The 144179-nt window shown below is 40.2% G+C and overlaps 4 protein-coding genes and 1 pseudogene across 4 annotated transcripts in view; all 5 read left to right on the forward strand.

Annotated features, from left to right (window-relative positions):
• The first annotated feature begins 15149 nt into the window (after positions 1-15149).
• LOC123763815 (transcription elongation factor SPT6-like) lies at positions 15150-29601 on the forward strand (annotated as a pseudogene).
• A 2036-nt stretch (positions 29602-31637) lies between these two features.
• LOC123753104 (transcription elongation factor SPT6-like) lies at positions 31638-58101 on the forward strand. The gene is made up of 6 exons (XM_069304367.1): positions 31638-31718; positions 48035-48223; positions 48694-48836; positions 49258-49700; positions 50964-51093; positions 58029-58101. Exons 1-6 carry the CDS (start codon positions 31638-31640, stop codon positions 58099-58101), a joined length of 1059 nt encoding a protein of 352 aa, XP_069160468.1.
• Positions 58102-62253: 4152 nt separating this feature from the next.
• LOC123763739 (transcription elongation factor SPT6) lies at positions 62254-77428 on the forward strand. The gene is given in 12 exon segments (XM_069304368.1): positions 62254-62386; positions 65540-65739; positions 66806-66907; positions 67597-67816; positions 68520-68641; positions 69464-69676; positions 70341-70527; positions 70997-71141; positions 71555-71997; positions 73280-73409; positions 73953-77093; positions 77134-77428. Coding segments are annotated over 12 exon segments (5331 nt in total).
• Positions 77429-96338: 18910 nt separating this feature from the next.
• On the forward strand, positions 96339-139261 carry LOC138352107 (transcription elongation factor SPT6-like). The gene is made up of 8 exons (XM_069304369.1): positions 96339-96471; positions 99633-99832; positions 100655-100756; positions 135130-135391; positions 136589-136710; positions 137611-137745; positions 138456-138644; positions 139115-139261. Exons 1-8 carry the CDS (start codon positions 96339-96341, stop codon positions 139259-139261), a joined length of 1290 nt encoding a protein of 429 aa, XP_069160470.1.
• Positions 139262-141031: 1770 nt separating this feature from the next.
• Positions 141032-144179, forward strand: part of LOC138352108 (transcription elongation factor SPT6-like) — a 3980-nt gene continuing 832 nt past the window's right edge. The window contains exons 1-4 of the mRNA XM_069304370.1: positions 141032-141112; positions 141264-141391; positions 141941-142392; positions 142553-143539. Of these exons, the coding sequence (XP_069160471.1) occupies positions 141032-141112; positions 141264-141391; positions 141941-142392; positions 142553-143539 (1648 nt within the window). The remainder of the gene's footprint in view (positions 141113-141263; positions 141392-141940; positions 142393-142552; positions 143540-144179) is intronic.

The following is a 144179-nucleotide window of genomic DNA, read 5'->3' on the forward strand; positions in this document are numbered from 1 at the left end:
GAGGGTCCGTAGTTCTACCTTCTGGGGAAAAAGGGGGGCCTCGATATAAGTCTAATAAGTATATATTCCCTGGCTGGCTGTCCTCCATCAATGACTTATTATTATTATTATTATTATTGTTATTGTTATTATTATTATTAATATATTTCCGACCTTTTGCTGGCCATATATGTCCATTCATGGCTTATGTTGTACCTTGTCCAACTTGTATGCCTTTAATAAAACAAGACTTGACAGGGGCCGCACAATCAGTAAGAAATCTCACTTGATTACTATTGGAATGTAAAATATGATTAATAATTGTGCACTGTATGGTTTGAAGATTTCTAATTTGGGGAATTAACTTAGTCATCCTACGCTGGACACGTTCAAGTGAATTTATATCCATTCTATAATATGGCGACCAAAACTGAACTGCATAATCTAAATGGGGCCTAACTAGAGCAAGATATAGCTTGAGAACCACACCAGGTGTCTTGTTACTAACGCTGCGATTAATAAATCCAAGTGTCCGATTTGCCTTATTACTAACATTTATGCATTGATCCTTTTGTTTTAAATTCTTACTAATCATAACTCCCAGATCCCTTTCGCAATTCGACTTCGCAATCTCAACACCATCTAGCTCGTATCTTGTAACCCTATCATCATTACCTAACCTCAGAACTTTACATTTATCAGCATTAAACTGCATCTGCCAATCCTTCGACCATTTCAAAACCCTATCTAGATCAACTTGAAGTGATAGTGAGTCCTCCTCCGAATTAATTTCCCTACCGATTTTCGTATGATCGGCAAATTTGCAAATGTTGCTACTCAAACCTGAATCTAAATCATTTATATATATTATAAACAACAGAGGTCCCAGGAAAGAGCCTTGAGGCACCCCACTTACAACATTTTCCCACTCTGACTTGACTCCATTTATACTAACTCTCTGTTTCCTTTGGTATAGCCATGCCCTAATCCAGCTTAATATAGCACCCCCAATACCACGAGACTCTAACTTTTTAATCAGTCTTTCATGTGGCACTGTATCAAAAGCTTTGCTAAAGTCAAGGTACACAACATCGCAATCCTTACCACTATCAACTGCCTCAACAATGCTAGAATAAAAAGATAACAAATTTATTAAACATGAACGGCCATTTATAAAACCATGTTGCGACTCAATTATTAATTTATGTTTTTCAAGATGAAGACGAATTTTATATGCTATTATAGATTCGAGTAACTTTCCCACAATAGACGTTAGGCTAATTGGTCGATAGTTAGACGCAAGTGATCTATCTCCTCTCTTAAAAACTGGTATCACATTAGCAACTTTCCAAAACTCTGGCACTCTACCTGACTCTTTTGATTTATTAAATATGGTTGACAGTGGGTCACAAAGCTCCTCTTTGCATTCTTTAAGCACCCTGGCAAACACTTCATCCGGCCCTGGGGATTTGTTTGGTTTAAGTTTTACTATTTGTTTAAGAACATCCTCCCTGGTAACTGTTAAACTCGTCAACCTGTCCTCGTCCCCACCCACATAGACTTGTTCGGCTGAAGGCATATTGTTAAGTTCCTCTTTAGTAAATACAGATACAAAATATTTATTAAAAATACTACTCATCTCTTCATCACTATCTGTTATTTGACCTGTCTCAGTTTTTAATGGACCTATCCTTTCCCTAGTCTTAGTACGATATAACTGAAAAAACCCTTTAGGATTTGTCTTTGCTTGCCCTGCTATGCGAACTTCATAGTTTCTTTTTGCTTTCCTTATCTCTTTATAACATTTCTAACCAGTTGTACGAATTCCTGTTCTAAAGTGACCTCCCCATTTTTAATCCTTTTGTACCAAGCTCTCTTTTTACCTATAAGGTTCTTCAAATTCTTTGTTATCCACTTTGGGTCATTGGTATTCGATCTATTCAATTTGTATGGTATACTACGTTCCTGTGCTTTGTTTAGAATATTCTTAAATAAGTTATATATTGAATCCACATCGAAATCCCCATTTACGTCACCTATCGCTGGGTTCATGTCTCGATCCAAGACCGGCCCCCACCCCATACCCAAGACTTTCCAATCAATTTGACCCAAAAAATTTCTAAGGCTATTAAAATCAGCTTTTCGAAAATCTGGCACTTTAACAGAATTTTCTCCTACAGGTCTATTCCATTCTATGCTAAATCTGATTTCTTTGTGATCACTGTTCCCTAGCTCACTCCCTATTTCGATGTCATTAATTTGTGTTTCCCTGTTAGTTAACACTAAATCTAAAATATTATTTTCCCGTGTTGGTTCCTTAATGTGTTGTGTAAGAAAGCAATCGTCAATTAATTCTAGAAAATCTTCTGCTTCACTATTCCCTGTTTTGTTCAACCAGTTTATTCCATTAAAATTAAAGTCACCCATGACGTAAATACTGTTAGATCTAGATGCCCTAGATATTTCATCCCATAGATGCTTTGCTTCCATTCTGTCTAAATTTGGTGGCCTATATATAACTCCTATTATAATATTATTTGCTTTTTCGTATAATTCTATCCAAATAGTTTCTGTGTATGGCTCAGTTTTGATTCCCTCTTTGAGACTACATTTCAAATTGTCCCTAACATATATGGCTACTCCCCCTCCTCGTCTAATATATCTATCTGTGTGAAATAGTTTAAATCCATTTATTTGATATTCAGCTAATAGTTCTCTATTTTCTACATTCATCCACGTTTCGGTAAGTGCAATAATATCTATTTTTTTCTGTGCAGACAAGAGCATTTAATTCGTTAATTTTATTTCTTAGACTTCTACTGTTAGTGTAATATACCCTAAGTGAATTGTTATTTTGAGGCCCTTCTCTTTCCCTGATCATTTTGCCAATTCCTTTCTCCCACAAACACATACTTTCATTACCTCCTTCTTCCAAATCAATTCCCATACCTCTATCTACTAACAGTTTAAACCCAACCAAACCCCTCTAACCACGTCTTCCAACGAGTTCGCAACAGCAACAACCTCAGCTCTCGATAGATGCACCCCATCACGAGCATACATTTCATTTCTTCCATAGAAGTGTTCCCAGTTGTCTATGAAAGATATTGCATTTGATTTGCAATATCTTTCCAGGCGGCAATTGACACCAAGTGCCCTCGATATCCATTCATTTCCTACTCCCTCTCTTGGAAGAATGCCACATATGATCGGGATTCCTCCCTTGCTCCTAACTAATTCAATGGCTGTCCTGAATCTCTGTATTAGTTCCTCACTCCTAACTCGTCCAACATCATTACCCCCTGCACTAATACAAATAATGGGTTTGTTTCCATTTCCTGTCATAATATCATTCATGTTTCCAACAATATCACCAATTCCAGCTCCCGGATAGCAAACCCTTAATCTGTTCCCCCTATCTCTGGCACAAAACGTTCTGTCTAAATACCTCACCTGGGAATCTCCCACAACCAAAATTCGCTTCGATTCTCCCTTTTCCTTTCGAGCAGTTTGAGGGACCTGCGCTTCAATGCTCCTCGTTACTTTGTCTTTACCACCTCGTTGAACAACAGATTCAACACAGCACTCGTCCTCTAATACGTCAAATGCGTTAAAAGTCCTTAGGTGTAGGCTATTAGTTGTCGGTTTTGCCAAGGTCTTCTTAAGACCCCTGTCTTTCACAACTTGCCAAGACGAGGTCTTCTTATTATTGGTCCCGTCAGTCCTCCTTAATGAGGTCCCGTCAATACTGGCCTCCTCCTTCGTTTCCTCCCGAAGTCGTAGCCGTCGTACCTCCTCCCGCAGGGAATCCATCTCTGCTCTCAGAGCTCCAATCAGACTCACCAAATCTTTTACTAATCCTTCCATTATTACAATAATAATGTTATTAGAATCGGAGCTCCAGCTAACACAACCTCTCACTGTGACTGCACCTCTAATATTATTTGCTTTTTCGTATAATTCTATCCAAATAGTTTCTGTGTGTGGCTCAGTTGTATTCCCTCTTTGAGACTACATTTCAAATTGTCTCTAACATATATGGCTACTCCACCTCCTCGTCTAATATATCTATCTGTGTGAAATAGTTTAAATCCATTTATTTGATATTCAGCTAATAGTTCTCTATTTTCTACATTCATCCACGTTTCGGATGTAGTTTCGGTAAGTATTTACCTTTTCGGTAAGGTAAGTTCGGTAAGTGCAATAATATCTATTTTTTCTGTGCAGACAAGAGCATTTAATTCAATTATTTTATTTCTTAGACTTCTACTGTTAGTGTAATATATCCTAAGTGAATTGTTATTTTGAGGCCCTTTTCTTTCCCTGATCATTTTGCCAATTCTTTTCCCCCACGAACACATACTTTTATTACCTCCTTCCTCCAAATCAATTCCCATACCACTATCTACTAACAGTTAAAACCCAAACAAACACCTCTAACCACTGGTTCCAATGAGTTCGCAACAGCAACAACCCCAGCCCTCGATAGATGCACCCCATCACGAGCATACATTTCATTTCTTCCATAGAAGTGTTCCCAGTTGTCTATGAAAGATATTGCATTTGATTTGCAATATCTTTCCAGCCGGCAATTGACACCAAGTGCCCTCGATGTCCATTCATTTCCCACTTCCTTTCTAGGAAGAATGCCACATATGATCGGGATTCCTCCCTTGCTCCTAACTAATTCAATGACTGTCTTGAATCTCTTTATTAGTTCCTCACTCCTAACTCGTCCAACATCATTACCCCCTGCACTAATACAAATAATGGGTTTGTTCCCATTTCCCGTCATAATATCATTCATGTTTCTAACAATATCACCAATTCCAGCTCCCGGATAGCAAACCCTTAATCTGTTCCCCCTATCTCTGGCACAAAACGTTCTGTCTAAATACCTCACCTGGGAATCTCCCTCAACCAAAATTCGCTTCGGTACCTCCTTAACTTTCTGAGCAGCCTGAGAGGCCTGCGCTCCGCTGCTCTTTGCTGATTTTCCTTCCGAGTGAACTGCAGGCGCACCACAGCACTCGTCCTCCAACACGGCAAATGAATTTGCTGTCCTTAGGGCTTCTGTAGGCGGCCTTGTCAAGGTCTTCTTAAGAAGGCCCCATTTAGATTATGCAGTTCAGTTTTGGTCACCGTATTATAGAATGGACATAAATTCACTTGAACGTGTTCAACGTAGGATGACTAAGTTAATTCCCCAAATTAGAAATCTTTCATATGAAGAAAGATTAACCAAGCTTAAGTTGCATTCACTGGAAAGGCGAAGAGTTAGGGGTGACATGATAGAGGTTTACAAGTGGATGAATGGACATAACAGGGGGGATATTAATAGGGTATTAAAAATATCAACACAAGACAGAAAACGAAACAATGGGTATAAATTGGATTTATTAATGGGATTATTATTAATCGATTAATAAATCTACAAGAAAGAATATCACAAAGGACAGCTACAATTATCAGTAAGATTATTATTTCTTCTGATCCAACCCCAGTACGGCAAGCCTTGGTGGTTGGACTAGGCCAAAACAATGGAAACTCTTGGGTTGCAAGAGCAGGAAAAGTCCTAAACAGACTACATTTAAAAAACATGATTCTTGATAGAGAGGGTGATCATCCACACCCAAATTACACTCCTTCTGCGCCGTGGGAAGAGCCTACTTTCAAAATAGTAATAGAAAGCCTCCCAATGAAAAAGGGTGCCTATGATCCGACAATCCTAAGGCGTATAATAGAAGAGCAAATGTATAGCATAGCAGTAGCAGGAGCCACCCACATCTTCACAGACGGATCGGTGGACACAGAAAATGAGAGTGCTTGCGCTGCTCTTTGCACGACCAGCGTTCAGAGAAGCATTCAGACATATTGGAGACTGGGAGGACTAGTATCATCAACCCAAACTGAGCTGTTTGCCATACAACAGGCATTCGCATATGTGATTGCACAAAACACTCAAAATGCAATCATACACACAGACTCAAAAGCTGCACTTCAAATACTAGGACAAAAACAGTGGAAAGATAATGTGGAAATAATTACCACCATTTTGTATCTTGGAACAGTAGCTAAAGGCAAAGGACTCAACATAACTTTAAACTGGATCCCATCCCATATTGGAATCCCATTAAATGAAAAAGCTGATGAAATTGCTAAATTGGCAACTCGTCATCCAGTGATACATAAAACAATTCAACCCAGCCTAGAGAACATAAAAAACATCATCACCAAAAAACTCTCACATCTCAACAAAGCCTATGTTACGAACCCGGATCCAGCGTCCGAGCCTGGAGCAGTGACAAACACGCCATCTGTGGGTCAGCTCCCGAAACCCCCGCCAAACGAACGACGACACCTAGTGAGGACAGCGTGTACTGGCCTCGAGGACCAGTTTCCAGTCTGGTTCAGCGCTCAACACCGCCGCTCCTGACCTCTGGTGAGGTGGTGCTCCGACGACAGCGCCATCTATGGACTGGATACGTCAGGTGTTAGTATCTGAGCCTGTGAGTGTGGTGTATTAGTGTCCCAGTTATTGATGACGTGTCTGTTTACAGAGCCGACCTGGGACCACTGTGTTGAAGGTGGAGTCAGTCTACCCGAGGCAGCCAGTCTCCATACTGTGAAGTTTGCTGTAGCTGTTGTGACGTCGCCCCCCCCCCCCCCCGGAAGAACACTGTGGTGTGTTAAGCCTGCCAGTGGAGTGGCAGTGAAAGGATTTACCCGGGACCGACGGTTGGAGACGATAATCCACTGGGGTATTGAGGACAGGAGGGTGATTGGTGATATCACACGAGACTCCTGTCTAGGGCGTACCCCTTTTATCGTTCGTGGAGTGGCCGTACCAGCCTTGGTGGCTCAGTACCTGCCAGCAGACCTGCTGGACGAGTGGTTGACGGCCTCCACGACGGTGCCCCCAGTGGACCTGTGTTGTGGCTGACCTGTGGCCAGGGTAGGCTCGGCGTTCTCAGAGGACACGTCTTGAGGCCACGAAGAAAGCACCGCGGACTCAGCACCTAGCTTCTTGATCAAGAGTCTTCAGCAGAAGACTAGTTTGTGCATGATCCCCTTAGTAAAGTGTTAATACCCCTCCCCCTTGTGTACTCTTTTATTTTATATATTTAAATGGTGATGGTTAACATTATAATATTAAGTTCTTAACTTTCTTTCCCTACTCCCTTTTAAGTTACTTGCGTCACGGATCTCATCTCTTGATAGCCACTACTGGCTTGGGAACGGATACATATATCTTCCTCTAACAACATCAGAGCAAGAACCCCGTTGCGTCCCGAGAGGGCCGTAACAGCCTACCTGCACCAGAGAATAGCTGAAGGTTCGCCATCTGCAACATGGTATCTTCAGGCAACCAAATTAGAAAGGTTAAATATCCCAAAAGGAATCCACAGGGAAATAGCAGTTAGGCTATATAGACTACGTCTAGGTTACAGATGCAACTGGGAGATTGGTGAACCCCGACAGAGAGAGTGCATCTTCTGCCAAACTGTCACAGAAAAGCCATTACTTCACTATCTTCTGGAATGTGAAGCAACCAATGACCTTAGAAGAGCTTTAAGAGTTCCTGAATCATGCAGTGGCCACCCTGAAGCCATCAACACAGCCACTCTCCTGGTCAACAAAGGTGTCCAGCAGCTGGACACCCTCATAAAGACTGTGAAGCAGTATCCTCCCCCGCGATAACAGCTTGATGGTTAAATGCAACCTCAGAATACTGAGAAAAAAAATTGTACCACTTACGGGCTATTCATGCCCGTGCCATCTCTTAGGTGGCTTAATTAAAAAAAAAAAGAATATGTAGTCAGTGTAGTCTTGGCTGAAATATTCCAATTCAAATCGAAGATTGGACGAACTTTTTGATAACACCAAGACAGCGTTTTGTGTCTTGGTGTTATCATTTCAGCCAGTTTAGTCTTGGCTGAAATATTTCAGTTCAAATCGACAATTGAACCAGTGGGGTATGTTCGATTCGATTGAGTGAGGTAGTTGTTAGAAATACTTTTTTTGCCATTAGATAGACAATTCAACAACAACTTGCTGCTAAGTAGTTCAATATGAAAGATTATTGCTTCCTTAATCAACATATTAGGAGCCAACACTAGAGTTAGTAAGAAAATCAGGTGGAGCTTTCAAGTAACTGGAATCCGTGACCAAAGATTTTCAGTGCTGACGTTTCAACAAAAACAACTTATAGCTTACTGATCGACAGAAAGTTTGGCTTCGACATTCTGAAGCCAGTCCATGTTTTACTTATAGGCACTCTGAAATTGGCAACGTAAGGCCATACGGGCTCATCATAGCTCGTGCTAAATGTACATTCGTTCCGAGTAGCAAAATTTAAAACAACAGGCAACGTAGCTCAATCACCATACATAAACACAAAGAAATCAGTTTCTTGATGTTTGTTCATTGATGCCTCACGCTATTGTGATTTCTGTGTGTTGTGTCACACATAAATCACATTAACGCGATATATATCAATGAGTAAATTAACTGGAGTTCTAAGTGTAGGTGCACCCAAGTGCTTCGGGCTTATACATAAAACTTGGACTGGCTTCAGTAGAGGCCTCAAGACTTCCTGTCGATTTAGTAGAATTCCACGTTGTACTACTGTATAACAGTCCAGCGATGGGTTATGTAAAAAGTTATTTCGGTGTGTAAATAAAACTTATATTAATATATTCCACGCAATACCATACTATATAAATTGAATAATTCGAATAATAATGACCCGAAATGGATAACAAAGGATCTGAAGAACCCTATATAGCTGTAAAGAGAGTTTGGTACAATAGTCGATAAAGTTATATCTTTTGCCTTTATTGATAAAGGCAAAAGAGAGTTTGGTACAAGTCGATCAAGTTTTATCTTTTGCCTTTATTGATAAAGTCAAAAGAAGTTTTATTTTTTTTCGGTTTCATGTCGTACAAAGATTATGGAAAGGATAGGTCCATTAAATGCAGAGAGACAAGTCAGATAACTAATAATGACAAATTATCAGATAACTGATTATAGGACGAGTAGTATTTATAAATACTCAATATTAATATCTGTACTTTATTTTTACTATTATCTAATATCTGTATTTATTAAAGTGGAACTTAACATTATCCCTTTAGCTGAACTAGTATGTTTTTTCCATGACACAACATTGCATTCGATGTTTTAGATTTAGCCACGTTTCCATATAGATTTAACGTATCCATATAGCACGGGCTATTTTGAGCCCGTAAATTGCATTCGAATAGGCGAGTGATTTTATATACCTAATATGTACATCCCTCACCTGTGGCATACACATGAAAAAAAAATATTTTTCATACGAGGGAAATCTTTGAAACCTCTTTGCCGATTGCTTTGAAATTTTGACAACGCTGTATTGATATAGGCGCGTTTTTATATACCTATTATATACATCCCTTAACTGTGACAGGAAAAAACATTTTTTTTTTTTATTTTAATCGGTTCAATCTGTTGGACGATTCCATTTCAATGTTTCAGATATATTGATAAATTGATCCTTCACATGCTATGGGCAGATTCCCTTCACATACTATGGGTAGATTCGGTTGTGTTTTGTACCCTGTATTATGTTTCAGATCCTCATTTTTGCCGTAGCTGGAATTTATCATTGTTAAACATCATGTTATTTTATTTATTTCGAAAACTTTGTTGATATCTACTTGTAGTTTTTCCAATGTCTTCTATAGATGTAATTTTCATACTGATTTTCGTGTCATCTGCAACGTATGACACGAAGCTGTGACATGTATTTTTGTCTATATCTGATATGAGAATAAGGAAAAGCAGTGGTGCAAGGACTGTACTTGAAGTGCTGAGCTTTTAACTGCGCTTGGGCTCGATTTTATTTGGTTGACTGTTACTCGCTGTGTTCTGTTCAACAGGAAATTGAGTATCCAGCGTTCTACTTTACCAATTATTCCCATTGACCTCATTTTGTTTGCTATCACCCCATGATTTGCCGACATTTGTCGAATGCCTTTGCAAAATCTGTGTATACTACATCTGCATTTTGCTTTTCTTCCAGAGCTTCTGGGATTTTGCCATAGTGGTTAAGTAACTGTGACAGACAGTATCTTCCCGCTCTAAATCCATGGTGTCCTGGGTTGTGTAGTTCATTATTTTCCATAAAACTAGAAAGTCGATTCCTAATCACTCTTTCAAAAACTTTTATTATGCGAGATGTTAGTGCAACTGGTCTATAATTTTTTGCCAAGGCCTTACTACCCCCCCCCCCTTGTGCTATATCGTTATATATAAATCAGCTATATCTGCTGATTGATGCAGCAGATGGTATCTCCCCTGTATATAGGCTCTTTGTCCATATTATGCTGACCGCCTGCGCTTAAAATTTTTTAATGAATATTGAATTCCACGAGTTCGTCCCAGGAGCTGAGTGCATGGGCATATTGTCAATTTCTCTTTCAGTCTTCCGAGTTCGTGTTAATATCCGTTATATTATCTGCAGCTTGAATGTCATTCATAAAGAAGCTGTCTGGATCATCAACATTCATGTTGTTTATTAGTGTGCTAAACAGCCTCATACTGACTACTTAGAATTTCACTAACTTCTTTGTTGTCCTGTGTACGTCACAGGACTGTGTACGTTGACTAAGGCATGTCTGGGATCACCCTGGCCCTTGAATCCTCATCACATCCCTTGTGGATTTGTTCATTTAATATTGTTACGTCGCAACCGGGTTCTTTGCTGGTGGAACTAAAGTTCTCGTATCCCGCCCCAAGTTAAGAGTGGCTTTCAAGGAGTGAGCTCGGTAATGCAAGTAAAACACAATGGGGGAGGTGCATTGAATACGACAGTTCATCAATTATCTCTTATATAATCACTTTCCCATCACCTCATATATAATCCTAAAGGAAGTATTACTACACTTAATATGTACACCAGTGTCTCTCTCATATGACACTAAACGCTCCTCGAAGCTCAATCGATGTTTCGGTTGAGCTTCGAGGCACGGTTGCTTGTCAGCAACCGTGTTTCCTCGACCGTCCTGAGTTTCCAGTACCGTCCTCAACCAGTACTAGGAAACACCAACCTGGCTACCCTGGCCACAGGGTAGACTCGTTGGTCTACAGTCAAAACACAGTCTCACATGGTGCTCTTCGTGCACGCCCACAATCACTCTTCAGCCTGGAGCTGGCAGAGAACATCAGCCAGCTCTTCACGTACAATAACAAGGGTACCAAACCCCTGGCAGGAGCTTCTTGCAACTCGCTGGCACCTTACTGTCAGTCGTCTCTTCCGCTAGCCAGTCCCGGGTACGCCGAATTCTGTCACTGCCACTTCACAGGCCGACAGTAGAACACTACACAGTTTTTCTCCGGCGGCGGCTCACTGCTTCCGTAAAGCAGAATGGATTAGAGAGCTATTGGCTGTGCTGGGAAGACTGACTGTCCTCGTACCACAGCAGCCCTACGTCGACTCTGTGGATACAGACACGTCATCAGTACATGGGACACTATGAAACGTCACTTACGTACTCTGACATAGACATACAACTCCTCCTCCTATAATAGATGGCACTGATTTTCTAGGCGCCACCTCACCAGAGGTCAGCACCAGCTACCTCTCGAGCTGACTAGGACAGGAATCTAGCGCCTCTTGCTGGTATAATCCTGTCACCACTAGATGGCGTCCTCCAATTTGTAGGGGTTTCAGGAGCGGACTTTGTGGCATTGACGTCGCTGCTCCATGCTCCGACGATGGAATCGGGTTCGTAACAGATATATCACGCTATTGTGGTTACTGTGTGTAACATTCGTCTTCATCTTGAGAAACATGGATTAGTGAATGATTCACAACATGGCTTTATAAATGTTTACAATTTTTTTCATTCAGTTGTTCATTCATTCAGATGTAATGAATCGATAGATATTTTTCCTAATATTCATTTGATATAATTCATTATATTGATATTGAAACGAAAGAGTACGGTAATTTCGGTTACGATGGCTAGCTATGGGTTTACTTAAAACTAGCTGTACTCGGCTAGTATTAGCAGTCGGCTAGTTTATTTAAAACTAGCTTACTGAGGTTACCTACCTTGAGGTGCTTCCGGGGCTTAGCGTCCCCGCGGCCCGGTCGTCGACCAGGTGGACTGATCAAACAGGCTGTTGGACGCAGCTGCTCGCAGCCTGACATATGAGTCACAGCCTGGTTGATCAGGTACTTATCCAGTTCTCTCTAGAACACTGTGAGGGGATTGCCAGTTATGCCCCTTATGTGTAGCGGAAGCGTGTTGAACAGTCTCGGGCCTCTGATGTTGATAGAGTTTTCAGAGTACCGTTGTAGAGTTCTGTTGCACCTCCGCTTTTCAACGGGGGTATTCTGCACATCCTGCCATGTCTTCTGGTTTCATGTGATGTTATTTCTGTGTGCAGGTTTGGGACCAGCCCCTCTAATATTTTCCACGTGTAAATTATTATGTATCTCTCCCGCCTGCGCTCAAGGGAGTACAGATTTAGACTCTTTAGTCGCCCACGCATTCCTGTGGCTCAGTCAGGTTAAATAGAAAAGAAAGAAAAGAGAAAGCGCACGTTTCTAATGTTTAATTTCACAATGCATGTGGGTATATAATATTTGTTTTTGTTCCATTGTCTGCTGTGATATGGAGATTGTCTGGCCGCAAGAACAGCTCATTCATTCAGTCAATCGTGATTCCAACAATTGATTTGAATATTGTGAAATACTTTTTCTGCCAATTCTTCTTTTGACCTCACTAAATTTTAAAAGTTATGAGGCAATGAAATTCGTACTGAGGTCAGATCAACCAACACGATTCCATTCCCAATTTCCAGAAATTTATGGGAGAATATCTCAGCTGACGGACCCTTTTGCAGCTGGACACGCATATTTGTAGGTAATTTTCACGTCTTTACGTGGCACCTTAACGTAGAGTATTTCAGGCAAGCATTTTTTTCTTCCCCTGGTGTCGATCGAGGGATTACAGGTAATGTTTGCCTGAAATCTCCTGCAAGCAATGTTAATGCGTTCCCAAATAGTCTGATGTTTCCACGCAATTCTTGCAATGATCGAAAAAGAGCCTTAAGCGATTTTTTGTGGGCCATTGTGCATTCATCCCAACAATAGGTTTACATTTCTGCAATACTTTTCCCATGCTGGATGCTTTGGAAATGTTGCACGTGGGAGTTTCAATGAATTGCATGTTCAATATCAGTTTCAAAGCCGAAGTAGCAGTTCTTCCACCTGGTAGCAATGTCGTAGCTATTCTATTGCCATTTTGGAATCGCAATGCTGTCAGAATCAGTCTAATTAGGAAGGTTTTACCAGTTCGTCTTGGCGCATCTGAGATGATTTATCAAACCCCGTTATTGACAGTTGGAATTATTTGATTGTAAATGCCTTTTCGCTCAATCATTAGCTTAGGAATATTTGATTGCACATACGACAAGAGATCACCCGTGTTGTAATTTTGCTCACGACGCAATTCAACGTGGAACAAAGCAGCATCAGGTGATAGCATTTCCAATTGATAGGGAACTTTGTTCGCGATTTCTAAGTTCAAATCTTTAATCAATATCAACGCTCCGTTGTAGATTTTTGCTGTGTAATTCATATTCGTATTTGAATTTTTCTTGCGTATTTGACGGATAATATCTTCAGCCATGTGCGATTTATATTTCTCTCATAGCTCTGTTGGGGATGATGGAGAGCAGGTGGTCATTATGATTGCAAACAATACACGAATTTGATTTGTATGTTAATGCATACATCCCAGTGTCGGTCGTTATCCAATAAATTCAGAGCTTGACATGCACTACGGGAAGTGGCATGTGTTACGCCGTTTACAAATCTCAATGGCTGGAACTACGTTGGACCTGGCACATTTACCAACACCTGCGAAGAAAGAAGTATTAATCTTGATTGGGATGCACAGTGTACAGTCTGCCTATCGTAGTTTATTTGAATATGCCAAGTTGTCCGTCGACTTGCTCTCCTCGTTTGTGTCGTTCAAATGATTTTCTACTGGCATTCCATTTGTAATACGTAGCCACTTCCGAATTCAGCAGTTTCGCAAACGCATCATTTGTACATAACGTGAAGAAAGCAGTTAACGTTGTAGCCAGTGGATTCATAGCTGTGTGTGTTGCACATTTGCAACTGAAATAAACTTGCAATTTTCTTGTTTTCAAAACAAAAAAACAAAATACTAACAAATATTTCAATTAAAACGCAGATCATCACAGCTCAATTTCATCACCAATTGCACTGAAAAATGAGAAGAACTTAAAAAAACGAAATGAAAAACAATGAAAAAAGAAACAGATAAACTATACCCATGAAATGAACGGTATGGTAAACAACACAGCTCAATTCCAACACAATGTCACACAAAATAATTAAATCAAAATGAAAATATATAAAAATCTATGAAAATTCAATTTATTAATGCAATCGGAAACTTTGAAATGGAATCGTAACATATTTTGTATAGCGCGTGTTGCTCTTACGTGCAACAGATGGCGCTGTTTTTCAAAAAGAGCATGTTTTTACTGGTCACAGGTGTGGCATCTAAACAGTAGGTATATAAAAACATGCATGTATTCGAATGGAATGTTGTGTCAAAATTTCAAAGCAATCGGTGAAGAACATTTGGAGATTATAGCATGTGTTGCTCCTACATATTACAGATAGCGTTGTTTAAAAAAAACATGTTTTTTCCTGTCACAGATAAGGCATGTATATAGTAGGTATATAAAAACACTAGCTTGTTTTTAAAACAAGTGTTTAAAAACACTAGTTGTTTAAATGCAACGTTGTGTCAAAATTTCAAAGCAATCGGTAAAAAGGTTACGAAGATTTCTCTTACATGAAAAACACAGTTTTTAAGAAAAAAAACATTTTTTTTCCCCGCCACAGACGTGACATCTATATAATATGTATATAAAAATCCGCTCGGAGGCGAATGGAACTTTCGGAGATTAGCGATTTTGAACAAACGAACATTTCCATTTTTATTTATATAGATGAGGATCAGTTATCTAAAAAAAATAATTCCATATCAGTATGTTAGATTTGATAAGAACAAAATTAAAGCTATTAATTTAATATTCTTGTATCTTCAGGACTTTAGAGAGAGAGACCACCAATCATGTCCCAGTTCATTTACTCAGAAGCAGAGGAAAGTGAAGAAGAGCAAGAAGAATATGAAGAAAATAAAAGAAAAAAATTGAAAAAATTAAAAACAGTTATAGATGACTCTTCTGAAGAGGATGATGACGATGGTAAGTGATGCAAAAGTTCTCAATGCTGTTGTTGTTGTTGTTGTTATAGATTCAGCTACTCGAAACAAGTTCTAAGTAGCACGGGCTATGGTGAGCCCGTAGTGGACTTTCCTGGCACAGGAGCGGTGCTGAATGTGAATGTGAACGTTCTCATTGATTCCAAGACTTTGTATATATACAATGAATTTGTTTCATCCATACCTGATGAGGTTTCAGAATTTCTACTCCTCAAACCCGGCCCGAGGCCATGATTGAATTTTGAGAGCTTGGTCCAACGGTCTGTTGCTTGGAGCGTACCACATATCCACCATAGTCCAACACTTCTTGAAGAAAACTATCTAGTTTTATCTTTAAAAAATATCCGTCAATATTATGGCTGTGAGGTTGTTGAACAACCGCGGACCTCTCATGTTTATTCAGTGGTTTCGGGTTATGCTTATGGCCCCCCTGTTCCTCATTGGTTGTATTCTGCATTTTCTTCCATGTCGATTACTCCAGTATGTTGTCATTTACTGTGTAGATTTGGGGCCTGGGCCCTCAGTATTTTCCCCGTGTATATCATTTGATATCTCTCCTTTCTCTTTCTATCGAGTACATTTGGAGAGCATTAAGATCACTTTGTCAATGAATTATTAGGACGTATCCCAATAATTTAGGTGCTTTATCGCGTTGATTTATGCCGTATATGTTCTCTGAACTCCCTCTATTTCAGCAATCTTAAATAATTTGATATAAATGTATGGATACACTTCATTGCTATTGTTAATGTTCTGATATATTTGTCATTTTTAACGAGACGTAGTTAAGAACAAAGGCAACTGCAGAAGGCCTATTGCCCCATACGAGGCAGCTCCTATCTATAACCACCCAATCCCACTCATATATATGTCCAACCCGCGCTTGAAACAATCGAGGGACCCCACCTAGTTAAGAACAAAGGCAACTGCAGAAGGCCTATTGGCCCATACGAGGCAGCTCCTATCTATAACCACGCAAGCCCACTCATATACACTCATGAAACAATCGAGAGACCCCACCTCCACCACATTACGCGGTAATTGGTTGCACAAATCAACAACCCTGTTACCGAACCAGTATTTACCCAAGTCTTTTCTAAATCTAAATTTATCCAATATATACCCAATGTTTTGTGTTCTGTCTTGTGTTGCTACTTTTAATACCCTATTAATATCTAATTTGTTGTGTCCATTCATCCACTTGTAAACCTCTATCATGTCACCCCCCTAACTCTTCGCCTTTCCAGTGAATGCAATTTAAGCTTTGTTAATCTTTCTTCATATGAAAGATTTCTAATTTGGGGAATTAACTTATTCATCCTACGCTGGGCACGTTCAAGTGAATTTATATCCATTCTATAATACGGCAACCAAAACTAAATTGCATAATCTAAGTGGGGCCTAACCAGAGCAAGATATTGCTGAAGAACCATACCAGGTGTCTTGTTACTAAAGATTCGATTAATAAATCCCAATGTCCTATTTGCCTTATTACGAACATTCATGCATTTATACTTTTGTTTTAAATTCTTACTAATCATAACTCCCAGATCCCTTTCGCAATCTCAACACCATCAAGCTCGTATCTTGTAACTCTACCATCATTACCTAGACTCAGAACTTTATATTTATCAGCATTAAACTGCATCTGACAATCCTTTGACCATTTCAAAACCCTATTTAGATCAACTTGAAGTGATAGTGAGTCTTCTTCCGTATTAATTTCCCTACCTACCCTACCGATTTTTGTATCATCGGCAAATTTGCAAATGTTGCTACTCAAACCTTAATCTAAATCATTTATATATATTATAAACATCAGAGGTCCCAGGACAGAGCCTTGAGGCACTCCACTAACAACATTATCCCACTCTGACTTAACCCACATTTATACTAACTCTGTTTCCTTTGGTATAGCCATGCCCTAATCCAACTTGATATAGCACCCCCAATACCATGCGCCTCTATCTTTTTAATCAGTCTTTCATGTGGCACTGTATCAAAAGCTTTGCTAAAGTCAAGGTACACAACATCACAGTCCTTACCACTATCAACTGCCTCAACTATGCTAGAATAAAAAGATAACAAATTTGTTAAACATGAACGGCCATTTATAAAAACATTTGCGACTCAATTATTAATTTATGTTTTTCAAGATGAAGACGAATTTTATTTGCAATTATCGATTCGAGTAACTTTCCCACAATAGACGTTAGGCAAATTGGTCAATAGTTTGACGCAAGTGATCTATCTCCTTTCTTAAAAACTGGTATCACATTACCAACTTTCCATAACTCTGGCACTCTGCCTGACTCTATTGATTTATTAAATATGGTAGACAGTGGGTCGCAAAGCTCCTCTTTGCATTCTTTAAGCACCCTGGCAAACACTTCATCCGGCCCTGGGGATTTGTTTGGTTTGAGTTTTACTATTTGTTTAATTACAACCTCCCTGGTAACTGCTAAACTAGTCAACCTGTCAGTAAAGTAAATACAGATATAAAATATTTATTAAAAATACTACGTTTTATACCTTAGTTGTTATTAAGTGTTGAAAATGAAACTAGGTGACTTGACATCAATCACAGTACTGTTAGTGGGCTCAGAAACTTCCCAGTGCTTAGTTTTTATACCATATGGCCTTGCTTCTGTGCTTCCAAGTTAATATATCATAAAGCCATGCTTCTGTGCTTCCAAGTTATTATATCCTAAAGCCTTGCTTCTGTGCTTCCAAGTTAATATATCATAAAGCCTTGCTTCTGTGCTTCCAAGTTATTATATCCTAAAGCCTTGCTTCTGTGCTTCCAAGTTATTATACCATAAAGCCTTTTGAAATATGCCAGACCTTCAAAACTTTAAGAAATGAAGGGAGTTGTCAGTTGTCAGAAATGTCAGTTGCTTAATTTAAAAACTGCAAAGGTGGTCGTACTGGAGCCTGTTGAATTTTTGAACTATCTCATCAATATTTTAACTTGCTTAGCTAAATGAACTGTGGGGTTAATTCCTTAAGCCCATTATGTGTCTCTGTAAAATACATTATGGCGTTCATAATAAATGAACTAAACTAACTAAAACTAATAAGAACAATACAATAAGAATAAAGAACTTTCATCGCATTCATCTCTGGTTATTTATTGATAGATGAAGAGAAAATTCGTGAAGAAAATAAAGACTTCATTAACGACGACAATGAAGAGGATGATGAAGGAGGTTCGGGGTCAGACAGTGAAAAGTATGGCAAACGAAAACGGCGGAAGGACGATGAAGATAAAACAAACTACCTCGATGATGATGATATTGATCTTATTGAGGAGAACACTGGTATGAAACTTGACAGAAAGGTTAGTTTTCTCCAATAATTATTGTAATATATATTTTGTTTATATTTATACAAGTTTCTGTACAGGATAGAAAAAGATAATTTGCATTTTTGTGTTTTAAAGAATGAAAAGAACTTGAATTTCACACCGTTTAGATGAATTAGAAACAAAATTGGGAAACCATTATTGCTTCTGCTGGCATATATATAAGTAGAGAAATATAATTTAAGATTAATTTCTGATATATATCTAATATATTTAATATATTTATATTTCAATTATATAAAAGTGTATTTATATAATACACAGTATACAGTATTTTTTAGAGTGAATGTTTTAAAAATAAGTTTTGGACAATTATATAATTTTTATGGTAAAATTTTAGTCAAAATTTTGATTAAATTTTCCTAGAAATATATGCTGATTCCAATTATAGCAAAAACCAATTCTGCTGTCTTGTAAATTCAAGATTTTACTAGATTTAAATAAATTTAAAAAAATGTATATTTTAAAAAGGGGTTGACCAATATATAAAAAAAAAAGTTGTACTTTTAAACATTTGGCTGCTCCATAATATTGGCTGCCTCACTGACTTGGAGGTTGTGCTACAATGATAACCTAAGTAAGTCTCATAAGGTTATCTAAGGAATAACCAAACCCTTGAATCATTTGAATGGTTTCGTGAGTGTGTAACATACTAAATCTCTAAATAAGATACTAAATATACTAAGATACTAACATACTAAATAAGAACTATAATACTAGCATAGTACTATAGATTGTCTTCATGACAATTTTTTGTTTATGAATTAATGTATATATGTCTTGAATTTTTGTTTCACAGAGAAAGTATAAGAGTTTGAAGAGGATTGTGGATAAGGAATCGGACGTAGAAGAGGAAGATTTGCAGGGTCAGATTCGAAGAGAGATCTTCGAGGGTTCAGACGTAAGTAAATCTCTGGAGTTTATGTTGTATTCAATGCCACTTTATATGCATAAGCAGTGTTTATAAATTGTTTGTTTTCTGACGATGTTTATTATGAGGTACCCTGTGTACTCACCTTACCCTAGTTGTGTTGGAGGGGATTAAGCTTCGGCTCTTTGGTCCCACCCCTCAACTATTAATCCCAGTGCTTCTCGAGCACTGCTTCCTTAGATCCTCGAGCTCTATCATAACTGCATTTAAAACTGTGGAGTTAGCCTCCACCACATTATTTTCATTTACCAACTACTCTGACACTGTAAGAGTTTTTTCTAATGTTTTTGTGGCTTATTTGGATACGCAGCGTCCCCCTGTATCCTCTTATGCGTATTCATCACATGTTAAATAATCCACCTGGTCTACCCTGTCGGTTCTCCTGAGAATTTTGTATGTAATGATCATGTCTCCCTTAGCTCTTCCATGTCGTTTGTAGTGTGTGATGTTTATTATGAGACACTGTGTGTGATGCTATCTCTCGGTCATTCTTCTTTGTTCTGCTCTAGTGGGTTAGAAATTTTGAATACAGTAAAATAGTTCGAGTGTGCCTTTTAGTCTATCCCTCTTACCTGCATAATTGACACTTTAATGAGAGATACTATTGACACTATTTATTGCTTAAATATTATTAGTTGTTTGATTCTGTTTCCTTCGACTGTCATTCATAACTTTAATATCTGGTACCACAGGATGAGGAGGAGGATGGGGCCTCCGCTCTCCACCCTCCACACCACCCTGAAATGTACGCGTCAGAGGAGGAAGAGTCTGATGAAGAGAATTTCATTGTTGATGACAAGACACCCAATGTCAAACAGGAGAGGATGGCTATGCTTGAACCTGGTGGAATGGAGGTTGCCCGTGAAATATTTGGCGGTGATTATCATTTTGAGGACTTTGAACAACATGAAGGTATGTGTTTTGTCAAATTTAAATGTAAATTAAATTATAATGTGGCAGACTAGGTATGTCACACTATTCTCACTTCTCAGATGTACAATCTGAGTACTTTTATTTTGACATTATATTTTGTGTATTTTATTATTGCAGTTTTCTCTCTCTCTCTCTCTCTCTCTCTCTCTCTCTCTCTCTCTCTCTCTCTCTCTCTCTCTCTCTCTCTCTCTCTCTCTCTCTCTCTCTCTCACTCTCTCTCTCTCTCTCTCACTCACTCTCTCTAAGTTGGAAAAACATTTTGAAAAACTTTGATGTGGACAATCAAACCTACATTTCAACCATCAGCGTCGTTGTGCCTTGCATATTCACTCAATGGGAGATTTTGCTCCCCAACAAAAATATTCATAATATTGACTAGAAGTTTAAAAAGTTTTCTTTAATTTAATAACAAATTCGATACTTGCATGCAGGATCTTAAATATTTACCCTCTATTTTCTTATGTTGTAATATTCATGTTTTTTTGTATTCAAAAAAGAATGGGAGGAGGGTGAAAATGATGATGATGACCATAAGAACGATGAAAAAGGCGATGAGGGACGAGAGCATCCCCGAGGTCGCAAGGATCGCGGGAATCAAGTCAAGAAGACTATCTTTGAGGTATGTTATGAGGAGCAACTGCAAGCCACAAGATTTTACACTCATTGTGTAATTATCATTAAGGAAGGCATTTATATTTTCACAACGGCCAGAGAGAGGCTGTTGTTTGTGTAGAATATGTTAATAAAGACAATGTGGAAAGTTATGAATAAAAGATATGAATTAAGAGTGAAGGAAGAGTGCGTCGATGTGGGTCAGTTCATTGTACATAAAATTAGAGCGAAGATTATTTTGGCTAATTTGAGGGCAAGAAGGTCAAGATATTACATACTACATGTGATTGTGATGGAGCAAGAATTTCGTGGTCGGGAAAAAAGATGCAGTTTATTGAAGGCCAAAATGTTTTAATCTTGTTTACGTTAAGCTACAAGATGCAGTACACTCACTGTAAAAGGTGAGTGTACTTGCTCACCTTTTGAAAGGGTTGAGGCGAAAGACTTGCTTGATGTGAAAGATATGGTGACCTGTAAATCATTCTCATCTTCAAAACTTTTTATACAGTCCTATATTCTACTTGTTTGGTATAATGAGAATACTTACCTTCTGCAAGAAGATTTTCGGGCAGGGAGGCAGCAACTAATATTTAACCTGTCTCAGTAGTAATTTGGGGACCTGGATATAAATTGGTTTTAGATCATGCACTAGGGAAAAGTACTGCTGAATAACATAGGCGGTTGTCGTACCTGGCTTGAGGCATTTAATCTCAACCCGACCTACATCATGAAAGTAGGAGACAAAATGTTGGAGGTGGTGATAAAGATCAAGTTAATGAGTGTGTGGCAACATTAATTACGCATACAAATATAAATGCTATTCTTTCAGGTATTTGAACCTAGTGAATTAGAGCGAGGCCATTTGACTGACCAAGATCATCAAATCCGGAAGCTGGATATTCCCGAGAGATTCCAGCTGAGGCGGATACCTGTGACTCGCACCCGTGGAGATGGTGACGATCGCTCAGCAGATAAAGAGCTGACTCAAGAAGCCAAGTGGATCTATCACCATGCATTCTTCAGGCCATTTATATCCAATCAGGTAGTTAATTTGCTTTTGTTGAAAAGTATAAATAATAAGAATATACATGTATTTCAATGTCTCTGCAATGTCTCTGGATATCTTTTTGGTACCCAGTGGCAGTCCGTACCGCATTGCAGTGGGTCTTCCTTTCGGTACTTTGGCTCTGTGTAAAAGTCGCTCTGTGGCGACTTTTGATAGTTGGGAGTATTTCTTCTTGATTTGATCCTTAATCTGTGAAAAACTTGGAGGTATTTGAACCTGTACAGCACGTAGAGCAGTGGCAGTTTCTGCTAGTTAGTCTGCCTTTCATTACCATCTATTCCAATGTGACTGATTGACAGTCCTAGATTGTGTGCTTCTTTTCCTTTATGTAGGATTTCAGTGATAAGTTGTATATTATCTCTGATGGATAACAATGCCTGGAACGAAGAGGCATTGGAATCTCTAGGCATTTTTGTGTATGGTTCATGGCGTCTTTGCCATTGATGATTACCACAAAGTCGTCGGCAATAAATTATACAACAATACCATTATTTTGTACAGGAGGGGCGTGAAAAGGCAAGGCATGGCTCGCACAAGGATACTAATACGATCCAGAAAATATACAACGCCCTGGACGTGATGAGGAACCAAACCTTCGAAATTCCATTTATAGCCTTTTATAGGAAGGAAGAGGTCTGCCCTGAATTAAACATTCGTGATTTATGGAAAATCTATCGTTGGGATGAAAAGGTATTGATACTAAATATCAACTTAATTATATCAGATAAACCATTTATGAAAAATATCAACTTAGTTATATCAGATAAAGCGTTCGAAATTTGACGTTTAATAATCTTTTATTCTCTAAGAAAATTTAAATTTGTGGAATGAACTATTTTTAATATATGCTAAAAGATTCTGTATATGATATATTGAAAAAGTGCCTAATCATGATGCAGCACAGGTTTGAACTACAACCATATAGTCTGATATCAGTGATAAAGCACGTCGCAGCTTTAAAATGCAAAGAGCCAGCATCAAGGGTTCGACAGACAACCTAGATGCTGAACTTGTATCCATTATAAATTACAGATTGACACGAATTATCTAAAATTTTATATCGTGAATTATAAATGAAGAATAAGTATTGTAATTATTAAAGATGCACAAATCAATAATACACTAACCCTTAAATACTTAACTTGTAAATTTTTTCACAGTGGTGTCAACTGAAGTATCGCAAGGAGAACTTGCGGTCACTCTTCCAGTCAATGAGAGAATACCAAGGTGATCACATCACGAAGGACCCAGATGGTTCACATCTAGAAAATATGCGCATTCTTCAGGAGGAGGACATTGTAAGGTGAGATGATATATTACATTATGTAAAACACTTGCCATTATGTAAAGCATTTATTCAACTCTGGGGATGACATGAGTCTGGGGATTCATGTACTGGTGGAGTATGACCCCAGTTTCTATTCAGAGTTACACAATATTCGGACTCGTCACTTGCGCCAACTAACTGTAGCCTAACATGATCCTAGCAGTTACTATATAGCACTATCGCGTGGATGTTTGTGCGAACATATATAAGTACGAACAAGCCTGAATGGTCCCCAGGCATGTAGTTTTCACGAGCATATATAAATAATATAGGCGCTGGAACTAAATAACTTCTATTATTCTGGTGTTAAATGGCATTTAAATTTTTAAAAATATTATTGCTCAATCAAGCAATGATGATAAACATTTTGTTTTATTTTCCAGAATTGAGGAGATTGAAACTTCAGAACAGTTCAATGATTATTACAAATTTTTCCTGCTTCACTATGGCAAAGATCAGCTATCAATGCGTGACCACATGAAAACCAAGCACAGGAAGCAGAGAACCGCACCAAGAGTCACTAGGGGTTTTAAGAAGCATGATCATGGTGAACGGGACCAAAATGGTGCTGGTATTGAGGATGGGAAGATTCAGAGGAAAGTAGACGAATATGAGGATACAGAGGATGCAGATGAATATGAGAAGAGTGGTAATAATAAAAACAAGAAAGGTTCATTGAGAGCTAATGAGGATGCAGAAAAAGAGGTGGAGACAGAAATAGAAGAACAAATGAAGGAAGAAAATCACGAATCTGAGGAAGACTCTGAGTCTTTGAGAAGAGTTGTTCGAAAACACGAGTATGAACTTCTGCGGAAGGCTGGTATTGGTGAGTATCTTTTTGCATGATTGCTTCAATGCCCCCATTTAGGTTACTTAGTTCAAGTTTGGGCTCCATATTATAGAATTGAAATATTTTCTCTTGAATCCATACAGAGAAGGATGATTGATGCCAGGTATTAGGAAACCTCTCTTATGAAGAGAGATATAAGAGAGATCTTATATCTAGAAAAGATATAGAGATATAGAAATGATATAGAAAAATTATGAGTAAGAGGTAATATAAAAGAGATGATTGAGATTGGGGCATTGATATTGCTTTGAGGCATTGTTAGAAGTATTATTTTTTTCTTTCTAATGTTAAAATATGAATAAAAAACTTTTATTACAATCTTGTTGTAATTCTTGTTTATTACAAGTGTGTAAATAACGAAAATTAACACGTGATTAACACGAAAATTTGATAAATGTATATTATAAAATGTGCAGAATATCACTATACTTAAAAATAATTTGCATGCTAGACATGAATATTATGAAGATTAAACCACACACCAGAAGATGAGGAGACGACGACGTTTCGACCACCATTATCGACTATATTAATTATCGATTATTATTATTATAGACACATTAATGATTGCGACAATCGAATTGATAATGGTCATCAGACTTGCCACGCATATTTTGAACGTAATTCTTATAGCACGCATACAATATAATTTTTGTCGTAGTTCTTACCATTTTTTTTCCACGTGCGGTGTTGCATTGGGCTCGATATTATTATTTGTCATAGAACGCGTATAGATAGATTAGTGTCACTAATTAGTTAAATATCATATTCTTATGAAAAATTATATTCTTAACTGTATGATCAAATAATCATTCTGCTTTTACTGATACGACACTATATGCACACTCATATATCTTCATTTTTGTGCACTTTAACGAACCACGAAGAGCATAAATTCCGTGATTTGAATTTAGATTTGGTTTGTATTATTGTTTATCTAATTGTTAGCATAAACAATATTACATAACAAAGTAACTAGTGAAATGCAATATTCATAACACATTTTTAACCATTAACTTGTTTAAAATTTTAATTATTTTTTGTTATTGATTCCAAACTCAAACTTTCAGAGTCACTTACAAATAAATTTGGCCTGACTGCTGAGCAGTTTGGTGAGAACCTACGTGATAACTATCAGAGGTTTGATGTTCAACAGTGGCCAGAGGACCCCACGAGGGAAGCTAAGCAGCTCATTTCCAAGTAAGTAATGAGATAGTTGAATGATTTATCTGTAAATATACAGCTAATGGTTCTAATCACAAAATCACGTACAGCTAATCACGAAAAATAAACACGTGATATAAAAATCTGAACCCTCTCAATTCTGGCACTAATAACGTTGCAAAACACGACTAAAAACTCACTCCTGCTTTAATCCATCATTAAAAAAGGACTCTCAATTCACAAATTTAACCCCATCATCCTACTGAAAGTGTAAAATAAATCAAGGATATAGTTAAGACAAATGGATAGAATTTTAGCATTCCTTTGCGCTACGAATGTACAAATGGCTAGAGATGAAGGGGTTTTGCCTAAATTTTGCACCTTTTGTTCAACGTTTTCCATATATTTGAATTAAAGAATGTGGGTAATAAAAAGAGGACAGAACTCCTGAAAATGTCCTTAAATCTCAGCAATATGGTAAAATAAATATTTTGTAGATATTATAATAGTTATCACTTCATTACACTAAAAGTATTTTTTATTAAATATTCCTCATGAAATATGATGAAAACTTTGTATTTTCAGAATATGCAGCACCCCAGAGCGAGTTCTTGAAGTAGCTGTTAGGATGGTTGGTTGGCAGCTGTCTTGTGAACCCTTAATAAGACGCACAGTTAGAGAAGTATACTTTAAACGTGCCAGAATCAGTAGCAGGCCCACTCCTCAGGCTGTGAACATCATTGATGAACATCATTCACTTTATGAACTTAAATATTTAAAGGACAAACCAGTCATAGATCTATAGGGTGACCAGTTCCTTCGTCTCAAATGTGGTGTTGAAGACAAACTGTTGACCGTTAGCTTTTCCGATACCATTGAAGGAAGTACAACTAAGACTTACCTGGATGAAATGAAGCAGTTGTACTGCCGAGATGAGTTTTCCCAGGTTGTCCAAGACTGGAATGATCTGAGAGGCCGGGCAATTGAATTTGCCTACAAACGGATTATTGAAGATCTTAAAAGGGAATTGTCTCAACGTTTGCTCCAGGAATCGAATGATCACGTGATGGAAAAGTGTTGCAGTAAACTCAATAACTGGATAAAAATTGCACCCTATAACCCCGGAGACTTTTCTGGTGAAGACGAAGACTGGGATACTGAAAAAGGCTTCAGAGTATTTTCTATTGCATTTGTTCCAGACCTTTCCCAGGCAGCATTTGGTTGTTGCATTGACATTGACGGTGATTGTTGTGAATATATTCGTCTCCCACATTTACTCAAACGGCGCAATGCTTACAATGAAAGAGACGCTTTGGCTAAAAAAAGTGATATTAGGCGCATGAAGGATTTTATTACTCGCTGTAAACCACATGTTATTTCCATATGTGGACAGTCTCGAGAAGCTCTCATGGTTAAGGAAGACCTGATTCAAATTCTCAAAGATCTAGAAAAACAAGAAAGGTTTCCTAAAATAAATACAGAAATCATTGACAATGACCTAGCTCACATATATGCAATGTCCAAGAAAGGAGAAGCAGATTTCCTTGATTACCCTCCACTATTACGGCAGGCTATATCAGTTGGTCGACGTGTTCAGGATCCATTGATTGAATTCTCGCAGCTATGTAATGCTGATGAAGAATTACTTAACATTAAGTTCCACAGTCTACAGGACCAATTAAACTCTAAGGAACTACTCGATGCTCTGTACACTGAATTCGTCAACTGCACTAATAAAGTTGGGGTCGCCCTAAATCGTGCCGTAGCACATCCATATACACAGAACTTGGTCCAGTTTGTTTGTGGTTTAGGACCACGAAAGGCCAACCTTCTTATTAGGAATATGAAGCAGAAGAATCATCGTCTAGAAAACAGGAACCAGTTAGTTGTGAACTTCCACATGGGTCCAAAGATATTCATTAACTGTGCAGGATTTATTTAAATAGACACCAATGCTTTGGGTGACAGTGATAATTATATAGACGTTCTAGATTCTACCAGAATTCATCCAGAAGCTTATGACTGGGCTCGAAAAATGGTTTTTGATGCACTAGATTATGAAGATGAAAATGGAGAACCTGCAGAAGCCTTGAAGGAAATCTTAGAAACTCCAGAGAAACTTAGTGAGCTTGATCTTAAAGCTTTTGCTAATGAACTACAGAACCAGGGCTTTGGCAAGAAGAACACAACATTGTATGACATTAAACGTGAGCTGAAACATAGATACAGAGATTTTAGGTCAACCTACAGGTCTCCGACGCCAGAAGAAGTTTTCAGTATCTTGACTAAGGAGTCGCCGGAGACTTTTTATGTGGGTAAGCTTGTTCAGGCTACCGTCACAAATTTTATTCATCGCAAACTCCGTCGAGATCAAGTGGATAATGCCTATCCTGTCAGAACTGAAGGTACAGGTCTTTGGCAGTGTCCCTTCTGTCTAAAAAAATATTTTCCTGAACTAAGTGAAGTGTGGAATCACTTTGATGCCGGTGATTGCCCAGGTCCAGTCATAGGAATTAAAGTTCGATTAGATAACGGAATATCAGGTTTCATCAGTATAAAAAACTTGTCGGATAAAACGGTGATAAATCCAACAGAAAGAGTGAGACGAGATTGTTTAGTTCTTTGTCGTATCATGAAAATTTATCCTGATAAATTTTCAGTTGATCTCACGTCGCGATCATCAGACCTTCAGGACCGAAATAACAAGTGGAAGGCTCCAAAAGACACTTATTATGACCATGAGGCTGAAGAAAAAGATTCAATTATGGATAGGAAAAAGATGGACCAAAAAGCAAGTCGGTATCAAAAGCGAGTGATTGTTCATCCCTCCTTCAGAAACATTGACTATAATGAAGCTGAAAAGGTTATGCAGCAATTGGAGCAAGGAGAGGTGATCATACGACCATCAAGTAAAGGCATTAATCATCTCACTGCTACCTGGAAAGTTACAACAGGAATCTGTCAGCATATCGATGTGCTGGAACAAGCTAAGCAATATGACTTCTCTCTTGGTCAGAAACTATGGATTGGAAATGAAGAATTTGATGATTTGGATGAAATTATTACCAGACACATTTTACCTATGGCCAGTAACGTAAGACAAATACATTAACACAAATATTACAAGGAGTCTATCATGGGCAATAAGGTGAAAGCAGCAGAGTTACTGAAAGAGGAGAAAAGGAAAAATCCGAAGTCGATCCCGTATATCTTTTCGCCTAGGAAGGATTTGCCAGGAAAGTTTCTCATGTCATATTTACCAAGAGCGAAAGTGATCCATGAATTTGTAACTGTCAATCCTGAAGGTTTCAAGTTTAGGCAGAAAATGCAATTCCTAAATCTTGCCGGACTACTTAATTGGTTTAAGCAGAATTTCCATAGAACATTATCAGGTGCAACACCAAGAATGATGTCCACAGGCACGTCATACATGGGCAACTCAACACCATATCTTATGGGTGTTGATGCCTTCACAATTCAGAAAGTGGCTCAGAACCTAAATCCACAAATGCTGCATAACCTCTCCCAGGCAGCCACTAATACACCTTGTAGTGTCAACACTTCTGGAGGATTCTCTCATGGTTTCTCAAAATACGCTAATACTCCTTACACACCTTCAGATCAGACACCATTCATGACACCGTATGCCACCCCGGGGCCATCCACCATACCTCGCTATAATGGATCACAGACACTTGTGCCATCAAACCCAACTCCCTCACATCAATATGAGGCAGCATATTCTCAGCATATGATGACCAAAGTAACTGGACACTTACCTCAGCCATCTCGCTGTGGATCCCCAGTTAGCAGCCAAGCAAAAAAAAAAGGATTGCAAAATGGCAGCAGATGCTTTGGTGGAAGTTAACGGTGCGACTAATAGACATAATAGACGAAGGATGACGCCACAATGCAATGCTGGAAACCAGTCAACACCTCGCAATACTAATCAATATAATGTCCGCACACCTCGCCATACTCCTCAATATGATGACCACACATCTCGCAATACTCCACGATATAATAACCAAACACCTCGCCTTTTCCATGGTTAAGTTCATCATCATCCATTCACACGCTAACATGAGCACTGGTGGAGACCAAACACTACCCTATGATGATGAATGCCATATATGTCTTTGGTATTGATGACAAAGTTATCTCACTACCTTCAAATTATATGTTTGTATATATAATTTGTACAGTTAAAGAATAAGGAACTGTATTTAATCATTACAATAAGTACTGTAATTAAAAAAATTGTTCACGTAACTATGGTATTTTTACCAGGGCAGTCTTCAGTAAAAAGATGTAGTTTTCTGTACCTACATTCATCATGTTTATAGCATGTGAACGCTGTAATTTTGGATAAAAAAATATTTTTTTATAAAGAAATGCAAAGTGTCTCATACGAGATGTTGCATAACTCTTCCAAATTTGATTTGTTCCTTTAACTTCATGTTTCCAACTATGACTGACTACCATTGTGATCTGTGAAATGTTTGCTGTGATCTGAGAAACAATTTAGTCAGAAATAATACACTTTATTTCTTTAGAGAAATACACATCAATTTGTTTATTTTTATCCTGTATTTGTTTGAATGAAATGACGCTGAGCGCACCCGACACCAATTCTTTTAGAAGGTGAGGTGTGATGGAACGATGTCAACGACATCTTTTGAGCCCACTGTTAAGAACCTTACTTCCTGTGGAGGTTCTTTCCTATTATAAATTGTTGGTGGACACATTGGAGAATGTTTTCTTGAAATAAATCTGCAGCTGATAACAGGTAGGCCGTGAGTGACTAGTATCACTGCTAAATAATCCCTACTGAGCTGGAGATTGTTTAGGAATAATGTGTATTGGAATAGGAAAAGTATGTGAATGATAAATGGACTCAATCAAAAAATGATTGGGGAATATGGTAAATGAAGTCAATACAGGATTTGATTGGAAATGTAGTAGTAGTAGGCATCCGTCAATCCGGTTATGGAGTAGTGCCCTGTGTGTCTAGTTGTTGTAGTCTAGTTGGATGCAGCGTCTGCTGCATCCAACTAGATTTGGCTGAGAAGGCCAACCCGAGAATGTCAGTCTCGACTGCAGCGAGCGCAGATAAAGCGCTGAAGCGGGTGCGTCTGACAGTGGTCGAGACCTCCTCTGAAGTCTATTATCCTCCGCCTGCTTCTTCAAGTCATCCTCGAATTCCTTCTGACCTTTGCATTAGTGGCAGATCTGTCCACAGCTGCTGCCTCCCAAGTGTTGATGTCGATGTTCATCTGCTTGAAGTCGCGTTTGCAGGCATCTTTGAAACGCAGCTGAGGTCTTCCGGTGGGTCTCCTTCCTTCTGATGCCAGTTCTCCATACAAGAGGTCCTTTGGTATACGGCCATTTTCCATGTGTGTGTGTGTGACATGTCCCAGCCATCGCATGGGTATCTGTTTCAGGAGATTGAACATTGAAGGGACTCTGTTCTCTCGAGTACTGTGTTGCTGGTGACGTGGTCTTTCCACGTGATGTCAAGGCTGCGTCTCAGGTTCGTCATGTGCAAGGTATTGAACCGTCTCTCCTGGCGAGAGCGCAAGGTCTAGAATTCCGAGCAGTAGAGACATGTACTCACCACACATGCCATGTAGACTTGTGCCTTGGTGTGCACTGTCAGTTTGGCATTTTCCCAAACGCGCTTTGTGAGCCAGGCAAGTGTTGTTGCGGCCTTCCCGATACGCCTGTTGAGTTCAGTGTCCAGGGAAAGGATGTCTGAGATTGTGGATCCCAGGTATACAAACTCGTGAACTACCTCCAGCACACAGTCGGCTATGTTTATACAGGGTAGCTCATTCACGTCTTGTCCCATCACCTGTGTCTTCTTCAGGCTGATTGTCAGGCCGAATGCGGAACAGGCTGCTGCAAAGCGGTTGAGTAGCTGCTGCAGGCCTTCTGCTGTGTGTGTGGTGATCGCTGCGTCGTCGGCGAAGAGGAACTCCCTGAGGATTCGCATCTGTACTTTTGTCTTTGCTCGGAGTCTGGATAGATTATAGAGCTTTCAATCAGATCTTGTGCGGAGATAGATGCCTTCTGTGGTTGTTCCAAAGGCATGCTTGACGAGGATCGCGAAGAAGATGCCGAACAGGGTTGGAGCAAGAATGCACCCCTGTTTAACACCACTGTTGATGTTGTACTGTTGATGTTCAGTAGTTGAGCCGTCATACACGACTATCCCCTTCATGCCCTTGTGGAACGATTGTATCATGCTGAGTAGGATGGGTGGGCAGCCAATTTTGGCCAAGGTCTTGAAGAGTCCGTCCCTGCCCACTAGGTTGAAGGCCTTTGTAAGGTCAATGAAGGCAATGTACAAGGCTTTTCTTGAAGCTGTCTCAGGGAGAACACCATGTCAGTGCTCGACATGGTGTAGATTCCCAGGTGAGGTATTTAGATAGAACGTTTTGTGCCAGAGATAGGGGGAACAGATTAAGGGTTTGCTATCCGGGAGCTGGAATTGGTGATATTGTTGGAAACATGAATGATATTATGACGGGAAATGGAAACAAACCCATTATTTGTATTAGTGCAGGGGGTAATGATGTTGGACGAGGTAGGAGTGAGGAACTAATACAGAGATTCAGGACAGCCATTGAATTAGTTAGGAGCAAGGGAGGAATCCCGATCATATGTGGCATTCTTCCAAGAAAGGGAGTGGGAAATGAATGGATGTCGAGGGCAATTGGTGTCAATTGCCGGCTGGAAAGATATTGCAAATAAAATGCAATATCTTTCATAGACAACTGGGAACACTTCTGTGGAAGAAATGAAATGTATGCTCGTGATGGGGTGCATCTATCGAGAGCTGGGGTTGTTGCTGTTGCGAACTCGTTGGAAGAAGTGGTTAGAGGTGTTTGTTTGGGTTTAAACTGTTAGTAGATAGAGGTATGGGAATTGATTTAGAGGAAGGAGGTAATAAAAGTATGTGTTTGTGGGAGAAAGGAATTGGCAAAATGATTAGGGAAAGAGAAGGGCCTCAAAATAACAATTCACTTAGGGAATATTACACTAACAGAAGAAGTCTAAGAAATAAAATTAACGAATTAAATGCTCTTGTCTGCACAGAAAAAATAGATATTATTGCATTTACCGAAACGTGGACGAATGTAAAAAATAGAGAACTATTAGCTGAATATCAAATAAATGGATTTAAACTATTTCACACAGATAGATATATTATACGAAGAGGTGGAGTAGCCATATATGTTAGGGACAATTTGAAATGTAGTCTCAAAGAGGGAATCAAAACTGAGCCACACACAGAAACTATTTGGATAGAATTAAACGAAAAAGCAAAAAATATTATAATAGGAGTTATATATAGGCCACCAAATTTAGACAGAATGGAAGCAAACCATCTATGGGATGAAATATCTAGGGCATCTAGATCTAACAGTATTTACGTCATAGGTAACTTTAATTTTAGTGGAATAAACTGGTTGAACAAAACAGGGAATAGTGAAGCAGAAGATTTTCTAGAATTAATTGGCGATTGCTTTCTTACGCATCACATTAAAGAACCAACACGGGAAAATAATATTTTAGATTTAGTGTTAACTAACAGGGAAACACAAATTAATGACATCGAAATAGGGAGTGAGCTAGGGAACAGTGATCAAAAAGAAATCAGATTTAGCATAGAATGGAATAGACCTGTAGGAGAAAATTCTGTTAAAGTGCCAGATTTTCGAAAAGCTGATTTTAATAGCCTAAGAAATTTTTTGGGTCAAATAGATTGATAAGTCTTGGGTATGGGGTGTGGGCCGGTCATGAACCCAGCGACAGGTGACGTAAAAGGGGATTTCGATGTGGATTCAATATATAACTTATTTAAGAATATTCTAAGCAAAGCACAGGAACGTAGTATACCATACAAATTGAATAGATCGAATACTAATGACCCAAAGTGGATAACAAATAATTTAAAGAACCTTATAGGTACAAAGAGAGCTTGGTACAAAAGGATTAAGAATGGGGAAGTCAGTATAGAACAGGAATTCATACAACTGGTTAGAAATGTTAAAAAAGAGATAAGGAAAGCAAAAAGAAACTATGAAGTTCGCATAGCAGGGCAAGCAAAGACAAATCCTAAAGGGTTTTTTCAGTTATATCGTACTAAGACTAGGGAAAGGATAGGTCCATTAAAAACTGAGACAGGTCAAATAACAGATAGTGATGAAGAGATGAGTAGTATTTTAAATAAATATTTTGTATCTGTATTTACTAAAGAGGAACTTAACAATATGCCTTCAGCCGAACAAGTCTATGTGGGTGGGGACGAGGACAGGTTGACGAGTTTAGCAGTTACCAGGGAGGACGTTCTTAAACAAATAGTAAAACTCAAACCAAACAAATCCCAGTGCCGGATCAAGTGTTTGCCAGGGTGCTTAAAGAATGTAAAGAGGAGCTTTGTGACCCACTGTCAACCATATTTAATAAATCAATAGAGTCAGGCAGAGTGCCAGAGTTTTGGAAAGTTGCTAATGTGATACCAGTTTTTAAGAAAGGAGATAGATCACTTGCATCTAACTATCGACCAATTAGCCTAACGTCTACTGTGGGAAAGTTACTCGAATCTATAATAGCAAATTAAATTCGTCTTCATCTTGAAAAACATAAATTAATAATTGAATCATAACATTGTTTTATAAATGGCCGTTCATATTTAACAAATTTGTTATCTTTTTATTCTAGCATAGTTGAGGCAGTTGATAGTGGGAAGGATTGTGATGTTGTGTACCTTGACTTTAGCAAAGCTTTTGATACAGTGCCACATGACAGACTAATTAAAAAGATAGAGTCTCATGGTATTGGGGGTGCTATATTAAGCTGGATTAGGGCATGGCTATACCAAAGGAAACAGAGAGTTAGTATAAATGGAGTCAAGTCAGAGTGGGAAAATGTTGTAGGTGGAGTGCCTCAAGGCTCTGTCCTGGGACCTCTGTTGTTTATAATATATATAAATGATTTAGATTCAGGTTTGAGTAGCAACATTTGCAAATTTGCCGATGATACGAAAATCGGTAGGGAAATTAATTCGGAGGAGGACTCACTATCACTTCAAGTTGATCTAGATAGGGTTTTGAAATGGTCAAAGGATTGGCAGATGCAGTTTAATGCTGATAAATGTAAGGTTCTGAGGTTAGGTAATGATGAGAGAGTTACAAGATACGAGCTAGATGGTGTTGAGATTGCGAAGTCGGATTGCGAAAGGGATCTGGGAGTTATGATTAGTAAGAATTTAAAACAAAAGGATCAATGCATAAATGTTCGTAATAAGGCAAATCGGACACTTGGATTTATTAATCGCAGTGTTAGTAACAAGACACGGAGGACGAGTGCTGTGGTGCGCCTGCAGCGAGGAGCGGAGGGGCGCTGGCCCCCCAGGCTGCTCAGAAGTTAAGGAGGTACTGAAGCAAATTTTGGTTGTGGGAGATTCCCAGGTGAGGTATTTAGACAGAACGTTTTGTGCCAGAGATAGGGGGAACAGATTAAGGGTTTGCTATCCGGGAGCTGGAATTGCTGACATTGTTGGAAACATGAATGATATTATGACGGGAAATGGGAAGAAACCCATTATTTGTATTAGTGCAGGGAGTAATGATGTTGGGCGAGTTAGGAATGAGGAACTAATACAGAGATTCAGGACAGCCATTGAATTAGTTATGAGCAAGGGAGGAATCTCGATCATATGTGGCATTCTTCCATGAAAGGGAGTGGGAAATGAATGGATGTCGAGGGCACTTGGTGTCAATTGCCGGCTGGAAAGATATTGCAAATAAAATGCAATATCTTTCATAGACAACTGGTAACACTTCTTTGGAAGAAATGAAATGTATGCTCATGATGGGGTGCATCTATCGAGGGCCGGGGTTGTTGCTGATGCGAACTCATTGGAACCAGTGGTTAGAGGTGTTTGTTTGGGTTTAAACTGTTAGTAGATAGTGGTATGGGAATTGATTTGGAGGAAGGAGGTAATATAAGTATGTGTTCGTGGGAGAAAAGAATTGGCAAAATGATCAGGGAATGAAAAGGGCCTCAAAATTACAATTCACTTAGGATATATTACACTAACAGTAGAAGTCTAAGAAATAAAATTAATGAATTAAATGCTCCTGTCTGCACAGAAAAAATAGATATTATTGCACTTACCGAAACGTGGATGAATGTAGAAAATAGAGAACTATTAGCTGAATATCAGATAAGTGGATTTAAACTATTTCACACAGATAGATATATTAGACGAGGAGGGGGGAGTAGCCATATATATTAGGGACAATTTGAAATGTAGTCTCAAAGAGGGAATCAAAACTGAGCCACACACAGAAACTATTTGGATAGAATTAAACAAAAAAGCAAATAACATTATAATAGGAGTTATATATAGGAACCAAATTTAGACAGAATGGAAGCAAAGCATCTATGGGATGACATATCTAGAGCATCTAGATCTAACAGTATTTATGTCATGGGTGACTTTAATTTTAGTGGAATAAACTGGGTGACCAAAACAGGGAATAGTGAAGCAGAAGATTTTCTAGAATTAATTGACGATTGCTTTCTTGCGCAACACATTAAGGAACCAACGCGGGAAAATAATATTTTAGATTTAGTGTTAACTAACAGGGAAACACAAATTAATGACATCGAAGTAGGGAGTTAGCTAGGGAACAGTGATCACAAAGTAATCAGATTTAGCGTAGAATGGAATAGACGAGTAGGAGAAAATTCTGTTAAAGTGCCAGATTTTCGAAAAGCTGATTTTAATAGCCTAGGAAATTTTTTGGGTCAAATAGATTGGAAAGTCTTGGGTATGGGGTGTGGGCCGGTCTTAGAGTGAAACATGAACCCAGCGATAGGTGACGTAAAAGGGGATTTCGATATGGATTTAATATATAACTTATTTAAGAATATTCTAAACAAAGCACAGGAACGTAGTATACCATACAAATTGAATAAATCGAATACTAATGACCCAAAGTGGATAACAAATAATTTAAAGAACCTTATAGGTAAAAAGAGAGCTTAGTACAAAAGGATTAAGAATGGGGAAGTCAGTTTTGAACAGGAATTCATACTGAACTGGTTAGAAATGTTAAAAAAGAGATTAGGAAAGCAAAAGGAAACTACGAAGTTCGCATAGCAGAGCAAGCAAAGTCAAATGCTAAAGGTTTTTTTCAGTTATATCGAACTAAGACTAGAGAAAGGATAGGTCCATTAAAAACTGAGACAGGTGAAATAACAGATAGTGATGAAGAGATGAGTAGTATTTTTATTAAATATTTTGTATCTGTATTTACTAAAGAGGAACTTAACAATATGCCTTCAGCCGAACAAGTCTATGTGGGTGGGGACGAGGACAGGTTGACGAGTTTAGCAGTTACCAGGGAGGATATTCTTAAACAAATAGTAAAACTCAAACCAAACAAATCCCCAGGGCCGGATGAAGTGTTTGCCAGGGTGCTTAAAGAATGCAAAGAGGAGCTTTATGACCCTCTGTCAACCATATTTAATAAATCAATAGAGTCAGGCAGAGTGCCAGAGTCATGGAAGGTAGCTAATGTGGTTCCAATTTTTAAGAAAGGAGATAGATCACTTACGTCAAACTATCGGCCAATTAGCCTAACGTCTATTGTGGGAAAGTTACTTGAATCAATAATTACAAATATAATTCGTCTCCATCTTGAAAAACATAAATTAATAATTGAGTCGCAACATGGTTTTATAAATGGCCGTTCATGTTTAACAAATTTGTTATCTTTTATTCTAGCATAGTTGAGGCAGTTCATAGTGGTAAGGATTGTGATGTTATGTACCTTGACTTTAGCAAAGCTTTTGATACAGTGCCACATGAAAGACTAATTAAAAAAATAGAAGCTCATGGTATTGGGGGTGTTATATTAACTTGGATTTGGGCATGGCTATTCCAAAGGAAACAGAGAGTTAGTATAAATGGCATTAAGTCAGAGTGGGATAATGCTGTTAGTGGAGTACTTCAGGGCTCTGTCCTGGGACCTCTGTTGTTTATAATATATATATAAATGATTTAGATTCAGGTTTGAGAAGTAACAGTTGCAAATTTGCCGATGATACGAAAATCAGTAGGGAAATTAATTCGGAGGACTCACTATCACTTCAAGTCAAGTCACTTCTAGTTATCACTAGAAGAACTAGTCAGTCTGGTGCAGTCACAGTGAGAGGTTGTGTTAGCTGGAGCTCCGATTCTAGTAACATTATTATTGCAATAATGGAAGGAATAGTGAAGGATTTGGTGAGTCTGGTTGGAGCTCTGAGAGCAGAGATGGATTCCCTACGGGAGGAGGTACGACGGCTGAGACTTCGGGAGGAAACGAAGGAGGAGGCCAGTGTTGACAGGACCTCATTAAGAAGGACTGACGGGACCAGTATTAAGAAGACCTCGTCTTGGCAAGTTGTGAAAGACAGGAGTCTTAAGCAGGCCTTGGCAACACCGACAACTAATAGCCTACACCTAAGAACTTTTAATGCATTTGACGTATTAGAGGACGAGTGCTGTGGTGAACCTGTTGTTCAAAGAGGAGGCAAAGCAGCGAGGAGCATTGAAGCGCAGGTCCCTCAAACTGCTCGAAAGGAAAGGGAGAATCGAAGCGAATTTTGGTTGCGGGAGATTCCCAGGTGAGGTATTTAGACAGAACGTTTTGTGCCAGAGATAGGGGGAACAGATTAAGGGTTTGCTATCTGGGAGCTGGAATTGGTGATATTCTTGGAAACATGAATGATATTATGACGGGAAATGGAAACAAACCCATTATTTGTATTAGTGCAGGGGGTAATGATGTTGGGCGAGTTAGGAGTGAGGAACTAATACAGAGATTCAGGATAGCCATTGAATTAGTTATGAGCAAGGGAGGAATCCCGATCATATGTGGCATTCTTCCAAGAAAGGGAGTGGGAAATGAATGGATGTCGAGGGCATTTGGTGTCAATTGCCGGCTGGAAAGATATTGCAAATCAAATGCAATATCTTTCATAGACAACTGGGAACACTTCTATGGAAGAAATTAAATGTATGCTCGTGATGGGATGCATCTATCGAGAGCTGGGGTTGTTGCTGTGGCGAACTCGTTGGAAGAAGTGGTTAGAGGTGTTTGTTTGGGTTTAAACTGTTAGTAGATAGAGGTATGGGAATTGATTCGGAGGAAGGAGGTAATAAAAGTATGTGTTTGTGGGAAAAAGGAATTGGCAAAATGATCAGGGAAAGAGAAGGGCCTCAAAATAACAATTCACTTAGGGTATATTACACTAACAGTAGAAGTCTAAGAAATAAAATTAACGGATTAAATGCTCTTGTCTGCACAGAAAAAATAGATATTATTGCACTTACCGAAACGTGGATGAATGTAGAAAAAATTAGAACTATTAGCTGAATATCAAATAAATGGATTTAAACTATGTCACACAGATAGAAATATTAGACGAGGAGGTGGAGTAGCCATATATGTTAGGGACAATTTGAAATGTAGTCTCAAAAAGGGAATCAAAACTGAGCCACACACAGAAACTATTTAGATAGAATTAAACGAAAAAGCTAATAATATTATAATAGGAGTTACATATAGGCCAACAAAATTTAGACAGAATGGAAGCAAAGCATCTATGGGATGAAATATCTAGAGTATCTAGATCTAACAGTATTTATGTCATGGGTGACTTTAATTTTAGTGGAATAAACTGGTTGAACAAAACAGGGAATAGTGAAGCAGAAGATTTTCTAGAATTAATTGACGATTGCTTTCTTACGCAACACATTAAGGAACCAACGCGGGAAAATAATATTTTAGATTTAGTGTTAACTAACAGGGAAACACAAATTAATGACATCGAAATAGGGAGTGAGCTAGGGAACAGTGATCACAAAGAAATCAGATTTAGCATAGAATGGAATAGACCAGTAGGAGAAAATTCTGTTAAAGTGCCAGATTTTCGAAAAGCTGATTTTAATAGCCTAAGAAATTTTTTGGGTCAAATTGATTGGAAAACCTTGGGTAGGGGTGTGGGCCGATCTTGGCGCGAGACATTAACCCAGCGATAGGTGACGTAAAAGAGGTCACTTTAGAACATGAATTCGTACAACTGGTTAGAAATGTTAAAAAAGAGATAAGGAAAGAAACTATGAAGTTCGCATAGCAGGGCAAGCAAAGACAAATCCTAAAGTTTTTTTTCAGTTATATCGTACTAAGACTAGGGACAGGATAGGTCCATTAAAAACTGAGACAGGTCAAATAACAGATAGTGATGAAGAGATGAATAGTATTTTTATTAAATATTTTGTATCTGTATTTACTAAAGATGAACTGAACAATATGCCTTCAGCCAAAGAAGTCTAATTAAATTTTCATTAAATTAATTCGGAGGAGGAATCACTATCACTTAAAGTTGATCTAGATAGGGTTTAAAATGGTCAAAGGATTGGCAGATGCAGTTTAATGCTGATAAATGTAAAGTTCTGAGGTTAGGTAATGATGATAGAGTTACAAGATACGAGCTAGATGGTGTTGAGATTGCGAAGTCGGATTGCGAAAGGGATCTGGGAGTTATGATTAGTAAGAATTTAAAACAAAAGGATCAATGCATAAATGTTCGTAATAAGGCAAATCGGACACTAGGATTTATTAATCGCAGCGTTAGTAACAAGACACCTGGTGTGGTTCTCAAGCTATATCTTGCTCTAGTTAGGCCCCATTTAGATTATGCAGTTCAGTTTTGGTCGCAATATTAGAGAATGGATATAAATTCACTTGAACGTGTCCAGCGTAGGATGACTAAGTTAATTCCCCAAATTAGAAATCTGTCATATGTAGAAAGATTAACAAAGCTTAAGTTGCATTCACTGGAAAGGCGAAGAGTTAGGGGTGACATGATAGAGGTTTACAAGTGGGTGAATGGACATAACAAAGGGGATATTAATAGGGTATTAAAAGTATCAACACGAAACAATGGGTATAAATTGGATAATTTTAGATTTAGGAAAGACTTGGGTAAATACTGGTTCAGTAACAGGGTTGTTGATTTGTGGAACCAATTACCGCGTAACGTGCTGGAGGTGGGGTCCCTCGATTGTTTCAAGCTCGGGTTGGACAAGAATATGAGTGGGATTGGGTGGTTATAAATAGGAGCTGCCTCGTATGGGCCAATAGGCCTTCTGCAGTTGCCTTTGTTCTTATGTTATGTTCTTATGTTAAGTTGATCTAGATAGGGTTTTGAAATGGTCAAAGGATTGGCAAATGCAGTTTAATGCTGGTAAATTTAAAGTTCTGAGGCTAGGTAATGATGATAGAGTTACAAGATACGAGCTAGATGGTGTTGAGATTGCGAAGTCGGATTGCGAAAGGGATCTGGGAGTTATGATTAGTAAGAATTTGAATCAAAAGGATCAATGCATGAATGTTCGTAATAAGGCGAATATGACACTGGGATTTATTAATCGAAGCGTTATTAACAAGACACCTGGTGTGGTTCTTAAGCTATATCTTGCTCTGGTTAAGAACATAAGAACAAAGGTAACTGCAGAAGGCCTATTGACCCATACGAGGCAGCTCCTATCTATAACCACCCAATCCCACTCATATACTTGTCCAACCCGCGCTTGAAACAATCGAGGGAACCCAACTCCACCACGTTACGCGACAATTAGTTCCACAAATCAACAACCCTGTTACTGAAACAGTATTTACCCAAGTCTTTCCTAAATCTAAACTTATCCAATTCATACCCATTGTTTCGTGTTGATATTTTTAATACCCTATTAATATCCCCCCTGTTATGTCCATTTATCCAATCGTAAACCTCTATCATGTCACCCCTAACTCTTCGCCGTTTCCAGTGAATGCAACTTAAGCTTTGTTAATCTTTCTTCATATGAAAGATTTCTAATTTGGGGAATTAACTTAGTCATCCTACATCGGACACGTTCAAGTGAATTTATATCCATTCTATAATATGGCGACCAAAACTGAACTGCATAATCTAAATGGGGCCTAACCAGAGCAAGATATAGCTTAAGAACCACACCAGGAGTCTTGTTACTAACACTTCGATTAATTAATCCCAGTGTCCTATTCGACTTATTACGAACATTCATGCAATGATCCTTTTGTTTTAAATTCTTACTAATCATAATTCTTACTACTTTTAGCAATCCGACTTCGCAATCTCAACCCCATCTAGCTCGTATCTTGTAACTCTATCATCATTACTTAGCCTCAGAACTTTACATTTATCAGCATTAAACTGCATTTGCCAATCCTTTGACCATTTCAAAACCTTATCTAGATCAACTTGAAGTGATAGTGAGTCCTCCGAATTAATTTCCCTACCGATTTTCGTATCATCAGCAAATTTGCAAATGTTGCTACTCAAACCTGAATCTAAATCATTTATATATATTATAAACAACAGAGGTCCCAGGACAGAGCCCTGAGGTACTCCACTAACAACATTATCCCATTCTGACTTAACCCCATTTATACTAACTCTGTTTCCTTTGGAATAGCCATGCCCTATTCCAAGTTAATATAGCACCCCCAATACCATGAGCTTCTATTTTTTTAATTAGTCTTTCATGTGGCACTGTATCAAAAGCTTTGCTTAAGTCAAGGTACACAACATCACAATCCTTACCACTATCAACTCCCTCAACTATGCTGGAATAAAAAGTTAGCAAATTTGTTAAACATGAACGGCCATTTGTAAAACCATGTTGCGACTCAATTATTAATTTATGTTTTTCAAGATGGACACGAATTGAATTTGCAACTATTGATTGAAGTAACTTTCCCACAATTGACGTTAGGCTAATTGGCCGATAGTTTGACGCAAGTGATCTATCTCCTTTCTTAAAAATTGGTACCACATTAGCTACCTTCCATGACTCTGGCACTCTGCCTGACTCTATTGATTTATTAAATATGGTAGACAGTGGCTCGGAAAGCTCCTCTTTGCATTCTTTAAGCACCCTGGCAAACACTTCATCCGGCCCTGGGGATTTGTTTGGTTTTAGTTTTTCTAATTGTTTAATTACATCCTCCCTGGTAACTGCTAAACTAGTCAAACTGTCCTCATCCCCACCCACATAGACTTGTTCGGCTGAAGGCATATTGTTAAGTTCTTCTTTAGTAAATACAGATATAAAATATTTGTTAAAAAGCCTACTCGTCTCCTTGTCATTATCCGTTATTTGACCTGTCTCAGGTTTTAATGGACCTATCCTTTCCCTAGTCTTAGTTCGATATAACTGAAAAAAACTTTAGGATTTGACTTTGCTTGCTCTGCTATGCGAACTTCATAGTTTCTTTTTGCTTTCCTAATCTCTTTTTTAACATTTCTAACCGGTTGTATGAATTCCTGTTCTAAACTGACTTCCCCATTCTTAATCCTTTTGTACCAAGCTCTCTTTTTACCTATAAGGTTCTTTGAATTATTTGTTATCCACTTTGGGTCATTAGTATTCGATCTATTCAATTTGTATGGTATACTACGTTCCTGTGCTTTGTTTTGAATATTCTTAAATAAGTTATATATTAAATCCACATCGAAATCCCCTTTTACATCACCTATCGCTGGGTTCATGTCTCGCTCCAAGACCTGCCCACACCCCATACCCAAGACATTCTAATCTATTTGACCCAAAAAATTTCTAAGGCTATTAAAATCAGCTTTTCGGAAATCTGGCACTTTAACAGAATTTTCTCCTACAGGTCTATTCCATTCTATGCTAAATCTGATTACTTTGTGATCACTGTTCCCTAGCTCACTCCCTATTTCGATGTCATTAATTTGTGTTTCCCTGTTAGTTAACACTAAATCTAAAATATTATTTTCCCGCGTTGGTTCCCTAATGTGTTGCGTAAGAAAGCAATCGTCAATTAATTCTAGAAAATCTTCTGCTTCACTATTCCCTGTTTTGTTCACCCAGTTTATTCCACTAAAATTAAAGTCACCCATGACATAAATACTGTTAGATCTAGATGCTCTAGATATTTCATCCCATAGATGCTTTGCTTCCAATCTGTCTAAATTGAGTGGCCTATATATAGCTCCTATTATAATATTATTTGCTTTTTCGTTTAATTCTATCCAAATAGTTTCTGTGTGTGGCTCAGTTTTGATTCCCTCTTTGAGACTACATTTCAAATTGTCCCTAACATATATGGCTACTCCCCCTCCTCGTCTAATATATCGATCTGTGTGAAATAGTTTAAATCCATTTATCTGATATTCAGCTAATAGTTCTCTATTTTCTACATTCATCCACGGTTCCACAATTGGTTCCACAAATCAACACAGGGGTGTTGATTTGTGGAACCAATTACTGCGTAACGTGGTGGAGGTGGGGTCCCTCGATTGTTTCAAGCGTGGGTTGGACATGTATATGAGTGGGATTAGATGGTTATAGATAGGAGCTGCCTCGTATGGGCCAATAGGCCTCCTGCAGTTACCTTTCTTCTTATGTTCAATTGATTGATTGATTGATAAAGATTAAGCCACCCACGAGGTGGCACGGGCATGAATAGCCCGTAAGTGGTACATTTTTTTTTCTCAGTATTCTGAGGTTGCATTTAACCATCAAGCTGTTATCGCGGGGGAGGATACTGCTTCACAGTCTTTATGAGGGTGTCCAGCTGCTGGACACCTTTGTTGACCAGGAGAGTGGCTGTGTTGATGGCTTCAGGGTGGCCACTGCATGATTCAGGAACTCTTAAAGCTCTTCTAAGGTCATCGGTTGCTTCACATTCCAGAAGATAGTGAAGTAATGGCTTTTCTGTGACAGTTTGGCAGAAGATGCACTCTCTCTGTCGGGGTTCACCAATCTCCCAGTTGCATCTGTAACCTAGACGTAGTCTATATAGCCTAACTGCTATTTCCCTGTGGATTCCTTTTGGGATATTTAACCTTTCTAATTTGGTTGCCTGAAGATACCATGTTGCAGATGGCGAACCTTCAGCTATTCTCTGGTGCAGGTAGGCTTTGTTGAGATGTGAGAGTTTTTTTGGTGATGATGTTTTTTATGTTCTCTAGGCTGGGTTGAATTGTTTTATGTATCACTGGATGACGAGTTGCCAATTTAGCAATTTCATCAGCTTTTTCATTTAATGGGATTATAATATGGGATGGGATCCAGTTTAAAGTTATGTTGAGTCCTTTGTCTTTAGCGACTGCTCCAAGATACAAAATGGTGGTAATTATTTCCACATTATCTTTCCACTGTTTTTGTCCTAGTATTTGAAGTGCAGCTTTTGAGTCTGTGTGTATGATTGCATTTTGAGTGTTTTTGTGCAATCACATATGCGAATGCCTGTTGTATGGCAAACAGCTCAGTTTGGGTTGATGATACTAGTCCTCCCAGTCTCCAATATGTCTGAATGCTTCTCTAAACGCTGGTCGTGCAAAGAGCAGCGCAAGCACTCTCATTTTCTGTGTCCACCGATCCGTCTGTGAAGATGTGGGTGGCTCCTGCTACTGCTATGCTATACATTTGCTCTTCTATTATGCGCCTTAGGATTGTCGGATCATAGGCAGCCTTTTTCATTGGGAGACTTTCTGTTACTATTTTGAAATTAGGCTCTTCCCACGGCGCGGAAGGAGTGTAATTTGGGTGTGGATGATCACCCTCTCTATCAAGAATCATGCTTTTTAAATGTAGTCTGTTTAGGACTTTTCCTGCTCTTGCAACCCAAGAGTTTCCATTGTTTTGGCCTAGTACAACCACCAAGGCCTGCCGTACTGGGATTGGATCAGAAGAAATAATTATCTTACTGATAATTGTAGCTGTCCTTTGTGATATTCTTTCTTGTAGAGAGGGCAAACCCGTCTCCAGTCTAAGAGTTTCAAGCCTGGTCCACATGGGGGCTCCCAGTGCAGCTCTCATAGCATTGTTTTGGGCAACTTCAAGCTTTTTCCACTGTTGGTGTGATAGATTTGTGAATGCTGGTGCGGCATAATCGATCACTGATCTGACTGCCTGTACATAGTATGTGCGAAGGACTTGCAGATTGGCTCCTCCAGAAAGGGAGGTTAGCGACCTGAGGATTGCCGTCCGGGCCGCAGTTCGCTCTCTCAAGTAAGTGACCTCAGCATTAAAATTCATGTGTGTGTCCAGGATGATTCCTAAATCAAATCATCTATGTGTCGACCCATTCTATTGGTTGACCCTGTACTGTGAGTTGGATGTTAGGCTTCGCTATTATTATGGGCATGGCTTTTGACTTTGAATGGTTGAGTTTGATACCAATCTGTTTTGCCTCTTTACTGATGCAGTCTAAGCATTTGGGTGCAAGGCACGCCGCATCCCTTCCTTTTATGATGATGACAAAGTCGTCCGCGTAGTTTAGCAGCCTGCAGTGATGTGGGAGTTTCAACCTCATTATTCTTTCCATTAAACAGTTGAAGAGAAGAGGGCTCAGAATACCTCCTTGCGGTGTACCATTTTCATGTCTTTTGTACTCAGAGACTGTGCCATGAAGTTTTACTCTTGCTTCTCTGTTTATGAGACAGTTTTTGGTCCAAGAGAGCAGGTTGCCTCTGACCTCTTTGTCAATGAGGCAGCAGAGAATAGCTGGGGCGCTAGCCAGTTCAAAGGCTTTTTCGAGGTCCAGGAATATCAGCATTCCTGGTCTGTCATTCAAGTGGGCTAACAGAGTTGTAATACATTCCACTGTGCCAACCCCTCTTCTATAGGCATACATATCATGGTGCAGTTTAGGCATTTTCCACTCCAGTCTGTTGAGTGCCATTCTGTCAGCCGTCTTGGCTGCACAGCTTTGGAGAGAGATGGGCCTGGGATTAGCTGGATCTTTGGGTTTTGGGATCGGCACTATGTCTGCTCTATTCCAAGCAGAAGGTCTAGTTTGAGATGTCCAGGCTAAATTAATTAACCTTAGGTATGCAGCGTCTCTCTCTGGGCCGAGGTTTCTAATCATTTTATAGGTTATTTTGTCGGCTCCAGGGGATGTATCCTTGGAGTTTTTCTTAGCCCGATTGAGCTCATCCAGTGTGAAGGGGGCATTAGTGTCAGAGAGTTCTTCACATGCTGTAAGGATTCTGTGCCACCTTTCTTCCTCTAGTCCGGTCTGTACTGCTAATACATCTGGTGGAAGTTGATTGCTGGCTGCTCTCTCTGCAAACCTGATTGCCAGTACTTCGGCTTCCTGTTGAGGATCCTTGGGGTGTGGAGCTTTAGGTGTTTTATTCCCTTTGGCCCGGTGAATTTGCTGCCACATCTCTCCGAGAGAGGTGTGTTCATTCAGGTGTGAACACCATTCCAGCCACTTTTGTTCTTTTATTTGTCTGGTCTCTCGATGTACATGTTCCTTGACCTCACAAAGTAAGATCCTGTTGCGGTCACTTGGCTGCTTTTTGTATAGCTTTCTTGTTCTATTGAGTCTATGGTTGAGTTCTTTGACACGTTCGCAATAGTACCAATGATCTTTATGGTGTCCGGTGGACTGTTTTTTCAGTGGGATTGAGTGGTTGGCTGCACTTTGAATCGCTTTGACAAATTCTTGTTCTGCCTGATTAATGTCTTCGGGAAGATCATAGTTTCTTTGCCACTCTGAAATGAGGTTTTGAAATCGGTCCCAGTTTGCTAAAGCAAAGTTCCAGGCTTCAGATGGAGGCGGAGGTGGGGTGGGTAGGTCTAACTGAAGATCAATTTGGACCCAATAGTGGTCGCTTGTCAGTGTGGGCTCAACTGACCATGTTGCTGCATCTCTTCGGGAGGCTGAAACGAAGGTTAGGTCTAATCTGCCTCCTTGGATGTGGGTAGGTTCATTCTTGTTTAGGATTTGTATTTCTGGAAGCTGGTCCAGTAGATGTGTAATGTGTATGCCGGCTTCATTTGTTTTGTTCGAGCCCAGTGCCAATCGATGATGGGCATTAAAATCTCCACAAATGATTGTGTTTGTTGTTGTCGCGTGTCCAAATAACACAGAGAGATCCATTTCGGCTTGTGGAGACCTGTACACATTGAACACTTCAAGTTTGTCGTGTCTTAGCTCAATTGTGACTCCCATTACCTCTGTCCCTGCTCCACAATTGGGTGGGCTGGTTATGGATTTGGAGATCAGGTCACATTTTACATAGATTGCACATCCCCTGGATTGCCCATTGATCCATGGAAGGAAGAAGCCTCGATAGCCTGAGATTTTAGGTTCTAATCCGGCTCGAAGCAAGCTCTCCTGTAGTATCAGGATGTCTATGCCCTTGGTTGCTGCTATGCTATGGCTACTGCAATGTCTCTGGATATCTTTTTGGTACCCAGTGGCTATATTATCTATGATGGATAACAATGCCTGGAACGAAGAGGCATTGGAATCTCTAGGCATTTTTGTGTATGGTTCATGGCGTCTTTGCCATTGATGATGACCACAAAGTCGTCGGCAATAAATTATACAACAATACCATTATTTTGTACAGGAGGGGCGTGAAAAGGCAAGGCATGGCTCGCACAAGGATACTAATACGATCCAGAAAATATACAACGCCCTGGACTTGATGAGGAACCAAACCTTCGAAATTCCATTTATAGCCTTTTATAGGAAGGAAGAGGTCCGCCCTGAATTAAACATTCGTGATTTATGGAAAATCTATCGTTGGGATGAAAAGGTATTGATACTAAATATCAACTTAATTATATCAGATAAACCATTTATGAAAAATATACACTTAGTTATATCAGATAAAGCGTTCGAAATTTGACGTTTAATAATCTTTTATTCTCTAAGAAAATTTAAATTTGTGGAATGAACTATTTTTAATATATGCTAAAAGATTCTGTATATGATATATTGAAAAAGTGCCTAATCATGATGCAGCACAGGTTTGAACTACAATCAATTAGTCTGATATCAGTGGTAAAGCACGTCGCAGCTTTAAAATGCAAAGAGCCAGCATCAAGGGTTCGACAGACAACCTAGATGCTGAACTTGTATCCATTATAAATTACAGATTGACACGAATTATCTAAAATTTTATATCGTGAATTATAAATGAAGAATAAGTATTGTAATTATTAAAGATGCACAAATCAATAATGCACTAACCCTTAAATACTTAACTTGTAAATTTTTTCACAGTGGTGTCAACTGAAGTATCGCAAGGAGAACTTGCGGTCACTCTTCCAGTCAATGAGAGAATACCAAGGTGATCACATCACGAAGGACCCAGATGGTTCACATCTAGAAAATATGCGCATTCTTCAGGAGGAGGACATTGTAAGGTGAGATGATATATTACATTATGTAAAACACTTGCCATCATGCCATTATGTAAAGCATTTATTCAATTCTGGGGATGACATGAGTCTGGGGATTCATGTACTGGTGGAGTATGACCCCAGTTTCTATTCAGAGTTACACAATATTCGGACTCGTCATTTGCGCCAACTAACTGTAGCCTAACATGATCCTAGCAGTTACTATATAGCACTATCGCGTGGATGTTTGTGCGAACATATATAAGTACGAACAAGCCTGAATGGTCCCCAGGCATGTAGTTTTCACGAGCATATATAAATAATATAGGCGCTGGAACTAAATAACTTCTATTATTCTGGTGTTAAATGGCATTTAAATTTTTAAAAATATTATTGCTGGCCTTAAATCAAGCAATGATGATAAACATTTTGTTTTATTTTCCAGAATTGAGGAGATTGAAACTTCAGAACAGTTCAATGATTATTACAAATTTTTCCTGCTTCACTATGGCAAAGATCAGCTATCAATGCGTGACCACATGAAAACCAAGCACAGGAAGCAGAGAACCGCACCAAGAGTTACTAGGGGTTTTAAGAAGCATGATCATGGTGAACGGGACCAAAATGGTGCTGGTATTGAGGATGGGAAGATTCAGAGGAAAGTAGACGAATATGAGGATACAGAGGATGCAGATGAATATGAGAAGAGTGGTAATAATAAAAACAAAAAAGGTTCATTGAGAGCTAATGAGGATGTAGAAAAAGAGGTGGAGACAGAAATAGAAGAACAAATGGAGGAAGAAAATCACGAATCTGAGGAAGACTCTGAGTCTTTGAGAAGAGTTGTTCGAAAACACGAGTATGAACTTCTGCGGAAGGCTGGTATTGGTGAGTATCTTTTTGCATGATTACTTCAATGCCCCCATTTAGGTTACTTAGTTTAAGTTTGGCCTCCATATTATAGAACTGAAATATTTTCTCTTGAATCCATACAGAGAAGGATGATTGATGCCAGGTATTAGGAAACCTCTCTTATGAAGAGAGATATAAGAGAGATCTTATATCTAGAAAAGATATAGAAAAATTATGAGTAAGAGGTAACATAAAAGAGATGATTGAGATTATGGCATTGATATTGCTTTGAGGCATTGTTAGAAGTATTATTTTTTTCTTTCTAATGTTAAAATATGAATAAAAAACTTTTATTACAATCTTTCTAATAAATATATATGTATATGACATACTATGGCCGGGATTGAGTGAGGAAGTGCAGCAGTAAACAGGTGTTGTCAGCGGTCAACTTAAGCCTCGTCCGGGGCGGGAATTGTCGCCAAGATAATTTTACTTAATTATTTCAGTGTCTGGATAAATTTAAATTTTTGGTTTCTTGCAGTAATATTGATGATAAATATTCAATTTGATAAATGTGTGTAAATAACGAAAATTAACACGTGATTAACACGAAAATTTGATAAATGTATATAATAAAATGTGCAGAATATCACTATACTTAAAAATAATTTGCATACTAGACATGAATATTATGAAGATTAAACCACACACCAGAAGATGAGGAGACGACGACATTTCGACCACCATTATCGACTATATTAATTATCGATTATTATTAATATAGACACATTAATGATTGCGACAATCGAATTGATAATGGTCATCAGACTTGCCACGCATATTTTGAACGTAATTCTTATAGCACGCATACAATATATTTTTTGTCGTAGTTCTTACCATTTTTTTTCCACGTGCGGTGTTGCATTGGGCTCGATATTATTATTTGTCATAGAACGCGTATAGATAGATTAGTGTCACTAATTAGTTAAATATCATATTCTTATGAAAATTTATATTCTTAACTGTATGATCAAATAATCATTCTGCTTTTACTGATACGACACTATATGCACACTCATATATCTTCATTTTTGTGCACTTTAACGAACCACGAAGAGCATAAATTCCGTGATTTGAATTTAGATTTGGTTTGTATCATTGTTTATCTAATTGTTAGCATAAACAATATTACATAACAAAGTAACTAGTGAAATGCAATATTCATAACACATTTTTAACCATTAACTTGTTTAAAATTTAAATTATTTTTTGTTATTGATTCCAAACTCAAACTTTCAGAGTCACTTACAAATAAATTTGGCCTGACTGCTGAGCAGTTTGGTGAGAACCTACGTGATAACTATCAGAGGTTTGATGTTCAACAGTGGCCAGAGGACCCCACGAGGGAAGCTAAGCAGCTCATTTCCAAGTAAGTAATGAGATAGTTGAATGATTTATCTGTAAATATACAGCTAATGGTTCTAATCACGAAATCACGTACAGCTAATCACGAAAAATAAACACGTGATATAAAAATCTGAACCCTCTCAATTCTGGCACTAATAACGTTGCAAAACACGACTAAAATCTCACTCCTGCTTTAATCCATCACTAAAAAAGGACTCTCAATTCACTAATTTAACCGCATCATCCTACTGAAAGTGTAAAATAAATCAAGGATATAGTTAAGACAAATGAATAGAATTTTAGCATTCCTTTGCGCTATGAATGTGCATATGGCTAGAGATGAAGGGGTTTTGCCTAAATTGTGCACCTTTTGTTCAACGTTTTCCATATATTTGAATTAAAGAATGTGGGTAATAAAAAGAGGACAGAACTCCTGAAAATGTCCTTAAATCTCAGCAATATGGTAAAATATATATTTTGTAGATATTATAATAGTTAATCTAAAGGTATCTGGGAGTTATGATTAGTAAGAATTTAAAACAAAAGGATCAATGCATAAATGTTCGTAATAAGGCAAATCGGACACTTGGATTTATTAATCACAGCGTTAGTAACAAGACACGGAGGACGAGTGCTGTGGTGCGCCTGCAGCGAGGAGCAGAGGGGCGCAGCCCCCCAGGCTGCTCAGAAGTTAAGGAGGTACTGAAGCGAATTTTGGTTGTAGGAGATTCCCAGGTGAGGTATTTAGACAGAACGTTTTGTGCCAGAGATAGGGGGAACAGATTAAGGGTTTGCTATCCGGGAGCTGGAATTGGTGACATTGTTGGAAACATGAATGATATTATGACGGGAAATGGGAAGAAACCCATTATTTGTATTAGTGCAGGGGGGTAATGATGTTGGGCGAGTTAGGAATGAGGAACTAATACAGAGATTCAGGACAGCTATTGAATTAGTTATGAGCAAGGGAGGAATCCCGATCATATGTGGCATTCTTCCATGAAAGGGAGTGGGAAATGAATGGATGTCGAGGGCACTTGGTGTCAATTGCCGGCTGGAAAGATATTGCAAATCAAATGCAATATCTTTCATAGACAACTGGTAACACTTCTTTGGAAGAAATGAAATGTATGCTCATGATGGGGTGCATCTATCGAGGGCTGGAGGTGTTGCTGTTGCGAACTCGTTGGAACCAGTGGTTAGAGGTGTTTGTTTGGGTTTAAACTGTTAGTAGATAGTGGTATGGGAATTGATTTGGAGAAAGGAGGTAATATAAGTATGTGTTCGTGGGAGAAAAGAATTGGCAAAATGATCAGGGAATGAAAAGGGCCTCAAAATTACAATTCACTTAGGATATATTACACTAACAGTAGAAGTCTAAGAAATAAAATTAATGAATTAAATGCTTCTGTCTGCACAGAAAAAATAGATATTATTGCACTTACCGAAACGTGGATGAATGTAGAAAATAGAGAACTATTAGCTGAATATCAGATAAATGGATTTAAACTATTTCACACAGATAGATATATTAGACGAGGAGGGGGAGAAGCCATATATATTAGGGACAATTTGAAATGTAGTCTCAAAGAGGGAATCAAAACTGAGCCACACACAGAAACTATTTGGATAGAATTAAACAAAAAAGCAAATAACATTATAATAGGAGTTATATATAGGACACCAAATTTAGACAGAATGGAAGCAAAGCATCTATTGGATGAAATATCTAGAGCATCTAGATCTAACAGTATTTATGTCATGGGTGACTTTAATTTTAGTGGAATAAACTGGGTGAACAAAACAGGGAATAGTGAAGCAGAAGATTTTCTAGAATTAATTGACGATTGCTTTCTTACGCAACACATTTAGGCACCAACACGGGAAAATAATATTTTAGATTTAGTGTTAACTAACAGGGAAACACAAATTAATGACATCGAAATAGGGAGTTAGCTAGGGAACAGTGATCACAAAGTAATCAGATTTAGTGTAGAATGGAATAGACCTGTAGGAGAAAATTCTGTTAAAGTGCCAGATTTTCGAAAAGCTGATTTTAATAGCCTAGGAAATTTTTTGGGTCAAATAGATTGGAAAGTCTTGGGTATGGGATGTGGGCCGGTCTTAGAGCGAAACATGAACCCAGCGATAGGTGACGTAAAAGGGGATTTCGATGTGGATTTAATATATAACTTATTTAAGAATATTCTAAACAAAGCACAGGAACGTAGTATACCATACAAATTGAATAAATCGAATACTAATGACCCAAAGTGGATAACAAATAATTTAAAGAACCTTATAGGTAAAAAGAGAGCTTAGTACAAAAGGATTAAGAATGGGGAAGTCAGTTTAGAACAGGAATTCATACAACTGGTTAGAAATGTTAAAAAAGAGATTAGGAAAGCAAAAGGAAACTATGAAGTTCGCATAGCAGAGCAAGCAAAGTCAAATCCTAAAGGGTTTTTTTCAGTTATATCGAACTAAGACTAGGGAAAGGATAGGTCCATTAAAAACTGAGACAGGTGAAATAACCGATAGTGATGAAGAGATGAGTAGTATTTTTATTAAATATTTTGTATCTGTATTTACTAAAGAGGAACATAACAATATGCCTTCAGCCGAACAAGTCTATGTGGGTGGGGACGAGGACAGATTGACGAGTTTAACAGTTACCAGGGAGGATGTTCTTAAACAAATAGTAAAACTCAAACCAAACAAATCCCCAGGGCCGGATGAAGTGTTTGCCAGGGTGCTTAAAGAATGCAAAGAGGAGCTTTGTGACCCACTGTCAACCATATTTAATAAATCAATAGAGTCAGGCAGAGTGCCAGAGTCATGGAAGGTAGCCAATTAGCCTAACGTCTATTGTGGGAAAGTTACTTGAATCAATAATTACAAATATAATTCGTCTCAATCTTGAAAAACATAAATTAATAATTGAGTCGCAACATGGTTTTATAAATGGCCGTTCATGTTTAACAAATTTGTAATCTTTTTATTCTAGCACAGTTGAGGCAGTTGATAGTGGTAAGGATTGTGATGTTGTGTACCTTGACTTTAGCAAAGCTTTTGATACAGTGCCACATGAAAGACTGATTAAAAAGATAGAGGCTCATGGTATTGGAAGTGCTATATTAAACTGGATTAGGGCATGGCTATACCAAAGGAAACAGAGAGTTAGTATAAATGGAGTCAAGTCAGAGTGGGAAAATGTTGTAAGTGGAGTGCCTCAAGGCTCTGTCCTGGGACCTCTGTTGTTTATAATATATATAAATGATTTAGATTCAGGTTTGAGTAGCAACATTTGCAAATTTGCCGATGATACGAAAATCGGTAGGGAAATTAATTCGGAGGAGGACTCACTATCACTTCAAGTTGATCTAGATAGGGTTTTGAAATGGTCAAAGGATTGGCAGATGCAGTTTAATGCTGATAAATGTAAAGTTCTGAGGTTAGGTAATGATGATAGAGTTACAAGATACGAGCTAGATGGTGTTGAGATTGCGAAGTCGGATTGCGAAAGGGATCTGGGAGTTATGATTAGTAAGAATTTAAAACAAAAGGATCAATGCATAAATGTTCGTAATAAGGCAAATCGGACACTTGGATTTATTAATCGCAGCGTTAGTAACAAGACACCTGGTGTGGTTCTCAAGCTATATCTTGCTCTAGTTAGGCCCCATTTAGGCCTCATGGGAAACTTCTCCCGTCACGCAGGGTGCAGTCGCACCTCTCCAGTATCATCTATTGATACAGGTAATGGCTCAGAAAGGCCTCCACTTACGGGCTATTCATGCCCGTGCCACCTTTTAGGTGGCTTAATCATCGTCATTCGTCGTCGTCCCCATTTAGATTTTGCAGTTCAGTTTTGGTCGCCATATTATAGAATGGATATAAATTTACTTGAACGTATCCAGCGTAGGATGACTAAGTTAATTCCCCAAATTAGAAATCTTTCATATGAAGAAAGAATAACAAAGCTTAAGTTGCATTCACTGGAAAGGCGAAGAGTTAGGGGTGACATGATAGAGGTTTACAAGTGGTAATAAATAGGAGCTGCCTCGTATGGGCCAATAGGCCTTCTGCAGTTGCCTATGTTCTTATGTTGCTTCGTATGAGCCAATAGGCCTTCTGCGGTTACCTATATGCTTATGTTCCTAGGAAGAACAGTTGTAGTTTTTGCTAGTGTGCCTGCTTTTTCATTACCATCTATGCCAATGTGACTTGGTGTCTTGGTCCAATTTAGAGGGATTGACAGCCCAAGATTATGTGCTTCTTTCCTATATATAGGATTTCTGGGATGAGTTGTATGTTATCTCTGTGGTAGCTGGATAACAATGCCTGGAGCGGAGTTTTATAGTCAATATGAATCAAGAAATCATGTAAACTATTTTCAAATGTATAATATATGGCCTCCTTCAGGGCATATTAATCTGTTTGGAATGTTGAGCACCACTATTCATGCACCCAGGCTCCAGTAAGCTTCATGGTTGCTAATTTAATTGCAGCCCAAGCAGAACCTCTTCCTTGATCCAGTGATCTATCTGTGAAGATGTGAGTGGTTGTTGGTCTTAAGATGGTTCCCATTTGTTGTTGACTGCACTGATCCTCTGCGAGTCACACGCTGATTTTTTTTAACTGGTATGCCTGGTTTTATTTGGTGTTCTATTTTGTGTTGATACTTTTAATACCCTACTGAAATCCCCTTGTTATGCCCATTCATCCACTTGTGCACATCTATCATATCACCCCCTAATTCCGCCTTAGTTAGAGTGAGGTGATTCTGGTGATCTTGGAGAAGGGATTTGAACCTCACCTTGCGGCCCTCACTGGGTATTTATACGGCAACAGCAACAGAATATGTAGCCAGTGTAGTCTTGGCTGAAATATTCCAATTCAAATCGGAGATTGGACGAACTACACAGCGTTTTGTGTCTTGGTGTTATCATTTCAGCCAGTTTAGTCTTGGCTGAAATATTTCAGTTCAAATCGACGATTGGACCAGTGAGGTATGTTCGATTCGATTGAGTGAGGTAGTTGTTAGAATTACTTTTTTTGCCATTAGATAGACAATTCAACAACAACTTGCTGCTAAGAAGTTCAATATGAAAGATTATTGCTTCCTTAATCAACATATTAGGAGCCAACACTAGAGTTAGTAAGAAAATCAGGTGGAGCTTTCAAGTAACTGGAGTCCGTGACCAAAGATTCTCAGTGCTGACGTTTCAACAAAAACAACTTATAGCTTACTGATCGACAGAAAGTTTGGCTTCGATGTTCTGAAGCCAGTTCATGTTTTACTTATAAGCACTCTGAAATTGGCAACGTAAGGCCATACGGGCTCATCATAGCTCGTGCTACATGTACATTTCGTTCCGAGTAGCAAAATTTAAACAACAGGCAACGTAGCTCATTCACCATACACAAACACAAAGAAATCAGTTTCTTGATGTTTGTTCATTGATGCCTCACGCTATTGTGATTTCTGTGTGTTGTGTCACACAGAAATCACATTAACGCAATATATATCAATGAGTAAATTAACTGGAGTTCTAAGGTGTAGGTGCACCCAAGTGCTTCGGGCTTATACATAAAACTTGGACTGGCTTCAGTAGAGGCCTCAAGACTTCCTGTCGATTTAGTAGAATTCCACGTTGTGCTACTGTATAACAGTCCAGCGATGGGTTATGTAAAAAGTTATTTCGGTGTGTAAATAAAACTTATATTAATATATTCCACGCAATTCCATACTATACAAATTGAATAATTCGAATAATAATGACCCGAAATGGATAACAAAGGATCTGAAGAACCCTATATAGCTGGAAAGAGAGTTTGGTACAATTGGATTAAAAATGGGGAAAGTCAGTTTAGAGCAAGAATTCGTCCAACTGGTTGTTGGACAAATGTTGAAAAAAAGATAAGTCGATAAAGTTTTATCTTTTGCCTTTATTGATAAAGGCAAAAGAAGTTTTAGTTTTTTTCGGTTTCATGTCGTACAAAGATTATGGAAAGGATAGGTCCATTAAAGGCAGAGAGACAAGTCAGTTAACTAATAATGACGAATTATCAGATAACTGATTATAGGACGAGTAGTATTTATATATACTCAATATTAATATCTGTACTTTATTATTATTAGCTAATATCTGTATTTATTAAAGTGGAACTTAACATTATCCCTTTAGCCGAACTAGTATGTTTTTTCCATGACACAACATTGCATTCGATGTTGTTTTAGATTTAGCCACGTTTCCATATAGATTTAACGTGTCCATATAGCACGGGCTATTTTGAGCCCATAAATTGCATTCGAATAGGCGAGTGATTTTATATACCTAATATGTACATCCCTCACCTGTGGCATACACATGAAAAAAAAATATTTTTCATGCGAGGGAAATCTTTGAAACCTCTTTGCCGATTGCTTTGAAATTTTGACACAACGCTGTATTGAAATAGGCGCGTGTTTTTATATACCTATTATATACATCCCTTAACTGTGACAGGAAAAAACATGTTTTTTTTTTTAAACGGTTCAATCTGTTGGACGATTCCATTTCAATGTTTCAGATTTATTGATAAATTGATCCTTCACATGCTATGGGCAGATTCTCTTCACATACTATGGGCAGATTCGGTTGTGTTTTGTACCCTGTATTATGTTTTAGATCCTCATTTTTGCCGTAGCTGGAATTTATCATTGTTAAACATCATGTTATTTTATTTATTTCGAAAACTTTGTTTATATCTGCTTGTAGTTTTTCAATGTTTTCTGAAGAGGTAATTTTCATACTGTTTTTCGTGTCATCTGCAACGTATGACACGAAGCTGTGACATGTATTTTTGTCTATATCTGATATGAGAATAAGGAAAAGCAGTGGTGCAAGGACTGTACTTGAGGTGCAGAGCTTTTATTTGGTTGACTGTTACTCGTTGTGTTCTTTTCAACAGGAAATTGAGTATCCAGCGTTCTACTTTACCAATTATTCCCATTGACCTCATTTTGTTTGCTATCACCACATGATTTACCGACATTTGTCGAATGCCTTTGCAATATCTGTGTATACTACATCTGCATTTTGCTTTTCTTCCAGAGCTTCTGGGATTTTGCCATAGTGGTTGAGTAACTGTGACAGACAGTATCTTCCCGCTCTAATTCCATGGTGTCCTGGGTTGTGTAGTTCATTATTTTCCATAAAACTAGAAAGTTGATTCCTAATCACTCTTTCAAAAACTTTTATTATGCGAGATGTTAGTGCAACTGGTCTATAATTTTTTGCCAAGGCCTTACTACCCCCCCCCTTGTGCTATATCGTTATATCTATATCAGCTATATCTGCTGATTGATGTAGCAGATGGTATCTCCCCTGTATATAGGCTCTTTGTCCATATTATGCTGACCGCTCGCGCTTAAATTTTTTTAATGAATATTGAATTCCTCGAGTCCGTCCCAGGAGCTGAGTGCATGGGCATATTGTCAATTTCTCTTTCAGTCTTCCGAGTTCGTGTTAATATCCGTTATATTATCTGCAGCTTGAATGTCATTCATAAAGAAGCTGTCTGGATCATCAACATTCATGTTGTTTATTGGTGTGCTAAACAGCCTCATACTGGCTTCTTAGAATTTCACTAATTTCTTTGTTGTCCTGTGTACGTCACAATTCCACACACAATGTTGACTAAGGCGTGTCTGGGATCACCCCGGCCCTTGAACCCTCATCACAGCCCTTGTCGATTTGTTCATTTGATATCATTACGTCGCAACCGGGTTCTTTGCTGGTGGAACTAAAATTCTCGTATCCGGCCCCAAGTTAGTAGTAGCTTTCAAGGAGTGAGCTCGGTAATGCAAGTAAAACACAATAGGGGAGGTGCATTGAATACGACAGCTCATCAATTATCACTTATATAATCACTTCCCATCACCTCATATATAATCCTAAAGGAAGTATTACTACACTTAATATATACACCAGTGTCACCAGTACACTTAATGTATACACCAGTATATTTAGTGTCTCTCTCATAGGACACTAAACACTCCTCGAAGCTCAATCGATGCAGTCTTGTCAGCAACCGTGTTTCCTCGACCTGAGTTTCCAGCACCGTCCTCAACCAGTACTGGTTGAGGACGTTGGAAACACCAACGAGTCTACCCTGGCCACAGGGTAGACTCGTTGGTCTACAGTCAAAACACAGTCTCACATGGTACTCTTCGTGCACGCCCACAGTCAGGTATCCTTTGGAGGTACTTATCCAGTTCTCTCTAGAACACTGTGAGAGGATTGCCAGTTATGCCCCTTATGTGTAGCGGAAGCGTGTTGAACAGTCTCGGGCCTCTGATGTTGATAGAGTTCTCTCTCAGAGTACCTGTTGCACCTCCGCTTTTCAACGGGGGTATTCTGCACATCCTGCCATGTCTTGTGGTCTCATGTGTTGTTATTTCTGTGTGCAAGTTTGGGACTAGCCCCTCTAATATTTTCCACGTGTAAATTATTATGTATCTCTCCCGCCTGCGCTCAAGGGAGTACAGATTTAGACTCTTTAGTCGCCCACGCATTCCTGTGGCTCAGTCAGGTTAAATAGAAAAGAAAGAAAAGAGAAATCGCACGTTTCTAAAGTTTAATTTCACAATGCATGTGGGTATATAATATTTGTTTTTGTTCCATTGTCTGTTGTGATATGGAGATTGTCTGGCCGCAAGAACAGCTCATTCATTCAGTCAATCGTGAATCCTACAATTGATTTGAATATTGGGAAATACTTTTTCTGCCAATTATTCTTTTGACTTCACTAAAAGTTATGAGGCAATGAAATTCGTCCTGAGGTCAGATCAACCAACACGATTCCATTCCCAATTTCCAGAAGTTTATGGGAGAATATCTCAGCTGATGTATCCTTTTGCAGCTGGACACGCATATTTGTAGATAATTTTCACGTCTTTACGTGGCACCTTAACGTAGAGTATTTCAGGCAAGCATTTTTTACTTCCCCTGGTGTCGATCGAGGGATTACAGGTAATGTTTGCCTGAAATCTCCTGCAAGCAATGTTAATGCGTTCCCAAATGGTCTGATGTTTCCACGCAAATGTTGGATTGATCGCAATGATCGAAAAAGAGCCTTAAGCGATTTTTTGTGGGCCATTGTGCATTCATCCCAACAATTGGTTTACATTTCTGCAATACTTTTCCCATGCTGGATGCTTTGGAAATGTTGCACGTGGGAGTTTTAATGAATTGCATGTTCAATGGCAGTTTCAAAGCCGAAGTAGCAGTTCTTCTAAATGGTAGCAATGTCGTAGCTATTCTATTGCCATTTTGGAATCGAAATGCTGTCAGAATCAGTCTAATTAGGAAGGTTTTACCAGTTCGTCCTGGCGCATCTGAGATGATTTATCAAACCCCGTTATTGACAGTTGGAATTATTTGATTGTAAATGCCTTTTCGCTCAAGCATTAGCTTAGGAATATTTGATTGCACATACGACAAGAGATCACCCGTGATCACGGGTGATCTCTTGTCGAAGAGATCAAAGCAGCATCAGGTGATAGCATTTCCAATTGATTGGGAACTTTGTTCGCGATTTCTAAGTTCAAATCTTAAATCACTATCAACGCTCCATTGTAGATTTTTGCTGTGTAATTCATGTTCGTATTTGAATTTTTCTTGCGTATTTGACGGATAATATCTTCAGCCATGTGCGATTTACATTTCTCCCATAGCTCTGTTGGGGGATTATGGAGAGCAGGTGGTCATTATGATTGTAAACAATACACGAATTTGACTTGTATGTTAATGCATACATCCCAGTGTCGGTCGTTATCCAATAAATTCAGAGCTTGACATGCACTACGGGAAGTGGCATGTGTTACGCCGTTTACAAATCTCAATGGCTGCAACAACGTTGGACCTGGCACATTTACCAACACCTGCGAAGAAAGAAGTATTAATCTTGATTGGGATGCACAGTGTACAGTCTGCCAAGTTTATTTGAATATGCCAAGTTGTCCGTCGACTTGCTCTCCTCGTTTGTGTCATTCAAATGATTTTCTACTGGCATTCCATTTGTAATACGTAGCCACTTCCGAATTCAGCAGTTTCGCAAACGCATCATTTGTACATAACGTGAAGAAAGCAGTTAACGTTGTAGCCAGTGGATTCATAGCTGTGTGTGTTGCACATTTGCAACTGTGAAATAAACTTGTAATTTTCTTGTTTTCAAAACAAAAAAACAAAATACTAACAAATATTTCAATTAAAACGCAGATCATCACAGCTCAATTTCATCACCAATTGAACTGAAAAATGAGAAGAACTTAAAAAAACGAAATGAAAAACAATGAAAAAAGAAACAGATAAACTATACCCATGAAATGAACGGTATGGTAAACAACACAGCTCAATTCCAACGCAATGTCACACAAAATAATTAAATCAAAATGAAAATATATAAAAATCTATGAAAATTCAATTTATTAATGCAATCGGAAACATTGAAATGGAATCGTAACATATTTTGTATAGCGCGTGTTGCTCTTACGTGCAACAGATGGGGCTGTTTTTCAAAAAGAGCATGTTTTTACAGGTCACAGGTGTGGCATCTAAACAGTAGGTATATAAAAACATGCATGTATTCGAATGGAATGTTGTGTCAAAATTTCAAAGCAATCGGTGAAGAACATTTGGAGATTATAGCATGTGTTGCTCCTACATATTACAGATAGTGTTGTTTAAAAAAAACATGTTTTTTCCTGTCACAGATAAGGCATGTATATAGTAGGTATATAAAAACACTAGCTTGTTTTTAAAACAAGTGTTTAAAAATACTAGTTGTTTAAATGCAACGTTGTGTCAAAATTTCAAAGCAATCGGTAAAAAGGTTACAAAGATTTCTCTTACATGAAAAACACAGTTTTTAAGAAAAAAAACATTTTTTCCCCCGCCACAGACGTGACATCTATATAATATGTATATAAAAATCCGCTCGGAGGCGAATGGAACTTTCGGAGATTAGCGATTTTGAACAAACGAACATTTCCATTTTTATTTATATAGATGAGGATCAGTTATCTAAAAAAAATAATTCCATATCAGTATGTTAGATTTGATAAGAACAAAATTAAAGCTATTAATTTAATATTCTTGTATCTTCAGGACTTTAGAGAGAGAGACCACCAATCATGTCCCAGTTCATTTACTCGGGAGCAGAGGAAAGTGAAGAAGAGCAAGAAAAATATGAAGAAAATGAAAGGAAAAAATTTAAAAAACTAAAAACAGTTATAGATGACTCTTCTGAAGAGGATGATGACGATGGTAAGTGATGCAAAAGTTCTCAATGTTGTTGTTGTTGTTGTTATAGATTCAGCTACTCGGAACAAGTTCTAAGTAGCATGGGCTATGGTGAGCCCGTAGTGGACTTTCCTGGCACTGGAGCGGTGCTGAATGTGAATGTGAACGTTCTCATTGATTCCAAGACTTTGTATATATACTATGAATTTGTTTCATCCATACCTGATGAGGTTCTAGAATTTCTACTCCTCAAACCCGGCGCGAGGCCATGATTGAATTTTGAGAGCTTGGTCCAACGGTCTGTTGACTTGGAGCGTACCACATATCCACCATAGTCCAACACTTCTTGAAGAAAACTATCTAGTTTTATCTTTAAAAAATATCCGTCAATATTATGGCTGTGAGGTTGTTGAACAACCGTGGACCTCTCATGTTTATTCAGTGGTTTCGGGTTATGCTTATGGCCCCCCTGTTCTTCATTGGTTGTATTCTGCATTTTCTTCCATGTCGATTACTCCAGTATGTTGTCATTTACTGTGTAGATTTGGGACCTGGGCCTCCAGTATTTTCCACGTGTATATCATTTGATATCTCCTTTCTCTTTCTATCGAGTACATTTGGAGAGCATTAAGATCACTTTGTCAATGAATTATTAGGACGTATCCCAATAATTTAGGTGCTTTATCGCGTTTATTTATGCCGTATATGTTCTCTGAACTCCCTCTATTTCAGCAATCTGCTTTCAGCAATCTTAAATAATTTGATATAAATGTATGGATACACTTCATTGCTATTGTTAATGTTCTGATATATTTGTCATTTTTAACGAGACGTAGTTAAGAACAAAGGCAACTGCAGAAGGCCTATTGCCCCATACGAGGCAGCTCCTATCTATAACCACCCAATCCCACTCATATATATGTCCAACCCGCGCTTGAAACAATCGAGTGACCCCACCTAGTTAAGAACAAAGGCAACTGCAGACGGCCTATAGGCCCATACGAGGCAGCTCCTATTTATAACCACCCAAGCCCACTCATATACATGTCCATGAAACAATCGAGGGACCCCACCTCCACCACATTACGCGGTAATTGGTTCCACAAATCAACAACCCTGTTACCAAACCAGTATTTACCCAAGTCTTTTCTAAATCTAAATTTATCCAATATATACCCAATGTTTTGTGTTCTGTCTTATGTTGCTATTTTTAATACCCTATTAATATCTAATTTGTTGTGTCCATTTATCCACTTGTAAGCCTCTATCATGTCACCCCCCTAACTCTTCGCCTTTCCAGTGAATGCAATTTAAGCTTTGTTAATCTTTCTTCATATGAAAGATTTCTAATTTGGGGAATTAACTTAGTCATCCTACGCTGGACACGTTCAAGTGAATTTATATCCATTCTATAATACGGCGACCAAAACTAAACTGCATAATCTAAGTGGGGCCTAACCAGAGCAAGATATTGCTGAAGAACCACACCAGGTGTCTTGTTACTAAAGATTCGATTAATAAATCCCAATGTCCTATTTGCCTTATTACGAACATTCATGCATTTATACTTTTGTTTTAAATTCTTACTAATCATAACTCCCAGATCCCTTTCGCAATCCGACTTCGCAATCTCAACACCATCAAGCTCGTATCTTGTAACTCTACCATCATTACCTAGACTCAGAACTTTATATTTATCAGCATTAAACTGCATCTGACAATCCTTTGACCATTTCAAAACCCTATTTAGATCAACTTGAAGTGATAGTGAGTCTTCTTCCGTATTAATTTCCCTACCTACCCTACCGATTTTTGTATCATCGGCAAATTTGCAGATGTTGCTACTCAAACCTTAATCTAAATCATTTGTATATATTATAAACATCAGAGGTCCCAGGACAGAGCCTTGAGGTACTCCACTAACAACATTATCCCACTCTGACACATTTATACTAACTCTGTTTCCTTTGGTATAGCCATGCCCTAATCCAACTTAATATAGCACCCCCAATACCATGAGCCTCTATCTTTTTAATCAGTCTTTCATGTGGCACTGTATCAAAAGCTTTGCTAAAGTCAAGGTACACAACATCACAGTCCTTACCACAATCAACTGCCTCAACTATGCTAGAATAAAAAGATAACAAATTTGTTAAACAAGAACGGCCATTTATAAAAACATTTGCGACTCAATTATTAATTTATGTTTTTCAAGATGAAGACGAATTTTATTTGCAATTATCGATTCGAGTAACTTTCCCACAATAGACGTTAGGCAAATTGGCCGATAGTTTGACGCAAGTGATCTATCTCCTTTCTTAAAAACTGGTATCACATTACCAACTTTCCATAACTCTGGCACTCTGCCTGACTCTATTGATTTATTAAATATGGTAGACAGTGGGTCGCAAAGCTCCTCTTTGCATTCTTTAAGCACCCTGGCAAACACTTCATCCGGCCCTGGGGATTTGTTTGGTTTGAGTTTTACTTTTTGTTTAATTACAACCTCCCTGGTAACTGCTAAACTAGTCAACCTGTCCTCGTCCCCACCCACACAGACTTGTTCGGCTGAAGGCATATCGTCAAGTTCCTCTTTAGTAAATGCAGATATAAAATATTTATTAAAAATACTACGTTTTATACCTTAATTGTTATTAAGTGTTGAAAATGAAACTAGGTGACTTGACATCAATCACAGTACTGTTAGTGGGCTCAGAAGCTTCCCAGTGCTTAGTTATTATACCATATGGCCTTGCTTCTGTGCTTCCAAGTTAATATATCATAAAGCCTTGCTTCTGTGCTTCCAAGTTATTATATCCTAAAGCCTTGCTTCTGTGCTTCCAAGTTATTATACCATAAAGCCTTTTGTAATATGCCAGACCTTCAAAACTTTAAGAAATGAAGGGAGTTGTCAGTTGTCAGAAATGTCAGTTGCTTAATTTAAAAACTGCAAAGGTGGTCGTTCTGGAGCCTGTTGAATTTTTGAACTATCTCATCAATATTTTAACTTGCTTAGCTAAACGAACTGTGGGGTTAATTCCTTAAGCCCATTATGTGTCTCTGTAACCTACATTATGGGGTTCATAATAAATGAACTAAACTAACTAAAACTAATAAGAACAATACAATAAGAATAAAGAACTTTCATCGCATTCATCTCTGGTTATTTATTGATAGATGAAGAGAAAATTCGTGAAGAAAATAAAGACTTCATTAACGACGACGATGAAGAGGATGATGAAGGAGATTCGGGGTCAGACAGTGAAAAGTATGGCAAACGAAAACGGCGGAAGGACGATGAAGATAAAACCAACTACCTCGATGATGATGATATTGATCTTATTGAGGAGAACACTGGTATGAAACTTGACAGAAAGGTTAGTTTTCTCCAATAATTATTGTAATATATATTTTGTTTATATTTATACAAGTTTCTGTACAGGATAGAAAAAGATAATTTGCATTTTTGTGTTTTAAAGAATGAAAAGAACTTGAATTTCACACCGTTTAGATGAATTAGAAACAAAATTGGGAAACCATTATTGCTTCTGCTGGCATATATATAAGTAGAGAAATATAATTTAAGATTAATTTCTGATATATATCTTATATATATAATATATTTATGGCACAACTCTCCTAAACACGAGAGTGAAGTATACAACTTTAGAACACTTTCCCACCAGGAGACTCGAACCCTCGCCAGCACAGAAGCCTTCCAGCATCTGGCATAACAGGTACGCCTTAACTAGGAACTACTAGGAACAAGGTTAAGGCGTACCTGTTATGCCAGTTGCTGGAAGGCTTCTGTGCTGGCGAGGGTTCGAGTCTCCTGGTGCTAAAGTGTTCTAAAGTTGTATAATATATTTATATTTCAATTATATAAAAGTGTATTTATATAATACACAGTATACAGTATTTTTCAGAGTGAATGTTTTAAAAATAAATTTTGGACAATTATATAATTTTTATGGTAAAATTTTAGTCAAAATTTTGATTAAATCTTCCTAGAAATATATGCTGATTCCAATTATAGCAAAAACCAATTATGCTGTCTTGTAAATTCAAGATTTTACTAGATTTAAATAAATTTTAAAAAATGTATATTTTTAAAAACGGGTTGACCAATATATAAAAAAAAGGTGTACTTTTAAACATTTGGCTGCTCCATAATATTGGCTGCCTCACTGACTTGGAGGTTGTGCTACAATGATAACCTAAGTAAGTCTCATAAGATTATCTAAGGAATAACCAAACCCTTGAATCATATGAATGGTTTCGTGAGCGTGTAACATACTAAATCTCTAAATAAGATACTAAATATACTAAGATACTAACATACTAAATAAGAACTATAATACTAGCATAGTACTATAGATTGTCGTCATGACAATTTTTTGTTTATGAATTAATGTATATATGTCTTGAATTTTTGTTTCACAGAGAAAGTATAAGCGTTTGAAGAGGATTGTGGATGAAGAATCTGACGTAGAAGAGGAAGATGTACAGGGTCAGATTCGAAGAGAGATCTTCGAGGGTTCAGACGTAAGTAAATCTCTGGAGTTTATGTTGTATTCAGTGCCACTTTATATGCATGAGCAGTGTTTATAAATTGTTTGTTTTCTGACGATGTTTATTAAGAGGTACCCTGTGTACTCACCTTACCCTAGTTGTGTTGGAGGGGATTAATCTCCCGCCCCTCAACTATTAATCCCAGTGCTTCTCGAGAACTGCTTCCTAGGATCCTCGAGCTCTATCAAAACTGCATTTAAAACTGTGGAGTTAGCCTCCACCACATTATTTTCATTTACTAACTACTCTGACACTGTAAGAGTTTTTTCTAATGTTTCTGTGGCTTATTTGGATACGCAGCTTCCCCCTGTATCCTCTTATGCGTATTCATCACATGTCAAATAATCCCCTGTCGGTTCCCTGAGAATTTTGTATGTGATGATCATGTCTCCCTTAGCTCTTCCATGTCGTTTGTAGTGTGTGATGTTTATTATGAGACACTGTGTGTGATGTTATCTCTCGGTCATTCTTCTTTGTTCTGCTCTAGTGGGTTAGAAATTTTGAATACAGTAAAATAGTTCGAGTGTGCCTTTTAGTCTATCCCTCTTACCTGCATAATTGACACTTTAATGAGAGATATTTCGTTATTGCTTAAATATTATTAGTTGTTTGAGTCTGTTTCCTTCGTCTGTCATTCATAACTTTAATATCTGGTACCACAGGATGAGGAGGAGGATGGGGCCTCCGCTCTCCACCCTCCACAGCACCCTGAAATGTACGCGTCAGAGGAGGAAGAGTCTGATGAAGAGAATTTCATTGTTGATGACAAGACACCCAATGTCAAACAGGAGAGGATGGCTATGCTTGAACCTGGTGGAATGGAGGTTGCCCGTGAAATATTCGGCGGTGATTATCATTTTGAGGACTTTGAACAACATGAAGGTATGTGTTTATTTAAATGTAAATTAAATTATAATGTGGCAGACTAGGTATGTCACACTATTCTCACTTCTCAGATGTACAATCTGAGTACTTTTATTTTGACATTATATTTTGTGTATTTTATTATTGCAGTTTGCTCTCTCTCTCTCTCTCTCTCTCTCTCTCTCTCTCTCTCTCTCTCTCTCTCTCTCTCTCTCTCTCTCTCTCTCTCTCTCTCTCTCTCTCTCTCTCTCTCTCTCTCTCTCTCTCTCTCTCTCTCTCTCTCTCTCTCTCTTTCTCTCTCTCTCTCTCTCTCTCTCTCTCTCTCTTCTCTCTTTCTCTCTTTCTCTCTTTCTCTCTCTCTCTCTCTCTCTCTCTCTCTCTCTCTCTCTCTCTCTCTCTCTCTCTCTCTCTCTCTCTCTCTCTCTCTCTCTCTCTCTTTCTCTCTTTCTCTCTCTTTCACTCTCTCTAAGTTGGAAAAACAATTTGAAAAAACTTTGATGTGGACAATCAAACCTACATTTCAACCATCAGCGTCGTTGTGCCTTGCATATTCACTCAATGGGAGATTTTGCTGCCCAACAAAAATATTCATAATATTGACTAGAAGTTTAAAAAGTTTTCTTTAATTTAATAACAAATTCGATACTTGCATGCAGGATCTTAAATATTTATCCTCTAATTTCTTATGTTGTAATATTCATGTTTTTTGTATTCAAAAAAGAATGGGAGGAGCGTGAAAATGATGATGATGACCATGAGAACGATGAAAAAGGCGATGAGGGACGAGAGCATCCCCGAGGTCGCAAGGATCGCGGGAATCAAGTCAAGAAGACTATTTTTGAGGTATGTTATGAGGAGCAACTGCAAGCCACAAGATTTTTCACTCATTGTGTAATTATCATTAAGGAAGGCATTTGTATTTTCACAACGGCCAGAGAGAGGCTGTTGTTTGTGTAGAATATGTTAATAAAGACAATGTGGGAAGTTATGAATAAAAGATATGAATTAAGAGTGAAGGAAGAGTGCGTCGATGTGGGTCAGTTCATTGTACATAAAATTAGAGCGAAGATTATTTTGGCTAATTTGATGGCAAGAAGGTCAAGATATTACATACTACATGTGAGTGTGATGGAGCAAGAATTTCGTGGTCGGGAAAAAAGATGCAGTTTATTGAGGGCCAAAATGTTTAAATCTTGTTTACGTTAAGTTACAAGATGCAGTACACTCACTGTAAAAGGTGAGTGTACTTGCTCACCTTTTGAAAGGGTTGAGGCGAAAGACTTGCTTGATGTGAAAGATATGGTGACCTGTAAATCATTCTCATCTTCAAAACTTTTTATACAGTCCTATATTCTACTTGTTTGGTATAATGAGAATACTTACCTTCTGCAAGAAGATTTTCGGGCAGGGAGGCAGCAATTAATATTTAACCTGTCTCAGTAGTAATTTGGGGACCTGGATATAAATTGGTTTTAGATCATGCACTAGGGAAAAGTACTGCTGAATAACATAGGCGGTTGTCGTACCTGGCTTGAGCCATTTAATCTCAACCCGACCTACATCATGAAAGTAGGAGACAAAATGTTGGAGGTGGTGATAAAGATCAAGTTAATGAGTGTGTGGCAACATTAATTACGCATACAAATATAAATGCTATTCTTTCAGGTATTTGAACCTAGTGAATTAGAGCGAGGCCATTTGACTGACCAAGATCATCAAATCCGGAAGCTGGATATTCCCGAGAGATTCCAGCTGAGGCGGATACCTGTGACTCGCACCCGTGGAGATGGTGACGATCGCTCAGCAGATAAAGAGCTGACTCAAGAAGCCAAGTGGATCTAACACCATGCATTCTTCAGGCCATTTATATCCAATCAGGTAGTTAATTTGATTTTGTTGAAAAGTATAAATAATAAGAATATACATGTATTTCTTCTCAATTTGATGCGCAGGGCTAAAGTTCTTTCAAATTTAAATACATAATGCAATAGTGGCATCTGTTTTACAGATATGACACTAACTATTGAGTTTATTACCTCCCAGCAGCACTTTTAACCACGTCTGAGCCTGTGTATGGCTACTGCAATGTCTCTGGATATCTTTTTGGTACCCAGTGGCTGTCCGTACCGCATCGCAGTGGGTCTTCCTTCCGGTACTTTGGCTCTGTGTAAAAGTCGCTCTGTGGCGACTTTTGATAGTTGGGAGTATTTCTTCTTGATTCGATCCTTCATCTGTGAAAAACTTGGAGGTATTTGAACCTGTACAGCACGTAGAGCAGTGGCAGTTTCTGCTAGTTAGTCTGCCTTTCATTACCATCTATTCCAATGTGACTGATTGACAGTCCTAGATTGTGTGCTTCTTTCCTTTATGTAGGATTTCAGTGATAAGTTGTATATTATCTCTGATGGATAACAATGCCTGGAACGAAGAGGCATTGGAATCTCTCGGCATTTTTGTGTATGGTTCATGGCGTCTTTGCCATTGATGATGACCACAAAGTCGTTGGCAGTAAATTATACAACAATACCATTATTTTGTACAGGAGGGGCGTGAAAAGGCAAGGCATGGCTCGCACAAGGATACTAATACGATCCAGAAAATATACAACGCCCTGGACTTGATGAGGAACCAAACCTTCGAAATTCCATTTATAGCCTTTTATAGGAAGGAAGAGGTCTGCCCTGAATTAAACATTCGTGATTTATGGAAAATCTATCGTTGGATGAAAAGGTATTGATACTAAATATCAACTTAATTATATCAGATAAACCATTTATGAAAAATTTCAACTTAGTTATATCAGATAAAGCGTTCGAAATTTGACGTTTAATAATCTTTTATTCTCTAAGAAAATTTAAATTTGTGGAATGAACTATTTTTAATATATGCTAAAAGATTCTGTATATGATATATTGAAAAAGTTCCTAATCATGATGCAGCACAGGTTTGAACTACAATCAATTAGTCTGATATCAGTGATAAAGCACGTCGCAGCTTTAAAATGCAAAGAGCCAGCATCAAAGGTTCGACAGACAACCTAGATGCTGAACTTGTATCCATTATAAATTACAGATTGACACGAATTATCTAAAATTTTATATCGTGAATTATAAATGAAGAAAAAGTATTGTAATTATTAAAGATGCACAAATCAATAATGCACTAACCCTTAAATACTTAACTTGTAAATTTTTTCACAGTGGTGTCAACTGAAGTATCGCAAGGAGAACTTGCGGTCACTCTTCCAGTCAATGAGAGAATACCAAGGTGATCACACCACGAAGGACCCAGATGGTTCACATCTAGAAAATATGCGCATTCTTCAGGAGGAGGACATTGTAAGGTGAGATGACATATTACATTATGTAAAACACTTGCCATTATGTAAAGCATTTATTCAACTCTGGGGATGACATGAGTCTGGGGATTCATGTACTGGTGGAGTATGACCCCAGTTTCTATTCAGAGTTACACAATATTCAGACTCGTCACTTGCGCCAACTAACTGTAGCCTAACATGATCCTAGCAGTTACTATATAACACTATCGCGTGGATGTTTGTGCGAACATATATAAGTACGAACAAGCCTGAATGGTCCCCAGGCATGTAGTTTTCACGAGCATATATAAATAATATAGGCGCTGGAACTAAATAACTTCTATTATTCTGGTGTTAAATGGCATTTAAATTTTTAAAAATATTATTGCTTGCCTTAAATCAAGCAATGATGATAAACATTTTGTTTTATTTTCCAGAATTGAGGAGATTGAAACTTCAGAACAGTTCAATGATTATTACAAATTTTTCCTGCTTCACTATAGCAAAGATCAGCTATCAATGCGTGACCACATGAAAACCAAGCACAGGAAGCAGAGAACCGCACCAAGAGTCACTAGGGGTTTTAAGAAGCATGATCATGGTGAACGGGACCAAAATGGTGCTGGTATTGAGGATGGGAAGATTCAGAGGAAAGTAGACGAATATGAGGATACAGAGGATGCAGATGAATATGAGAAGAGTGGTAATAATAAAAACAAGAAAGGTTCATTGAGAGCTAATGAGGATGTAGAAAAAGAGGTGGAGACAGAAATAGAAGAACAAATGGAGGAAGAAAATCACGAATCTGAGGAAGACTCTGAGTCTTTGAGAAGAGTTGTTCGAAAACACGAGTATGAACTTCTGAGGAAGGCTGGTATTGGTGAGTATCTTTTTGCATGATTGCTTCAATGCCCCCATTTAGGTTACTTAGTTCAAGTTTGGCCTCCATATTATAGAACTGAAATATTTTCTCTTGAATCCATACAGAGAAGGATGATTGATGCCAGGTATTAGGAAACCTCTCTTATGAAGAGAGATATAAGAGAGATCTTATATCTAGAAAAGATATAGAGATATAGAAAAGATATAGAAAAATTATGAGTAAGAGGTAACATAAAAGAGATGATTGAGATTGGGGCATTGATATTGCTCTGAGGCATTGTTAGAAGTATTATTTTTTTCTTTCTAATGTTAAAATATGAATAAAAAACTTTTATTACAATCTTTCTAATAAATATATATGTATATGACATACTATGGCCGGGATTGAGTGAGAAAGTGCAGCAGTAAACAGGTGTTGTCAGCGGTCTGCTTAAGCCTCGTCCGGGGCGGGAATTGTCGCCAAGATAATTTTACTTAATTATTTCAGTGTCTGAATAAATTTAAATTTTTGGTTTCTTGCAGTAATATTGATGATAAATATTCAATTTGATAAATGTGTGTAAATAACGAAAATTAACACGTGATTAACACGAAAATTTGATAAATGTATATTATAAAATGTGCAGAATATCACTATACTTAAAAATAATTTGCATGCTAGACATGAATATTATGAAGATTAAACCACACACCAGAAAATGAGGAGACGACGACGTTTCGACCACCATTATCGACTATATTAATTATCGATTATTATTATTATAGACACATTAATGATTGCGACAATCAAATTGATAATGGTCATCAGACTTGCCACGCATATTTTGAACGTAATTCTTATAGCACGCATACAATACAATTTTTGACGTAGTTCTTACCATTTTTTTTCCACGTGCGGTGTTGCATTGGGCTCGATATTATTATTTGTCATAGAACGCGTATAGATAGATTAGTGTCACTAATTAGTTAAATATCATATTCTTATGAAAATTTATATTCTTAACTGTATGATCAAATAATCATTCTGCTTTTACTGATACGACACTATATGCACACTCATATATCTTCATTTTTGTGCACTTTAACGAACCACGAAGAGCATAAATTCCGTGATTTGAATTTAGATTTGGTTTGTATCATTGTTTATCTAATTGTTAGCATAAACAATATTACATAACAAAGTAACTAGTGAAATGCAATATTCATAACACATTTTTAACCATTAACTTGTTTAAAATTTAAATTATTTTTTGTTATTGATTCCAAACTCAAACTTTCAGAGTCACTTACAAATAAATTTGGCCTGACTGCTGAGCAGTTTGGTGAGAACCTACGTGATAACTATCAGAGGTTTGATTTTCAACAGTGGCCAGAGGACCCCACGAGGGAAGCTAAGCAGCTCATTTCCAAGTAAGTAATGAGATAGTTGAATGATTTATCTGTAAATATACAGCTAATGGTTCTAATCACGAAATCACGTACAGCTAATCACGAAAAATAAACACGTGATATAAAAATCTGAACCCTCTCAATTCTGGCACTAATAACGTTGCAAAACACGACTAAAAACTCACTCCTGCTTTAATCCATCACTAAAAAAGGACTCTCAATTCACTAATTTAACCGCATCATCCTACTGAAAGTGTAAAATAAATCAAGGATAAGACAAATGGATAGAATTTTAGCATTCCTTTGCGCTATGAATGTACAAATGGCTAGAGATGAAGGGGTTTTGCCTAAATTTTGCACCTTTTGTTCAACGTTTTCCATATATTTGAATTAAAGAATGTGGGTAATAAAAAGAGGACAGAACTCCAGAAAATGTCCTTAAATCTCAGCAATATGGTAAAATAAATATTTTGTAGATATTATAATAGTTATTACTTCATTACACTAAAAGTATTTTTTATTAAATATTCCTCATGAAATATGATGAAAACTTTGTATTTTCAGAATATGCAGCACCCCAGAGCGAGTCCTTGAAGTAGCTGTTAGGATGGTGGGTTGGCAGCTGTCTTGTGAACCCTTAATAAGACGCACAGTTAGAGAAGTATACTTTAAACGTGCCAGAATCAGTAGCAGGCCCACTCCTCAGGCTGTGAACATCATTGATGAACATCATTCACTTTATGAACTTAAATATTTAAAGGACAAACCAGTCATAGATCTACAGGGTGACCAGTTCCTTCGTCTCAAATGTGGTGTTGAAGACAAACTGTTGACCGTTAGCTTTTCCGATACCATTGAAGGAAGTACAACTAAGACTTACCTGGATGAAATGAAGCAGTTGTACTGCCGAGATGAGTTTTCCCAGGTTGTCCAAGACTGGAATGATCTGAGAGGCCGGGCAATTGAATTTGCCTACAAACGGATTATTGAAGATCTTAAAAGGGAATTGTCTCAACGTTTGCTCCAGGAATCGAATGATCACGTGATGGAAAAGTGTTGCAGTAAACTCAATAACTGGATAAAAATTGCACCCTATAACCCCGGAGACTTTTCTGGTGAAGACGAAGACTGGGATACTGAAAAAGGCTTCTGAGTATTTTCTATTGCATTTGTTCCAGACCTTTCCCAGGCAGCATTTGGTTGTTGCATTGACATTGACGGTGATTGTTGTGAATATATTCGTCTCCCACATTTACTCAAACGGCGCAATGCTTACAATGAAAGAGACGCTTTGGCTAAAAAAAGTGATATTAGGCGCATGCAGGATTTTATTACTCGCTGTAAACCACATGTTATTTCCATATGTGGACAGTCTCGAGAAGCTCTCATGGTTAAGGAAGACCTGATTCAAATTCTCAAAGATCTAGAAAAACAAGAAAGGTTTCCTAAAATAAATACAGAAATCATTGACAATGACCTAGCTCACATATATGCAATGTCCAAGAAAGGAGAAGCAGATTTCCTTGATTACCCTCCACTATTACGGCAGGCTATATCAGTTGGTCGACGTGTTCAGGATCCATTGATTGAATTCTCGCAGCTATGTAATGCTGATGAAGAATTACTTAACATTAAGTTCCACAGTCTACAGGACCAATTAAACTCTAAGGAACTACTCGATGCTCTGTACACTGAATTCGTCAACTGCACTAATGAAGTTGGGGTCGACCTAAATCGTGCCGTAGCACATCCATATACACAGAACTTGGTCCAGTTTGTTTGTGGTTTAGGACCACGAAAGGCCAACCTTCTTATTAGGAATATGAAGCAGAATAATCATCGTCTAGAAAACAGGAACCAGTTAGTTGTGAACTTCCACATGGGTCCAAAGATATTCATTAACTGTGCAGGATTTATTAAAATAGACACCAATGCTTTGGGAGACAGTGATAATTATATAGACGTTCTAGATTCTACCAGAATTCATCCAGAAGCTTATGACTGGGCTCGAAAAATGGTTTTTGATGCACTAGATTATGAAGATGAAAATGGAGAACCTGCAGAAGCCTTGAAGGAAATCTTAGAAACTCCAGAGAAACTTAGTGAGCTTGATCTTAAAGCTTTTGCTAATGAACTACAGAACCAGGGCTTTGGCAAGAAGAACACAACTTTGTATGACATTAAACGTGAGCTGAAACATAGATACAGAGATTTTAGGTCAACCTACAGGTCTCCGACGCCAGAAGAAGTTTTCAGTATCTTGACAAAGGAGTCGCCGGAGACTTTTTATGTGGGTAAGCTTGTTCAGGCTACCGTCACAAATTTTATACATCGCAAACTCCGTCGAGATCAAGTGGATAATGCCTATCCTCTCAGAACTGAAGGTACAGGTCTTTGGCAGTGTCCCTTCTGTCTAAAAAATTATTTTCCTGAACTAAGTGAAGTGTGGAATCACTTTGATGCCGGTGATTGCCCAGGTCCAGTCATAGGAATTAAAGTTCGATTAGATAACGGAATATCAGGTTTCATCAGTATAAAAAACTTGTCGGATAAAACGGTGATAAATCCAGCAGAAAGAGTGAGAAGAGATTGTTTAGTTCTTTGTCGTATCATGAAAATTTATCCTGATAAATTTTCAGTTGATCTCACGTCGCGATCATCAGACCTTCAGGACCGAAATAACAAGTGGAAGGCTCCAAAAGACACTTATTATGACCATGAGGCTGAAGAAAAAGATTTAAATTTGGACAGGAAAAAGATGGACCAAAAAGCAAGTCGGTATCAAAAGCGAGTGATTGTTCATCCCTCCTTCAGAAACATTGACTATAATGAAGCTGAAAAGGTTATGCAGGAATTGGAGCAAGGTGATGTGATCATACGACCATCAAGTAAAGGCATTAATCATCTCACTGCTACCTGGAAAGTTACAACAGGAATCTGTCAGCATATCGATGTGCTGGAACAAGCTAAGCAATATGACTTTTCTCTTGGTCAGAAACTATGGATTGGAAATGAAGAATTTGATGATTTGGATGAAATTATTACCAGACACATTTTACCTATGGCCAGTAACGTAAGACAAATACTTGAACACAAATATTACAAGGAGTCTATCATGGGCAATAAGGAGAAAGCAGCAGAGTTACTGAAAGAGGAGAAAAGGAAAAATCCGAAGTCGATCCCGTATATCTTTTCGCCTAGGAAGGATTTGCCAGGAAAGTTTCTCATGTCATATTTACCAAGAGCGAAAGTGATCCATGAATTTGTAACTGTCAATCCTGAAGGTTTCAAGTTTAGGCAGAAAATGCAATTCCTAAATCTTGCCAGACTACTTAATTGGTTTAAGCAGAATTTCCATAGAACATTATCAGGTGCAACACCAAGAATGATGTCCACAGGCACGTCATACATGGGCAACTCAACACCATATCTTATGGGTGTTGATGCCTTCACAATTCAGAAAGTGGCTCAGAACCTAAATCCACAAATGCTGCATAACCTCTCCCAGGCAGCCACTAATACACCTTGTAGTGTCAACACTTCTGGAGGATTCTATCATGGTTTCTCAAAATACGCTAATACTCCTTACACACCTTCAGATCAGACACCATTCATGACACCGTATGCCACCCCGGGGCCATCCACCATACCTCGCTATAATGGATCACAGACACTTGTGCCATCAAACCCAACTCCCTCACATCAATATGAGGCAGCATATTCTCAGCATATGATATATGATGACCAAAGTAACTGGACACTTACCTCAGCCATCTCGCTGTGGATGCCCAGTTAGCAGCCAAGCAAAAAAAAAGGATTGCAAAATGGCAGCAGATGCTTTGGTGGAAGTTAACGGTGCGACAAATGGACAAAATAGACGAAGGATGACGCCAAAATGCAATGCTGGAAACCAGTCAACACCTCGCAATACTAATCAATATAATGTCCGCACACCTCGCCATACTCCTCAATATGATGACCACACATCTCGCAATACTCCACGATATAATAACCAAACACCTCGCCTTTTCCATGGTTAAGTTCATCATCATCCATTCACACGCTAACATGAGCACTGGTGGAGATCAAACACTACCCTATGATGATGAATGCCATATATGTCTTTGGTATTGATGACAAAGTTATCTCATTACCTTCAAATTATATGTTTGTATATATAATTTGTACAGTTAAAGAATAAGGAACTGTATTTAATCATTACAATAAATACTGTAATTAAAAAAAATTTTCACGTAACTATGGTATTTTTACCAGGGCAGTCTTCAGTAAAAAGATGTAGTTTTCTGTACCTACATTCATCATGTTTATAGCATGTGAACGCTGTAATTTTGGATAAAAAAAATATTTTTTTATAAAGAAATGCAACGTGTCTCATACGAGATGTTGCATAACTATTCCAAATTTGATTTGTTCCTTTAACTTCATGTTTCCAACTATGACTGAATCTGTGAAATGTTTGCTGTGATCTGAGAAACAATTTAGTCAGAAATAATACACTTTATTTCTTTAGAGAAATACACATCAATTTGTTTATTTTTATCCTGTATTTGTTTGAATGAAATGACGCTGAGCGCACCCGACACCAATTCTTTTAGAAGGTGAGGTGTGATGGAACGATGTCAACGACATCTTTTGAGCCCACTGTTAAGAACCTTACTTCCTGTGGAGGTTCTTTCCTATTATAAATTGTTGGTGGACACATTGGAGAATGTTTTCTTGAAATAAATCTGCAGCTGATAACAGGGAGGCCGTGAGTGACTAGTATCACTGCTAAGTAATCCCTACTGAGCTGGAGATTGTTTAGGAATAATGTGTATTGGAATAGGAAAACTATGTGAATGATAAATGGACTCAATCAAAAAATGATTGGGGAATATGGTAAATGAAGTCAATACAGGATTTGATTGGAAATGTAGTAGTAGTAGGCATCCGTCAATCCGGTTATGGAGTAGTGCCCTGGGTGTCTAGTTGTTGTAGTCTAGTTGGATGCAGCGTCTGCTGCATCCAACTAGATTTGGCTGAGAAGGCCAACCCGAGAATGTCAGTCTCGACTGCAGCGAGCGCAGATAAAACGCTGAAGCGGGTGCGTCTGACAGTGGTCGAGACCTCCTCTGAAGTCTATTATCCTCCGCCTGCCTCTTCAAGTCAGCCTCGAATTCCTTCTGACCTTTGCATTAGTGGCAGATCTGTCCACAGCTGCTGCCTCCCAAGTGTTGATGTCGATGTTCATCTGCTTGAAGTCGCGTTTGCAGGCATCTTTGAAACGCAGCTGAGGTCTGAGGTGGGCCTCCTTCCTTCTGATGCCAGTTCTCCATACAAGAGGTCCTTTGGTATACGGCCATTTTCCATGTGTGTGTGTGGCATGTCCCAGCCATCGCATGGGTATCTGTTTCAGGAGATTGAACATTGAAGGGACTCTGTTCTCTCGAGTACTGTGTTGCTGGTGACGTGGTCTTTCCACGTGATGTCAAGGCTGCGTCTCAGGTTCGTCATGTGCAAGGTATTGAACCGTCTATCCTGGCGAGAGCGCAGGGTCTAGAATTCCGAGCAGTAGAGACATGTACTCACCACACATGCCATGTAGACTTGTGCCTTGGTGTGCACTGTCAGTTTGGCATTTTCCCAAACGCGCTTTGTGAGCCAGGCAAGTGTTGTTGCGGCCTTCCCGATACGCCTGTTGAGTTCAGTGTCCAGGGAAAGGATGTCTGAGATTGTGGATCCCAGGTATACAAACTCGTGAACTACCTCCTCACATAGTCGGCTATGTTTATACAGGGTAGCTCATTCACGTCTTGTCCCATCACCTGTGTCTTCTTCAGGCTGATTGTCAGGCCGAATGCGGAACAGGCTGCTGCAAAGCGGTTGAGTAGCTGCTGCAGGCCTTCTGCTGTGTGTGTGGTGATCGCTGCGTCGTCGGCGAAGAGGAACTCCCTGAGGATTCGCATCTGTACTTTTGTCTTTGCTCGGAGTCTGGATAGATTATAGAGCTTTCAATCAGATCTTGTGCGGAGATAGATGCCTTCTGTGGTTGTTCCAAAGGCATGCTTGACGAGGATCGCGAAGAAGATGCCGAACAGGGTTGGAGCAAGAATGCACCCCTGTTTAACACCACTGTTGATGTTGTACTGTTGATGTTCAGTAGTTGAGCCGTCATACACGACTATCCCCTTCATGCCCTTGTGGAACGATTGTATCATGCTGAGTAGGATGGGTGGGCAGCCAATTTTGGCCAAGGTCTTGAAGAGTCCGTCCCTGCCCACTAGGTTGAAGGCCTTTGTAAGGTCAATGAAGGCAATGTACAAGGCTTTTCTTGAAACTGTCTCAGGGAGAACACCATGTCAGTGCTCGACATGGTGTAGATTCCCAGGTGAGGTATTTAGATAGAACGTTTTGTGCCAGAGATAGGGGGAACAGATTAAGGGTTTGCTATCCGGGAGCTGGAATTGGTGATATTGTTGGAAACATGAATGATATTATGACGGGAAATGGAAACAAACCCATTATTTGTATTAGTGCAGGGGGTAATGATGTTGGACGAGGTAGGAGTGAGGAACTAATACAGAGATTCAGGACAGCCATTGAATTAGTTAGGAGCAAGGGAGGAATCCCGATCATATGTGGCATTCTTCCAAGAAAGGGAGTGGGAAATGAATGGATGTCGAGGGCAATTGGTGTCAATTGCCGGCTGGAAAGATATTGCAAATAAAATGCAATATCTTTCATAGACAACTGGGAACACTTCTGTGGAAGAAATGAAATGTATGCTCGTGATGGGGTACATCTATCGAGAGCTGGGGTTGTTGCTGTTGCGAACTCGTTGGAAGAAGTGGTTAGAGGTGTTTGTTTGGGTTTAAACTGTTAGTAGATAGAGGTATGGGAATTGATTTAGAGGAAGGAGGTAATAAAAGTATGTGTTTGTGGGAGAAAGGAATTGGCAAAATGATCAGGGAAAGAGAAGGGCCTCAAAATAACAATTCACTTAGGGTATATTACACTAACAGTAGAAGTCTAAGAAATAAAATTAACGAATTAAATGCTCTTGTCTGCACAGAAAAAATAGATATTATTGCATTTACCGAAACGTGGACGAATGTAGAAAATAGAGAACTATTAGCTGAATATCAAATAAATGGATTTAAACTATTTCACACAGATAGATATATTAGACGAGGAGGTGGAGTAGCCATATATGTTAGGGACAATTTGAAATGTAGTCTCAAAGAGGGAATCAAAACTAAGCCACACACAGAAACTATTTGGATAGAATTAAACGAAAAAGCAAAAAAATATTATAATAGGAGTTATATATAGGCCACCAAATTTAGACAGAATGGAAGCAAAGCATCTATGGGATGAAATATCTAGGGCATCTAGATCTAACAGTATTTACGTCATGGGTAACTTTAATTTTAGTGAAATAAATTGGTTGAACAAAACAGGGAATAGTGAAGCAGAAGATTTTCTAGAATTAATTGACGATTGCTTTCTTACGCAACACATTAAAGAACCAACACGGGAAAATAATATTTTATATTTAGTGTTAACTAACAGGGAAACACAAATTAATGACATCGAAATAGGGAGTGAGCTAGGGAACAGTGATCAAAAAGAAATCAGATTTAGCATAGAATGGAATAGACCTCTAGGAGAAAATTCTGTTAAAGTGCCAGATTTTCGAAAAGCTGATTTTAATAGCCTAAGAATTTTTTGGGTCAAATAGATTGATAAGTCTTGGGTATGGGGTGTGGGCCGGTCATGAACCCAGCGACAGGTGACGTAAAAGGGGATTTCGATGTGGATTCAATATATAACTTATTTAAGAATATTCTAAGCAAAGCACAGGAACGTAGTATACCATACAAACTGAATAGATCGAATACTAATGACCCAAAGTGGATAACAAATAATTTAAAGAACCTTATAGGTAAAAAGAGAGCTTGGTACAAAAGGATTAAGAATGGGGAAGTCAGTATAGAACAGGAATTCATACAACTGGTTAGAAATGTTAAAAAAGAGATAAGGAAAGCAAAAAGAAACTATGAAGTTCGCATAGCAGGGCAAGCAAAGACAAATAATAAAGTTTTTTTTTCAGTTATATCGTACTAAGACTAGGGAAAGGATAGGTCCATTAAAAACTGAGACAGTTCAAATAACAGATAGTGATGAAGAGATGAGTAGTATTTTTAATAAATATTTTGTATCTGTATTTACTAAAGAGGAACTTAGCAATATGCCTTCAGACGAACAAGTCTATGTGGGTGGGGACGAGGACAGGTTGACGAGCTTAGCAGTTACCAGGGAGGACGTTCTTAAACAAATAGTAAAACTCAAACCAAACAAATCCCCAGAGCCGGATCAAGTGTTTGCCAGGGTGCTTAAAGAATGCAAAGAGGAGCTTTGTGACCCACTGTCAACCATATTTAATAAATCAATAGAGTCAGGCAGAGTGCCAGAGTTTTGGAAAGTTGCTAATGTGATACCAGTTTTTAAGAAAGGAGATAGATCACTTGCGTCTAACTATCGGCCAATTAGCCTAACGTCTATTGTGGGAAAGTTACTCGAATCTATAATAGCAAATAAAATTCTTCTTCATCTTGAAAAACATAAATTAATAATTGAGTCATAACATGGTTTTAAAAATGGCTGTTCATGTTTAACAAATTTGTTATCTTTTTATTCTAGCATAGTTGAGGCAGTTGATATTGGTAAGGATTGTGATGTTGTGTACCTTGACTTTAGCAAAGCTTTTGATTCAGTGCCACATGAAAGACTGATTAAAAAGATAGAGGCTCATGGTATTGGGGGTGCTATATTAAACTGGATTAGGGCATGGCTATACCAAAGGAAACAGAGAGTTAGTATAAATGGAGTCAAGTCAGAGTGGGAAAATGTTGTAAGTGGAGTGCCTCAAGGCTCTGTCCTGGGACCTCTGTTGTTTATAATATATATAAATGATTTAGATTCAGGTTTGAGTAGCAACATTTGCAAATTTGCCGATGATACGAAAATCGGTAGGGAAATTAATTCGGAGGAGGACTCACTATCACTTCAAGTTGATCTAGATAGGGTTTTGAAATGGTCAAAGGATTGGCAGATGCAGTTTAATGCTGATAAATGTAAAGTTCTGAGGTTAGGTAATGATGATAGAGTTACAAGATACGAGCTAGATGGTGTTGAGATTGTCGGATTGCGAAAGGGATCTGGGAGTTATGATTAGTAAGAATTTAAAACAAAAGGATCAATGCATAAATGTTCGTAATAAGGCAAATCGGACACTTGGATTTATTAATTGCAGCGTTAGTAACAAGACACCTGGTGTGGTTCTCAAGCTATATCTTGCTCTAGTTAGGCCCCATTTAGGCCTCACGGGAGACATCTCCCGTCACGCAGGGTGCAGTCGCACCTCTCCAGTATCATCTATTGATACAGGTAATGGCTCAGAAAGGCCTCCACTTACGGGCTATTCATGCCCGTGCCACCTTTTAGGTGGCTTAATCTCCGTCATTCGTCGTCGTCCCCATTTAGATTTTGCAGTTCAGTTTTGGTCGCCATATTATAGAATGGATATAAATTCACTTGAACGTGTCCAGCGTAGGATGACTAAGTTAATTCCCCAAATTAGAAATCTTTCATATGAAGAAAGATTAACAAAGCTTAAGTTGCATTCACTGGAAAGGCGAAGAGTTAGGGGTGACATGATAGAGGTTTACAAGTGGGTGAATGGACATAACAAAGGGTATATTAATAGGGTATTAAAAGTATCAACACAAGACAGAACACGAAACAATGGGTATAAATTGGATAAGTTTAGATTTAGGAAAGACTTGGGTAAATACTGGTTCAGTAACAGGGTTGTTGACTTGTGGAACCAATTGCCGCGTAACATTGTGGAGGTGGGGTCCCTCGATTGTTTCAAGCATGGGTTAGACATGTATATGAGTGGGATTGGGTGGTTATAAATAGGAGCTGCCTCGTATGGGCCAATAGGCCTTCTGCAGTTGCCTTTGTTCTTATGTTCTTATGTTGCTTCGTATGAGCCAATACCCAGCAAACACAAATCATCTACACAACGTTCGCCTATCTCTTCCCATAGGTGTGGGAATGATTTGCATTGAGAATGGTGCAGGAGAGCCTTTGAGAAACTTTTACTCAAAAAATCCAAACACAAAGGTTTAATTATAAATAGTTTTTCTACAATTATTTTCTTCCAAATGTAAAACAAATAGTTTTTACATGTTTAAATATAAAATTTATGGTGTTTTTTTGTAAAATTCATTAATAAATTGTGAATGATATATATTGGCTGATTGAAACCTTTAAAATCCATTTAGTTATAATATGAACAGAAAAAAGTAGTTTTCCAAATTTTCTAAAAATCGGTCTTTTTAACACAATTTGACTCCTTATGCATTCCACTAAACACTAATATCATGTTTAAATATATAATTTATGTATTATTCCCTAAGATAATTTATATAAATTATAAAAGTTGCTGGAAAGTGGTGAGAAAGAATCTGAAAACGTTTTGTTGTCTTATATTGGCGTGTTCTTATTAACTAGAGTGAGTAAGAGTGAGCGAGAGTGGGTAAGAGTGAGTAAGAGTGACTGAAGGTGAGTGAGAGTGCCAGAGAGTGTGTAAGTGTGAGTAAGAGTGAGTATAAGTAAGAGTGACTGATAGTGAGTAAGAGTGAGAGTAAGGGTGACAGAATGAGTAAGAGTGAGAGTAAAGTGATTGAGAGTAAGGGTGAGTATGAGAGTAAGAGTGATTGAGAGTTAGAGTGAGAGTAAGAGTGATTGAGAGTTAGTGAGAGTAAGAGTGATTGAGAGTAAGAGTGATTGAGAGTAAGAGTGATTGAGAGTAAGAGTGATTGGGAGTAAGAGTGATTGGGAGTAAGAGTGATTGGGAGTAGGAGTTAGAGTGAGAGTAAGAATGAGAATAAGAGTGATTGAGAGTAAGAGTAAGAATGAGAGTAAGAGTGATTGAGAGTATGAGTGATTGAGAGTAAGAGTGATTGAGAGTAAGAGTGATTGAGAGTAAGAGTGATTGGGAGTAAGAGTGATTGGGAGTATGAGTGAGAGTAAGAGTAAGAATGAGAATAAGAGTGATTGAGAGTACGAGTGATTGGGAGTAAGAGTAAGAGTAAGAATGAGAGTAGGAGTGATTGAGAGTAGGAGTGATTGGGAGTAGGAGTGATTGGGAGTAAGAGTGATTGAGAGTAAGAGTAATTGAGAGTAAGAGTATGAGAGTAAGAGTATGAGAGTAAGAGTGAGAGAGTGAGTATGAATGGGTAAGGGTGACTGAGAGTGAGTAAGAGTGACAGAGTAAGAATGACAGAGTAAGAGTGATAGAGAGTAAGAGTGACAGAGAGTAAGAGTGACAGAGAGTAAGAGTGACAGAGAGTAAGAGTGACAGAGAGTAAGAGTGACAGAGAGTAAGAGTGACAGAGTAAGAGTGAGTAAGGATGACTGAGAGAAAGAGTGAGTAATAGTGCGTAAGAGTGATTGAGAGTTAGAGTGAGAGTAAGAGTGATTGAGAGTTAGAGTGAGAGTAAGAGTGATTGAGAGTTAGAGTAAGAGTGATTGAGAGTAAGAGTGATTGAGAGTAAAAGTGATTGAGAGTAAGAGTGATTGAGAGTAAGAGTGATTGGGAGTAAGAGTGATTGAGAGTAAGAGTGATTGGGAGTAAGAGTGATTGGGAGTAGGAGTAAGAATGAGAATAAGAGTGATTGAGAGTAAGAGTGAGTAAGAGTAAGAATGAGAGTAAGAGTGATTGAGAGTAAGAGTGATTGAGAGTAAGAGTGATTGAGAGTAAGAGTGATTGGGAGTAAGAGTGATTGAGAGTAAGAGTGATTGGGAGTAGGAGTAAGAATGAGAATAAGAGTGATTGAGAGTAAGAGTGAGTAAGAGTAAGAATGAGAGTAAGAGTGATTGAGAGTAAGAGTGATTGAGAGTAAGAGTGATTGAGAGTAAGAGTGATTGGAAGTAAGAGTGATTGAGAGTAAGAGTGATTGGGAGTAGGAGTAAGAATGAGAATAAGAGTGATTGAGAGTAAGAGTGAGAAAGAGTAAGAATGAGAGTAAGAGTGATTGAGAGTAAGAGTGATTGAGAGTAAGAGTGATTGGGAGTAAGAGTGATTGGGAGTAAGAGTAAGAGTGAGAGTAAGAGTAAGAATGAGAATAAGAGTGATTGAGAGTAAGAGTGATTGGGAGTAGGAGTAAGAGTAAGAATGAGAGTAGGAGTGATTGAGAGTAGGAGTGATTGGGAGTAGGAGTGATTGGGAGTAAGAGTGATTGAGAGTAAGAGTAATTGAGAGTAAGAGTAATTGAGAGTAAGATTATGAGAGTAAGAGAGAGAGTGAGTATGAATGGGTAAGGGTGACTGAGAGTGAGTAAGAATGACAGTGTAAGAGTGACAGAGAGTAAGAGTGACAGAGAGTAAGAGTGACAGAGAGTAAGAGTGACAGAGTAAGAGTGACAGAGAGTAAGAGTGACAGAGAGTAAGAGTGACAGAGTAAGAGTGACAGAGAGTAAGAGTGACAGAGAGTAAGAGTGACAGAGTAAGAGTGACAGAGTAAGAGTGACAGAGTAAGAGTGACAGAGTAAGAGTGACAGAGAGTAAGAGTGACAGAGAGTAAGAGTGACAGAGTGTAAGAGTGACAGAGTAAGAGTGACAGAGTAAGAGTGACAGAGAGTAAGAGTGACAGAGAGTAAGAGTGACAGAGTAAGAGTGACAGAGTAAGAGTGACAGAGTAAGAGTGACAGAGTAAGAGTGACAGAGTAAGAGTGACAGAGAGTAAGAGTGACAGAGACTAAGAGTGACAGAGTAAGAGTGACAGAGTAAGAGAGTGAGAGTGATTATGAGAGAGTTAAGAGTGTGAGGTGTGTGAGTGTAGCAGGCCAGGGAGGCAGGATGTGTGGTCACAGGCGAGGCCTAGGCCTCGTGATCTCTAATGTTGGTTTTTATATATATGTTGGATTTTTTGTCCTGTTTCAAATTATAATTATTTAGCAGGAATGTAATAAGATATTGCACAGTATTAATGTGACAATAATATATGCATTATTTCCTTGATAATCAAACTTGTTGTTCAAAGATAATATACAATCTTTGAAGGAAACATTTTGAGAGCGCGAGCTGGCAACACTGGGCTGGTGGGTGAGAGAGACATATGGTTAGTTGTTCTCAGACCTTCAGTGGTGAAGGGTGTGTCCCAGCCGGCCGCCACCAGCCGCCACCCGCCGCCCACCACCAGCCGCCACCTGCCACCCACCACCACCCGCCACCCACCACCAGCCGCCACCAGCCGCCACCCGCCACCACCCACCACCACCCACCACCCACCACCAGCCGCCACCCACCACCAGCCGCCACCCGCCGCCACCCACCACCAGCCGCCACCCGCCACCAGCCGCCACCCGCCGCCACCCGCCGCCACCCACCACCAGCCGCCACCCGCCGCCACCCACCACCAGCCGCCACCCGCCACCCACCACCCGCCGCCACCCGCCACCCACCACCAGCGGCCACCCGCCGCCACCCACCACCAGCCGCCACCCGCCGCCACCCACCACCAGCCGCCACCCGCCACCACCCACCACCAGCCGCCACCCGCCACCACCCACCACCAGCCGCCACCCGCCACCACCCACCACCAGCCGCCACCAGCCACCGCCACCCACCACCTCCACTCACCACCCGCCGCCACCACCCACCACCCGCCGCCACCCGCCACCACCCGCCACCACCAGCCGCCACCCGCCACCACCCGCCACCCGCCACCACCCACCACCAGCCGCCACCACCCACCACCAGTCGCCACCCGCCACCACCCGCCACCAGCCGCCACCCGCCACCAGCCACCGCCACCCACCACCGCCACCCACCACCGCCACTCACCACCCACCACCACCACCCACCACCACCAGCCGCCGCCGCCGCCACCACGACCCACCACCACCGCCGCCACCACCCATCACCGCCGCCGCCACCACCACCCACCACCACCGCCGCCGCCACCACCCATCACCGCCGCCGCCGCCACCACCCACCACCAGCCGCCACCACCCACGACCACCACCAGCCGCCGCCGCCACCACCACCCACCACCATCGCCGCCACCACCCACCACCACCAGCCGCCGCCGCCACCACCACCCACCACCACCGCCGCAGCCACCACCCACCACCACCAGCCGCCACCACTCATCACAGACGCCGCCACCCGCCACCACCGCCAGACACAGCCGCCAGTGTCCGCCACCGCCGCCACTGTCCGCCACCGCCGCCACTGTCCGCCACCGCCGCCACTGTCCGCCACCGCCGTCACTGTCCGCCACCGCCGCCACTGTCCGCCACCGCCGCCACTGTCTGCCACCGCCACCACTGTCCGCCCGCCGCCACCACTGTCCGCCCGCCGCCACCACTGTCCGCCCGCCGCCTCCACTGTCCGCCCGCCGCCTCCACTGTCCGCCCGCCGCCACCACTGTCCGCCCGCCGCCGCCACTGTTCGCCCGCCGCCGCCACTGTCCGCCCGCCGCCGCCACTGTCCACCACCGCCGCCAAAGCCGCCACGGTCCGCCCGCCGCCACTATCCGCCACAGCCACCACTGTCCGCCCGCCGCCACTGTCCGCCCGCCGCCACTATCCGCCACCGCCGCCACTGTCCGCCCGCCGCCACTGTCCGCCCGCCGCCACTATCCGCCACCGCCACCACTGTCCGCCCGACGCCACTGTCCGCCCGCCGCCACTGTCCGCCCGCTTCCACTATCCGCCACCGCCACCACTGTCCGCGCACCGCCACCACTGTCTGCCACCGCCACCACTGTCCGCCTGCCGCCACCACTGTCCGCCCGCCGCCACCACTGTCCGCCCGCCGCCACCACTGTCCGCCCGCCGCCACCACTGTCCGCCCGCCGCCACCACTGTCCGCCCGCCGCCACCACTGTCCGCCCGCCGCCTCCACTGTCCGCCCGCCGCCAACACTGTCCGCCCGCCGCCACCACTGTCCGCCCGCCGCCGCCACTGTCCGCCCGCCGCCGCCACTGTCCGCCCGCCGCCGCCACTGTCCGCCCGCCGCCGCCACTGTCCGCCCGCCGCCACTGTCCACCACCGCCGCCGCCACTGTCCACCACCGCCGCCAAAGCCGCCACGGTCCGCCCGCCGCCAAAGCCGCCACGGTCCGCCCGCCGCCACTATCCGCCACAGCCGCCACTATCCGCCACCGCCGCCACTGTCCGCCGCCGCCTCTATCCGCCACCGCCGCCACTGTCCGCCCGCCGCCACTATCCGCCACCGCCACCACTGTCCGCCCGCCGCCACTGTCCGCCCGCCGCCGCCACTATCCGCCCGCCGCCACTATCCGCCACCGCCGCCACTGTCCGCCACAGCCGCCACTCTCCGCCGTACAGCCTCCCCTCTCTCCGTTAGTAAATAATTATAATTGTTAGTAAATAATAAAAGAAATATAAATTATTAGATTTTTTTTACCCTTCAATTGGTTTTAATATTTAAATTGAAAATAATAATATAATATAAAATATAATAAAAATACTATAATATAAAATATAATTTAATTTCAAGAAATTTATCTTTAAACACAAAGATGTGAAAAGGGTTCAGATTATTGGCTCAAACCTTTCATAAGAGATTCATATTGGTGTATGAATGGATTATGAATGACTCATGTTAGGAGTGTAAAGTTGCCACAACATCTCAAATTAGTGTTAGATACATATGTCTTGGTTATGTTTTGGAAACCTATTTAAGTCCACACACAATATCGTATCTGATACGATAAAACAAACGTTTCCAATACTTTCAAATACTTTCCAGATATGTTGAGGCAACCTAAAATTGTTTGCTGGGTAGGCCTTCTGCGGTTACCTATATGCTTATGTTCCTAGGAAGAACAGTTGTTGTTTTTGCTAGTGTGCCTGCGTTTTCATTACCATCTATGCCAATGTGACTTGGTGTCTTGGTCCAATTTAGAGGGATTGACAGCCCAAGATTATGTGCTTCTTTCCTATATATAGGATTTCTGGGATGAGTTGTATATTATCTCTGTGGTAGCTGGATAACAATGCCTGGAGCGGAGTTTTATAGTCAATATGAATCAAGAAATCATGTAAACTATTTTCAAATGTTTAATATATGGCCTCCTTCAGGGCATATTAATCTGTTTGGAATGTTGAGCACCACTATTCATGCACCCAGGCTCCAGTAAGCTTCATGGTTGCTAATTTAATTGCAGCCCAAGCAGAACCTCTTCCTTGATCAACTGATCTATCTGTGAAGATGTGAGTGGTTGTTGGTCTTAAGATGGTTCCCATTTGTTGTTGACTGCTCTGATCCTCTGCGAGTCACACGCTGATTTTTTTTAACTGGTATGCCTGGTTTTATTTGGTGCTCTATTTTGTGTTGATACTTTTAATACCCTACTGAAATCCTCTTGTTATGCCCATTCATCCACTTGTGCACATGTATCATATCACCCCCTAATTCCGCCTTAGTTAGAGTGAGGTGATTCTGGTGATCTTGGAGAAGGGATTTGAAACTCACCTTGCGGCCCTCACTGGGTATTTATACGGCAACAGCAACAGAATATGTAGCCAGTGTAGTCTTGGCTGAAATATTCCAATTCAAATCGGAGATTGGACGAACTACACAGCGTTTTGTGTCTTGGTGTTATCATTTCAGCCAGTTTAGTCTTGGCTGAAATATTTCAGTTCAAATCGACGATTGGACCAGTGAGATATGTTCGATTCGATTGAGTGAGGTAGTTGTTAGAATTACTTTTTTTTGCCATTAGATAGACAATTCAACAACAACTTGCTGCTAAGTAGTTCAATATGAAAGATTATTGCTTCCTTAATCAACATATTAGGAGCCAACACTAGAGTTAGTAAGAAAATCAGGTGGAGCTTTCAAGTAACTGGAGTCCGTGACCAAAGATTCTCAGTGCTGACGTTTCAACAAAAACAACTTATAGCTTACTGATCGACAGAAAGTTTGGCTTCGATATTCTGAAGCCAGTTCATGTTTTACTTATAAGCACTCTGAAATTGGCAACGTAAGGCCATACGGGCTCATCATAGCTCGTGCTACATGTACATTTCGTTCCGAGTAGCAAAATTTAAAACAACAGGCAACGTAGCTCATTCACCATACACAAACACAAAGAAATCAGTTTCTTGATGTTTGTTCATTGATGCCTCACGCTATTGTGATTTCTGTGTGTTGTGTCACACAGAAATCACATTAACGCGATATATATCAATGAGTAAATTAACTGGAGTTCTAAGGTGTAGGTGCACCCAAGTGCTTCGGGCTTATACATAAAACTTGGACTGGCTTCAGTAGAGGCCTCAAGACTTCCTGTCGATTTATAAATTAGTAGAATTCCACGTTGTACTACTGTATAACAGTCCAGCGATGGGTTATGTAAAAAGTTATTTCGGTGTGTAAATAAAACTTATATTAATATATTCCACGCAATTCCATACTATACAAATTGAATAATTCGAATAATAATGACCCGAAATGGATAACAAAGGATCTGAAGAACCCTATATAGCTGGAAAGAGAGTTTGGTACAATTGGATTAAAAATGGGGAAAGTCAGTTTAGAGCAAGAATTCGTCCAACTGGTTAGAAATGTTGAAAAAAAGATAAGTCGATAAAGTTTTATCTTTTGCCTTTATTGATAAAGGCAAAAGAAGTTTTAGTTTTTTTCGGTTTCATGTCGTACAAAGATTATGGAAAGAATAGGTCCATTAAAGGCAGAGAGACAAGTCAGATAACTAATAATGACGAATTATCAGATAACTGATTATAGGACGAGTAGTATTTATATATACTCAATATTAATATCTGTACTTTATTATTATTATCTAATATCTGTATTTATTAAAGTGGAACTTAACATTATCCCTTTAGCCGAACTAGTATGTTTTTTCCATGACACAACATTGCATTCGATGTTGTTTTAGATTTAGCCACGTTTCCATATAGATTTAACGTGTCCATATAGCACGGGCTATTTTGAGCCCATAAATTGCATTCGAATAGGCGAGTGATTTTATACACCTAATATGTACATCCCTCACCTGTGGCATACACATGAAAAAAAAAATATTTTTCATGCGAGGGAAATCTTTGAAACCTCTTTGCCGATTGCTTTGAAATTTTGACACAACGCTGTATTGAAATAGGCGCGTGTTTTTATATACCTATTATATACATCCCTTAACTGTGACAGGAAAAAACATGTTTTTTTTTTTAAAACGGTTCAATCTGTTGGACGATTCCATTTCAATGTTTCAGATTTATTGATAAATTGATCCTTCACATGCTATGGGCAGATTCCCTTCACATACTATGGGCAGATTCGGTTGTGTTTTGTACCCTGTATTATGTTTTAGATCCTCATTTTTGCCGTAGGTGGAATTTATCATTGTTAAACATCATGTTATTTTATTTATTTCGAAAACTTTGTTGATATCTGCTTGTAGTTTTTCAATGTCTTCTGTAGAGGTAATTTTCATACTGTTTTTCGTGTCATCTGCAACGTATGACACGAAGCTGTGACATGTATTTTTGTCTATATCTGATATGAGAATAAGGAAAAGCAGTGGTGCAAGGACTGTACTTGAGGTGCAGTGCTTTTAACTGAGCTTGGGCTCGATTTTATTTGGTTGACTGTTACTCGTTGTGTTCTTTTCAACAGGAAATTGAGTATCCAGCGTTCTACTTTACCAATTATTCCCATTGACCTCATTTTGTTTGCTATCACCACATGATTTGCCGACATTTGTCGAATGCCTTTGCAAAATCTGTGTATACTACATCTGCATTTTGCTTTTCTTCCAAAGCTTCTGGGATTTTGCCATAGTGGTTGAGTAACTGTGACAGACAGTATCTTCCCGCTCTAAATCCATGGTGTCCTGGGTTGTGTAGTTCATTATTTTCCATAAAACTAGAAAGTTGATTCCTAATCACTCTTTCAAAAACTTTTATTATGCGAGATGTTAGTGCAACTGGTCTATAATTTTTTAAAGGCCTTACTACCCCCCCCCCCTTGTGCTATATCGTTATATCTATATCAGCTATATCTGCTGATTGATGCAGCAGATGGTATCTCCCCTGTATATAGGCTCTTTGTCCATATTATGCTGACCGCTCGCGCTTAAATTTTTTTAATGAATATTGAATTCCTCGAGTCCGTCCCAGGAGCTGAGTGCATGGGCATATTGTCAATTTCTCTTTCAGTCTTCCGAGTTCGTGTTAATATCCGTTATATTATCTGCAGCTTGAATGTCATTCATAAAGAAGCTGTCTGGATCATCAACATTCATGTTGTTTATTGGTGTGCTAAACAGCCTCATACTGGCTTCTTAGAATTTCACTAATTTCTTTGTTGTCCTGTGTACGTCACAATTCCACACACAATGTTGACTAAGGCGTGTCTGGGATCACCCCGGCCCTTGAACCCTCATCACAGCCCTTGTCGATTTGTTCATTTGATATCATTACGTCGCAACCGGGTTCTTTGCTGGTGGAACTAAAATTCTTGTATCCGGCCCCAAGTTAGTAGTAGCTTTCAAGGAGTGAGCTCGGTAATGCAAGTAAAACACAATGGGGGAGGTGCATTGAATACGACAGTTCATCAATTATCACTTATATAATCACTTCCCATCACCTCATATATAATCCTAAAGGAAGTATTACTACACTTAATATATACACCAGTGTCTCTCTCATAGGACACTAAACGCTCCTCGAAGCTCAATCGATGCAGTCTTGTCAGCAACCGTGTTTCCTCGACCTGAGTTTCCAGTACCGTCCTCAACCAGTACTGGTTGAGGACGTTGGAAACACCAACGAGTCTACCCTGGCCACAGGGTAGACTCGTTGGTCTACAGTCAAAACACAGTCTCACATGGTACTCTTCGTGCACGCCCACAGTCAGGTATCCTTTGGAGGTACTTATCCAGTTCTCTCTAGAACACTGTGAGAGGATTGCCAGTTATGCCCGTTATGTGTAGCGGAAGCGTGTTGAACAGTCTCGGGCCTCTGATGTTGATAGAGTTCTCTCTCAGAGTACCTGTTGCACCTCCGCTTTTCAACGGGGGTATTCTGCACATCCTGCCATGTCTTCTGGTCTCATGTGATGTTATTTCTGTGTGCAAGTTTGGGACCAGCCCCTCTAATATTTTCCACGTGTAAATTATTATGTATCTCTCCCGCCTGCGCTCAAGGGAGTACAGATTTAGACTCTTTAGTCGCCCACGCATTCCTGTGGCTCAGTCAGGTTAAATAGAAAAGAAAGAAAAGAGAAATCGCACGTTTCTAATGTTTAATTTTACAATGCATGTGGGTATATAATATTTGTTTTTGTTCCATTGTCTGTTGTGATATGGAGATTGTCTGGCCGCAAGAACAGCTCATTCATTCAGTCAATCGTGATTCCTACAATTGATTTGAATATTGGGAAATACTTTTTCTGCCAATTATTCTTTTGACTTCACTAAATTTTAAAAGTTATGAGGCAATGAAATTCGTCCTGAGGTCAGATCAACCAACACGATTCCATTCCCAATTTCCAGAAGTTTATGGGAGAATATCTCAGCTGATGGATCCTTTTGCAGCTGGACACGCATATTTGTAGGTAATTTTCACGTCTTTACGTGGCACCTTAACGTAGAGTATTTCAGGCAAGCATTTTTACTTCCGCTGGTGTCGATCGAGGGATTACAGGTAATGTTTGCATGAAATCTCCTGCAAGCAATGTTAATGCGTTCCCAAATGGTCTGATGTTTCCACGCAAATGTTGGATTGATCGCAATGATGCAATGATCGAAAAAGAGCCTTAAGCGATTTTTTGTGGGCCATTGTGCATTCATCCCAACAATTGGTTTACATTTCTGCAATACTTTTCCCATGCTGGATGCTTTGGAAATGTTGCACGTGGGAGTTTCAATGAATTGCATGTTCAATGGCAGTTTCAAAGCCGAAGTTGCAGTTCTTCCACCTGATAGCAATGTCGTAGCTATTCTATTGCCATTTTGGAATCGAAATGCTGTCAGAATCAGTCTAATTAGGAAGGTTTTACCAGTTCGTCCTGGCGCATCTGAGATGATTTATCAAACCCCGTTATTGACAGTTGGAATTATTTGATTGTAAATGCCTTTTCGCTCAAGCATTAGCTTAGGAATATTTGATTGCACATACGACAAGAGATCACCCGTGTTGTAATTTTGCTCACGACGCAATTCTACGTGGAACAAAGCAGCATCAGGTGATAGCATTTCCAATTGATTGGGAACTTTGTTCGCGATTTCTAAGTTCAAATCTTAAATCACTATCAACGCTCCGTTGTAGATTTTTGCTGTGTAATTCATGTTCGTATTTGAATTTTTCTTGCGTATTTGACGGATAATATCTTCAGCCATGTGCGATTTACATTTCTCCCATAGCTCTGTTGGGGGATGATGGAGAGCAGGTGGTCATTATGATTGTAAACAATACACGAATTTGATTTGTATGTTAATGCATACATCCCAGTGTCGGTCGTTATCCAATAAATTCAGAGCTTGACATGCACTACGGGAAGTGGCATGTGTTACGCCGTTTACAAATCTCAATGGCTGGAACAACGTTGGACCTGGCACATTTACCAACACCTGCGAAGAAAGAAGTATTAATCTTGATTGGGATGCACAGTGTACAGTCTGCCAAGTTTATTTGAATATGCCAAGTTGTCCGTCGACTTGCTCTCCTCGTTTGTGTCATTCAAATGATTTTCTACTGGCATTCCATTTGTAATATGTAGCCACTTCCGAATTCAGCAGTTTCGCAAACGCATCATTTGTACATAACGTGAAGAAAGCAGTTAACGTTGTAGCCAGTGGATTCATAGCTGTGTGTGTTGCACATTTGCAACTGTGAAATAAACTTGTAATTTTCTTGTTTTCAAAACAAAAAAACAAAATACTAACAAATATATCAATTAAAACGCAGATCATCACAGCTCAATTTCATCACCAATTGAACTGAAAAATGAGAAGAACTTAAAAAAACGAAATGAAAAACAATGAAAAAAGAAACAGATAAACTATACCCATGAAATGAACGGTATGGTAAACAACACAGCTCAATTCCAACGCAATGTCACACAAAATAATTAAATCAAAATGAAAATATATAAAAATCTATGAAAATTCAATTTATTAATGCAATCGGAAACATTGAAATGGAATCGTAACATATTTTGTATAGCGCGTGTTGCTCTTACGTGCAACAGATGGCGCTGTTTTTCAAAAAGAGCATGTTTTTACAGGTCACAGGTGTGGCATCTAAACAGTAGGTATATAAAAACATGCATGTATTCGAATGGAATGTTGTGTCAAAATTTCAAAGCAATCGGTGAAGAACATTTGGAGATTATAGCATGTGTTGCTCCTACATATTACAGATAGCGTTGTTTAAAAAAAACATGTTTTTTCCTGTCACAGATAAGGCATGTATATAGTAGGTATATAAAAACACTAGCTTGTTTTTAAAACAAGTGTTTAAAAGTACTAGTTGTTTAAATGCAACGTTGTGTCAAAATTTCAAAGCAATCGGTAAAAAGGTTACGAAGATTTCTCTTACATGAAAAACACAGTTTTTAAGAAAAAAAACATTTTTTTCCCCGCCACAGACGTGACATCTATATAATATGTATATAAAAATCCGCTCGGAGGCGAATGGCACTTTCGGAGATTAGCGATTTTGAACAAACGAACATTTCCATTTTTATTTATATAGATGAGGATCAGTTATCTAAAAAAAATAATTCCATATCAGTATGTTAGATTTGATAAGAACAAAATTAAAGCTATTAATTTAATATTCTTGTATCTTCAGGACTTTAGAGAGAGAGACCACCAATCATGTCCCAGTTCATTTACTCAGAAGCAGAGGAAAGTGAAGAAGAGCAAGAAGAATATGAAGAAAATGAAAGGAAAAAATTGAAAAAACTAAAAACAGTTAAAGATGACTCTTCTGAAGAGGATGATGACGATGGTAAGTGATGGAAAAGTTCTCAATGCTGTTGTTGTTGTTGTTATAGATTCAGCTACTCGGAACAAGTTCTAAGTAGCACGGGCTATAATGAGCCCGTAGCGGACTTTCCTGGCACAGGAGCGGTGCTGAATGTGAATGTGAACGTTCTCATTGATTCCAAGACTTTGTATATATACTATGAATTTGTTTCATCCATACCTGATGAGGTTCTAGAATTTCTACTCCTCAAACCAGGCCCGAGGCCATGATTGAATTTTGAGAGCTTGGTCCAACGGTCTGTTGCTTGGAGCGTACCACATATCCACCATAGTCCAACACTTCTTGAAGAAAACTATCTAGTTTTATCTTTAAAAAATATCCGTCAATATTATGGCTGTGAGGTTGTTGAACAACCGTGGACCTCTCATGTTTATTCAGTGTTTTCGGGTTATGCTTATGGCCCCCCTGTTCTTCATTGGTTGTATTCTGCATTTACTTCCATGTCAATTACTCCAGTATGTTGTCATTTACTGTGTAGATTTGGGACCTGGGCCTCCAGTATTTTCCACGTGTATATTATTTGATATCTCTCCTTTCTCTTTCTATCGAGTACATTTGGAGAGCATTAAGATCACTTTGGCAATGAATTATTAGGACGTATCCCAATAATTTAGGTGCTTTATCGCGTTTATTTATGCCATATATGTTCTCTGAACTCCCTCTATTTCAGCAATCTGCTTTCAGCAATCTTAAATAATTTGATATAAATGTATGGATACACTTCATTGCTATTGTTAATGTTCTGATATATTTGTCATTTTTAACGAGACGTAGTTTAGAACAAAGGCAACTGCAGAAGGCCTATTGCCCCATACGAGGCAGCTCCTATCTATAACCACCCAATCCCACTCATATATATGACCAACCCGCGCTTGAAACAATCGAGGGACCCCACCTAGTTAAGAACAAAGGCAACTTCAGAAGGCCTATTGGCCCATACGAGGCAGCTCCTATTTATAACCACCCAAGCCCACTCATATACATGTCCATGAAACAATCGAGGGACCCCACCTCCACCACATTACGCGGTAATTGGTTCCACAAATCAACAATCCTGTTACCAAACCAGTATTTACCCAAGTCTTTTCTAAATCTAAATTTATCCAATATATACCCAATGTTTTGTGTTATGTCTTATGTTGCTACTTTTAATACCCTATTAATATCTAATTTGTTGTGTCCATTCATCCACTTGTAAGCCTCTATCATGTCACCCCCTAACTCTTCGCCTTTCCAGTGAATGCAATTTAAGCTTTGTTAATCTTTCTTCATATGAAAGATTTCTAATTTGGGGAATTAACTTAGTCATCCTACGCTGGACACGTTCAAGTGAATTTATATCCATTCTATAATACGGCGACCAAAACTAAACTGCATAATCTAAGTGGGGCCTAACCAGAGCAAGATATTGCTGAAGAACCACACCAGGTGTCTTGTTACTAAAGATTCGATTAATAAATCCCAATGTCCTATTTGCCTTATTACGAACATTCATGCATTTATATTTTTTTTAAAATTCTTACTAATCATAACTCCCAGATCCCTTTCGCAATCCGACTTCGCAATCTCATCACCATCAAGCTCGTATCTTGTAACTCTTCCATCATTACCTAGACTCAGAACTTTATATTTATCAGCATTAAACTGCATCTGACAATCCTTTGACCATTTCAAAACCCTATTTAGATCAACTTGAAGTGATAGTGAGTCTTCTTCCGTATTAATTTCCCTACCTACCCTACCGATTTTTGTATCATCGGCAAATTTGCAAATGTTGCTACTCAAACCTTAATCTAAATCATTTATATATATTATAAACATCAGAGGTCCAAGGACGGAGACTTGAGGCACTCCACTAACAACATTATCCCACTCTGACTTAACCCACATTTATACTAACTCTGTTTCCTTTGGTATAGCCATGCCCTAATCCAACTTAATATAGCACCCCCAATACCATGAGCCTCTATCTTTTTAATCAGTCTTTCATGTGGCACTGTATCAAAAGCTTTGCTAAAGTCAAGGTACACAACATCACAGTCCTTACCACTATCAACTGCCTCAACTATGCTAGAATAAAAAGATAACAAATTTGTTAAACAAGAACGGCCATTTATAAAAACATTTGCGACTCAATTATTAATTTATGTTTTTCAAGATGAAGACGAATTTTATTTGCAATTATCGATTCGAGTAACTTTCCCACAATAGACGTTAGGCAAATTGGCCGATAGTTTGACGCAAGTGATCTATCTCCTTTCTTAAAAACTGGTATCACATTACCAACTTTCCATAACTCTGGCACTCTGCCTGACTCTATTGATTTATTAAATATGGTAGACAGTGGGTCGCAAAGCTCCTCTTTGCATTCTTTAAGCACCGTGGCAAACACTTCATCCGGCCCTGGGGATTTGTTTGGTTTGAGTTTTACTATTTGTTTAATTACAACCTCCCTGGTAACTGCTAAACTAGTCAACCTGTCCTCGTCCCCACCCACACAGACTTGTTCGGCTGAAGGCATATCGTCAAGTTCCTCTTTAGTAAATACAGATATAAAATATTTATTAAAAATACTACGTTTTATACCTTAGTTGTTATTAAGTGTTGAAAATGAAACTAGGTGACTTGACATCAATCACAGTACTGTTAGTGGGCTCAGAAGCTTCCCAGTGCTTAGTTATTATACCATATGGCCTTGCTTCTGTGCTTCCAAGTTAATATATCATAAAGCCTTGCTTCTGTGCTTCCAAGTTATTATTTCCTAAAGCCTTGCTTCTGTGCTTCCAAGTTATTATACCATAAAGCCTTTTGAAATATGACAGACCTTCAAAACTTTAAGAAATGAAGGGAGTTGTCAGTTGTCAGAAATGTCAGTTGCTTAATTTAAAAACTGCAAAGGTGGTCGTTCTGGAGCCTGTTGAATTTTTGAACTATCTCATCAATATTTTAACTTGCTTAGCTAAATGAACTGTGGGGTTAATTCCTTAAGCCCATTATGTGTGTCTCTGTAACCTACATTATGGGGTTCATAATAAATTAACTAAACTAACTAAAACTAATAAGAACAATACAATAAGAATAAAGAACTTTCATCGCATTCATCTCTGGTTATTTATTGATAGATGAAGAGAAAATTCGTGAAGAAAATAAAGACTTCATTAACGACGACGATGAAGAGGATGATGAAGGAGATTCGGGGTCAGACAGTGAAAAGTATGGCAAACGAAAACGGCGGAAGGACGATGAAGATAAAACCAACTACCTCGATGATGATGATATTGATCTTATTGAGGAGAACACTGGTATGAAACTTGACAGAAAGGTTAGTTTTCTCCAATAATTATTGTAATATATATTTTGTTTATATTTATACAAGTTTCTGTACAGGATAGAAAAAGATAATTTGCATTTTTGTGTTTTAAAGAATGAAAAGAACTCGAATTTCACACCGTTTAGATGAATTAGAAACAAAATTGGGAAACCATTATTGCTTCTGCTGGCATATATATTAGTAGAGAAATATAATTTAAGATTAATTTCTGATATATATCTAATATATTTAATATATTTATATTTCAATTATATAAAAGTGTATTTATATAATGCACAGTATACAGTATTTTTCAGAGTGAATGTTTTAAAAATAAGTTTTGGACAATTATATAATTTTTATGGTAAAATTTTAGTCAAAATTTTGATTAAATCTTCCTAGAAATATATGCTGATTCCAATTATAGCAAAAACCAATTCTGCTGTCTTGTAAATTCAAGATTTTACTAGATTTAAATAAATTTTAAAAAATGTATATTTTAAAAACGGGTTGACCAATATATATAAAAAAAGGTGTACTTTTAAACATTTGGCTGCTCCATAATATTGGCTGCCTCACTGACTTGGAGGTTGTGCTACAATGATAACCTAAGTAAGTCTCATAAGGTTATCTAAGGAATAACCAAACCCTTGAATCATATGAATGGTTTCGTGAGCGTGTAACATACTAAATCTCTAAATAAGATACTAAATATACTAAGATACTAACATACTAAATAAGAACTATAATACTAGCATAGTACTATAGATTGTCGTCATGACAATTTTTTGTTTATGAATTAATGTATATATGTCTTGAATTTTTGTTTCACAGAGAAAGTATAAGCGTTTGAAGAGGATTGTGGATGAAGAATCTGACGTAGAAGAGAAAGATGTGCAGGGTCAGATTCGAAGAGAGATCTTCGAGGGTTCAGACGTAAGTAAATCTCTGGAGTTTATGTTGTATTCAGTGCCACTTTATATGCATGAGCAGTGTTTACAAATTGTTCGTTTTCTGACGATGTTTATTAAGAGGTACCCTGTGTACTCACCTTACCCTAGTTGTGTTGGAGGGGATTAAGCTCCCGCCCCTCAACTATTAATCCCAGTGCTTCTCGAGCACTGCTTCCTAAGATCCTCGAGCTCTATCATAACTGCATTTAAAACTGTAGAGTTAGCCTCCACCACATTATTTTCATTTACTAACTACTCTGACACTGTAAGAGTTTTTTCTAATGTTTCTGTGGCTTATTTGGATACGCAGCTTCCCCCTGTATCCTCTTATGCGTATTCATCACATGTTAAATAATCCCCTGTCGGTTCTCCTGAGAATTTTGTATGTGATGTTCATGTCTCCCTTAACTCTTCCATGTCGTTTGTAGTGTGTGATGTTTATTATGAGACACTGTGTGTGATGCTATCACTCGGTCATTCTTCTTTGTTCTGCTGTAGTGGGTTAGAAATTTTGAATACAGTAAAATAGTTCGAGTGTGCCTTTTAGTCTATCTCTCTTACCTGCATAATTGACACTTTAATGAGAGATATTTCGTTATTGCTTAAATATTATTAGTTGTTTGATTCTGTTTCCTTCGTCTGTCATTCATAACTTTAATATCTGGTACCACAGTGTAATGATCTGGGGCTCAGATCATTGGTTCTCCCTTCTTCCCTCTTTTCCCTCTCCTTCTCCCCTCCTTTCCTTCTCCCTCTCCCCTCCTTCCTTCTCCCCTCCCCTTGGCCGTCATTCGTCTCCTCTCCTCTTCCCCCCCCTCTGTCGCCCATTTGTCAGGGTCAAGAGGTTGACCTGAGGGTAGGGTGGTCGTGGATACCTTGGCTTCTCCCACTCAACTTCCCCACTCAGATATTTCCCTCTCCACCCCCTCTCATCCCTCTCTGTCCCTCTCAGCAGCGGCCTTCCCCATACCAGGCAGAGTCAAATGTCCCTACTCCTATCTTAGAGGAGACAGGCTTGAACATAAATTATCAGTTTTGTAAACATTGCTCGCAGGTGCCTGGGCTCCATAGACGCGCCTTGTCCCCCTTCTCTTTAGCTGGAGAGAGCTGACTCAATCTTCAGGAATTCATGTAGCTTTCCACGACAGATCAGTGAAGGTGATTGGCCTGAGATAAGGTCCAAGTCCTTATTGGCCCTAGAGAGCCAGACCTCAGGCCTACGTGTTAAATGGTTGGCCAGTGCCAAAATAATGGGTGGAGCCCTGGGGCTGTAGTAGATGGTGGGAGGAGTAATCCTTCCCAGCAATAAGTTGGAAAAACTAAATTTCATCAGTGTGTCTTGGGAGTGTATTAGGAACAGGGCCGCAAGCCCGTATCCTCGGGGCTGAGGGCAGCCATCAACATCTTGGCCGTGGTGCGGGTATTTAAGGTATAGTGCACTTGAGTTTTGTGTCCTCGGTAAATATCCATTGTGCCTCTAGGGAAAATAGAATAGGTTATGTGTTCAAATTGTCTTAATTTACATGTTTCATAAAATAAATTGTATAGCTTGTCCAGTGGTATTCACTTAACTCCCCTTTGATATATTTTGCTACTTTGTCATTTTTTAGGTGTTGTATTGGAAGCCCCCCCCCCAGGTTCTCCTAACAATTAATCGATACTAAAGTTGCCCTTGGATTCAAATAAGTAACGGGAATTAAACAAACTAATTTTCCAAAATTTATTACTGAAAGTCATATTACCCGGAGTCCCATGGTTACTGATTCCTTGCCTTCCTGGGGGATCGGTGATAAGACACATTCAGGTATGGTTGGTCGGGAAGGTGGTGGCAGTGCAAATGTGTTTTGTTATTTTTTTTAACTAATAACCCTTGTCCTTGGTGTATCTTCCTCATTTAATATTCCTCTTATATACGGGGCAGTCCAGTGAGGGGTCATGCTGGACTGTAACAGTGTTAAGCTGGGGTATTGAGTGGAGAGAGACAGAGATGTACAACAGAGAGCGTATATTACGATCACGAGAGATAACAAGATAACAGTATTAATACTGGGGAACATTGGGTTATTACAACAGAGGCCGCGGTTATTACGGCAGGGTAAGCGGTCATTACAATGGTGGCAGCGGTGTTTCAATAATTTCTTGACGATTATTGAAGCCTCACGCGCCTGTCCGTTCGGTTATGTTATGTGGTGAGGGTGCAGCCGGGGCCCATGAGATAGAGTCGACGGTAATCCTATGTGGTGCGATTCGCATAGAGTAGGCGATTCTAGGGTCGTGCGGGGCTGGTAAGTTTAATTACAGTCACTTAAGTGTATGCGCTAGCAGGCAGTTAAGTGTGGAGGCCGCCTTGGGTAGTTGGAAAGGGTATTATTTTTCTCGACCCTCTGCAACTACGGACAAGGGTGCTGCGTGGTGGTTTTCGCAGCAACAATTCTAGGTGTCGAATTGTCGGGGCGGGGAAGTATTAGGACGCTAATTATTATCCCTGAGGGCGTGGTAGGCGACCCAATCGCTAGATTTTTACGGTACAGCCATGAAGGTACCAAGAGTTCACTGAGGGATGGCCTAGTAGATTCTCTAGCAACGGAATAACGGTGGTGTCGGACAGTTAGATCCGTCGGTTGTTCCGCTATCTAGTCTAACCGTTGACCGCGAAGGACAGGATTATTGGGTACTGTCGGGATCTAGGTGGATGTGGTTACCTAGGCTTGGAGGAGCGACAGGGCGGGCCGGGACGGGACGGTTATAGGTTAAATCGAGATTTCCTTAAGTACTAAATTAAGTTCCCTGTATATTAAGTTCCTTTTCAGGTTAAGTATCCCTTCGTTAGTTAAGTGTTTCCCCTTGTTTACGTAATTCTCGTATATAAGTGTTATTATTTTTTCTAAGAATTTGTTTTACATGTTTAAGTCTGGAAATTTTGTTTTCGTATTGTGCAGTATTAATTCTTTGAGGGAATTACTAAAAGGTGAGTGGTTTACTGTGTTCAAGTGAAGTGCGGTGTATAAAGTGAAGTCAGTGAAAGAACTGAAATCAGTGAAATCGTGGAAAATTTTTGTGATGACATTTTTCAAAGTCGCTTGGAAAATCTCAATTTCGGAATAAATTCTAGTTTTGTGCCGGGCCATACGATCATCGGGTCGTCAGTGTTAATTCAAGTGTGCGATTAAAGTGATCCGAGTTAGAACTTTGAAAGACCAAAAAGTCGGATTTTGGTCATTTAAGCGACTTAGCGTTGGGACTCTGAATTTTCTAGCGTTTTTACTCAGCGCCCAGTGTGACAGCGCCCAGTAATTGTTTGTGCTCAACCAAGTGTCTAAGTGTCTCGCGAGTAGTATATTTAGTTCAAGTGATACGCGAACTACACGTCGGTATTTAATTTATAATTTTGAGAAAAGAAATACTTGGTTAATTAAGAATTAGTGCGGCGACAACTTTCTGAGGATTAGGCTTCGTGACAGTGAGCGCACTTTTAATTTTTGTATACTTACCAACGTGTCCAAGTGGTTAGCGAGTGTTATAATCCGTTAAAGTAACAAGTCAACTACGCGCCAGTATTTAAATTATAATTTTGGGACATTAATTACTAATTTTTACTTAAGGTTCAGCGCGACTCTGTAGCCGTGAGCGTCGCAGATATCAGTGTATATTTCTCAGTATTCTACAACGCGACCGGCGGTGACCAAGTGTATGCTATGTAAACATCGAGTTCATACAGTAACGTAAATAATTAATTTAACATTAATTTGGTTTAACTAATAATACTTATAATTATATCCGAGCGCCGTTGTTAGCGTCGGGCGTTACGGGATTAAAAATAATTGTTGAAGATATAAACACTGCGCCAGTGTTAAATTAAGATAACGTCGTTCATTCTTAGTGCGCCTAAGATTTTAAAGAAAAATTTAGGAAATTCAGTTAACGTAAAGTGTTGTAATTATTGTGCGCTGGTAAACAAGACTTTGATTATTTTCGATAAATAAAAACAGAGTGGAAACTAAATTATTTACAGTAAATTCAGTGTAGTCCCTTTCGCGTAAATATTACTTGTATAATTTCAGTATATTTTGTTAAAGAATGCGGTAATTATCAATTTTCTAAGATTTATATTGGATTTGCATTTACAGACAAGAAAGTCGTACTGTAATTCTTTTTATATTTGCGTTACTAGTCATCTTCGAGTGTCAAATTAATATAGTGGAAATTAATTACAGTTTTTCAAGTTTATTCTAGTAGTTCGATCAATTAATAATTAACGTCACCTTTTTGTGTGGTTTATAAGGCGCATATATAGTTGGTTCAACATCGTATACAGTGTTTGTTTCACAAGTGATGATTAGTAGTCGATGCCGGCTGCGTATTTCCATCTGTCCGCATATAAATTTTACGAATGAGAGAAGAAGATAATATGACTAAAGAAATTCATTCATTGGTGTAGCGTAGTCAGCGAGACTCTGACGCCGACAGCTGTCATCGCCTTGTCAACGGGCGACGGTCCTCACTGGGGCTCGAGAAATCGATTAGGAAGGGTGGCGATATATGGTACTTCCGATTTGGTCACACGGAACATTTTTACCAAGGATTGAGGTTAGGAAACATTTTGTGGTTTGCTAGAAGTTATGGATGAAACCGAATCGTGTGTTAAAAGTTCACCCTGATCCGACGACGGGTCTTGAAGTTACGTCTTGGGGTGAAAATGGTTTTTATCAATGAATGGACAATGTATACAGACGCACCCTCCCCAATACCCCATCCTTACCCAAGCACCCCTCCCTGCCTACAACCCCCAACCTCAAACCCCCCCTACCTACAACCCTATTCCCCAACCTTACCTGCAGGCCAACCCATGCCCACCCCAATCCCTGGCAGTCCCATATCAACCCCAGCCAAATACCACCCAACCCCTTGTCGACGCGTTATTGGAATTGTGGAAAACTACATTTCCCTCGCAACTCCCACCCTTACAACCCCCTGTTTACAACCCCCCTCCACACCCCATCCCCGGCCTGCCCTCGCCCTCCCTCTTATCCCCCCAACCCCTCCTGTTACCCACCCTACCCCCTCCATTAATCCTACACCTTGCTCCTCACCTCCCCTCCACCGCTCTTCCCCTCCTACCCCCATTCCTAGTGTCGCCTCTACAGAAGTTGCTGGGGAAGGTAGCCAGCGGGCTTCTGGGACGCGTAAAATTGGTGATGAAATTTGTTGGAAGTGTCATGGCCGAGGCCATTACAGGTATGTGTGCACGAGCACACGGGTCAAGGGTGACCCAGAACAGGTCAGCACGTTGGCTGGCAGACCTACGTTTGAGATGACGGTTGAAGGTGTGAGATTGACAGTTTTTGTGGACACCGGAAGTCAAGCAACTCTCATTAAAAAGTCAGCCTTCAGCACACTTAAAGAGACACGACTTAAGCGTTGTGGGAAGCATTTAACAGCAGTGAATGGTCAACATATCAATATCTTGGGCCAGGCCACTCTCAATTTTGAAGTGGGTAAGGGAGAAGCTTACCCACACAATTGCACGGTTGTCGAGAATCTTGCATTCCCTGGTCAAATTTTGTTGGGAATGGATTTTCTGGGACGAGTTAACTATTCTTTGTCGGCTCAAGAGGGAGCAAGGAAGTGTAGATTGAAGTTGGGTCAGGTAGTTTATCCCATTAAAATGGTAGATCATCCACCAGTAATTGCTTCCATTAGTAAGAAACAGAAGTACAACATTCACTACCCTAAGTTGTTGTTTAAGTCTCTTCCAGACACAGATAAGAAATCATGTGGGTTACATGCCTTGGTGAAACAGTGTTGCCCACCACATTCAATTAAATTCATTAAAGTATCAGTGGGACGTCACATTGCACCAGGTACCACCCTTCAGGTGGCTGGGAGATGTGACAGGTTGTTGATCCCTCATCATTTGATCACAGTGCTTGATAAAGGTGCCCTTATTCCAGTTGTCAATCTCTCGCACAAAACCTATCGTTTCAGGGCAGGTGACAGGGTGTCTCAGGCTACACTTGTAGAAAATACAGGAATTTTTCAGTATCAAAGCCAGGAGGAGATGCCAGCCACCATAGCACAATGTAGTGCACTTAATGTTACACAAAGTAGTACACAGGGGGAAAAACAAGACCGAGACAGGGAAAAGTAGTAATATTCAAGAAGTTGATAAGTTAATCTCAGCTCTGGATTTGCAACATGTGCAACAGTCAGATAGGAAACTTTTGAGAGGGATTTTACGTAAATTCCCTAGACTGTTTGCAACAGAAGACGATCAGATCGGGCTTCTGGATAGGATCGAGCATGTTATTCCTACAGGTGATCATCCTCCTATTTACACCCGTCAATGGAGACTTCCGGAACGGGCGAAGGAAGTAATTAGGGATGAGTGTCAGAGGATGTTGAGACAGGATGTGATAGAGCCTAGTACATCACCATGGTTGTCGCCAGTGGTGTTGGTACGTAAACCGGATGGTAGTTATAGGTTTTGTGTTGACTACCGAAAGATAAACGAAATTACTAAAGGTGATGTGTATCCTTTGCCACGGATACAAGAAATAATAGATCAGTTTGGGGCAGCCAAATACTTTTCCACTCTGGATGCGAAATCTGCGTATTGGGCCATCCCAGTTGCTGAGAAAGATCGAGAAAAGACCGCCTTCTCTGATGGGGTTCATACTTATCAATTCAAGCGGATGCCTTTCGGGTTAAAGACAGCGCCTTCATCATTTCAGAGGGCAATTAATTATATCCTCAGTCCAGTCTTGGGGAGGCACTCGTTAGCGTACCTGGATGATGTGGTTATCTACTCCAGGACGTTTGATGAGCACTTACGAGATTTGACTGAGACGTTGGCATTGTTAGATAAGGCGGGGTTCAAACTTAACGTGAGTAAGTGCACTCTGGCATCTCAGAAATTCAAGTTTTTGGGATTCCAGGTGAGCACAGATGGTATCCGACCTGACCCCGACTCCTGCCGTGCCATTGCTGACATGCCTACACCTAAGACAGCAAAGGATGTTCGAAGGTTTCTGGGGGCAGCCGGATATTTCCGTCGCCACATTGAGGGTTTTGCAAGTACAACAGCACCGTTAACTGAGCTCACTAAGAAAAATGTTAAATTCGTTTGGAAACTTGAGCATGATGACGCTTATGCAAAATTAAAAAGTCAACTCATTACCACCCCAGTATTGGCAGTACCGGATTTTGATAAGGAGTGGGAAGTACACACTGACGCCAGTGGCATAGCTATTGGTGGGTGCTTAATGCAACGTGATAATGACAATCTTCCTCACCCAGTTGCATATTTCAGCAGGAAGGTTAAGGGTCCGGAGGTCCGCTATTCTGCAACGGATAGGGAAGCTTTGGCTGTGGTAGAAAGTGTCAGGTACTTTGAACCGTATCTTTTCCAACGTCACTTTGTCATTTATACAGATCACAGGGCGTTGACTCATATTTTTAAGAAAAGAACTAAGTGCCCTAGCATGTCCCGTTCGTCTCATGAACTAGCTGCTCACTCATTCCAAATACTTTACAAGCCTGGTCCATCACATGTTGTACCAGATACTTTGAGTAGAAACATTGCTACTATTAACGTAAATCTTAATATTGAAAATATTTCCAGTGAGAAAATGCGAGAATTCCAGATGAACGAACCAAGGTGGAAGGAAATTATTGAACTTTTGGAGGGAGGAAAATATCCGTCGAAGAAACGTAATTTGGCAATTCATGATTTTGAAATGAAGGATGGGGTCTTATTTTATGTAAAGGGACAGCAGGATCGTGCAGTTTTTCAGTTGGTTATCCCAGAGGTGTTGAAGAAGTCGGCGTTGAAACTCGCACATTCGTCTAAGATTGCAGGTCATCCGGGGATTTTTAAAACTCACATGAAAGCCAAGTCACTCTTTTTCTTCCCCGGTATGTTAACAGAGGTCATTAACTTCGTTAAGTCCTGTGGTCACTGTCAAAGGAGGAAAGGTACCCTTAAGGTACAAGCTCCATTGCAAGAATTCCCAGAAATTGTGGAACCTTTAGATCGGGTGGGGGCTGATCTGATTGATCTGCATCACAGTCATTCAGGAAACCGTTACGTATTGGTGTTGGTAGACCACCTGTCCAGGTACACCACACTGATTGCATTGCCTCAGAAGGATTCACGAACTGTTGCAAAGGCGTTCTTAGATAGGTTCGTCACTGTATTCGGTCCTCCTAAAGTGTTAGTTTCTGACCGAGGTCAGGAATTTAATGGGAATATTTTTAGAGAAGTATGTAAAATTATAGAAACCACTTCAGCATTCACGACGGCTTATCACCCTCAGGCTAACGGCATGACAGAACGGACGAACCGGTCAGTTAAAGATATGCTTGCAATTCTTGCAGAGCATGATGCAAATTCGTGGGACGAACAACTCCCCTATGTCCAGTTGGCTCTGAACACTGCCATCCATCGATCCATTAACACCCAACCCCTTTTGCTGTTCACAGGGCATTCATGTAATTTCCCATCAGGTCTGCTTAACAGACATAATATTGTATATGGGGAAGATTACCCATCAGAAGTTTTAAATAAGATGAAAAATGCATGGAGAATTGCAGCCAGGGCTTCCAAGACAGCACGAGACCGCTATGCTCAGCATTATGACAAGAAGGTACGACCTCTTGAGTTGAAAGTCGGGAGTCTTGTGTTGAGAGTTAATGAGGCGGCTCCTGCCAATCAGAGTAGGAAACTTGCTCCTAGATGGCGGGGCCCTTACCGGGTAATTGAAAGAAAAGGTCCGGTTAATGTTGTTATTAAAGGTATTTTTGAAGACCAAGTTGAAAGAACGATTCACATTAATAAGTTAAAACCTTATCACGCGAGGGAGGAACTAGAGCTGCCTTCAGCAAGTCTAATTCCTGACCTGTCTAATGATCCAAGTGCGGAGTCAGATGATGAGGATGACCTCCTATCAGATCTCATCAGTAGTCAAGTTCAATCTTGTCACCCCATGGTAACAAGGTCGCGAGCTGTACAGTAAATTGTTAATGATCTCCCCTAGTCAGGTTTAGTAATTTCATAATAATTATCCTGTAGAGGCACTGGTGTGTATTTACTGATGTACATGACTCAGGTAGCATACTTGCCTTGCTCTGGGGTTTCCAACTTCCTATACCTCAGAGTAATATCCATGCTTCCGCCATTTGTTGTTGTCTGTCTTTCTCAGGTCTGATGGTACACCAGTTCCAGCCTCCCAGTCACACGTGAACCAAGGATCGAGATCAGCAGGTCTGGGGATGACCCACCTGGCTGATAAGATCGGGGTCTGAGGCACGTTACATAAAGTCCTCCCCCTTGTACCCGGTAACTCGTCAATTGGTTATCCGGAAGGGGTGACTGGCGTACAGTCACCCGGCCGACACCTCACGTCACTAACGAGGTTGTCCCAGTCCAGCCATGCTGTCTTTACGGAGCAGAGTCCAGTCACCATCACAACCGTGGGCAAGCTGTCTCAAGATCACCAACCAAGCCCACCAGCTGCGTAGTCAAGACTGCGGGAAAACCGGAAGTGGAAGACGAGTGGTCTACGAAGAAGAATGCTAATTGCAAGGACTTGTCAGCTCTTATCAAAACCTGTGGTTGCGTCGTCTGTGGAAACCAAGATGCAACGCGGTGGTCTCAGGTACGAACAGCACTACCCCTACAGAGTGCTTGCGGAATCGCCAGATGAGGTACAATCCTGTACCTCGGCCCAAGTTCAGCTACACGAGGGGTTGCACGGAAGGTGTACCGGCCCAGTAGTACCGGGATGACAAGTAAACGCCGGTAGATGACGTCGCCCAGGAGCTGAGGCAGGGCCCACCTGTCCTGTCACCATGCCATCCTCTTCAATGCCACTCGAACCTCACTACCAACGCGAGACATCGTGATACGTCGAAGCTGTGCCCTACTGTGGCAGCCATGGTTAACAACAATCCATCAAGACTGTTTGGGGAGCGATAAGAAGAGGTGAACCCGGGTTCCTGTTAGCGGGGTCCACCTGAGCTGACAGCCGCCAGCTGTCAGCTGTCAATCAAGTCAGGTGCGGGTAGTACGAGACCCCGCTGTACTGTCCGTAGTTGGCCGAGGCCGGAAATGGAACTTCCAGACGACCAGGATCTTCAAGCAACATGAGGTAGTCGCCGGAACCTACAGCAACCAAATGTCAACAGGAACGAACGAGAAAATATTTATAGAAAAGTTTCATATAAAAATGAAGGCTATTCATATAGTAAACTGTGGTAACTCGGAACAGTTCAACTTTTAATTTTCCATCTGATAGTAAGCACCTATACACCTTCGGAAAGTTCTCTGGAACAGTATTAAATGTTGAAAACTAGAACTAGTGAAATAGAGAAATAAATCTAGAAAGTGAACATTAGAAAATAACCCTGTCTCTAGATAAATTGTATGAGTAAACTGGTTTGAGAACCATCTAGTAGGATCTCTAGAAACGTTGATCAGTGGGAAACTTTATCTAGATTTTTCTAGATCCTAGATACTGATAGTTATACATATTTTTTTTTAATTTTTTTTTTGTGGTTTACTGAACAATAAGGGTGTGGTACACAGTCTGACAAATGTATTCACCCGCTGCTGTTGTGGACTTGAATATGAACTCTGGGATATTAGGAGTTTGAGGAACTTATATCCAGAGTGTTGTTGTTGGTTGAGGGACATGTCTGTGGACATTGAATTTTTATAATAATAAAAATATTTATGTGTCTTTTCTTTAGATTTTAAGATTGGGATGCGCTGTGGTGGACAGTTGCCACAGGTGTGGAGTGGAACACTAGGTCCCTGAGAGGTAGTGTTCTTCTATGTTGATATAATTTTATAATTTTGTTATTTTTTAATGACATTGATTTTTTTTAATGTTTTGTGTGATGTGTTTGATCTTTATTCCAGGTGGAATACTGGGATAGCTGAAGGCTATCAGCTGATTTTAGCTAGTTAGTAATTGTTAGGTTGGGATTTCTCCAGTTATTTGTTACTATATCAAGACAGGTATAGGATATTTTGTCTTCCAGGTAGTTGGAAGGGTACGGGGCTGCATCCAAGTTGGATAGTCAGGATTATAGGGACGGTCTCTGTCCTTATGTTTTATGTATTATTACTGTTGTGTTGATAGGTGTAAATACATGCTGGGGCACACCTTTTGGGTGTGCCATTATTGTTGTTGGCACAACAAAAGTGGATGGAATTAATTAATTTTGTGGATGGAATTCCATCCACAAAAGTGGATGGAATTAGTTAGGATTAGATAATTTCTTTTGTTTTGAGGCATTGGTTGAAAATAGTGTTGGGTTAAAAATGTTGTTTTTGGAGTTAATGGTTAGGGTAGGGCAGGATTTCTGGATAAGAAAAGTGTGTGTAACTTGCTTTACACACAAATTTCTTAATTTCCGAGGAGGGGGAGTTGTAATGATCTGGGGCTCAGATCATTGGTTCTCCCTTCTTCCCTCTTTTCCCTCTCCTTCTCCCCTCCTTTCCTTCTCCCTCTCCCCTCCTTCCTTCTCCCCTCCCCTTGGCCGTCATTCGTCTCCTCTCCTCTTCCCCCCCCTCTGTCGCCCATTTGTCAGGGTCAAGAGGTTGACCTGAGGGTAGGGTGGTCGTGGATACCTTGGCTTCTCCCACTCAACTTCCCCACTCAGATATTTCCCTCTCCACCCCCTCTCATCCCTCTCTGTCCCTCTCAGCAGCGGCCTTCCCCATACCAGGCAGAGTCAAATGTCCCTACTCCTATCTTAGAGGAGACAGGCTTGAACATAAATTATCAGTTTTGTAAACATTGCTCGCAGGTGCCTGGGCTCCATAGACGCGCCTTGTCCCCCTTCTCTTTAGCTGGAGAGAGCTGACTCAATCTTCAGGAATTCATGTAGCTTTCCACGACAGATCAGTGAAGGTGATTGGCCTGAGATAAGGTCCAAGTCCTTATTGGCCCTAGAGAGCCAGACCTCAGGCCTACGTGTTAAATGGTTGGCCAGTGCCAAAATAATGGGTGGAGCCCTGGGGCTGTAGTAGATGGTGGGAGGAGTAATCCTTCCCAGCAATAAGTTGGAAAAACTAAATTTCATCAGTGTGTCTTGGGAGTGTATTAGGAACAGGGCCGCAAGCCCGTATCCTCGGGGCTGAGGGCAGCCATCAACATCTTGGCCGTGGTGCGGGTATTTAAGGTATAGTGCACTTGAGTTTTGTGTCCTCGGTAAATATCCATTGTGCCTCTAGGGAAAATAGAATAGGTTATGTGTTCAAATTGTCTTAATTTACATGTTTCATAAAATAAATTGTATAGCTTGTCCAGTGGTATTCACTTAACTCCCCTTTGATATATTTTGCTACTTTGTCATTTTTTAGGTGTTGTATTGGAAGCCCCCCCCCCCAGGTTCTCCTAACAATTAATCGATACTAAAGTTGTCCTTGGATTCAAATAAGTAACGGGAATTAAACAAACTAATTTTCCAAAATTTATTACTGAAAGTCATATTACCCGGAGTCCCATGGTTACTGATTCCTTGCCTTCCTGGGGGATCGGTGATAAGACACATTCAGGTATGGTTGGTCGGGAAGGTGGTGGCAGTGCAAATGTGTTTTGTTATTTTTTTTAACTAATAACCCTTGTCCTTGGTGTATCTTCCTCATTTAATATTCCTCTTATATACGGGGCAGTCCAGTGAGGGGTCATGCTGGACTGTAACAGTGTTAAGCTGGGGTATTGAGTGGAGAGAGACAGAGATGTACAACAGAGAGCGTATATTACGATCACGAGAGATAACAAGATAACAGTATTAATACTGGGGAACATTGGGTTATTACAACAGAGGCCGCGGTTATTACGGCAGGGTAAGCGGTCATTACAATGGTGGCAGCGGTGTTTCAATAATTTCTTGACGATTATTGAAGCCTCACGCGCCTGTCCGTTCGGTTATGTTATGTGGTGAGGGTGCAGCCGGGGCCCATGAGATAGAGTCGACGGTAATCCTATGTGGTGCGATTCGCATAGAGTAGGCGATTCTAGGGTCGTGCGGGGCTGGTAAGTTTAATTACAGTCACTTAAGTGTATGCGCTAGCAGGCAGTTAAGTGTGGAGGCCGCCTTGGGTAGTTGGAAAGGGTATTATTTTTCTCGACCCTCTGCAACTACGGACAAGGGTGCTGCGTGGTGGTTTTCGCAGCAACAATTCTAGGTGTCGAATTGTCGGGGCGGGGAAGTATTAGGACGCTAATTATTATCCCTGAGGGCGTGGTAGGCGACCCAATCGCTAGATTTTTACGGTACAGCCATGAAGGTACCAAGAGTTCACTGAGGGATGGCCTAGTAGATTCTCTAGCAACGGAATAACGGTGGTGTCGGACAGTTAGATCCGTCGGTTGTTCCGCTATCTAGTCTAACCGTTGACCGCGAAGGACAGGATTATTGGGTACTGTCGGGATCTAGGTGGATGTGGTTACCTAGGCTTGGAGGAGCGACAGGGCGGGCCGGGACGGGACGGTTATAGGTTAAATCGAGATTTCCTTAAGTACTAAATTAAGTTCCCTGTATATTAAGTTCCTTTTCAGGTTAAGTATCCCTTCGTTAGTTAAGTGTTTCCCCTTGTTTACGTAATTCTCGTATATAAGTGTTATTATTTTTTCTAAGAATTTGTTTTACATGTTTAAGTCTGGAAATTTTGTTTTCGTATTGTGCAGTATTAATTCTTTGAGGGAATTACTAAAAGGTGAGTGGTTTACTGTGTTCAAGTGAAGTGCGGTGTATAAAGTGAAGTCAGTGAAAGAACTGAAATCAGTGAAATCGTGGAAAATTTTTGTGATGACATTTTTCAAAGTCGCTTGGAAAATCTCAATTTCGGAATAAATTCTAGTTTTGTGCCGGGCCATACGATCATCGGGTCGTCAGTGTTAATTCAAGTGTGCGATTAAAGTGATCCGAGTTAGAACTTTGAAAGACCAAAAAGTCGGATTTTGGTCATTTAAGCGACTTAGCGTTGGGACTCTGAATTTTCTAGCGTTTTTACTCAGCGCCCAGTGTGACAGCGCCCAGTAATTGTTTGTGCTCAACCAAGTGTCTAAGTGTCTCGCGAGTAGTATATTTAGTTCAAGTGATACGCGAACTACACGTCGGTATTTAATTTATAATTTTGAGAAAAGAAATACTTGGTTAATTAAGAATTAGTGCGGCGACAACTTTCTGAGGATTAGGCTTCGTGACAGTGAGCGCACTTTTAATTTTTGTATACTTACCAACGTGTCCAAGTGGTTAGCGAGTGTTATAATCCGTTAAAGTAACAAGTCAACTACGCGCCAGTATTTAAATTATAATTTTGGGACATTAATTACTAATTTTTACTTAAGGTTCAGCGCGACTCTGTAGCCGTGAGCGTCGCAGATATCAGTGTATATTTCTCAGTATTCTACAACGCGACCGGCGGTGACCAAGTGTATGCTATGTAAACATCGAGTTCATACAGTAACGTAAATAATTAATTTAACATTAATTTGGTTTAACTAATAATACTTATAATTATATCCGAGCGCCGTTGTTAGCGTCGGGCGTTACGGGATTAAAAATAATTGTTGAAGATATAAACACTGCGCCAGTGTTAAATTAAGATAACGTCGTTCATTCTTAGTGCGCCTAAGATTTTAAAGAAAAATTTAGGAAATTCAGTTAACGTAAAGTGTTGTAATTATTGTGCGCTGGTAAACAAGACTTTGATTATTTTCGATAAATAAAAACAGAGTGGAAACTAAATTATTTACAGTAAATTCAGTGTAGTCCCTTTCGCGTAAATATTACTTGTATAATTTCAGTATATTTTGTTAAAGAATGCGGTAATTATCAATTTTCTAAGATTTATATTGGATTTGCATTTACAGACAAGAAAGTCGTACTGTAATTCTTTTTATATTTGCGTTACTAGTCATCTTCGAGTGTCAAATTAATATAGTGGAAATTAATTACAGTTTTTCAAGTTTATTCTAGTAGTTCGATCAATTAATAATTAACGTCACCTTTTTGTGTGGTTTATAAGGCGCATATATAGTTGGTTCAACATCGTATACAGTGTTTGTTTCACAAGTGATGATTAGTAGTCGATGCCGGCTGCGTATTTCCATCTGTCCGCATATAAATTTTACGAATGAGAGAAGAAGATAATATGACTAAAGAAATTCATTCATTGGTGTAGCGTAGTCAGCGAGACTCTGACGCCGACAGCTGTCATCGCCTTGTCAACGGGCGACGGTCCTCACTGGGGCTCGAGAAATCGATTAGGAAGGGTGGCGATATATGGTACTTCCGATTTGGTCACACGGAACATTTTTACCAAGGATTGAGGTTAGGAAACATTTTGTGGTTTGCTAGAAGTTATGGATGAAACCGAATCGTGTGTTAAAAGTTCACCCTGATCCGACGACGGGTCTTGAAGTTACGTCTTGGGGTGAAAATGGTTTTTATCAATGAATGGACAATGTATACAGACGCACCCTCCCCAATACCCCATCCTTACCCAAGCACCCCTCCCTGCCTACAACCCCCAACCTCAAACCCCCCCTACCTACAACCCTATTCCCCAACCTTACCTGCAGGCCAACCCATGCCCACCCCAATCCCTGGCAGTCCCATATCAACCCCAGCCAAATACCACCCAACCCCTTGTCGACGCGTTATTGGAATTGTGGAAAACTACATTTCCCTCGCAACTCCCACCCTTACAACCCCCTGTTTACAACCCCCCTCCACACCCCATCCCCGGCCTGCCCTCGCCCTCCCTCTTATCCCCCCAACCCCTCCTGTTACCCACCCTACCCCCTCCATTAATCCTACACCTTGCTCCTCACCTCCCCTCCACCGCTCTTCCCCTCCTACCCCCATTCCTAGTGTCGCCTCTACAGAAGTTGCTGGGGAAGGTAGCCAGCGGGCTTCTGGGACGCGTAAAATTGGTGATGAAATTTGTTGGAAGTGTCATGGCCGAGGCCATTACAGGTATGTGTGCACGAGCACACGGGTCAAGGGTGACCCAGAACAGGTCAGCACGTTGGCTGGCAGACCTACGTTTGAGATGACGGTTGAAGGTGTGAGATTGACAGTTTTTGTGGACACCGGAAGTCAAGCAACTCTCATTAAAAAGTCAGCCTTCAGCACACTTAAAGAGACACGACTTAAGCGTTGTGGGAAGCATTTAACAGCAGTGAATGGTCAACATATCAATATCTTGGGCCAGGCCACTCTCAATTTTGAAGTGGGTAAGGGAGAAGCTTACCCACACAATTGCACGGTTGTCGAGAATCTTGCATTCCCTGGTCAAATTTTGTTGGGAATGGATTTTCTGGGACGAGTTAACTATTCTTTGTCGGCTCAAGAGGGAGCAAGGAAGTGTAGATTGAAGTTGGGTCAGGTAGTTTATCCCATTAAAATGGTAGATCATCCACCAGTAATTGCTTCCATTAGTAAGAAACAGAAGTACAACATTCACTACCCTAAGTTGTTGTTTAAGTCTCTTCCAGACACAGATAAGAAATCATGTGGGTTACATGCCTTGGTGAAACAGTGTTGCCCACCACATTCAATTAAATTCATTAAAGTATCAGTGGGACGTCACATTGCACCAGGTACCACCCTTCAGGTGGCTGGGAGATGTGACAGGTTGTTGATCCCTCATCATTTGATCACAGTGCTTGATAAAGGTGCCCTTATTCCAGTTGTCAATCTCTCGCACAAAACCTATCGTTTCAGGGCAGGTGACAGGGTGTCTCAGGCTACACTTGTAGAAAATACAGGAATTTTTCAGTATCAAAGCCAGGAGGAGATGCCAGCCACCATAGCACAATGTAGTGCACTTAATGTTACACAAAGTAGTACACAGGGGGAAAAACAAGACCGAGACAGGGAAAAGTAGTAATATTCAAGAAGTTGATAAGTTAATCTCAGCTCTGGATTTGCAACATGTGCAACAGTCAGATAGGAAACTTTTGAGAGGGATTTTACGTAAATTCCCTAGACTGTTTGCAACAGAAGACGATCAGATCGGGCTTCTGGATAGGATCGAGCATGTTATTCCTACAGGTGATCATCCTCCTATTTACACCCGTCAATGGAGACTTCCGGAACGGGCGAAGGAAGTAATTAGGGATGAGTGTCAGAGGATGTTGAGACAGGATGTGATAGAGCCTAGTACATCACCATGGTTGTCGCCAGTGGTGTTGGTACGTAAACCGGATGGTAGTTATAGGTTTTGTGTTGACTACCGAAAGATAAACGAAATTACTAAAGGTGATGTGTATCCTTTGCCACGGATACAAGAAATAATAGATCAGTTTGGGGCAGCCAAATACTTTTCCACTCTGGATGCGAAATCTGCGTATTGGGCCATCCCAGTTGCTGAGAAAGATCGAGAAAAGACCGCCTTCTCTGATGGGGTTCATACTTATCAATTCAAGCGGATGCCTTTCGGGTTAAAGACAGCGCCTTCATCATTTCAGAGGGCAATTAATTATATCCTCAGTCCAGTCTTGGGGAGGCACTCGTTAGCGTACCTGGATGATGTGGTTATCTACTCCAGGACGTTTGATGAGCACTTACGAGATTTGACTGAGACGTTGGCATTGTTAGATAAGGCGGGGTTCAAACTTAACGTGAGTAAGTGCACTCTGGCATCTCAGAAATTCAAGTTTTTGGGATTCCAGGTGAGCACAGATGGTATCCGACCTGACCCCGACTCCTGCCGTGCCATTGCTGACATGCCTACACCTAAGACAGCAAAGGATGTTCGAAGGTTTCTGGGGGCAGCCGGATATTTCCGTCGCCACATTGAGGGTTTTGCAAGTACAACAGCACCGTTAACTGAGCTCACTAAGAAAAATGTTAAATTCGTTTGGAAACTTGAGCATGATGACGCTTATGCAAAATTAAAAAGTCAACTCATTACCACCCCAGTATTGGCAGTACCGGATTTTGATAAGGAGTGGGAAGTACACACTGACGCCAGTGGCATAGCTATTGGTGGGTGCTTAATGCAACGTGATAATGACAATCTTCCTCACCCAGTTGCATATTTCAGCAGGAAGGTTAAGGGTCCGGAGGTCCGCTATTCTGCAACGGATAGGGAAGCTTTGGCTGTGGTAGAAAGTGTCAGGTACTTTGAACCGTATCTTTTCCAACGTCACTTTGTCATTTATACAGATCACAGGGCGTTGACTCATATTTTTAAGAAAAGAACTAAGTGCCCTAGCATGTCCCGTTCGTCTCATGAACTAGCTGCTCACTCATTCCAAATACTTTACAAGCCTGGTCCATCACATGTTGTACCAGATACTTTGAGTAGAAACATTGCTACTATTAACGTAAATCTTAATATTGAAAATATTTCCAGTGAGAAAATGCGAGAATTCCAGATGAACGAACCAAGGTGGAAGGAAATTATTGAACTTTTGGAGGGAGGAAAATATCCGTCGAAGAAACGTAATTTGGCAATTCATGATTTTGAAATGAAGGATGGGGTCTTATTTTATGTAAAGGGACAGCAGGATCGTGCAGTTTTTCAGTTGGTTATCCCAGAGGTGTTGAAGAAGTCGGCGTTGAAACTCGCACATTCGTCTAAGATTGCAGGTCATCCGGGGATTTTTAAAACTCACATGAAAGCCAAGTCACTCTTTTTCTTCCCCGGTATGTTAACAGAGGTCATTAACTTCGTTAAGTCCTGTGGTCACTGTCAAAGGAGGAAAGGTACCCTTAAGGTACAAGCTCCATTGCAAGAATTCCCAGAAATTGTGGAACCTTTAGATCGGGTGGGGGCTGATCTGATTGATCTGCATCACAGTCATTCAGGAAACCGTTACGTATTGGTGTTGGTAGACCACCTGTCCAGGTACACCACACTGATTGCATTGCCTCAGAAGGATTCACGAACTGTTGCAAAGGCGTTCTTAGATAGGTTCGTCACTGTATTCGGTCCTCCTAAAGTGTTAGTTTCTGACCGAGGTCAGGAATTTAATGGGAATATTTTTAGAGAAGTATGTAAAATTATAGAAACCACTTCAGCATTCACGACGGCTTATCACCCTCAGGCTAACGGCATGACAGAACGGACGAACCGGTCAGTTAAAGATATGCTTGCAATTCTTGCAGAGCATGATGCAAATTCGTGGGACGAACAACTCCCCTATGTCCAGTTGGCTCTGAACACTGCCATCCATCGATCCATTAACACCCAACCCCTTTTGCTGTTCACAGGGCATTCATGTAATTTCCCATCAGGTCTGCTTAACAGACATAATATTGTATATGGGGAAGATTACCCATCAGAAGTTTTAAATAAGATGAAAAATGCATGGAGAATTGCAGCCAGGGCTTCCAAGACAGCACGAGACCGCTATGCTCAGCATTATGACAAGAAGGTACGACCTCTTGAGTTGAAAGTCGGGAGTCTTGTGTTGAGAGTTAATGAGGCGGCTCCTGCCAATCAGAGTAGGAAACTTGCTCCTAGATGGCGGGGCCCTTACCGGGTAATTGAAAGAAAAGGTCCGGTTAATGTTGTTATTAAAGGTATTTTTGAAGACCAAGTTGAAAGAACGATTCACATTAATAAGTTAAAACCTTATCACGCGAGGGAGGAACTAGAGCTGCCTTCAGCAAGTCTAATTCCTGACCTGTCTAATGATCCAAGTGCGGAGTCAGATGATGAGGATGACCTCCTATCAGATCTCATCAGTAGTCAAGTTCAATCTTGTCACCCCATGGTAACAAGGTCGCGAGCTGTACAGTAAATTGTTAATGATCTCCCCTAGTCAGGTTTAGTAATTTCATAATAATTATCCTGTAGAGGCACTGGTGTGTATTTACTGATGTACATGACTCAGGTAGCATACTTGCCTTGCTCTGGGGTTTCCAACTTCCTATACCTCAGAGTAATATCCATGCTTCCGCCATTTGTTGTTGTCTGTCTTTCTCAGGTCTGATGGTACACCAGTTCCAGCCTCCCAGTCACACGTGAACCAAGGATCGAGATCAGCAGGTCTGGGGATGACCCACCTGGCTGATAAGATCGGGGTCTGAGGCACGTTACATAAAGTCCTCCCCCTTGTACCCGGTAACTCGTCAATTGGTTATCCGGAAGGGGTGACTGGCGTACAGTCACCCGGCCGACACCTCACGTCACTAACGAGGTTGTCCCAGTCCAGCCATGCTGTCTTTACGGAGCAGAGTCCAGTCACCATCACAACCGTGGGCAAGCTGTCTCAAGATCACCAACCAAGCCCACCAGCTGCGTAGTCAAGACTGCGGGAAAACCGGAAGTGGAAGACGAGTGGTCTACGAAGAAGAATGCTAATTGCAAGGACTTGTCAGCTCTTATCAAAACCTGTGGTTGCGTCGTCTGTGGAAACCAAGATGCAACGCGGTGGTCTCAGGTACGAACAGCACTACCCCTACAGAGTGCTTGCGGAATCGCCAGATGAGGTACAATCCTGTACCTCGGCCCAAGTTCAGCTACACGAGGGGTTGCACGGAAGGTGTACCGGCCCAGTAGTACCGGGATGACAAGTAAACGCCGGTAGATGACGTCGCCCAGGAGCTGAGGCAGGGCCCACCTGTCCTGTCACCATGCCATCCTCTTCAATGCCACTCGAACCTCACTACCAACGCGAGACATCGTGATACGTCGAAGCTGTGCCCTACTGTGGCAGCCATGGTTAACAACAATCCATCAAGACTGTTTGGGGAGCGATAAGAAGAGGTGAACCCGGGTTCCTGTTAGCGGGGTCCACCTGAGCTGACAGCCGCCAGCTGTCAGCTGTCAATCAAGTCAGGTGCGGGTAGTACGAGACCCCGCTGTACTGTCCGTAGTTGGCCGAGGCCGGAAATGGAACTTCCAGACGACCAGGATCTTCAAGCAACATGAGGTAGTCGCCGGAACCTACAGCAACCAAATGTCAACAGGAACGAACGAGAAAATATTTATAGAAAAGTTTCATATAAAAATGAAGGCTATTCATATAGTAAACTGTGGTAACTCGGAACAGTTCAACTTTTAATTTTCCATCTGATAGTAAGCACCTATACACCTTCGGAAAGTTCTCTGGAACAGTATTAAATGTTGAAAACTAGAACTAGTGAAATAGAGAAATAAATCTAGAAAGTGAACATTAGAAAATAACCCTGTCTCTAGATAAATTGTATGAGTAAACTGGTTTGAGAACCATCTAGTAGGATCTCTAGAAACGTTGATCAGTGGGAAACTTTATCTAGATTTTTCTAGATCCTAGATACTGATAGTTATACATATTTTTTTTTAATTTTTTTTTTGTGGTTTACTGAACAATAAGGGTGTGGTACACAGTCTGACAAATGTATTCACCCGCTGCTGTTGTGGACTTGAATATGAACTCTGGGATATTAGGAGTTTGAGGAACTTATATCCAGAGTGTTGTTGTTGGTTGAGGGACATGTCTGTGGACATTGAATTTTTATAATAATAAAAATATTTATGTGTCTTTTCTTTAGATTTTAAGATTGGGATGCGCTGTGGTGGACAGTTGCCACAGGTGTGGAGTGGAACACTAGGTCCCTGAGAGGTAGTGTTCTTCTATGTTGATATAATTTTATAATTTTGTTATTTTTTAATGACATTGATTTTTTTTAATGTTTTGTGTGATGTGTTTGATCTTTATTCCAGGTGGAATACTGGGATAGCTGAAGGCTATCAGCTGATTTTAGCTAGTTAGTAATTGTTAGGTTGGGATTTCTCCAGTTATTTGTTACTATATCAAGACAGGTATAGGATATTTTGTCTTCCAGGTAGTTGGAAGGGTACGGGGCTGCATCCAAGTTGGATAGTCAGGATTATAGGGACGGTCTCTGTCCTTATGTTTTATGTATTATTACTGTTGTGTTGATAGGTGTAAATACATGCTGGGGCACACCTTTTGGGTGTGCCATTATTGTTGTTGGCACAACAAAAGTGGATGGAATTAATTAATTTTGTGGATGGAATTCCATCCACAAAAGTGGATGGAATTAGTTAGGATTAGATAATTTCTTTTGTTTTGAGGCATTGGTTGAAAATAGTGTTGGGTTAAAAATGTTGTTTTTGGAGTTAATGGTTAGGGTAGGGCAGGATTTCTGGATAAGAAAAGTGTGTGTAACTTGCTTTACACACAAATTTCTTAATTTCCGAGGAGGGGGAGTTGTAATGATCTGGGGCTCAGATCATTGGTTCTCCCTTCTTCCCTCTTTTCCCTCTCCTTCTCCCCTCCTTTCCTTCTCCCTCTCCCCTCCTTCCTTCTCCCCTCCCCTTGGCCGTCATTCGTCTCCTCTCCTCTTCCCCCCCCTCTGTCGCCCATTTGTCAGGGTCAAGAGGTTGACCTGAGGGTAGGGTGGTCGTGGATACCTTGGCTTCTCCCACTCAACTTCCCCACTCAGATATTTCCCTCTCCACCCCCTCTCATCCCTCTCTGTCCCTCTCAGCAGCGGCCTTCCCCATACCAGGCAGAGTCAAATGTCCCTACTCCTATCTTAGAGGAGACAGGCTTGAACATAAATTATCAGTTTTGTAAACATTGCTCGCAGGTGCCTGGGCTCCATAGACGCGCCTTGTCCCCCTTCTCTTTAGCTGGAGAGAGCTGACTCAATCTTCAGGAATTCATGTAGCTTTCCACGACAGATCAGTGAAGGTGATTGGCCTGAGATAAGGTCCAAGTCCTTATTGGCCCTAGAGAGCCAGACCTCAGGCCTACGTGTTAAATGGTTGGCCAGTGCCAAAATAATGGGTGGAGCCCTGGGGCTGTAGTAGATGGTGGGAGGAGTAATCCTTCCCAGCAATAAGTTGGAAAAACTAAATTTCATCAGTGTGTCTTGGGAGTGTATTAGGAACAGGGCCGCAAGCCCGTATCCTCGGGGCTGAGGGCAGCCATCAACATCTTGGCCGTGGTGCGGGTATTTAAGGTATAGTGCACTTGAGTTTTGTGTCCTCGGTAAATATCCATTGTGCCTCTAGGGAAAATAGAATAGGTTATGTGTTCAAATTGTCTTAATTTACATGTTTCATAAAATAAATTGTATAGCTTGTCCAGTGGTATTCACTTAACTCCCCTTTGATATATTTTGCTACTTTGTCATTTTTTAGGTGTTGTATTGGAAGCCCCCCCCCCCCAGGTTCTCCTAACAATTAATCGATACTAAAGTTGTCCTTGGATTCAAATAAGTAACGGGAATTAAACAAACTAATTTTCCAAAATTTATTACTGAAAGTCATATTACCCGGAGTCCCATGGTTACTGATTCCTTGCCTTCCTGGGGGATCGGTGATAAGACACATTCAGGTATGGTTGGTCGGGAAGGTGGTGGCAGTGCAAATGTGTTTTGTTATTTTTTTTAACTAATAACCCTTGTCCTTGGTGTATCTTCCTCATTTAATATTCCTCTTATATACGGGGCAGTCCAGTGAGGGGTCATGCTGGACTGTAACAGTGTTAAGCTGGGGTATTGAGTGGAGAGAGACAGAGATGTACAACAGAGAGCGTATATTACGATCACGAGAGATAACAAGATAACAGTATTAATACTGGGGAACATTGGGTTATTACAACAGAGGCCGCGGTTATTACGGCAGGGTAAGCGGTCATTACAATGGTGGCAGCGGTGTTTCAATAATTTCTTGACGATTATTGAAGCCTCACGCGCCTGTCCGTTCGGTTATGTTATGTGGTGAGGGTGCAGCCGGGGCCCATGAGATAGAGTCGACGGTAATCCTATGTGGTGCGATTCGCATAGAGTAGGCGATTCTAGGGTCGTGCGGGGCTGGTAAGTTTAATTACAGTCACTTAAGTGTATGCGCTAGCAGGCAGTTAAGTGTGGAGGCCGCCTTGGGTAGTTGGAAAGGGTATTATTTTTCTCGACCCTCTGCAACTACGGACAAGGGTGCTGCGTGGTGGTTTTCGCAGCAACAATTCTAGGTGTCGAATTGTCGGGGCGGGGAAGTATTAGGACGCTAATTATTATCCCTGAGGGCGTGGTAGGCGACCCAATCGCTAGATTTTTACGGTACAGCCATGAAGGTACCAAGAGTTCACTGAGGGATGGCCTAGTAGATTCTCTAGCAACGGAATAACGGTGGTGTCGGACAGTTAGATCCGTCGGTTGTTCCGCTATCTAGTCTAACCGTTGACCGCGAAGGACAGGATTATTGGGTACTGTCGGGATCTAGGTGGATGTGGTTACCTAGGCTTGGAGGAGCGACAGGGCGGGCCGGGACGGGACGGTTATAGGTTAAATCGAGATTTCCTTAAGTACTAAATTAAGTTCCCTGTATATTAAGTTCCTTTTCAGGTTAAGTATCCCTTCGTTAGTTAAGTGTTTCCCCTTGTTTACGTAATTCTCGTATATAAGTGTTATTATTTTTTCTAAGAATTTGTTTTACATGTTTAAGTCTGGAAATTTTGTTTTCGTATTGTGCAGTATTAATTCTTTGAGGGAATTACTAAAAGGTGAGTGGTTTACTGTGTTCAAGTGAAGTGCGGTGTATAAAGTGAAGTCAGTGAAAGAACTGAAATCAGTGAAATCGTGGAAAATTTTTGTGATGACATTTTTCAAAGTCGCTTGGAAAATCTCAATTTCGGAATAAATTCTAGTTTTGTGCCGGGCCATACGATCATCGGGTCGTCAGTGTTAATTCAAGTGTGCGATTAAAGTGATCCGAGTTAGAACTTTGAAAGACCAAAAAGTCGGATTTTGGTCATTTAAGCGACTTAGCGTTGGGACTCTGAATTTTCTAGCGTTTTTACTCAGCGCCCAGTGTGACAGCGCCCAGTAATTGTTTGTGCTCAACCAAGTGTCTAAGTGTCTCGCGAGTAGTATATTTAGTTCAAGTGATACGCGAACTACACGTCGGTATTTAATTTATAATTTTGAGAAAAGAAATACTTGGTTAATTAAGAATTAGTGCGGCGACAACTTTCTGAGGATTAGGCTTCGTGACAGTGAGCGCACTTTTAATTTTTGTATACTTACCAACGTGTCCAAGTGGTTAGCGAGTGTTATAATCCGTTAAAGTAACAAGTCAACTACGCGCCAGTATTTAAATTATAATTTTGGGACATTAATTACTAATTTTTACTTAAGGTTCAGCGCGACTCTGTAGCCGTGAGCGTCGCAGATATCAGTGTATATTTCTCAGTATTCTACAACGCGACCGGCGGTGACCAAGTGTATGCTATGTAAACATCGAGTTCATACAGTAACGTAAATAATTAATTTAACATTAATTTGGTTTAACTAATAATACTTATAATTATATCCGAGCGCCGTTGTTAGCGTCGGGCGTTACGGGATTAAAAATAATTGTTGAAGATATAAACACTGCGCCAGTGTTAAATTAAGATAACGTCGTTCATTCTTAGTGCGCCTAAGATTTTAAAGAAAAATTTAGGAAATTCAGTTAACGTAAAGTGTTGTAATTATTGTGCGCTGGTAAACAAGACTTTGATTATTTTCGATAAATAAAAACAGAGTGGAAACTAAATTATTTACAGTAAATTCAGTGTAGTCCCTTTCGCGTAAATATTACTTGTATAATTTCAGTATATTTTGTTAAAGAATGCGGTAATTATCAATTTTCTAAGATTTATATTGGATTTGCATTTACAGACAAGAAAGTCGTACTGTAATTCTTTTTATATTTGCGTTACTAGTCATCTTCGAGTGTCAAATTAATATAGTGGAAATTAATTACAGTTTTTCAAGTTTATTCTAGTAGTTCGATCAATTAATAATTAACGTCACCTTTTTGTGTGGTTTATAAGGCGCATATATAGTTGGTTCAACATCGTATACAGTGTTTGTTTCACAAGTGATGATTAGTAGTCGATGCCGGCTGCGTATTTCCATCTGTCCGCATATAAATTTTACGAATGAGAGAAGAAGATAATATGACTAAAGAAATTCATTCATTGGTGTAGCGTAGTCAGCGAGACTCTGACGCCGACAGCTGTCATCGCCTTGTCAACGGGCGACGGTCCTCACTGGGGCTCGAGAAATCGATTAGGAAGGGTGGCGATATATGGTACTTCCGATTTGGTCACACGGAACATTTTTACCAAGGATTGAGGTTAGGAAACATTTTGTGGTTTGCTAGAAGTTATGGATGAAACCGAATCGTGTGTTAAAAGTTCACCCTGATCCGACGACGGGTCTTGAAGTTACGTCTTGGGGTGAAAATGGTTTTTATCAATGAATGGACAATGTATACAGACGCACCCTCCCCAATACCCCATCCTTACCCAAGCACCCCTCCCTGCCTACAACCCCCAACCTCAAACCCCCCCTACCTACAACCCTATTCCCCAACCTTACCTGCAGGCCAACCCATGCCCACCCCAATCCCTGGCAGTCCCATATCAACCCCAGCCAAATACCACCCAACCCCTTGTCGACGCGTTATTGGAATTGTGGAAAACTACATTTCCCTCGCAACTCCCACCCTTACAACCCCCTGTTTACAACCCCCCTCCACACCCCATCCCCGGCCTGCCCTCGCCCTCCCTCTTATCCCCCCAACCCCTCCTGTTACCCACCCTACCCCCTCCATTAATCCTACACCTTGCTCCTCACCTCCCCTCCACCGCTCTTCCCCTCCTACCCCCATTCCTAGTGTCGCCTCTACAGAAGTTGCTGGGGAAGGTAGCCAGCGGGCTTCTGGGACGCGTAAAATTGGTGATGAAATTTGTTGGAAGTGTCATGGCCGAGGCCATTACAGGTATGTGTGCACGAGCACACGGGTCAAGGGTGACCCAGAACAGGTCAGCACGTTGGCTGGCAGACCTACGTTTGAGATGACGGTTGAAGGTGTGAGATTGACAGTTTTTGTGGACACCGGAAGTCAAGCAACTCTCATTAAAAAGTCAGCCTTCAGCACACTTAAAGAGACACGACTTAAGCGTTGTGGGAAGCATTTAACAGCAGTGAATGGTCAACATATCAATATCTTGGGCCAGGCCACTCTCAATTTTGAAGTGGGTAAGGGAGAAGCTTACCCACACAATTGCACGGTTGTCGAGAATCTTGCATTCCCTGGTCAAATTTTGTTGGGAATGGATTTTCTGGGACGAGTTAACTATTCTTTGTCGGCTCAAGAGGGAGCAAGGAAGTGTAGATTGAAGTTGGGTCAGGTAGTTTATCCCATTAAAATGGTAGATCATCCACCAGTAATTGCTTCCATTAGTAAGAAACAGAAGTACAACATTCACTACCCTAAGTTGTTGTTTAAGTCTCTTCCAGACACAGATAAGAAATCATGTGGGTTACATGCCTTGGTGAAACAGTGTTGCCCACCACATTCAATTAAATTCATTAAAGTATCAGTGGGACGTCACATTGCACCAGGTACCACCCTTCAGGTGGCTGGGAGATGTGACAGGTTGTTGATCCCTCATCATTTGATCACAGTGCTTGATAAAGGTGCCCTTATTCCAGTTGTCAATCTCTCGCACAAAACCTATCGTTTCAGGGCAGGTGACAGGGTGTCTCAGGCTACACTTGTAGAAAATACAGGAATTTTTCAGTATCAAAGCCAGGAGGAGATGCCAGCCACCATAGCACAATGTAGTGCACTTAATGTTACACAAAGTAGTACACAGGGGGAAAAACAAGACCGAGACAGGGAAAAGTAGTAATATTCAAGAAGTTGATAAGTTAATCTCAGCTCTGGATTTGCAACATGTGCAACAGTCAGATAGGAAACTTTTGAGAGGGATTTTACGTAAATTCCCTAGACTGTTTGCAACAGAAGACGATCAGATCGGGCTTCTGGATAGGATCGAGCATGTTATTCCTACAGGTGATCATCCTCCTATTTACACCCGTCAATGGAGACTTCCGGAACGGGCGAAGGAAGTAATTAGGGATGAGTGTCAGAGGATGTTGAGACAGGATGTGATAGAGCCTAGTACATCACCATGGTTGTCGCCAGTGGTGTTGGTACGTAAACCGGATGGTAGTTATAGGTTTTGTGTTGACTACCGAAAGATAAACGAAATTACTAAAGGTGATGTGTATCCTTTGCCACGGATACAAGAAATAATAGATCAGTTTGGGGCAGCCAAATACTTTTCCACTCTGGATGCGAAATCTGCGTATTGGGCCATCCCAGTTGCTGAGAAAGATCGAGAAAAGACCGCCTTCTCTGATGGGGTTCATACTTATCAATTCAAGCGGATGCCTTTCGGGTTAAAGACAGCGCCTTCATCATTTCAGAGGGCAATTAATTATATCCTCAGTCCAGTCTTGGGGAGGCACTCGTTAGCGTACCTGGATGATGTGGTTATCTACTCCAGGACGTTTGATGAGCACTTACGAGATTTGACTGAGACGTTGGCATTGTTAGATAAGGCGGGGTTCAAACTTAACGTGAGTAAGTGCACTCTGGCATCTCAGAAATTCAAGTTTTTGGGATTCCAGGTGAGCACAGATGGTATCCGACCTGACCCCGACTCCTGCCGTGCCATTGCTGACATGCCTACACCTAAGACAGCAAAGGATGTTCGAAGGTTTCTGGGGGCAGCCGGATATTTCCGTCGCCACATTGAGGGTTTTGCAAGTACAACAGCACCGTTAACTGAGCTCACTAAGAAAAATGTTAAATTCGTTTGGAAACTTGAGCATGATGACGCTTATGCAAAATTAAAAAGTCAACTCATTACCACCCCAGTATTGGCAGTACCGGATTTTGATAAGGAGTGGGAAGTACACACTGACGCCAGTGGCATAGCTATTGGTGGGTGCTTAATGCAACGTGATAATGACAATCTTCCTCACCCAGTTGCATATTTCAGCAGGAAGGTTAAGGGTCCGGAGGTCCGCTATTCTGCAACGGATAGGGAAGCTTTGGCTGTGGTAGAAAGTGTCAGGTACTTTGAACCGTATCTTTTCCAACGTCACTTTGTCATTTATACAGATCACAGGGCGTTGACTCATATTTTTAAGAAAAGAACTAAGTGCCCTAGCATGTCCCGTTCGTCTCATGAACTAGCTGCTCACTCATTCCAAATACTTTACAAGCCTGGTCCATCACATGTTGTACCAGATACTTTGAGTAGAAACATTGCTACTATTAACGTAAATCTTAATATTGAAAATATTTCCAGTGAGAAAATGCGAGAATTCCAGATGAACGAACCAAGTTGGAAGGAAATTATTGAACTTTTGGAGGGAGGAAAATATCCGTCGAAGAAACGTAATTTGGCAATTCATGATTTTGAAATGAAGGATGGGGTCTTATTTTATGTAAAGGGACAGCAGGATCGTGCAGTTTTTCAGTTGGTTATCCCAGAGGTGTTGAAGAAGTCGGCGTTGAAACTCGCACATTCGTCTAAGATTGCAGGTCATCCGGGGATTTTTAAAACTCACATGAAAGCCAAGTCACTCTTTTTCTTCCCCGGTATGTTAACAGAGGTCATTAACTTCGTTAAGTCCTGTGGTCACTGTCAAAGGAGGAAAGGTACCCTTAAGGTACAAGCTCCATTGCAAGAATTCCCAGAAATTGTGGAACCTTTAGATCGGGTGGGGGCTGATCTGATTGATCTGCATCACAGTCATTCAGGAAACCGTTACGTATTGGTGTTGGTAGACCACCTGTCCAGGTACACCACACTGATTGCATTGCCTCAGAAGGATTCACGAACTGTTGCAAAGGCGTTCTTAGATAGGTTCGTCACTGTATTCGGTCCTCCTAAAGTGTTAGTTTCTGACCGAGGTCAGGAATTTAATGGGAATATTTTTAGAGAAGTATGTAAAATTATAGAAACCACTTCAGCATTCACGACGGCTTATCACCCTCAGGCTAACGGCATGACAGAACGGACGAACCGGTCAGTTAAAGATATGCTTGCAATTCTTGCAGAGCATGATGCAAATTCGTGGGACGAACAACTCCCCTATGTCCAGTTGGCTCTGAACACTGCCATCCATCGATCCATTAACACCCAACCCCTTTTGCTGTTCACAGGGCATTCATGTAATTTCCCATCAGGTCTGCTTAACAGACATAATATTGTATATGGGGAAGATTACCCATCAGAAGTTTTAAATAAGATGAAAAATGCATGGAGAATTGCAGCCAGGGCTTCCAAGACAGCACGAGACCGCTATGCTCAGCATTATGACAAGAAGGTACGACCTCTTGAGTTGAAAGTCGGGAGTCTTGTGTTGAGAGTTAATGAGGCGGCTCCTGCCAATCAGAGTAGGAAACTTGCTCCTAGATGGCGGGGCCCTTACCGGGTAATTGAAAGAAAAGGTCCGGTTAATGTTGTTATTAAAGGTATTTTTGAAGACCAAGTTGAAAGAACGATTCACATTAATAAGTTAAAACCTTATCACGCGAGGGAGGAACTAGAGCTGCCTTCAGCAAGTCTAATTCCTGACCTGTCTAATGATCCAAGTGCGGAGTCAGATGATGAGGATGACCTCCTATCAGATCTCATCAGTAGTCAAGTTCAATCTTGTCACCCCATGGTAACAAGGTCGCGAGCTGTACAGTAAATTGTTAATGATCTCCCCTAGTCAGGTTTAGTAATTTCATAATAATTATCCTGTAGAGGCACTGGTGTGTATTTACTGATGTACATGACTCAGGTAGCATACTTGCCTTGCTCTGGGGTTTCCAACTTCCTATACCTCAGAGTAATATCCATGCTTCCGCCATTTGTTGTTGTCTGTCTTTCTCAGGTCTGATGGTACACCAGTTCCAGCCTCCCAGTCACACGTGAACCAAGGATCGAGATCAGCAGGTCTGGGGATGACCCACCTGGCTGATAAGATCGGGGTCTGAGGCACGTTACATAAAGTCCTCCCCCTTGTACCCGGTAACTCGTCAATTGGTTATCCGGAAGGGGTGACTGGCGTACAGTCACCCGGCCGACACCTCACGTCACTAACGAGGTTGTCCCAGTCCAGCCATGCTGTCTTTACGGAGCAGAGTCCAGTCACCATCACAACCGTGGGCAAGCTGTCTCAAGATCACCAACCAAGCCCACCAGCTGCGTAGTCAAGACTGCGGGAAAACCGGAAGTGGAAGACGAGTGGTCTACGAAGAAGAATGCTAATTGCAAGGACTTGTCAGCTCTTATCAAAACCTGTGGTTGCGTCGTCTGTGGAAACCAAGATGCAACGCGGTGGTCTCAGGTACGAACAGCACTACCCCTACAGAGTGCTTGCGGAATCGCCAGATGAGGTACAATCCTGTACCTCGGCCCAAGTTCAGCTACACGAGGGGTTGCACGGAAGGTGTACCGGCCCAGTAGTACCGGGATGACAAGTAAACGCCGGTAGATGACGTCGCCCAGGAGCTGAGGCAGGGCCCACCTGTCCTGTCACCATGCCATCCTCTTCAATGCCACTCGAACCTCACTACCAACGCGAGACATCGTGATACGTCGAAGCTGTGCCCTACTGTGGCAGCCATGGTTAACAACAATCCATCAAGACTGTTTGGGGAGCGATAAGAAGAGGTGAACCCGGGTTCCTGTTAGCGGGGTCCACCTGAGCTGACAGCCGCCAGCTGTCAGCTGTCAATCAAGTCAGGTGCGGGTAGTACGAGACCCCGCTGTACTGTCCGTAGTTGGCCGAGGCCGGAAATGGAACTTCCAGACGACCAGGATCTTCAAGCAACATGAGGTAGTCGCCGGAACCTACAGCAACCAAATGTCAACAGGAACGAACGAGAAAATATTTATAGAAAAGTTTCATATAAAAATGAAGGCTATTCATATAGTAAACTGTGGTAACTCGGAACAGTTCAACTTTTAATTTTCCATCTGATAGTAAGCACCTATACACCTTCGGAAAGTTCTCTGGAACAGTATTAAATGTTGAAAACTAGAACTAGTGAAATAGAGAAATAAATCTAGAAAGTGAACATTAGAAAATAACCCTGTCTCTAGATAAATTGTATGAGTAAACTGGTTTGAGAACCATCTAGTAGGATCTCTAGAAACGTTGATCAGTGGGAAACTTTATCTAGATTTTTCTAGATCCTAGATACTGATAGTTATACATATTTTTTTTTAATTTTTTTTTTGTGGTTTACTGAACAATAAGGGTGTGGTACACAGTCTGACAAATGTATTCACCCGCTGCTGTTGTGGACTTGAATATGAACTCTGGGATATTAGGAGTTTGAGGAACTTATATCCAGAGTGTTGTTGTTGGTTGAGGGACATGTCTGTGGACATTGAATTTTTATAATAATAAAAATATTTCTGTGTCTTTTCTTTAGATTTTAAGATTGGGATGCGCTGTGGTGGACAGTTGCCACAGGTGTGGAGTGGAACACTAGGTCCCTGAGAGGTAGTGTTCTTCTATGTTGATATAATTTTATAATTTTGTTATTTTTTAATGACATTGATTTTTTTTAATGTTTTGTGTGATGTGTTTGATCTTTATTCCAGGTGGAATACTGGGATAGCTGAAGGCTATCAGCTGATTTTAGCTAGTTAGTAATTGTTAGGTTGGGATTTCTCCAGTTATTTGTTACTATATCAAGACAGGTATAGGATATTTTGTCTTCCAGGTAGTTGGAAGGGTACGGGGCTGCATCCAAGTTGGATAGTCAGGATTATAGGGACGGTCTCTGTCCTTATGTTTTATGTATTATTACTGTTGTGTTGATAGGTGTAAATACATGCTGGGGCACACCTTTTGGGTGTGCCATTATTGTTGTTGGCACAACAAAAGTGGATGGAATTAATTAATTTTGTGGATGGAATTCCATCCACAAAAGTGGATGGAATTAGTTAGGATTAGATAATTTCTTTTGTTTTGAGGCATTGGTTGAAAATAGTGTTGGGTTAAAAATGTTGTTTTTGGAGTTAATGGTTAGGGTAGGGCAGGATTTCTGGATAAGAAAAGTGTGTGTAACTTGCTTTACACACAAATTTCTTAATTTCCGAGGAGGGGGAGTTGTAATGATCTGGGGCTCAGATCATTGGTTCTCCCTTCTTCCCTCTTTTCCCTCTCCTTCTCCCCTCCTTTCCTTCTCCCTCTCCCCTCCTTCCTTCTCCCCTCCCCTTGGCCGTCATTCGTCTCCTCTCCTCTTCCCCCCCCTCTGTCGCCCATTTGTCAGGGTCAAGAGGTTGACCTGAGGGTAGGGTGGTCGTGGATACCTTGGCTTCTCCCACTCAACTTCCCCACTCAGATATTTCCCTCTCCACCCCCTCTCATCCCTCTCTGTCCCTCTCAGCAGCGGCCTTCCCCATACCAGGCAGAGTCAAATGTCCCTACTCCTATCTTAGAGGAGACAGGCTTGAACATAAATTATCAGTTTTGTAAACATTGCTCGCAGGTGCCTGGGCTCCATAGACGCGCCTTGTCCCCCTTCTCTTTAGCTGGAGAGAGCTGACTCAATCTTCAGGAATTCATGTAGCTTTCCACGACAGATCAGTGAAGGTGATTGGCCTGAGATAAGGTCCAAGTCCTTATTGGCCCTAGAGAGCCAGACCTCAGGCCTACGTGTTAAATGGTTGGCCAGTGCCAAAATAATGGGTGGAGCCCTGGGGCTGTAGTAGATGGTGGGAGGAGTAATCCTTCCCAGCAATAAGTTGGAAAAACTAAATTTCATCAGTGTGTCTTGGGAGTGTATTAGGAACAGGGCCGCAAGCCCGTATCCTCGGGGCTGAGGGCAGCCATCAACATCTTGGCCGTGGTGCGGGTATTTAAGGTATAGTGCACTTGAGTTTTGTGTCCTCGGTAAATATCCATTGTGCCTCTAGGGAAAATAGAATAGGTTATGTGTTCAAATTGTCTTAATTTACATGTTTCATAAAATAAATTGTATAGCTTGTCCAGTGGTATTCACTTAACTCCCCTTTGATATATTTTGCTACTTTGTCATTTTTTAGGTGTTGTATTGGAAGCCCCCCCCCCAGGTTCTCCTAACAATTAATCGATACTAAAGTTGCCCTTGGATTCAAATAAGTAACGGGAATTAAACAAACTAATTTTCCAAAATTTATTACTGAAAGTCATATTACCCGGAGTCCCATGGTTACTGATTCCTTGCCTTCCTGGGGGATCGGTGATAAGACACATTCAGGTATGGTTGGTCGGGAAGGTGGTGGCAGTGCAAATGTGTTTTGTTATTTTTTTTAACTAATAACCCTTGTCCTTGGTGTATCTTCCTCATTTAATATTCCTCTTATATACGGGGCAGTCCAGTGAGGGGTCATGCTGGACTGTAACAGTGTTAAGCTGGGGTATTGAGTGGAGAGAGACAGAGATGTACAACAGAGAGCGTATATTACGATCACGAGAGATAACAAGATAACAGTATTAATACTGGGGAACATTGGGTTATTACAACAGAGGCCGCGGTTATTACGGCAGGGTAAGCGGTCATTACAACAGGATGAGGAGGAGGATGGGGCCTCCGCTCTCCACCCTCCACAGCACCCTGAAATGTACGCGTCAGAGGAGGAAGAGTCTGATGAAGAGAATTTCATTGTTGATGACAAGACACCCAATGTCAAACAGGAGAGGATGGCTATGCTTGAACCTGGTGGAATGGAGGTTGCCCGTGAAATATTCGGCGGTGATTATCATTTTGAGGACTTTCAACAACATGAAGGTATGTGTTTATTTAAATGTAAATTAAATTATAATGTGGCAGACTAGGTATGTCACACTATTCTCACTTCTCAGATGTACAATCTGAGTACTTTTATTTTGACATTATATTTTGTGTATTTTATTATTGCTCTCTCTCTCTCTCTCTCTCTCTCTCTCTCTCTCTCTCTCTCTCTCTCTCTCTCTCTCTCTCTCTCTCTCTCTCTCTCTCTCTCTCTCTCTCTCTCTCTCTCTCTCTCTCTCTCTCTCTCTCTCTCTCTCTCTCTCTCTCTCTCTCTCTCTCTCTCTCTCTCTCTCTCTCTCACTCTCTCTCTCTCTCTCTCTCTCTCTCTCTCTCTCTCTCTCTCTCTCTCTCTCTCTCTCTCTCTCTCTCTCTCTCTCTCTCTCTCTCTCTCTCTCTCTCTCTCACTCTCTCTCTCTCTCTCTCTCTCTCTCTCTCTCACTCTCTCTCTCTCTCTCTCTCTCTCTCTCTCTCTCTCTCTCTCTCTCTCTCTCTCTCTCTCTCTCTCTCTCTCTCTCTCTCTCTCTCTCTCTCTCTCTCTCTCTCTCTCTCTCTCTCTCTCTCTCTCTCTCTCTCTCTCTCTCTCTCTCTCTCTCTCTCTCTCTCTCTCTCTCTCTCTCTCTCTCTCTCTCTCTCACTCTCTCTCTCTCTCTCTCTCTCACTCTCTCTCTCTCTCTCTCTCTCTCTCTCTCTCTCTCTCTCACTCTCTCTCTCTCTCTCTCTCTCACTCTCTCTCTCTCTCTCTCTCTCTCTCTCTCTCTCTCTCTCTCTCTCTCTCTCTCTCTCTCTCTCTCTCTCTCTCTCTCTCTCTCTCTCTCTCTCTCTCTCTCTCTCACTCTCTCTCTCTCTCTCTCTCTCTCTCTCTCTCTCTCTCTCTCTCTCTCTCTCTCTCTCTCTCTCTCTCTCTCTCTCTCTCTCTCTTTCTCTCTCTCTCACTCTCTCTAAGTTGGAAAAACAATTTGAAAAAACTTTGATGTGGACAATCAAACCTACATTTCAACCATCAGCGTCGTTGTGCCTTGCATATTCACTCAATGGGAGATTTTGCTGCCCAACAAAAATATTCATAATATTGACTAGAAGTTTAAAAAGTTTTATTTAATTTAATAACAAATTCGATACTTGCATGCAGGATCTTAAATATTTATCCTCTAATTTCTTATGTTGTAATATTCATGTTTTTTGTATTCAAAAAAGAATGGGAGGATCGTGAAAATGATGATGATGGCCATGAGAACGATGAAAAAGGCGATGAGGGACGAGAGCATCCCCGAGGTCGCAAGGATCGCGGGAATCAAGTCAAGAAGACTATCTTTGAGGTATGTTATGAGGAGCAACTGCAAGCCACAAGATTTTTCACTCATTGTGTAATTATCATTAAGGAAGGCATTTATATTTTCACAACGGCCAGAGAGAGGCTGTTGTTTGTGTAGAATATGTTAATAAAGACAATGTGGGAAGTTATGAATAAAAGATATGAATTAAGAGTGAAGGAAGAGTGCGTCGATGTGGGTCAGTTCATTGTACATAAAATTAGAGCGAAGATTATTTTGGCTAATTTGATGGCAAGAAGGTCAAGATATTACATACTACATGTGAGTGTGATGGAGCAAGAATTTCGTGGTCGGGAAAAAAGATGCAGTTTATTGAGGGCCAAAATGTTTAAATCTTGTTTACGTTAAGTTACAAGATGCAGTACACTCACTGTAAAAGGTGAGTGTACTTGCTCACCTTTTGAAAGGGTTGAGGCGAAAGACTTGCTTGATGTGAAAGATATGGTGACCTGTAAATCATTCTCATCTTCAAAACTTTTTATACAGTCCTATATTCTACTTGTTTGGTATAATGAGAATACTTACCTTCTGCTAGAAGATTTTCGGGCAGGGAGGCAGCAATTAATATTTAACCTGTCTCAGTAGTAATTTGGGGACCTGGATATAAATTGGTTTTAGATCATGCACTAGGGAAAAGTACAGCTGAATAACATAGGCGGTTGTCGTACCTGGCTTGAGGCATTTAATCTCAACCCGACCTACATCATGAAAGTAGGAGACAAAATGTTGGAGGTGGTGATAAAGATCAAGTTAATGAGTGTGTGGCAACATTAATTACGCATACAAATATAAATGCTATTCTTTCAGGTATTTGAACCTAGTGAATTAGAGTGAGGCCATTTGACTGACCAAGATCATCATATCCGGAAACTGGATATTCCCGAGAGATTCCAGCTGAGGCGGATACCTGTGACTCGCACCCGTGGAGATGGTGACGATCGCTCAGCAGATAAAGAGCTGACTCAAGAAGCCAAGTGGATCTATCACCATGCATTCTTCAGGCCATTTATATCCAATCAGGTAGTTAATTTGCTTTTGTTGAAAAGTATAAATAATAAGAATATACATGTATTTCTTCTCAATTTGATGCGCAGGGCTAAAGTTCCTCCAAAATTCCAATACATAATGCAATAGTGGCATCTGTTTTACAGATATGACACTAACTATTGAGTTTATTACCTCCCAGCAGCACTTTTAACCACGTCTGAGCCTGTGTATGGCTACTGCAATGTCTCTAGATATCTTTTTGATACCCAGTGGCTGTCCGTACCACATCGCAGTGGGTCTTCCTTCCGGTACTTTGGCTCTGTGTAAAAGTCGCTCTGTGGCGACTTTTGATAGTTGGGAGTATTTCTTCTTGATTTGATCAAGAAGAAATTCTTGATTCTTTGATCTTGATTCTTGATTTGTTCCTTAATCTGTGAAAAACTTGGAGGTATTTGAACCTGTACAGCACGTAGAGCAGTGGCAGTTTCTGCTAGTTAGTCTGCCTTTCATTACCATCTATTCCAATGTGACTGATTGACAGTCCTAGATTGTGTGCTTCTTTTCCTTTATGTAGGATTTCAGTGATAAGTTGTATATTATCTCTGATGGATAACAATGCCTGGAACGAAGAGGCATTGGAATCTCTCGACATTTTTGTGTATGGTTCATGGCGTCTTTGCCATTGATGATGACCACAAAGTCGTCGGCAATAAATTATACAACAATACCATTATTTTGTACAGGAGGGGCGTGAAAAGGCAAGGCATGGCTCGCACAAGGATACTAATACGATCCAGAAAATATACAACGCCCTGGACTTGATGATGAACCAAACCTTCGAAATTCCATTTATAGCCTTTTATAGGAAGGAAGAGGTCTGCCCTGAATTAAACATTCGTGATTTATGGAAAATCTATCGTTGGGATGAAAAGGTATTGATACTAAATATCAACTTAATTATATCAGATAAACCATTTATGAAAAATATCAACTTAGTTATATCAGATAAAGCGTTCGAAATTTGACGTTTAATAATCTTTTATTCTCTAAGAAAATTTAAATTTGTGGAATGAACTATTTTTAATATATGCTAAAAGATTCTGTATATGATATATTGAAAAAGTGCCTAATCATGATGCAGTACAGGTTTGAACTACAATCAATTAGTCTGATATCAGTGATAAAGCACGTCGCAGCTTTAAAATGCAAAGAGCCAGCATCAAGGGTTCGACAGACAACCTAGATGCTGAACTTGTATCCATTATAAATTACAGATTGACACGAATTATCTAAAATTTTATATCGTGAATTATAAATGAAGAATAAGTATTGTAATTATAAAAGATGCACAAATCAATAATGCACTAACCCTTAAATACTTAACTTGTAAATTTTTTCACAGTGGTGTCAACTGAAGTATCGCAAGGAAAACTTGCGGTCACTCTTCCAGTCAATGAGAGAATACCAAGGTGATCACATCACGAAGGACCCAGATGGTTCACATCTAGAAAATATGCGCATTCTTCAGGAGGAGGACATTGTAAGGTGAGATGACATATTACATTATGTAAAACACTTGCCATCATGCCATTATGTAAAGCATTTATTCAACTCTGGGGATGACATGAGTCTGGGGATTCATGTACTGGTGGAGTATGACCCCAGTTTCTATTCAGAGTTACACAATATTCGGACTCGTCACTTGCGCCAACTAACTGTAGCCTAACATGATCCTAGCAGTTACTATATAGCACTATCGCGTGGATGTTTGTGCGAACATATATAAGTACGAACAAGCCTGAATGGTCCCCAGGCATGTAGTTTTCACGAGCATATATAAATAATATAGGCGCTGGAACTAAATAACTTCTATTATTTTTCCTGCTTCACTATGGCAAAGATCAGCAATCACTGCGTGACCACATGAAAACCAAGCACAGGAAGCAGAGAACCGCACCAAGAGTCACTAGGGGTTTTAAGAAGCATGATCATGGTGAACGGGACCAAAATGGTGCTGGTATTGAGGATGGGAAGATTCAGAGGAAAGTAGACGAATATGAGGATACAGAGGATGCAGATGAATATGAGAAGAGTGGTAATAATAAAAACAAGAAAGGTTCATTGAGAGCTAATGAGGATGTAGAAAAAGAGGTGGAGACAGAAATAGAAGAACAAATGGAGGAAGAAAATCACGAATCTGAGGAAGACTCTTGAGTCTTTGAGAAGAGTTGTTCGAAAACACGAGTATGAACTTCTGAGGAAGGCTGGTATTGGTGAGTATCTTTTTGCATGATTGCTTCAATACCCCCATTTAGGTTACTTAGTTCAAGTTTGGCCTCCATATTATAGAACTGAAATATTTTCTCTTGAATCCATACAGAGAAGGATGATTGATGCCAGGTATTAGGAAACCTCTCTTAAAAAGAGAGATATAAGAGATATCTTATATCTAGAAAAGATATAGAGATATAGAAAAGATATAGAAAAATTATGAGTAAGAGGTAACATAAAAGAGATGATTGAGATTGGGGCATTGATATTGCTTTGAGGCATTGTTAGAAGTATTATTTTTTCTTTCTAATGTTAAAATATGAATAAAAAACTTTTATTACAATCTTTCTAATAAATATATATGTATATGACATACTATGGCCGGGATTGAGTGAGAAAGTGCAGCAGTAAACAGGTGTTGTCAGCGGTCTGCTTAAGCCTCGTCCGGGGCGGGAATTGTCGCCAAGATAATTTTACTTAATTATTTCAGTGTCTGAATAAATTTAAATTTTTGGTTTCTTGCAGTAATATTGATGATAAATATTCAATTTGATAAATGTGTGTAAATAACGAAAATTAACACGCGATTAACACGAAAATTTGATAAATGTATATTATAAAATGTGCAGAATATCACTATACTTAAAAATAATTTGCATGCTAGACATGAATATTATGAAGATTAAACCACACACCAGAAAATGAGGAGACGACGACGTTTCGACCACCATTATCGACTATATTAATTATCGATTATTATTATGGACACATTAATGATTGTGACAATCAAATTGATAATGGTCATCAGACTTGCCACGCATATTTTGAACGTAATTCTTATAGCACGCATACAATATAATTTTTGTCGTAGTTCTTACCATTTTTTTTCCACGTGCGGTGTTGCATTGGGCTCGATATTATTATTTGCCATAGAACGCGTATAGATAGATTAGTGTCACTAATTAGTTAAATATCATATTCTTATGAAAATTTATATTCCTAACTGTATGATCAAATAATCATTCTGCTTTTACTGATACGACACTATATGCACACTCATATATCTTCATTTTTGTGCACTTTAATGAACCACGAAGAGCATAAATTCCGTGATTTGAATTTAGATTTGGTTTGTATCATTGTTTATCTAATTGTTAGCATAAACAATATTACATAACAAAGTAACTAGTGAAATGCAATATTCATAACACATTTTTAACCATTAACTTGTTTAAAATTTAAATTATTTTTTGTTATTGATTCCAAACTCAAACTTTCAGTCACTTACAAATAAATTTGGCCTGACTGCTGAGCAGTTTGGTGAGAACCTACGTGATAACTATCAGAGGTTTGATGTTCAACAGTGGCCAGAGGACCCCACGAGGGAAGCTAAGCAGCTCATTTCCAAGTAAGTAATGAGATAGTTGAATGATTTATCTGTAAATATACAGCTAATGGTTCTAATCACGAAATCACGTACAGCTAATCACGAAAAATAAACACGTGATATAAAAATGTGAACCCTCTCAATTCTGGCAATAATAACGTTGCAAAACACGACTAAAAACTCACTCCTGCTTTAATCCATCAATAAAAAAGGACTCTCAATTCACTAATTTAACCGCATCATCCTACTGAAAGTGTAAAATAAATCAAGGATATAGTTAAGACAAATGGATAGAATTTTAGCATTTCTTTGCGCTATGAATGTACAAATGGCTAGAGATGAAGGGGTTTTGCCTAAATTTTGCACCTTTTGTTCAACGTTTTCCATATATTTGAATTAAAGAATGTGGGTAATAAAAAGAGGACAGAACTCCTGAAAATGTCCTTAAATCTCAGCAATATGGTAAAATAAATATTTTGTAGATATTATAATAGTTATTACTTCATTACACTAAAAGTATTTTTTATTAAATATTCCTCATGAAATATGATGAAAACTTTGTATTTTCAGAATATGCAGCACCCCAGAGCGAGTCCTTGAAGTAGCTGTTAGGATGGTTGGTTGGCAGCTGTCTTGTGAACCCTTAATAAGACGCACAGTTAGAGAAGTATACTTTAAACGTGCCAGAATCAGTAGCAGGCCCACTCCTCAGGCTGTGAACATCATTGATGAACATCATTCACTTTATGAACTTAAATATTTAAAGGACAAACCAGTCATAGATCTACAGGGTGACCAGTTCCTTCGTCTCAAATGTGGTGTTGAAGACAAACTGTTGACCGTTAGCTTTTCCGATACCATTGAAGGAAGTACAACTAAGACTTACCTGGATGAAATGAAGCAGTTGTACTGCCGAGATGAGTTTTCCCAGGTTGTCCAAGACTGGAATGATCTGAGAGGCCGGGCAATTGAATTTGCCTACAAACGGATTATTGAAGATCTTAAAAGGGAATTGTCTCAACGTTTGCTCCAGGAATCGAATGATCACGTGATGGAAGTGTTGCAGTAAACTCAATAACTGGATAAAAATTGCACCCTATAACCCCGGAGACTTTTCTGGTGAAGACGAAGACTGGGATACTGAAAAAGGCTTCAGAGTATTTTCTATTGCATTTGTTCCAGACCTTTCCCAGGCAGCATTTGGTTGTTGCATTGACATTGACGGTGATTGTTGTGAATATATTCGTCTCCCACATTTACTCAAACGGCGCAATGCTTACAATGAAAGAGACGCTTTGGCTAAAAAAGGTGATATTAGGCGCATGCAGGATTTTATTACTCGCTGTAAACCACATGTTATTTCCATATGTGGACAGTCTCGAGAAGCTCTCATGGTTAAGGAAGACCTGATTCAAATTCTCAAAGATCTAGAAAAACAAGAATGGTTTCCTAAAATAAATACAGAAATAATTGACAATGACCTAGCTCACATATATGCAATGTCCAAGAAAGGAGAAGCAGATTTCCTTGATTACCCTCCACTATTACGGCAGGCTATATCAGTTGGTCGACGTGTTCAGGATCCATTGATTGAATTCTCGCAGCTATGTAATGCTGATGAAGAATTACTTAACATTAAGTTCCACAGTCTACAGGACCAATTAAACTCTAAGGAACTACTCGATGCTCTGTACACTGAATTCGTCAACTGCACTAATGAAGTTGGGGTCGACCTAAATCGTGCCGTAGCACATCCATATACACAGAACTTGGTCCAGTTTGTTTGTGGTTTAGGACCACGAAAGGCCAACCTTCTTATTAGGAATATGAAGCAGAATAATCATCGTCTAGAAAACAGGAACCAGTTAGTTGTGAACTTCCACAAGGGTCCAAAGATATTCATTAACTGTGCAGGATTTATTAAAATAGACACCAATGCTTTGGGTGACAGTGATAATTATATAGACGTTCTAGATTCTACCAGAATTCATCCAGAAGCTTATGACTGGGCTCGAAAAATGGTTTTTGATGCACTAGATTATGAAGATGAAAATGGAGAACCTGCAGAAGCCTTGAAGGAAATCTTAGAAACTCCAGAGAAACTTAGTGTTACGGCCCTCTCGGGACGCAACGGGGTCCTTACTCTGATGTTGTTAGAGGAAGATATATGTATCCGTTCCCGAGCCAGTAGTGGCTATCAAGGGATGAGATCCGTGACGCAAGTAACTTAAAGGGAGTAGGGAAAGAAAGCTTAGAACTTAATATTATAATTATTACCACCACCTATTAAATATATAAAAATCAAACGTGCACAGGGGGAGGGTATTAACACTATACAAGGGGATTAATCCTTCATCGTGGTCTTCTGCTGAAGACGCTGGTGCCACACCACTTGGTGCTGAGTCCTTGGTGCTTTCTTCGTGGCCTCACGACGTGTCCTCTGAGAATGCCGAGCCTACCCGGGCCACAGGTCAGCCAAAACGCAGGTCCACTGGGGGCACCGTCGTGGAGGCCGTCAACCACACGTCCAGCTGGTCTGCTGGCAGGTACTGAGCCACCAAGGCTGGTACGGCCACTCCACGAACGATATAAGGGGTACGCCCTAGACAGGAGTCTCGTGTGATATCACAAATCACCCTCCTGTCCTCAATACCCCAGTGGATGATCGTCTCCAACAGTCGGTCCCGGGTAAATCCTTTCACTGCCACTCCACTGGCAGGCTAACACACCACAGTGTTCTTCCGGGGGGACGACGTCACAACAGCTGCAGCAAACTTCACAGTATGGAGACTGGCTGCCTCGGGTAGAC

The sequence above is a fragment of the Procambarus clarkii genome, chromosome 52 (assembly GCF_040958095.1).
Source record: "Procambarus clarkii isolate CNS0578487 chromosome 52, FALCON_Pclarkii_2.0, whole genome shotgun sequence".
In the NCBI taxonomy this organism is placed as follows: domain Eukaryota; kingdom Metazoa; phylum Arthropoda; class Malacostraca; order Decapoda; family Cambaridae; genus Procambarus; species Procambarus clarkii.

What these genes read in the sequence shown, in the direction of transcription:
- LOC123753104 (XM_069304367.1), top strand. Translation starts at nt 31,638, where the DNA reads ATGCTTGACGAGGATCGCGAAGAAGATGCCGAACAGGGTTGGAGCAAG. An exon ending in CAGGAGGAGGACATTGTAAG is followed by an intron (nt 48,837 to 49,257) that starts GTGAGATGATAT and finishes TTTATTTTCCAG; the next exon opens with AATTGAGGAGATTGAAACTT. An exon ending in GCTAAGCAGCTCATTTCCAA is followed by an intron (nt 51,094 to 58,028) that starts GTAAGTAATGAG and finishes TCTTTTCAACAG; the next exon opens with GAAATTGAGTATCCAGCGTT.
- LOC138352107 (XM_069304369.1), top strand. Translation starts at nt 96,339, where the DNA reads ATGTCCCAGTTCATTTACTCAGAAGCAGAGGAAAGTGAAGAAGAGCAA. An exon ending in TGAAGAGGATGATGACGATG is followed by an intron (nt 96,472 to 99,632) that starts GTAAGTGATGGA and finishes ATTTATTGATAG; the next exon opens with ATGAAGAGAAAATTCGTGAA. An exon ending in TCTATCGTTGGGATGAAAAG is followed by an intron (nt 138,645 to 139,114) that starts GTATTGATACTA and finishes ATTTTTTCACAG; the next exon opens with TGGTGTCAACTGAAGTATCG.